This window comes from Astatotilapia calliptera, chromosome 3 (genome assembly GCF_964374335.1).
Source record: "Astatotilapia calliptera chromosome 3, fAstCal68.1, whole genome shotgun sequence".
In the NCBI taxonomy this organism is placed as follows: Eukaryota; Metazoa; Chordata; class Actinopteri; order Cichliformes; family Cichlidae; genus Astatotilapia; species Astatotilapia calliptera.
Window position 1 is genome coordinate 21502741 of NC_137424.1, and position 111814 is coordinate 21614554.

The 111814-nt window shown below is 43.9% G+C and overlaps 3 protein-coding genes and 1 long non-coding RNA gene across 13 annotated transcripts; 3 read left to right on the forward strand and 1 right to left on the reverse strand.

Annotated features, from left to right (window-relative positions):
* Positions 1-1639: 1639 nt before the first annotated feature.
* LOC113015897 (NACHT, LRR and PYD domains-containing protein 12-like) lies at positions 1640-97507 on the reverse strand. 8 transcript variants are annotated; one of them, XM_080298306.1, is made up of 11 exons: positions 96816-97497; positions 92315-92391; positions 90360-92199; positions 57618-57791; positions 55705-55881; positions 53376-53552; positions 47272-47448; positions 23927-24103; positions 21593-21769; positions 17120-17293; positions 1640-3861 (listed from the first exon to the last, which is right to left on the reverse strand). In XM_080298306.1, the coding sequence occupies exons 1-11, from the start codon at positions 96923-96925 to the stop codon at positions 3849-3851; spliced, it is 3273 nt and encodes a 1090-aa protein (XP_080154432.1). In that variant the 5' UTR covers positions 96926-97497; the 3' UTR covers positions 1640-3848. The 8 variants fall into 8 exon arrangements, with proteins under 8 accessions (XP_080154432.1, XP_080154434.1, XP_080154431.1 ...); XM_080298305.1 differs by lacking the exon at positions 1640-3861 and adding an exon at positions 6045-6608; XM_080298308.1 differs by lacking the exon at positions 17120-17293 and having other exon boundaries at positions 96816-97502.
* On the forward strand, positions 42452-43681 carry LOC145425354 (uncharacterized). The gene is made up of 2 exons (XR_013906021.1): positions 42452-42654; positions 43263-43681. It is a non-coding gene; the product is annotated as an uncharacterized LOC145425354 (long non-coding RNA).
* A 4811-nt stretch (positions 97508-102318) lies between the features above and the next one.
* On the forward strand, positions 102319-106370 carry LOC113016045 (RNA-binding protein 4.1-like). The gene is made up of 4 exons (XM_080299749.1): positions 102319-102469; positions 103481-103909; positions 104261-104997; positions 105162-106370. The coding sequence occupies exons 2-3, from the start codon at positions 103498-103500 to the stop codon at positions 104989-104991; spliced, it is 1143 nt and encodes a 380-aa protein (XP_080155875.1). The 5' UTR covers positions 102319-102469; positions 103481-103497; the 3' UTR covers positions 104992-104997; positions 105162-106370.
* Positions 106371-106939: 569 nt separating this feature from the next.
* On the forward strand, positions 106940-111320 carry LOC113016067 (RNA-binding protein 4.1-like). Of its 3 annotated transcripts, XM_026158602.2 has the most exons (4): positions 106940-107500; positions 108495-108918; positions 109605-110503; positions 110666-111320. In XM_026158602.2, exons 2-3 carry the CDS (start codon positions 108513-108515, stop codon positions 110456-110458), a joined length of 1260 nt encoding a protein of 419 aa, XP_026014387.1. In that variant the 5' UTR covers positions 106940-107500; positions 108495-108512; the 3' UTR covers positions 110459-110503; positions 110666-111320. The 3 variants fall into 3 exon arrangements, with proteins under 3 accessions (XP_026014387.1, XP_026014367.1, XP_026014377.1); XM_026158582.2 differs by having other exon boundaries at positions 109605-111320; XM_026158592.2 differs by having other exon boundaries at positions 107449-107716; positions 109605-111320.
* The last annotated feature ends 494 nt before the right edge of the window (positions 111321-111814 follow it).

The following is a 111814-nucleotide window of genomic DNA, read 5'->3' on the forward strand; positions in this document are numbered from 1 at the left end:
TTACTAACTGTTGAAGAATCACCAGCTTTCAGTGGGGGAGTGCAGAGGCACACTTCCACATCTGTGGTAAAGCCTTCTGTTGTAGAGAAAGATTAAAAATATAAGACACTGGCTCAGCTATGATATTTGCAGCCAAGTGCAAGAAGGAAGGAGAACGATTGTGAGGACGAGTTTCTGGTGTTGGGGCTATTCAAAGCCTTACAAACCTCTTCTACTGTGACAGGTGTGAAGGAAAAGGTATCAGTAAGCAGGAACTACGAGCAGACTTGTGTGCAAGAGGTTTACCATCAGATACTGTGCTGAACAAAGAGCAAGAAGCAACAAAGTGTTTGTTAAAGCAACATTTCAGTTTTGTCTGACACAGGAGTGGAGTCGATATTTAAGTGAGGAGGAAGCTCTGAGGAGTCACAGCTGGCAGAGACACTTTATAGTTTGCCAAAACCTCCTACGGTCGTTTGGACTGTCAGTCGTTAAAGTAAAAAATAGTTACATCTTGATGATGGAGGCAGTAATCCGATTACACAGCTAATGAAAACGTAGCCAATCAGCATCAGAGCCAGACTTCCTGCCCAGGCCTGGTTTCTCTCATGTAGGAGATCGGCCGGTACTGAACCAAACCAGGCCTGTCCCGACCTTTCACCCTGACCTGGCAAAAAGGGGCGTGTCTGTCCACAAAGTAGACACAACTCTCCTGTAAATGTTCCCAAACTGACATTGTCAGCCTGTTTAATACGACCCCAGTTCAAACTGATGCGGGCTCGGAGCGTGAGAGTGTTTCTCACAGCACCAACTATGCAGTGATCACTCAGGTCGTTGGCAAAAACTGCAGATGTGGAAAACTTACGCAGCATATTAGTTAAAAAAGGTCAATAAGAGCAGATTTATCTGGGTGTTTAGGATCAAGGCGTGTGAGGCTTTAAATAATTTGAGTCAGTTTTAAAAACAAGCAGCGTGCCTTAAAATCATCAGACACAGAAGAAAGCCAGTCCCAATGAAAATCATCCATCTGAAAGACGTCATTAAAATGCAGCTCAGATAAAAGTTGAACCAGAGACGGTGATGTGCTGGGGGAAGCAGGTGGAGGCTGATAGCAGCCAACAACAGTCTGATTTCCAAACAGATCAATAGTTAAGGCCAAGATTTCAAATGGTTGAGGTGCAGATGGAGAGAACAAGACTTGAGCAGCAAGACAGAGCTTCACATAAACTTCCAGACCTCCGCCTTTTCTGGGACAGTCTGAGAGCTAAATGTTAAATCCATCAGTTGCTACGTTTTTATCCAGTAAAGATTTGGAAAGTCTCAGAAACAACAATGATACCAGCACCGCTTGAACAGGCCCAGATTCCAATCATATCCATGTTAGGAAGCACACGACGTGATGCACGTGTAACCCAGACAGTTTTTAACATCTGCTGGTGTTTCACATTCAGCCAGAGGCCCAGGGTTAGGTTGGATACCAGACAATAATAAAAGCATCGTTATTAGACTCTAGAGCTCGTTTATAGCTGACACCACATGTAGAGTTTAAGTTCACACAGAGACGATGACATTTTTCTACAACCAGCAAACAATAAACAAGAAATGTAACAAGAGTTTCAGAAGAAGCTGTTTTACAGAGAAATGATTCCCTGAAGACAAAATTATTATCATCTTTATTTCTCCAGGTGAAAATTTAATTGAGATTAAAAATGTTGTTTGTAAATTAAAATACTATTTCAGTATTTAAGGCAGATAACCTAAGTATGAAGAATGCTTACATGATGTACATACTGTGAATGCCTGCTTTTGAAACCTTAATAAAAATATGAATTTTTAAAAAAAAAAAAAAAAAAAGTGGTTTTCAAGAGAGACCTGGCATCATGGCAGAAAGAGTCAAAAATACATCATAATTCAAACAAATACAAAATAGGAAAAACATCCTACATAAACTTGATAAAGTTTCATTAACAGACTTTGAACAATGGACTTCAAACTTCCCCCCAAAACAACAGAAACACATTTGAAGATAATGAATGACATTTATCCCTCTAAAGAAGGACTTAGACTACGATTTAATATGAATGAGAACATGTTCATAAATGGATGCAACCAAAGATTTCATCAATCCCTGATTTAGAGACAACAGAACATTTGGTTTGATTTCACAAGATAAGAATGACGACTGAGTTGGAAGATTGTTTTATGTTTAGTCAAATCTTTCATACATAAAGTCGGATTACAAAATCATCCCCTAAGTTTGTTGTTTTATTCAAGGAATTGAAATTATAGAGAAAATCTGTGAAATGACTTAAAGAAAACAAACCACAAAAACTCTATGATGCTCTAAACCCCCTGGTTTAGGTCGGCAACCTTTCTGATGATGAGTGCATCTAAAATTTCCTCAGAAGTCAATGTGCCATATGATTGCATTAGCAATAAATTACACACTATATAGAACCACTTCATAGGATTATATTTGTGCGTAGATGTTGGCAGCTGTCAGCGAATAGTGATCAGCTACTTTGAAACAAAAAAGACTTTTTATCCATAACAGCAAATGAACTGTACAGCAGAAAATACAAATGCTATTCATGGTCTCCTCACAACAATGATAAGAAAAATAAACTGGGCCAATATGGCATGTTTGTTACTACAGAGACACACATGTTAATGTGATCTCTGGTCTCCCACTCAGAGGGAGTTATTGTAACTGACTGTAAAAAGTCAGTACAACGAAAATAAACTCCACCTAAACTTGGTTTATATCTGTCCCAAATAGACTGCAGGTCATAACTTCTTACCTGAAGTTCAGTTCACCTGTCACTCGGATCGGCGGCTGCCTCAGGTCTCTGCTCCTCCTGGGTGGCCGACCCCTGCTCTAAAGCATCTGATTTGGATTCCTGAGATCAAATATATTTTCCTTTGGCTTTGTTTTCTTCACATTTGTGGCTTTAATGTAGTGTTACATCCTGTTTGTTTGCTTCCATCTGTATACATGTCCAGATTCACTGTTATGTTTCTATTCTTACATTGCTGTGTGATCACTGTTCCCTCTGCTGACTGATGTGACCTTTTGTATCTTACACTGATACTTGTCATATTTGTATCTGCGCCTAAAAGATAAAAAGTTTTCCATGCTAAAACACAGCTCCACCTCCTGCAGTTCTCCCTCTGAACCACTAGATGTCTCTGTTATCTAAATGAAGACGTGCAGCACAGCAACCACAGCAGCGCTCAGATCACACGTGTCCTGTTATTATGTATAAAAGCATGAAACAGGTGAGACAGGTGGGATCAATATTAATGTTGTGGAAATATATGAAAAAGCAACAGAAGAGTGAAAACATTTGGTGTTTCTAGAAAGATCTTTCAGCTCACAGCTGCTCACAGACTGTATTTACAAGTGACAAACTGCAACTCTACAGTACATCTACAGTATATATCAAATATATTCTGCATTCAAATCTATTGAGTGATGTTTGAAAGTCTTTCCAGGTGAGTTTGATCCAGGAGGGTCTGAAGCCAGAGACTGTGCAGAGACTGTAGAAGGACAGAGCAGCAGCAGAGCAGTCCAGATACACTGATGATCCTCTGTCAGATCCAGAGGGACACACAGGGATGATGCTGGACTCTACATTGTGTCTGACAGTGGAGCTGTTCTCAGAGCAGTTCACTCTGCAGCACTGACAGTCATCTGCACTTCTTCTCATTCCTCTGTCAGTCACTGCTGGATGAAGCTCTCCTCTCCACCTCCCAGTAACATGGCCCAGTCAGAGCGTCTCTACACACAAGCTGCTGCTGCTTCAACCTCTCTGGATCATCAGGACACAGCTCCTCCTCTCTCAGCACACACACCGTCCTGTTTACCATCACCAGCTCCACCTGCAGAGAGAAGAAGGAAGAGCAGAGGAGATAAACGAGTGTTTCCAGAGACTCTTCATCAGCTGTCAGTCAGTGATGCAGCACATCCAGTATAAAGAGCAGCAGGGACTTCAGTGCTGGGACTGTACTAGGACTCATTGTTGCTTCACTTTTTCTAATCTTTGGATTTTTATTGAAGTTGATGAAAATGTTTTTCACTCCTAGTTTGAGTTTGGACTTTCATTCATTAGAAGAACCTTGGTGTGTCCACTCTGAGCTCTGTAGGAACCCCAACAACAAGCCCAACAATCCAGATGGAAGGTTCCAGCTGTTATGATGATTTCTGATATGAGGTTCATTTCTACGGTGGTGATCGCAGGGTGTGCACAGGTCAAGTGCCACTATGACCCTCCACAAAATAATGAGGACAGGGGCTGATCGTTCAGCTCTTTAATGGCAGATTTAGCGTGGGTGTGGTTCTACAAACAGAATGGAAAATAGAACACAAATTACAATCAAATTATAGACAACAATAATCACCATATAACATATATACTTGTCTTATAGGCCCTAATACTAAGCTGGCGGCTTTTACTTATAGTCTGAACCATATTTGGCAACAAAGAAAATAAACATCTTCCCATCACTTAACTTTTGTGCCCCACTCACTTATGATGCCAACTAAAGAAGGCAAATACACATAACAAATCACCAACTCAAACTGAACTCAGTTTTGCCTAGGCGAACTTAGCTTAGCTTAGCCCGCTTAGCTTAGCGATAACTTAGCTTATAGAAAATGTAGAGGACGTCCAGAGCAAGAAAACATACAGGCTATCCTTCTATCCTTCTTACACAAGAAATATCCTGTAACTCACCAGTCTTATGGACGCACACTCTCACTGAACCCACATAAACTGCTCCCGAGCATAACTTGTGATTCACACTGCCTTCATGAACACCATTTTCCATCCCAGTCAAAACATTACTCACAAAACGGCCGCGCCCTCTAGTGGCGAGGCAGAAAACTGCATCACAGTCCTGCCTTCAGAACACCCCAGCCAACATGTATATATGGGCCCCACCTGGTTTTTGCTCGGGCTAGATGGGTACCATATGGGCATGGGCTCAAACTGGTCTTTTTGTATGGGGCCTACTTGGGTTCTTCACATTAAACCCATGTGGGCAATGCCAAGTGGGCACTTTTAGTAGGTCCTAGCTGGGTCAAACATGGGAAACACTTAACTTGGTACAAAATGGGAAACACATGTAGGACCCACTTGGGTTTTTCACATGGGTTAGATATGTGCTAACATAGTCTTTTAAAGAAAAGCTGTTTTTGTGTGCCCCAGGTGGGGCAAACTGCATCATTCCATGTTTGGCATTGATCACCACCTGCACTCATGTATCTATCTACTTAGCACTTTTAATTCTTATTCTTATTTTTATATCTATTTAAGCGTTTATGACAGTATGTTTGCACCAAGCACCGCAGCAATTTCCTAATGTTGTAAACCTGCTCAACATTTGGCAATAAAACCCTTTCTGATTCTGATTCTTTTAAGTGAGGTGTTGCTATTGTTATCATTACGATATATTCTGTCAATTATGCTTTTATTATTATGTTGTTTTATTTTTATGTTATTTGACAATTATTACATATGATTTTTTAAAACATAATAACCATTCCTATACTTAAAAAACTAAGCAAAACTAAAATTTATCTGTTTAACTTGTGCATGGTTTGCCTTTTAAAATGTTTGTATCAGGCATAAAATTACTTTTTAAATAAAGTTGTTTTTTAAAGTGAGCGGTTCCTATAGGGCTTTGGAGAAACATCGTGACTGGGTTCCAGCGCTACACAAGGGACCTGCTTCAAACATACCACCATGCCAATCAGATTACTTCTTCTGAGGGTGAAGAGGTGACCCTCCTGGATAAGATGGTGAAGGTTTGCTGTGTTTGGTGAACAGTGTGATAATAAAACCAGGGAAGAATGAAACCTGCTCCTGTTAAATATTCTTAAGTCTTGTGCTGTTAAAATTGCTGTGTTTTTTCAAAAGATACAGTAAATAAAGTAATGTTAGTAGTGGGTGATATCATGTAAACACTCATGATTTGTGTAAACATTTTGTCATTTTAAATGACATGGATTCTACACTGATGTGATGTTCTATAAAGTGGTTTTAATAAAAAAAGAGGCAAAATTAGTTTGTTTCTTTATTCAACTTTTGAACAGTGGGACTCAGTCAGTAGATATTCAGTAAATGCAAATTATTTACACGGCAGTGCACCACAGGCATAAATCTAGACCCCTAGATAAAACATTATGGGTCATTCCCACAACCCACAGCTTTACTGTGTTCCAGCAAAGTATCCAATAGCAGTGACAACTCCTCCACATTAGCAGGAGGGATTTTTCTTTTTTGAGGATGGCTCCTTTTACCTTTCAATACGGATGGTCTGTTTATGTTTTGATCAAGAGTCTTTTTTTAGGCAGCTGAAGAGGAGAAGTCCATCTTATGGCCAACCTCTGGCTGTATCTTGGTATTATTACCCAGCAAAACCCAGTATGCAGGTTCATCTGTAACAGTCCTTGTGCCACGGATCAACACTGTTGCTTCTACATTAAACAGAAGAGCAGCGACATGGCTGCAGGTCTCTGCGACTCCGGCCTTACAGCTGCAGTGGGCGGCTTCAACCTTCCCTGTGATGCTCACAATGACCCATGGCTGCAATGCTGGTTCATTCAGTCTTTGAGAGTGCAGCACCTGAAACACACACAAAGTTCATTTAAAGACAAGAACTAATGAGCCAAGGCCGACGTAAATGTGTTTTATCTACTTTATCATAAATGTAACAAAGTGTTTAGAAAGTTAGCACATACATGTAATTTTTCATTTCTTTATGTGTCCATCTATAGAACGCTGCATGTTATAGTGTAAATCTGTCTGTTCTCTGTCAGAAAATTGCCTGCAGAAAATGAACCTAAAGTATGTAATGCAAGGATGTCATCACTTTAGCGATGTAGAAAGCATAAAGTGACAATTATGAATCACTTAATATGATAAGGAGATTCTGCAGGTCATTAATCAATGTATACAATTAAAATAAAATGTATTTTTAGTGACACAGGATACAAACATGGAAGCAAGATGTATAATTAGGATTATTTATGAATAAATTAGTGCAAACACAGCTTTTTCAGCCTAAACACTGCCTGGATCACTCTCTTAGGCTACGTCCACACGTACATGGGTAATTTTGAAAACGGACATTTTCTGTTTTCCTAAAAAAAAAAAAAAAAAAAAAAAAATCCCATCCACTCGTAAAAGCCAAAACGCTGCTGCTAAAGCAGCAGGTGGCGATATATTCCTAATGTGTAGAAATGTTGGCCAATCAGAAGTCATGAAGCCTGGGTGGGAAAGCGTAAACAAAGATGGTGCATAGAAGCAGAACTGAGTCCTATGTGTGGAGGGACAGTAACTGTGTGTATGTAAGCATATTAACACTGCATAGAGTAAAATTAACAGTAATGGTATTTTTTCTAAGTCATTGTAGAAATTCCTTTCACCGAAGCAATAACCTGGCACATGGTGTGATGTCAAAAAAGGCACAGACCTTTGATGCTGCGTTTCCTCTGTTTCCCTCATCCACACCTAAACGCAAAAACGGTTTTTGAAAATCTCCACCCTTGCATGAGTTTCAAAAAAGTCTCCGCTTTCAAATACTGGTGTACGTGTGGACGTAGCCTTAAATACTGTGCTGTTCCATCTAGTTATTGGTTACTGAAAAATGTCCAAGGCAGTTATTAATTTAATAAATAAGTGCAGCTGTTCAGATCAGATGGTGATGTAGGAAAATGCAGAACATGTTACTATAGCTGAATGCTGTGTAAAACACTAGTATTAAATCTAACTCCCATTGATGGCTTAATTAACTATTTAATAAAATGAAGTCTTTCACTAAATATCCCCCTATGCATAGTTAAGTAGTCTATGTAGCAGTCTACTGCAGGGATGTCCAAAGTGCAGCCTGCAGGTCATATGTGCCCCCCTAAGTGATTTTGTGTCATTCAACTGTAAATGAAACATGTTAAAATTTTATAGTGCTTGTACAGCACACAGTTGCTGAAGATAGACAATTAATAATATTTTTATGTTCAGATTTGTTCTGGGATATGTCACCATTTATATATATCTTCCCGTGACTTTAAAGTCTGTCAGCTAGTTAGGTACATTTTTGCACTGCCAGTGTTTGCTGTTGGAGTTGATCAGTTTACCATATAAACACTTGCAGTGCATTTCAAACTTATAATTACACTGTTCATTTTGTGCATTAGTAAGTAAATCTCCTATATTGAATTATCCTGGAAAAAATGGAAACGTTTGCAACTTTTTCTTTCTCATGTACTTTCTTTTATTTCCTTACGACATTTAGATTCTTTGGGATCTCAAACACCATCTTTGACATGTAAGTCATTTTCATATTATTTGTATTACTTATTAGCCATATTCATTAGCTTGCACGGATTATTTTGAAAAGTGATGGTTAATGGGACATCTGTGAAAGGAGTGCATTACTATTTTTTTTCTTCTGGTAATCGGTATAAATGTTTATTTAGCTGCAGGAGTCAATGACCAATTTCACAATTAGACATCTATTGAAATTTCAATGTTTTGTGCTAACATAATGCCAACAGTGCTCTCTTCACATGTCCCACAACTCTGACAGTTTTGCTCCTCCCCTCACAATTGGAGTTCTCTTTGAGCTGCTGCTGTCAGGTGCATCAAAACATTTTACATTCCCTTGTTATTCTAATCTCTATCTGAGTTTAGGACTCCAAACATTCACACCTGCTGTCAGTAACCAGAGCTCACAGGACTGTAAGTAGTGCAGCTCATTAAGGTGAATTGAATTGAAATCTATACTTTATAGGAAGGTTTTTACTGATAAAAGTGGTAATAAACATGGTAACCAATAAAAATGCAGTGCCGCTTTAAAAAAAAAGAAAAGAAATTACTCTTGTAATTTCTAACAGTTTTTTTAACAGCAGGTGTGAGCATCCATAGTCGTTAAGCTTTGGTAAAGATTTAAAAATAACATAACATTAAACATTAAATAAGTTTGATGGTGTTGACAGCAGCAGCTCAGTGTTAATCAGCGGATGGTGAGGGGAGCAGGAAAGCGTTTTTCGTCATAGTTGTTGGAGTTGTTTAAGATGCTGGTATTCATGGGAACAAAAATTAACTGAGTTGTTTTCCATTTTATAGAAATTGTGTATCTACTTTTTAATAAGTCTTTATGCTGATGTTCTTAATTATCATGTATTGCAGATTTTATTTTTAAGCAACAACATTTTAGAATGCAATCAGATCAGATGCAATCAAAATCAATCATCCCATGCAATCAGCCTTACAGTACAGTTTTGTAAGCTGTGCACACAAACAGACTGTTAATTTACAAAATTGATCATTCAACAAATGTAAATCGCTGCAGATTTTTTGTTTTAGGTGCACTGTATGGGCTCAAAATGTGGTCATAAATATTTTGTATTTGTAAATCAGGATTTGTTTGTGTAAAAAGAATTTGTGTGTGTGTAAAAAAAGATTTGTGTGTGTAAAAAAGATTTGTGTGTGGCCAAAAAAACCCTGCACGTTACAAGTATGAATTTTGACCCTATTTTTCTTCCTTTCATCTGATTGGTCAATGTCATGTCAATCACAAATGTAACAATCCAATCAGAGAACAGATGGGTTTGGCTGTCGGAGAGGAGCTTTTTTGAACTGCAGGTCCTTGAAGGGTGATACAGTTTGAAGCTGGAGGATCTCTATATAAATATCCGATAGCAGCTCGGTCCCCTAATTTTCAGCAGCTGTTGAAAGGAAAAAGTTGTGGTATATCAGTGGTTAGAAATACCATTATTACTTTAGGATTAGTTTAACACAAAGTCAGGGCTGACCCAGGACCATTGCTGTGAGTCACAGCGTGCAGCATAAAGGTCCTTTCACATCAGACGCAGGATGTGCTGCTAATGCTAACTAAAAGCAAAGGATCCAGAATTTGTAGCGCTGGCTGCTGAGCTCTGTGGGTTTTTGCAGCAGCTCTACCTGTACTAGATGCACCTGCTCCTTGTCTTTTCTATCTCTAACTTTATGTCCTCTACAAGAGTTTCTGGGTTTTTTTTTGCTAGTTCTTCAAATGTTAAATAAAAACATGTATGCTAATTCATAACGGAGAAAGCTTTGTAATGAAAGCTGTCATTTCAAAAACACTGCTCCCCCCCCCCCGCAGCGCTGTTGAAAAGGCTGTGGAAGTCCCTGTATTATGCACGTAGACCTGTGACACAAAAATCACCAAAGTCGGACGACCACAGACTGTTTTCCTTCGTGGTGGTGAAGCAAAACGCTGGGTTGGCATGTAAAAAGGGCATTTATTCCCTTCAAAGACCTGCAGTTCAAAAAAGCGCCCCTCCGGCAGCCAAACCCATCTGTTCTCTGATTGGATTGTTACATTTGTGATTGACATGACATTGACCAATCAGATGAAAGGAAGAAAAATAGGGTCAAAATTCATACTTGTAACTTGCAGGGTTCTTTTTTGGCTAAGTCAGCACACAAATCTTTTTTACACACACACAAATTCTTTTTACACATACAGATCTTTTTTTATGCACACACACACACACACACACACAAAAAAATCTTTTTTACACATACAAATCCTGATTTACAAGTACAAAATATTTATGACCACATTTTGAGCCCATAGCACTGTAACAGCTAGAAGGAACTCCTCAAAATTAAAGGCAGAATAGGGAAATACATGGAAATAACCATTTTCCTTCAAGCACATGAGCAAAGTTAAATTGGTATACTTGATAACTGTTGTTATAAGTATCACATGAATATGAATCCCCACAATTATAGATTTTAATTGGCAAGCAACATGCAGATGTACAGAAGGACTATAAACAGCAATTTCTATCACATACAACTCTTTGAGAAAATACCAGCAACAGTGATAATTTATCACTTGCTGATTTATACATTTTACAGTGTAGATTGATGGAAAAGCTCCACTCTGGCTGAAGTGTTTTTTACAAACAATGTTTCCAAATACAGTGGCTTGCAAAAGTATTCGGCCCCCTTGAACTTTCCCACATTTTGTCACATTACAGCCACAAACATGAATCAATTTTATTGGAATCCCACGTGAAAGACCAATTGTGGGGATGGTGTGTTCAGAGTGATGTGCAGTGTTAGTTTTAGGCCACACATAGCGTTTTGCATTTTGGCCAAAAAGTTCCATTTTTGGTCTCATCTGTCCAGAGTATCTTCTTCCACAGGTTTGCTGTGTCCCCCACATGGCTTGTGGCAAACTGCAAACGGGACTTCTTATGGTTTTCTGTTAACAATGGCTTTCTTCTTGCCACTCTTCCATAAAGGCCAACTTTGTGCAGTGCACGACTAATAGTTGTCCTATGGACAGATTCCCCCACCTGAGCTGTAGATCTCTGCAGCTCGTCCAGAGTCACCATGGGCCTCTTGGCTGCATTTCTCTCTTTCTCTGCAGCGCCCTCCTTGTTCGGCCTGTGAGTTTAGGTGGATGGCCTTGTCTTGGTAGGTTTACGGTTGTGCCATACTCCTTCCATTTCTGAATGATCACTTGAACAGTGCTCCGTGGGATGTTCAAGGCTTGGGAAATCTTTTTGTAGCCCAAACCTGCTCTAAATTTCTCAATAACTTCATCCCTGACCTGTCTGGTGTGTTCTTTGGACTTCATGGTGTTGTTGCTCCCAATATTCTCTTAGACAACCTCTGAGGCCGTCACAGAGCAGCTGTATTTGTGCTGACATTAGATTACACACAGGTGCACTATGTTTAGTCATTAGCACTCATCAGGCAATGTCCATGGGCAACTGACTGCACTCAGACCAAAGGGGGCTGAATAATTACGCACACCCCACTTTGCAGTTATTGATTTGTAAAAAATATTTGGAATCATGTATGACTTTCATTCCACTTTCACGTGTACACCACTTTGCGTTGGTCTTTCACATGGAATTCCAATAAAAATGATTCCTGCTTGTGTCTGCAATGTGACAAAATGTGGAAAAGTTCAAGGGGGGTGAATACTTTTGCAAGGTACTGTATTCCTCTTCAGAATATCTTCTGCAATTTTTTGAATTTCCGTATGTGTGAAAATGGCTCACACTTCTATTCTGCACACAATCTTCTGTGTATTTTAGTGAAATGGATTACCTTCTTGCCAAATCACAGACAAGGAGAAGGAGAATTAAAGTTCGAGTTCAGCAGCATTTACATAGCCTTGCCTTAGATGCTGTGGAACTTGCAGAGAAGGCCGTGGACCAGGCTTTGCAATACACTGAAGATGTGGCGAACAAACATTCGATTGTGGATGAAGCAGTGGAAAATATTGAAGATATAGAAAATAAAGATGAGACTATCAACAAGGCAGAGGACAATGTAGAGGAATATTCGAGTAACAGCTTGGATGAAGATTTACCTCTGGATTTTAATAGTAATGACTTTTACATGGATAGTGAAGCGGATGAAGAACAAAACTGTGACTTTCCTGATGTGGAGTCAGACTCTGATGCTAAGAGGAAACTTGCTGAATGGGCAGCAAACCGAAATGTGTCTCATTCTGTGTTGTCAGAGCTCTTAACCATACTTTTGGAGCTTGGTCTAGATTTGCCAAAGGATCCCAGAACTTTGCTCAGTACATTAAAAGACTGTGAAGTGAAACAGATTGGCAGGGGAAGTTACTACCATTTTGGTCTTGAAAGTGCAGTATTGTCAGAACTGAAAATGATAAATCAACATGAACTGAAAACTGATACATTAACCATTCGTGTGAATGTTGATGGTTTGCCTCTCTTTAAGAGCTCTAATATGCAACTGTGGCCTATTTTAGGTAAGATAGTTGAACTGCCACAAGCAAATGTTTTCATGATGGGTATATATGCTGGTCCCTGCAAACCTGAGTCGGTGAACGACTACATGCATGATTTTATAGAAGATGTAAAAAAGGTCACAAAAACTGGTATTGTTTTCAATGGAAAACACTTCAATGTACCCCTTCCAGATGCTTTTATCTGTGACACCCCAGCTAGAGCTTATTTAAAATGCATCAAAGGTCATGGTGGCTACAGTTCTTGTGAGCGCTGTACACAGTATGGTGTTTATGTTGATGGGAAAGTTATTTTTCCAGATATGGATTCAAGTCTCAGATCAGATTCTCAGTTTGAAGAAATGTTAGATGAAGATCACCACAACTCCAAATCACCTCTTCAAGAGCTAGGCATTGGCATGGTTTCAGCCTTTCCCTTAGACTATATGCATTTAATTTGCTTGGGTATTGTACGTAAATTACTTGCCCTGTGGATTAAGGGACCATTGCAGTGTCGGGTTCCTACTTCTACTCTGTCTGCCATTTCAGATCACTTAAAACAGTGTAGGCAAAGTCTGCCACGCACGTTTTCCAGAAAACCACGGTCCCTAATGGAGTACAGACAATGGAAAGCTACAGAATTAAGACAATTTTTGTTGTATACTGGACCAGTTGTGCTTTTCCAGAAACTGTGCAATCCACAGTACAAGAACTTCCTGGTGTGATGTGGCCTTTCTCAGCCGACGGCACTTTGTGTTTTTTGTGCTAGATTCTGAAGCTGCAGGTTTTATCTTTCTCAAAACAATATTGACTGAACCAGCAGCAAAAGAAGATCCAAACTACACTGAAAATTTCGCTTCACGTAAACATCGTCATGAATTCCCTCTTACTTTTGCTGTTTTGGTTTTCCACCATGGTGGTTTTCCATGACGGTACTGGAATATTTCTAACATTTTGAGTTATTTTCCAGTATTAGAAAATCAGCACTGCTCAGTGTTAGTCTTTGTTAATCTTCAAAACTGACTAGGTTACTTTTAAACATATAACACTGTCAAAAGTGTTAATTTAACACTCAACAGTGTTGTATTTAACACTCAGAGATGTGGACCCATATAGACACTCTCCAGTGTTAATTTAACACTGGAGATTTTGCTGTGTAGTATTTCTTATCTCCACACAATTAACATTAAGTAATATGTAAAGCGTCCATTTATCCTCCATTCCTGGTCCATTATCTTAAGCTTAGGCTGCTCCCCCTGTGACCCAATCCGGTACTAAGTAGAGAGGCCCAGACTTCGCTCTCTCCAGTCTCTTGGCCCTGCTCCTCCAGCGGAATCCCAAGGCATTTCCAGGCCAGCAGAGAAACATAGTCCCTTTAGCATGTCCTGGGTGTTCCTCTGGGTCTCTTCCTGGTTGGATGTGCCCAAAACGCCTCCCCAGGGAGGCATCCTACCCAGATGCCAGTATCTAATCCAGGGGTGTTAAACTCAAATACACAGTGGGCCAAAATTCAAAACTGGAACAAAGTCGCGGGCTAACGTTAATATTTATTGAAATCTATTTATTCCTCCAGATATAGGAATGAATCTTTTCTTATGGACTCAAACACATTTTGCTGAAAAACTGAATATGGAACAAGCAAAGCTTAATACTAAACAATATATATATATATATATATATATATATATATATATATATATATATATATATATATATATATATATATATATATATATATATATATATATAATACCAGTAGGCCAGCTCTAATAGTAATTTGGTATGGCTTCGCGGGCCAAATGTAAGTAGGCTGGGGGCCAAATTTGGCCCGCGGGCCAGAGTTTGACACTTATGATCTAATCTGTCCTTTTTGTATGTTCCCCTCAGGTTGCCATGGTAGCAGATATAGGGGGAACAAGCGTAGATGATGCTACAAGGAGAATGATGAAATTCCTCATATCACCCGAGCTTGCCGTGGAGTACAACTTGCTTGGCCGACATGGGAAGAAAAAGTTCCGAGATTTGCGCCTCTTTAATGTTGTGTATGGTAAGTTAATTTCACTTGAGACACTTTTTTTAATAAAGTGTTTGAAAGTGTAAGTGAGATTGGTTATTGTGCCATCTTATATATTTGAGGCAAGAAAGTGAAATAAACATTGTTCTTTGTAAATCTTTCCGAAAGGAAGTAAGCTACGGTTACCTTTACCCATTTTTCTTCTTCATTTGCAGAGGCACTGAAGAAGAATTCTTTGACTGCAAAAGTCAACCTGCAAGAAGCAGAGAAAGCTCTCTCCAAATGGTTCACAGGAGCTAGAGACAGAGGAGGACTGAGGGCTGCTAGGGGACAAAATAGACTAACGGCTCTGTAAAAAACATAACAGACACCTCTGCTGATTCAAGTCAAGGTTCTGAGTTTCCCTTCTTATTTTTTCCCATGTTGCTACAGTTCCCAAGACCAAGGAACTGATTGTGGACTTCAGGAAGACCAGGAAACACTTGACCCCTGTTTCAATTCAGGGGGTCAGTGTTGACATTGTGGAGGACTATAAATACCTTGGAGTACACATTGACAATAAACTGGACTGGGCTAAAAACACCACAGCACTTTACAGGAAGGGCCAGAGTCGTCTCTATTTTTTGAGGCGACTGAGGTCCTTCAACATCTGCCAGAAAATGCTGAGGATTTTCTATGAGTCTGTTGTGGCCAGTGCGATCCTCTATGCTGTTGCATGCTGGGGGAGCAGGCTGAGGGTCGCAGATGCCAACAGACTTAATAAACTAATCCGTAAGGCCAGCAATGTTGTGGGGATGGAGCTGGACTCCCTCAAGGTGGTGTCGGAGAGGCGGATGCTGTCCAAGATAAAGACAATGTTGGATAACACCTCCCACCCACTCCATGACATGTTGGTCAGTCACAGGAGCTCGTTCAGTGAGAGACTGAGATTACCGAAAAGCACCACTGAACGACACAGGAAATCATTCCTGCCTGTGGCCATCTCCCTGTACAACGCATCCACTTAACACACTGTTTGCTGCTACAACTACACATGTTTCTTTTCCAACTATTTATTTATGAGTGACTTATGTATGTATGTATGTATATATATGTATATATTGTACTATTATTAGTTAGTGTATTGTCTGTCTTGTCTTAATGTTGGTTTAAAATGGAGCACTGTAACAAAAAATAATTTCCCCCAGGGATCAATAAAGTATTCTGATTCTGATTCTGATTCTGATTCCAACTCTAAGCAATTTTAATGTAGTTTGATATTTCGAGTTTTTTAAGTTCACACTCCTTGGAATAGTTACTTAAACCCACAGTTGTGTGACAAAATAAATGTGACAAAATAAATGTGAACAAAATGTGTTTTGTCTCCCCTCTTGATTTCTATTTGCAGTCAGCTTTAATATATTTAGTGTCTTTGTGTCACAGAAGCCGTATTGGCTGTCTGTTAAATTGATTTTGTGGCTGTTTTTCTACATGGGACCCACCCAGTGCCAGAAATTAGCCAATTCAAACAGGTAGTAAGATGCAACTACAGAACCCACTGATAATGCCATTCCAACTTTTTAGCTCATGTTTTCCTCATGTTGTACACACTAAGAACTTGAAAAATGGGGCCCGGGTGGGTTTATGAGTACTTTGCCCAGTTGGGGTCCATTTAGTTCCCAGATTTTACCAATATAACACCAAGATGGGCTTATAAAATGGGGCCATTATGGAACCCGTGGACAATCCCACTTAAAACCCACTTTTTAGCCGATGTGATGCCCACATGGTACCCACAAAAACTGGAAAGATGGGGCCTGGGTGGGTTTTTGTGTATGTTGCCCAGTTGGGGCCCATTTAGTTCCTAAATTTTACCAATATAACAACTATATGGGCATTTAACATGGGGCCATTACGGAACCCGTGGACAATCCTATATGGGGCCCATTTTTCAGCCCATTTCCAAACCATATGGGCCCCACATATAAATGTTGGCTGGGACCAGCTGTTAACTGGAGGAATTCCATCCAAACATCTGCTCTCACTAAATTCTTCCTCACCTACAGACTGTGTTCGTCACCGCTTTAAACTTGGAAATGAATGCAGTCATTGGTCTGCGTGCTGCTTTGTTCAGAGAGCTGATTGGCTGTTGACAGCGTTTGATCAGAGTGTGTCAGCCGTTACTATGGTGACCATAAAGGTCAGAAACAGGAAGTGTTTGTGTCCAATCCTGAAGCCTGTCACCATTCTCCTCTCACAGCTTCACTGAGAAGCTGCAGCTTTACAGGAAACACTGGATCTTTGTTTCATACTGACTGTGTTTAGTACAATACTGCTGACAGCACCACCCAATCACTCCATCACTCTACTTACACCAGAGTCTCCAGTCTGTAGTCTGGACTCTGCTGAAGATCAGACAGCTGCTTCACATCTGGATCCTTCAGGTTGTTTCCCCACAGGTCCAGCTCTCTCAGACGGGAGGGGTTGGACTTCAGCGCTGCTGCCAGATAATCACAGCTGATCTTTGACAAACCACAGAAACTCAATCTGTATAAAGAATGAAAGATGTAAGTTTATTAGACAAAGTGTGAGCTTGAAATCATTCAGTGTTTCATCATCTGTTCAGAGCCGAAGAAGGTTCAGAATGTAGAAGTTTAGAAAATGGAAACTCCAAACAGCTGAAGCCAACAGGAAGCAGCTTCAAACAGGAAACTGTGCAGAGTTTCAGACTATATGTCCTGATGCAGCCAGTTGGATTTTGGAGATTTGAAACTCTGTTCTGTGACTAAGTCCTTGAATCATTTCTTCCAGTTGGTCCAACAAGACAGACTAAGTATTGGACATGTGTTGTGGCTCCATTATGGGAGCTTCTAAATGTGATGTGATGGCCCCTCTGGGTCTGTCAGGTCACAGGACTGAAGAGAGCTCAAACTGGGCACACAGTTGTTCCAGTCTGGACCAAAGACTCTATACTGGGACTGAGGGACTGCTTTGACTGCACCCACTGGAACTTTTTAAAGGCTCATGTTCTCACTTAGATCATCGATTTCTACTTACATTTCTTTCTGGGAAAAATGGGGATTACTTTGAAAACAGGAAGTATTTTCCCCAATAAGCAGCCCTGGATTAGTAAATCACTCCAACATGTTCTCAGGCAGAAGAAGCTGTCTTGTTATGAGGGAGAGAAGAAAAAGATTGAGGCACAGAAACTTGTTGAAAGAGAGATAAAGCAGCTAAAATCAGGTGTAAAAGTAAAGCAGAGGATGAGCTGAATAAAGGACACTCAAGGCTGGCTTGGAAAGGAATGAAGTCCATGGTGGGGATGCAGAACAAGGAGCAAAGATGAATGTGATGCTGAATCAGCAGAAGACTTGGACTCATTTGATTCCAGCTTTGATATCATTGATTTCAATGAAGAGCTTTGTGATTGTAGCAAAGGGCTGGTAGCTCTGAGAGTCCCACTGATGAGGTGTTTGTGTGGAAATCTCTTAGTGGGACCAAAGAGAGAAAAAGCCCTGGTCCTGATGCTGTGGGAGGGAAATGATTGAAGTGTGCTGTGAGGAACTGACTGGGAGGTTTTCACACATTTTCCAGTCCTCCTTGGAAAAAAACAGGAAGTTCCCAGCATATGGAAACAAAGGTTAAGTGTCCTATGGCACTCAGTAGGTATGGGTACCGGTATTCGGTGCCATTATGGCACCAGTTCTGACATAAACGGTAGTAATGTTGGGATTTAAATATATATTCTTAGTGCTTATTTGCTGATTATATTGTTTTATGTATTTTAATAAGAGAGGGCCAGCTCTGAGTAGAGTCTGAGCCAAAAGTACTGACAGGAAACTGCATGCTTTTGCAGAGCACAGGAGGTGCAGACAGAAAGTGAAACTAAGCAGAGTGTTTTGATCAAAACTTAGAGTGTGTGACGTGCTGCGGAAATATATAAATAACCATGCTGGCTGCTGCTGCTTTCAGACCGGAGTGTGTGTGTCCATGTGTTCAAGTCTCCGTTCCCGGGAATGTAAAATAAAGATAATTTTTTGAGCTTTGACCACCCTGGGTCCAGTCTTTCTTTGCCGCCAAAAGAATTCAAAGAACGAAATTTAATAGTAACCAGACTGAAAAGCAGCGCACATTTTGGTTCTTTTTCCCCCTGAGATGTCATACACTTTAGATTCTAGCCAATCATTTTACGTTTCCGAGGATAGTAGGCGAGCCCAGGTACGTACATTCTTTTAGAGCAGAGCTACAGATTAAAAATGCCCAAGGCGAAGTGGTCAAAGTCTGGCAGTACTTCACAGCTAAAGATGCAAACTCAGCAGCCTGCAACAAGTGCTTTAAGGTGATACTGTGCAAAGGAGGTAACACCTCGAATCTGATGAAACACCTGGCGACGCATAGCGTTTTTTTTAAAAGCCAAGAAATGCACCGTATTTGATAGCTTGCTGCAAGACCGAGCGCATCTACTGCGGGTGTGGTGCCTGTTATCAGACCCGGAGTTAGCAACATCCCCCAAGAACCCGAAGAGGAGAGTCCTGGCCCCTAGCCCTGCCAGTGTAGCAGAAATGATGACGGATGATGATGGCAGCAGCAGCCGTTCTTCTCTGGGTGAGTAGCTAAATGTTGTTTGTGTGTAATTTACGTTGAGTAGGCTAACCACGTTATTACATTAATGCATGTAAGGTGAACTAGCAAACACCGTCTTAGTTACATGCGGTTGTCTTCTTGTTTGATGGCAGATGCTCCCTTTACCCTGGCCAAAAAGGCTAAAATGACCAAAGAAAAAGTGGAAAACAGTTAAACATGAGAGGTTTTTGGAAAAAGTTTGTGTTCTCCATTCTTTAAGCACTGGCACCATTTCAAAAATACTGGGTTGGCACCGGTATCAGATAAAACCTAAACGATACCCATTCCTAGCACTCAGTGAGGATGGTGCTGTGGCCCCACCACCTCCACCTCTCTGTAAAGGAACTAACTGTCATCTGAAGCTTCAAATGGAACTAAGACTTCCTCCACTAGGTGGCAGTGTCTGATGAGAAAGTGTTAGTGGAGCTGGCCTGGAGTCAGAAACAGGAAGATGCAGGATTTGGGCTGAAATGGGGAAATGTGGTTAGCACTAGTGCCTTAAAGCAAGAAGGTTGTAGGTTGAAGCTTGTTGGCCTTTCTGTGGAGGTTGGATGTTCTCCCACAGTCCAATGAAATGCTGCTTAGGTTCATTGGTGCTTCTAAATTGGCTGTAGGTGTGGATGTGAGAGAGTGCTTCTCTGTGTCTCTCTGTTGGCCCTGTGATGGACTGCTCACCTGTGCAGGTGGACCACGCCTCTTGCCCTATGACAGCTAGGGCACAGGCTCCAGCCCTGTGAGCCTAAGCTGAATAAACAGTTAGCAAAAATGATCCATAGAAGGCCTGAAATTCCCCAGTTAACAGTTTGGTAGATAGCTATGACATGCTAATCCCATCCAGCAGCTGTATTCTACCTGTAAGCTGATCCCTGCTGAGCCAAAGCACTTTTTCATATACAAATTACAACCTTTAATAGAAACCTATTGGTCAGCATCTTATTAGCCTGCTGTTAGCTTCATTCCACAGAAAACTGAGAGAAACTAACAGAGTTGATAAAGAATAAAGAGAAATGTGCTGATTTAAAGCCTTTGAAGTGCTTCAGATGATCTCTGTCCACTTCTGTCCACTCATTCATTCATGTAAGCTTTCTAATGCAGCTTTGATCTTCACAGTCTGCTTCATGAAACTCATTCTAACCCTGAATGTCAGAGTGTTCCTCCTTCTCTTTCCCATCATTCATGCTGGCAGTGGAAGAGATTTGGATGTTGGACTGTGTTTTGGATGATGTGTGTATGTTTGTGTTGGACTGCTGTCTGTAAAGCAAACGCACATTTGGCTTTGGATTTCAGTTTCAGACAGACTTTAAGGTGGAATGAAGAGTTGGAGAGTTTCACAGTGAATTATCCAGGGGAGGATTTTTCTTCTTCTTTGAAGGTTTGTGTCACGGCGAGTGAGGTGAGCCGTGTGGAGGAAATGAAGGAGGATCCAAATGCAGGCAGTTGTGAAGGTGTGAAGGTGGTTTATTGAACATGAAAGTAAATACAAACGGCAAAATGGAACTAGAACTAAACTATACTGGGATAAACTAAACTACAGAGCACAAACCTTAACGAGAACGACCAGAGGAGAATGATGATGGACAGCAGGGAGAACACACGGGTGAGACATGGTAGATACACAGATCAGGCAGGGTGGAATACACAGACGGACCAGCAACAACAATGACGGAAGACATGACTTAAATACACAGAGAACCACAAGGGAATTACACACAGGTGGTGGACACAGCTGGGAATAATCAACAAGACGAGACAAAGGTAAAACTGAACACACTCACATGAGACCCAGACCTTCACAATAAAACAGGAAATGAGAACACCACACCAAGACGCAGACCTGACACTGAGAGACAGACAGGAAATGACATATGAAACTAAACTCACATCGTAAACCCAGATAAACAGAAACATGGAACTCTAATAATAGAAATCATAATCATCACCATAACACGACAAGAGAACAAGAACACAATCTCTGATGAAAACTTAAATCAAAACACAATAAACTCAAAATACTGGGTCCAACGGACCCAGAACCGTGACAGTTTGAAATGTGAACATTGTTCTGCTGCAGTCAATGGACTAAACCAGAGAAGAAGAAAACAGACTTTACCATGAAGATCCTCAGTGTGGATCAGTATAATATCAGCCTGATGTCTGCAGTTTAGTGTCAGCACAAATTTCACATCATATTCATCTCAGCACAACTAAAACATGCTGACTGACCTCAGAGTTTCAAGTCCACATCCTGGACTCTCCAGGAAACCACACAGAAGCTTCACTCCTGAATCCTGCAGGTTGTAGTTGTAGCTCAGGTCCAGCTCTCTCAGATGGGAGGGGTTGGACTTCAGTGCTGCTGCCAGATAATCACAGCTGATCTTTGACAAACCACAGCCCCTCAATCTGTATAAAGAATGAAAGATGTAAGTTTATTAGACAAAGTGTGAGCTTGAAAGCATTCAGTGTTTCATCATCTGTTCAGAGCTGAAGAAGGTTCAGAATGTAGAAGTTTAGAAAATGGAAACTCCAAACAGCTGAAGCCAACAGGAAGCAGCTTCAAACAAACACAACAAGAGAAAAAACTCTGAACGTTTCACATTAAAGTCGTACATTTATCATAAAAACAGGACAAAGACCTGAAAAAGTCGTGTTTTTCCTTCCAGGAACCACAAGGCTTCACTTTTAAAGGTGAAGTGTGAAAGAAATGGACATATTTGAAGTCCAACACCTTTTTCCAGTCACATTATTAAAGCAGACAAACTATAAGCTCATTTTCATTCCAACAAGTCATCTTCTGACCTGGACTAACAACACTGGTCTCTATGTGCAGCTGGCTGTGAGAGCAGTGCTCAGGGAGCGTCTACAAAGTGCAACACTGAAAGAACATCACACACTAATTTGCTTCCAGCACTTTCACACAAACATCTACTGTCATTATTGTCACCGAACTCTGTGGATCCTTTATTGCAAATTCAAATGGGATCAAATGGTCAGACAAAAGAGGGTTATGAGGAAATATGATGAAATGTTGTGTATTAGCAGCAAGTTATTGAATCATTTTCCTCAGAAACCAAACAAAATGATTGACAAACATGTTTTTACAAACTCAGTGTTGGACTTGGATCAGCAGGATAAGCTGATGTTTAAAGGCATTTGAGTCTCACTGTATGAGAGTCCAGTTATTACTCAATATTTATGGCTGATGTTCTTTCAGTGTTGCACTTTGTAGACACTCCCTGAGCCTCACAGCCAGCTGCACATGGACCAGCTGACATTACCCAGCATTAGAGGCGGCTGTAAAAAAAATGGATTTTCCTATTTAAATGGTTTTAATTTGAATAAAGCGATGTTGATTCATTCAATCCTGAATCAATTTTTAATATAAATGTATTTTGCCAGAATCTCAGGTTAAAGCTCCTAAACGTATTTCAACAACAACCAAACAGATAAAACAGTAAATGAGAGCAGCTAAACACACAAAGATGGAAACACAGAGCGTGGATCGTTCACTCGACGGCACGTACACGGACACGCCATCGGGGCTGAAAGTGGACAGCTCACAGATCCTGAAGCTGCAGGTTTCATCTGTCTCCAACCAAAACTGAGTGAACCAGCAGCAAAAGAAGATCCAAACTACGCTTTACGTTTGATGAACATCGTCATGAATTCTCTCTGACTTTGACGTTTACTTCCTGCACAACTCTCTCTCTCTCAGTGTACTTCAAGAACAGTTTACCTTCAAAAATCTGTTTTCTGCATTATTCACTGCTTATTACGCACCAGTCTGCTGTTGTGTTCACTGCTGTCGGCCTCCCAAAACAAAGCCTCATTTCTGCTGTTCAATACTGAAGAAATTTAAACCTTTTAAAATGATGACAGATTACAAACTCTCAGCTGTGTCTGTAATCAAACCTCTGTAACTTTGCTTCCCTTCAGCAGCATCAACTCATGTTCACATGTTGATTCATGGTTTGCTTCAGTTTTTGATGGACTGCAGAATATTTTGAAGGTTATCTGCTATAAAAAGCCAGGACAGGAAAATCTGCTTCATGTGTTTCTGTTTGATCCTCAGTGACTTTGACACAAAGGCCTCTGCTGTGATGATCACACCTCTGATCAAGTCTCACAGTGTCAGCTTTGTTTTTATACATATGGATATGTGCTGATAAATGATCAGAATTATAATATTTCCCACTGTCTGCTGTGTGCCGTGACCTTTGACCTGCTAAAGACAGTCAGCTGTGGATTATTCATTGTTGTGTCTGATACTTAGAACTGTGAGGAAGAACACTACACAGTTAATCAGGGTCCCCTCTCTCTGAATCAGAAAAGGTGGGCAGGCCGCGTGTGGGCCGCGGGCCATACGTTGAGTCTCACTGTTTGAAATGTGAACATTGTTCTGCTGCAGTCAATGGACTAAACCAGAGAAGAAGAAAACAGACTTTACCATGAAGATCCTCAGTGTGGATCAGTATAATATCAGCCTGATGTCTGCAGTTTAGTGTCAGCACAACTTTCACATCATATTCATCTCAGCACAACTAAAACATGCTGACTGACCCCAGAGTTTCAAGTCCACATCCTGGACTCTCCAGGAAACCACACAGATGCTTCACTCCTGAATCATGCAGCTTGTTGTTGTTACTCAGGTCCAGCTCTCTCAGATGGGAGGGGTTGGACTTCAGCGCTGCTGCCAGATAATCACAGCTGATCTTTGACAAACCACAGCCCCTCAATCTGTATAAAGAATGAAAGATGTAAGTTTATTAGACAAAGTGTGAGCTTGAAAGCATTCAGTGTTTCATCATCTGTTCAGAGCTGAAGAAGGTTCAGAATGTAGAAGTTTAGAAAATGGAAACTCCAAACAGCTGAAGCCAACAGGAAGCAGCTTCAAACAAACACAACAAGAGAAAAAACTCTGAATGTTTCACATTAAAGTTGTACATTTCTCATAAAAACAGGACAAAGACCTGAAAAAGTCGTGTTTTTCCTTCCAGGAACCACAAGGCTTCACTTTTAAAGGTGAAGTGTGAAAGAAATGGACATATTTGAAGTCCAACACCTTTTTCCAGTCACATTATTAAAGCAGACAAACTACAAGCTCATTTTCATTCCAACAAGTCATCTTCTGACCTGGACTAACAACACTGGTCTCTATGTGCAGCTGGCTGTGAGACCAGTGCTCAGGGAGCGTCTACAAAGTGCAACACTGAAAGAACATCACACACTAATTTGCTTCCAGCACTTTCACACAAACATCTACTGTCATTATTGTCACCAAACTCTCTGGATCCTTTATTGCAAATTCAAATGGGATCAAATGGTCAAACAAAAGAGGGTTATGAGAAAATATGATTAAATGTTGTGTATTAGCAGCAAGTTATTGAATCATTTTCCTCAGAAACCAAACAAAATGATTGACAAACATGTTTTTACAAACTCAGTGTTGGACTTGGATCAGCAGGATAAGCTGATGTTTAAAGGCATTTGAGTCTCGCTGTATGAGAGTCCAGTTATTACTCAATATTTATGGCTGATGTTCTTTCAGTGTTGCACTTTGTAGACACTCCCTGAGCCTCACAGCCAGCTGCACATGGACCAGCTGACATTACCCAGCATTAGAGGCGGCTGTAAAAAATGGATTTTCCTATTTAAATGGTTTTAATTTGAATAAAGCGATGTTGATTCATTCAATCCTGAATCGATTTTTAACCCTTTAAGACCTACCATAGAACCAAGTCCGCCAGAGCTTATATTATATTTTTACATGGTGTGGTGACATTTTTGGGAGCATTTCAAGTCGCTATACATCAATACAACAATTATAGCCCAGATTTTAATAATATGTAGTCATTAAGTGCATAGTAATTACATAAATTGCAAAAAAGTGCAATAAACTACAAAAAAATATATTTATACATATACATATATTTCTAGTTAGAGAAATTTAAGAGGCTTATCCCTCAAAACTGTAAATACAAAAAAGTTGCACAAAATAGTTTCCACCACAGGAAATTTATTGTGAGTGTCTTCATAGTTTTATTTTTGAAATACACCAATTTTTATATACTGCAGGAAAAATGAAAATAAATATTATAATGCAAATTTGCAAAAAAGCAGCATATGCATCAACATAAACTATTTCCAGCAGTGCAATATGAGTCCTAAGCATCCCAGAAAAGACACAGAAAGTCATAAAGTCAAAGATAACTTTTAAAAACACCAGTATAGGCCCTGAGGCCCTGATGGTAAAAAAGAAAACTACATTTCTGCGAAAATGACGTCACTTCCAGTTTCGGGCAGGTAATGGCGGACATGCAAAAGTTCGCGCTGACTTCTATTCCAACGTAGGAAGTGTTATGAACAGCTGATGGGATCAGCAAAGCGTGTTTCTGGAATATTATGTTTTTGTTGCTGCAAGTGCTTTTTATGCAGTTTTTGCAAAGCTTTATGTGGAAGGAAAATGTGACATAGGACAAGCTGATGGCATAAGATGTAATTACAACTCCTCCGGTTCCATATGTAAAAAAAATGATTGCGCTAGCTTACGTGGTTGCAGAGCTACCGGGATTTAAAACTAGTTACGCAAAACAGAGCGTGCCCGCTCCGACCGGCTCTAAAGGGTTAATATAAATGTATTTTGCCAGAATCTCAGGTTAAAGCTCCCAAACGTATTTCAACAACAACCAAACAGATAAAACAGTAAATGAGAGCAGCTAAACACACAAAGATGGAAACACAGAGCGTGGATCGTTCACTCGACGGCACGTACACGGACACGCCGTCGGGGCTGAAAGTGGACAGCTCAAAGATCCTGAAGCTGCAGGTTTCATCTGTCTCCAACCAAAACTGACTGAACCAGCAGCAAAAGAAGATCCAAACTACGCTTTACGTTTGATGAACATCGTCATGAATTCTCTCTGACTTTGACGTTTACTTCCTGCACAGCTCTCTCTCTCAGTGTACTTCAAGAACAGTTTACCTTCAAAAATCTGTTTTCTGCATTATTCACTGCTTATTACGCACCAGTCTGCTGTTGTGTTCACTGCTGTCGGCCTCCGAAAACAAAAAACAAGGAGCACGAGAGTCCAGAACAAACCAAAAACAGGTCAACACAAAACAAGACTATTTACGAGGCCACAATAAAGTCCGGGGGTCGACCTGGAGGTCGACAACACAAGAGCCTAAACAGTTCAGGGGGCCGACCATGCACACAGCAACGGCGGCGACGGGCAAACAGTTCTGAAGGCCGACCGTGCACATGGCAATGGCGGCGATGGGCAAACAGTTCTGGAGGCCGACCGTGCACACGGCAATGGCGGCGGAGGCAAAACCAATCAGGAGGCCGACCACTTGGAAGGCAGTGGCGGCCACTGAGCAGGTCCGGAGGTCGGCCGCGATGCCAGCGGCGGCGACGAACGCTTTCCGGAGGCCGTCCCCGAAGGCCATGATGCCATCTTAGAGGCCCGGAAAACGGCCGGCAGAGGCGAGGCGGAACGGGTCGAGCTGGCTCAGACGGCGGCGTGGCAACCACAGAACCAGACGAGGCAGGACCAGACGAGGCAGGACCAGGCGTGGACGAAGACACAGAGGCAGGACCAGGCGTGGACGAAGACACGGAGGCAGGACCAGGCGTGGACGAAGACACGGAGGCAGGACCAGGCGTGGATGACGACACGGAGGCCGGACCAGGCGTGGATGACGACACGGAGGCCGGACCAGGCGTGGATGAAGACACGGAGGCCGGACCAGGCGTGGATGACGACACGGAGGCCGGACCAGGCGTGGATGAAGACGCGGAACCTGACGGCAGCGGGACGGCTGCGGAACCTGACGGCAGCGGGACGGCTGCGGACAGTGATGCTGCAGGAGGTGATGTGGATGCATGCAACGGTGTAGGAGTCACAGGGGATGATTCAGCAGATGGTAGCTGAGCAAACTTCCCCGGACCGCCAGCAGATGTGAGGATGTGCTGGCTGGGTCCTCCAGGACCCTCAGCTAACGTGGCGTGGTGATGGGTGGGCTCCTCGGACCCTCCAGCAGACGTGGCATGACGCTGGACGGGCTCCTCGGGCCCTCCAGCAGACGTGGCTTGAGGCTGGACGGGCTCCTCGGGCCATCCAGCTGACGAGGCAGGAAGCTGGCTAGATTCCCCTGAACCTCCAGCTGATGAGTCTTGGGGCTGGACGGGCTCCTCGGGGCCTCCAGCTGACGAAACAAGAGACTGGCTGGGTTCTCCAGAACCCCCAGCAGACGAAACATGAGGCTGGTTGGGTTCTCCAGGACCCCCAGCAGACGAAACATGAGGCTGGCTGGGCTCTCCCGAACCCCCAGCAGACGAGACATGAGGCTGGCTGGGCTCTCCCGAACCCCCAGCAGACGAGACATGAGGCTGGCTGGGTTCTCCCGAACCCCCAGCTGACGACACTTGAGGCTGGCTGGGTTCCTCAGGCCCTCCAGCCGACGAGGCAGGACGCTGGCTGGGTTCCCCTGAACCCCCAGCTAACATGGCTTGAGACTGGACGGGCTCCTCTGGCCCTCCAGGGAAAACAGACACTGAAGCAGCAGGTACGGAGACCTCTGCCAGTGTGGACACTGGCTGGGACTGAGCAGCACAGTGGCTAGACTCAGGTAGCAACAGTGGGATGCAGTCCTCATAGGGCTGAAAGTGTTCCCCAATACACTCAGCAGAGGACCGAGGCGGATGGGTGAACTCACTTGAACTCTCAGGGGGTGCTGAGAGCCGAGAGTGTTCTGGTGAGTTCTCCGGTGAGGCTGCTGGTGCTGGCGTCTTGACCTCTAGGGTCCAGAGTTGGCTGGTGACTGACACCCAGCCCCTGGGGAGGCCCTAGAGGGAGCAACTGTCTCTGACATGGCCAGCGTAAGAGAACCAGCAGATATTGTGGTGAAGTGTGTTCCCTGCTTTGAATGAGACAGTGAGGATGGTGGCTGAATGAGTGAGCGGGTAGGCTGCTGAACTGGTGGCAACTGAGCTACAGGTAGCGAAGTTGTAACAGGTGGTGGAGTGGCTGGCTGAACTGAGGGCAGCTGGGCTGCTGGCTCAACTGATAACTGTACTGCTAACTGTGTTACAGGCCCCACATTAACTTGTGGTGAAGGTGTGGATGGGAGAACATGGTCAGGAAGAACTGTGTCAGTGAGGTTTACAGCTTCCCCTGAATAGACCAGTGCAGATGAAAAATAGTTCCAAACGTTCTCATTCTCTGAATTCATAATGCCAGGCTCAGTAATTCCAAGCAATAGCCACAGATGAAGCAGAAAAAACACTATTATCTTCGGTGGAAGCGCAAAAAATAGTCCCAGAATAAATAGTCCTTGTATCCGACAAAGCAGAAACAGTGTCCCTCTCACTCACCACTGCCGGATGTTTACATGTCCCAACCTCCGGCTGCGGGGTGTCACGCCGACAGTGCAAACATCGCTTCTTTCTCAGAGACGGCTCCGACAGGCCGGGTAATCCCTCGTCCGACGGTTCGGACGGCACGTCCTCTGTAGAAGCGAGCAGGCGAGCGGTAGCGGCGGGGGGGTGTAGGTGAAGCTCGTGGAGAACGTAATTCTGCACGAGCGGATGCAGAGAGTCCAATAGCCAGGGATAACAGGTAATAATGGGCGATCGTGGCGATCGTGGCTCAAGAGTTGGGAGTTCGCCTTGTAATCGGAAGGTTGCCGGTTCGAGCCCCGGCTTGGACGGTCTCGGTCGTTGTGTCCTTGGGCAAGACACTTCACTCACTGCCTACTGGTGGTGGTCAGAGGGCCCGGTGGCGCCAGTGTCCGGCAGCCTCACCTCTGTCAGTGCGCCCCAGGGTGGCTGTGGCTACAATGTAGCTTGCCATCACCAGTGTGTGAATGTGTGTGTGAATGGGTGGATGACTGGATATGTAAAGCGCTTTGGGGTCCTTAGGGACTAGTAAAGCGCTATATAAATACAGGCCATTTACCATTTACCATTCAATAAGGTGCTGTAGGTCGCCTTCCACAGTGTAAAGAGACGCTTCTCCCTCATGCTCTAACAACTGGTAAATCAACTTAGAAGCGGAGGGGATAACGGCCTCCTGAAGCTCCCTGGGTGGGGTGACTACCGCTGGATCCATATCTGGCTGGTCCGTACTGTCACGGCGAATAAGATGAGCCATGTGAAAATAATAAATGAGGATCCAAGTGCAGGCAGTCGTGAGGGTGTGAAGGTGGTTTATTGAACACGAAAATATGGACAAACAGCAAATGGAGCTCGACTAAACTAGACTGGAAAACAACTAAACTACAGAGCACAAACCTTAATGAGAACGAGCAGAGGAGAATGGCGATGGACAGCAGGGAGAACACACGGGTGAGACATGGTGGTTACACAGACGGACCAGCAACTACAATGACGGAGGACACGACTTAAATACACACACAGAGAAACACGGGAATTACACACAGGTGGTGGACTCAGCTGGGAATAATCAGTAAGACGAGACAGAGGTAAAACTGAATACACTCACATGAGACGCAGACCTTCACAATAAAACATCACACGCAGGCTCGACATAGAGAGACAGACAGGAAATGACATATGAAACTAAACCCACATCTTAAACCCAGATAAACAGAAACATGGAACTCTAATAATAGACATCATAATCATCACCATAACACGACAAGAGAACAAGAACACAATCTCTGATGCACACTTAAATCAAAACACAATAAACTCAAAATACTGGGTCCAACGGACCCAGAACCGTGACACTGTCTGCTGTGTGCTGTGACCTTTGACCTGCTAAAGATAGTCAGCTGTGGATTATTCATTGTTGTGTCTGATACTTAGAACTGTGAGGAAGAACACTACACAGTTAATCAGGGTCCCCTCTCTCTGAACCAGGAAAGGTGGGCAGGCCGCGTGTGGGCCGCAGGCCATACGTTTAGTATCACTGTTTGAAATGTGAACATTGTTCTGCTGCAGTCAATGGACTAAACCTACGGTGGCCCCTAGAGACAAAGCACGTACAAATTCCAAAACACTTACAAAATCAAAAAACACATGCAAACCCCAAAACATTTACAAAATCCAAAACACATGCAAAATCCAAAACACATGCAAAATCCAAAACACGTACAAATTCCAAAACACAAAATCCAAAACACTTACAAAATCCAAAACACTTACAAACTCCAAAACACTTACAAAATCCAAAACACGTACAAAATCCAAAACACATGCAAAATCCAAAACACATGCAAACTCCAAAACACGTACAAAATCCAAAACACATGCAAAATCCAAAACATATGCAGACCCCAAAACACATGCAAACTCCAAAACACAACGGAAGTGCTCCAGGACGCTAGGGGCAGTGTTGAGCTTTTGTTACCTAGTAACTACACAAGCCAGGAAGTACCAATGATCGGATTTGGGCTGTATCCCAATTCAGGGTCTGCAGCCTTAAAGGCCGCATTTTAAGGCCGATTACATCACAGCGACATGACGAAGGCTGTCCCAATTCAAAGGCTGCTCGAAATGCAGCCCTCAAATGCGTCCTTCATTTCCCTGAATTTTAAGGATGGGTCGGTGTAGCCTTCATGGCCCAACATATCCCAGACTTCATAGTGCGGCGGTGGTGTGGATAATTTTGCCGAAAAAAACGGCGGAAGGGGAGCGGCCGAAGAGTAAACTTTCAGAAGTAAGTACTGAATATTATGTCACTTATTTATGCGCAAATATTTTTATAATGAAGAACATTAAAACATTACTGTTGGCCACATGTTGGGAAAGTTATGTGACATTAGCGATGTTTGTACTAACTTGGTTTTAAAGCCTTTACTTCAAAATACAGTGGGGCAAAAAAGTATTTAGTCAGCCACCGATTGTGCAAGTTCTCCCACTTAAAATGATGACAGAGGTCAGTAATTTGCACCAGAGGTACACTTCAACTGTGAGAGACAGAATGTGAAAAAAAAATCCATGAATCCACATGGTAGGATTTGTAAAGAATTTATTCGTAAATCAGGGTGGAAAATAAGTATTTGGTCAATAACAAAAATACAACTCAATACTTTGTAACATAACCTTTGTTGGCAATAACAGAGGTCAAACGTTTACTATAGGTCTTTACCAGGTTTGCACACACAGTAGCTGGTATTTTGGCCCATTCCTCCATGCAGATCTTCTCGAGAGCAGTGATGTTTTGGGGCTGTCGCCGAGCAACACGGACTTTCAACTCCCGCCACAGATTTTCTATGGGGTTGAGGTCTGGAGACTGGCTAGGCCACTCCAGGACTTTCAAATGCTTCTTACGGAGCCACTCCTTTGTTGCCCGGGCAGTGTGTTTTGGATCATTGTCGTGTTGGAAGACCCAGCCTCGTTTCATCTTCAAAGTTCTCACTGATGGAAGGAGGTTTTGGCTCAAAATCTCACGATACATGGCCCCATTCATTCTGTCCTTAACACGGATCAGTTGTCCTGTCCCCTTGGCAGAAAAACAGCCCCATAGCATGATGTTTCCACCCCCATGCTTCACAGTAGGTATGGTGTTCTTGGGATGCAACTCAGTATTCTTCTTCCTCCAAACACGACGAGTTGAGTTTATACCAAAAAGTTCTACTTTGGTTTCATCTGACCACATGACATTCTCCCAATCCTCTGCTGTATCATCCATGTGCTCTCTGGCAAACTTCAGACGGGCCTGGACATGCACTGGCTTCAGCAGCGGAACACGTCTGGCACTGCGGGATTTGATTCCCTGCCGTTGTAGTGTGTTACTGATGGTGACCTTTGTTACTTTGGTCCCAGCTCTCTGCAGGTCATTCACCAGGTCCCCCCGTGTGGTTCTGGGATCTTTGCTCACCGTTCTCATGATCATTTTGACCCCACGGGATGAGATCTTGCATGGAGCCCCAGATCGAGGGAGATTATCAGTGGTCTTGTATGTCTTCCATTTTCTGATGATTGCTCCCACAGTTGATTTTTTCACACCAAGCTGCTTGCCTATTGTAGATTCACTCTTCCCAGTCTGGTGCAGGTCTACAATACTTTTCCTGGTGTCCTTCGAAAGCTCTTTGGTCTTGGCCATGGCGGAGTTTGGAGTCTGACTGTTTGAGGCTGTGGACAGGTGTCTTTTATACAGATGATGAGTTCAAACAGGTGCCATTCATACAGGTAACGAGTGGGGGACAGAAAAGCTTCTTACAGAAGACGTTACAGGTCTGTGAGAGCCAGAGATTTTCCTTGTTTGAGGTGACCAAATACTTATTTTCCACCCTAATTTACGAATAAATTCTTTACAAATCCTACCATGTGGATTCATGGATTTTTTTTTCACATTCTGTCTCTCACAGTTGAAGTGTACCTCTGGTCAGCTATTGAACGGCATATACAGTGGGGCAAAAAAGTATTTAGTCAGCCACCGATTGTGCAAGTCATTTAGAAAAAAAAAAAAAAAAAAGAAGTGTACCTCTGGTGCAAATTACTGACCTCTGTCATCATTTTAAGTGGGGGAACTTGCACAATCGGTGGCTGACTAAATACTTTTTTGCCCCACTGTATATGCCGTTCAATAGCTGACCTTAATCTTACAGAGAATGTGATGATTTTATGGATAATTAAAGTCAGTCATATATCCACAACAGAAGCTGAAAGTCAGTGATGCTGCTCAGTTTGCAGTCCTGAATATCACGGCACAAGCAGGATCCACTGCACTGTTAATGTTATATTGTTATATATATATATATATTTTATTTAACCTTTATTTAACCAGGAATGTCCCGTTGAGATCAAAAACCTCTTTTTCAAGGGAGTCCTGGTCAAGAGGCAGCACATTTCCAAACAAATACATAAATAAATACATATTGCTGCCTCTGTTCGGTGGTGTCGAGCCAGAACGGACTTTAACGTGTGTTTGAACGAGCTGACGGTTCACCCGTTAAGCTGAAAGAAAGATGCTTTAATCACAGGAGTCACACATGTGTCCACTGTACCATCTGGGAACTCTTCTTGTTTACACTCGTAATAACACAAACACTAAATCCTCCTGTTTGTAGCAGTGTGTACACCTGAGACTGTCACCTGTCTCTCTGTCCTGCACTCTCTCTCTGTTTCTTTCTCTCTGATTGTGGAATAAAAGTATGAACATGTGTTTATAAGTTACACTTGTGTTTGAATCCTGCAGCTTATCACACATTTGATTTCCATGTGTGACAACTGCAAGTGTCCAGAGTGAGGACAGACTGAGGGACCCACTGCTGCACATCATCTGTGAGGCTTTGCACCCCTGATGATCCACCAGGACAAACTCAGCAGTGTGTGAGGAAGAGGAGGAGGAAGAGCCAGCAGCAGTTGACAGATGGAGAGAATAGACAGACTGTTCCCTGTTTGTGAAGGACTCCTAGAAAAGTTTAAAATAACTAATTGTCTGTCCTGAATCAGTCTTATTAGGTAATGTTCAGATAATTTTATCATTCCAGTGTTTTCAGTGTGGGAGAAAGTACTCAGAGCCTTCAAGTTACACACTATGAAAGGCAGCAACAAGTTTAATGTTCAGAAACCTAAAGTATGTATCAGCAGCAGAATGGAGCTAAAAATAAATGTTTGTTTCAGTTCTATGAAGCTTTGAGTATTTTGGATCAGTAGTACTGCTGTGTTTGTTGCATCATATTGCTGTAATTGTTTATATGCTTTATATATTCTGAGGTAAGTTGATCTATAGTGTTACATCATATTCTATAAGGATGTTATGTGTTTGTATACTTTCTGCCCAGTTTGACGCATTTAGCAGAAGTCAGCCTGCTTAAGGCTCTGATATCTATTCTGTATGACTTAAAGCAGTTATGACATGGTCTGATTTTCTCGCCCAATAAAGGAATATTCAATATATCAGTCTACTCTTCATTTTATCAGAAACAGTTATCACAGCTTGTACGTTTTCTTTTTATAAATATATGTAAGCATTGAGCCAAATTTAGTAATGCCAACATACTGAAGAAACAACATTTGTCTCTTATATATGATACACCTATATATGCACTGTCAAAGATACTTGTCTTTGAGTGAAGATTTAAGGTATAAATAACTAAGATAAGACATAAATAACTGCAACTTGAATCTGTACTGAGGCTCAGTATTTGACACAGAGTTCATGTTCACTGCTGTAATAGTGTGGAGCAGGGAAATTATTTTACTGCTATTGTTAAAGAATAATCATCATCACCATTGCATTAATAATATAATCTGTAGTTTATATTGCATTCAGAGGTTGAACAGTGTGTGTCTTTCAGAAAGACTAAGTCACAGGCTGACAGGAAGTTGCAGAGAGTTTGCAGAAGTGAAAGCAGTCTTAGGTTATTTTGAGCAGCAGGCTAAGACGATCATTGCTTTAACAATGTACAGATAGCTTTAAGATGGCCTTAAGATGTTTATGATAATGTTAACTTTGTATTCCAGGTGCAGTTATAACTATTTTATACACAATGCATATCTGTGCTTATTTGAGTTGATGTTCAGGTTCATTAAGGGTCCAAAGCTTCACTAGTGAGAGTGTCTAGATGATCCATGCTGAGGGAAAACTAGAACATAGAAGGAATTGCAATACATGCTTACACAACAGTTCATTTTAATATCTTTTATATGTTCATATTCTTGTATTAAGCTTTTAGTAGGGGTCAGGAGCTAGTCGGCGAGGTGAAACAGGGTGCAATTGTGGTTAGCACACAGACACACACACACTTAGTTAGAGAGAATCATTTATAGGTGAAAGTTTAATTATGTTTTGCTTGGGGTTGCAAAAAAGAGCAGTTTGTCGCAGAACTGCTGCTGAGGTGTCAAGATGACAAGCGAGCATCCGGCAGTGACAGGAAGCACCTGTTATGAAGATAGAAGACAATTGTTCTTTTAAATTGTGTCAAAAGTCGTTGTGGTTTTGATATTGACGTATGTGTATATATCCTGTCTGTGACGCATGAAGGGGGCGTCAGTAAATCAAACCCTGATGCTATAAAAATCTGTGTATGCTTTGAGGAAGTCGAAGACCACTTGCTGTCTGCGTACAGAGTGTTCTTCCCACACGTGTGTATTCATTAAAATCATTGTTTGACCAAGATCTTCTGGACCAATGGGTGTTTGTACTCTCCTTCCTCAATTTTTGAACCTTAACATTTGGGGGCTTCGTCCGGTAATTGAGGAGGGAGGATTGGAGGTGTAGATGGTGAAATTTGGTGGTCCGTTGTGGTCAGACAGGCAGGCGTGACCCGGCAACCAAACTGAGGGGACAGGCGCCTTTAAAAAGAGGTAGGCACAGGCCTGTTGATTTTATCCGAAGTGTGCTGAATTGGATGATAAAATTAAATGTCTATTCAGTAAAAGTTGCTGGTAAATGTCTGCTTTGATTTTGATGAGAATCTCATGACAGTACTGAGGATTTAAAAGCAGTTGGACTGCTGGAAATGATTTAATACGGTTGGACCGTAAAAAGCAGTTGGACTGCTGGTAATGATTGAATGCGGTTGGACCGCTAAAAGGATTTAATACGGTTGGACCGTGGAAAGCAGTTGGACTGCTCAATGATTTTAGTATGTTAGGGAATTTGGTTATTTTTTGGTTATAAGGTTGGACCTGCTTCAGTCTTACACTTTGTTGGGTGTTTTACTGTTGTTCCAAAGTATTATAAATTACTCAAGAACGCCAGTTGGACTGGTAAGAAGCGCAGAGCCCGGAGGTTACGCTCCCTCCTTGTCGTGGACGCGTGACATTGACCTCTCGGCGAAGAGGGTTAGTTCAGTGTGGCTTAACTGTGGGGTACAGGGCATCCTGGAATAAGCTAGTGGTTGGACCACTCTACCGTTTGGAACGGTAGTCTGCGCTTTTTTGGACAGAAGAAGTTGGACTTCGGGCGTATAACTTTAACTTAACACTTCGGGGTAAGCCTTGGCTGTGAAACGCCAAAAAATAGAGCTTCAGGCAAAGTTTGGGTTGGTTGACGCTTTTAAATTGAGTTAGGGACTTTAGAGATGAGGCCAGAAACTGTTGGACAGATACTGGTTAATTGATTACAAAAAAGTTGGACTTTTATCGGTTGGACCGTTAACTTAAATTTGTCAAAATTGGTTAGGCGCTAAAGCTGACAGATCTGACAGTAATTGTAAATATAAGACGTCTTTGTAAATATAAGAGATCTCTGTGTGAAAGGAGTCTGAGGCAATGCTGCTGCTATTTTAGACGGAGTGTGTGTGAGTGTGAAAATGCAAATGAGTAAGTAGTGAACTGTTTAAACCACAGTTGGTTTTACAAATACTGCTGCAAACATTGTTGAGTGTGTGTTTCAAATGCCATTTATGTTTATTAGAGGACTATAAATAAAGTTTTGAGTTGCCGTAGTGGATGTATAGTAGTTGACTGAAGTTGGATGTAGATATATAAATATATTGAGTGCACTGTATATACTTAAAGACTAACATATTACTTTCAGTAGCAACTTCTCTCCAGCAGTAGTTGCTGGTGTGTTTTATTTTTTCAATTTCTTGTGTGTGCGGTGAGAATTAATGGAGGTTTCAATTTTTCGTTTGTTTGTTTTTGACTTGCTCTTTCTGATTATGACAAGCATGTCTAAAATACTCTTAGGAAAGTGTGTTTTGAGTTATATTCCTCAACTCTGGTCACAGTTTAAGTGTGAATGCGGTGACTAGAAGGTTTTGAATGAGGAATAAAGGTGTGAGAGGTATTTCTTTGGTGATGTCAAGTAGGATGTTTTAAAGTTTGAAAGTGTTTTTAATTTGAGAGAGGCATGAGTGATGTTATAAGAGTTTGAGTTTCTTTTTCTTTCAGTTCAAAAACACATAAGTACATACACTTGGTACACCCGTTTACTCTTTGACTTTATTAAAACAGACGGTGTATTTGAGTTTGAATTTCAGTAATTGTATGTTGATATGGTAATTTAGTTTTATGTTAGGTGAAGGAGATGTCCATCTCTGCGTCTTGCAGGATTGAAAGTGAGCACGTTGAAGGTTGTGATGTGAATGCTGTGAGTACTCGATTTGAATGATTCTGTGTGATTTGAACAAAATAATAAATAACTAATAATAATAACTCATAGGCGAGTGTGTGAACAGAAGAAGTCTGCAGAGTGTGTGCGCGTAAAAAGAGGGTGTATTGTTTTTACATCAAGATTTAGTAGAACTAAAGTAGAACGTTACAAACAAACAGATAAAAAAGTAAAATGAAGAGAGAAAATAACTGACAATTACATTAATGAATAGAAAACACACATACACAAAGTGTCATATGTGAAATTATTCTAGGAAAGAATCAGAAGTGAGATAGTTTAATATAAGATGCAATGAAGGAAGCAGCTTACACTCCTTTAATTTCCAGAGCCAGTGTGTTCCCTCCCCTGCCCACTTGGGCCCCGTATCAGGCGAGTATGGAAGGCTGGATAGCCCATGACGGGTAAGATCCCACCTCGAAACCCTGGGACAACCTAAGGCAGGCACAGCCACGATTACTCGCCTCACTCAGTCCTTGTGAGGTCAGACTCACTGGTGAGATGAAGTGAAGAAGACGGGACCTTAAGGGTAAAGCCGCTGGGCTAAGGCGGAGGGGGTAAGTGGCAAGTGGAGCCCTAACTTCTGGCTGAGGACAAGGAATGCTGTTATTTAAGGTGGGAAATCAAAATTTGGGTTAGCAAATTTGGGAAGGAGAAAATTGACTGTTTAAAGGCAAAATTATGAAGGAGTCTGACATACTGCAAAAGCAACATATGCAAATTCACATACACAAACAGAAAATGCATTAACCTTATTATAAAGACAAGACAAGCTCATGATGATTATTTGTATAGATACTGATTAAACCTGGCTTAGAACACAAACATACGCAATGAAGAACAGCTTGCTATTTTTGTATGAATGATACAATGGTGTGAATGTTTAATAAAATACATTTGAGTTTGTGATTGAGGAATAGAAGAAGCCATATGACAAAGGGAGTTATGAAAAAAAGTGATTAAAGTAGTTTTAAAAGAGTGACTTAGGAGTGCTCTCTCGTACTGAGTGATCAAAACCAGTGATCACTGTAGAAAGAAATAAAATGATTTAATAAGGTGGTAATGTTTAAACATATGTTTCTGTTGTTACAGCAACTCATTGAAATATGACTCAGTATGCAAATTAGCTGGAGTGAGTGGTGACGAAGGAACTTCCTGTGTGTGTGTGTGACTGAGGCTTTCAGAAGAGGAAGCATGGCAGAGAAGAGAAGTGCAGATAGGGGTAGGAAATTTATAGTTTAGTGATATGTTGTTGTAAGGGGGGTTATGTTTTATGATGAATCCAAGTATGTTGAAGTGCATAAAGGGGGTGATTTTTTTTGTATGCAAATTGTGTGGTTTTAACGAGACTTTCGGTGTATTGAGGAGGTGACATTATGTGGTGGCAAAACTTGTGTGTTTAAGGTTGTTGAGGTTGTTGTGGTGATGGGTTGATTTTGTCAGTTAGGTTCGGGTTGTTTTGTTTTTAATAGAGGGAGTTTTAGTAAACATGGACATGTCTAAGAATTGGCCCATTATTTTGTAACAGTGCACTTAAAGAAAACCTGCCAGGTGATTTTGTTTTGTGTTTTGTGAGCTAATAATCAGCTCTATTTTTTCTCATTTTTGTTCTAAGCAGGCCTGCAACAGCGCTGACAAATTTTTGGGGAAGAGCAAATGTAAGGGGGGCTTTCCAGATTACAACTGGCTGAGGAGAAAGCTACCTGTGGGGACTAATCAGGTCGTAAGTCCCTGTAAAAAGGATTGTGGCAATTCAATCCAGTCCAAAAGCATAAAGAAATATTTTCCTATGGAAAATAAAAAATGACTGAGCTCATTTTACTGAGGGTGGAGAATCTGATCTGAAGCTCCACTATTAGCAAATATATGGTGTGACTGCATGTGAGTGAATGTGTGAGTGAATGTGAGGATGAATAAATGTAGACAAACAATTGGCTTCTACCAGAGAAAATTTCTGTTTTGTTGACTGGGGTTAGATTATGGTATTATAGTATATTGTTGGGAGAATGCCAAATGTTAAAGGGGAAACATTTTCTGATATAACTGAGTTACCATTAATTGGAGAAACACATGACTGATAACTGTTCTGTTTTAAGTTTATTTTTATGACATAGATTGGAGCGTGAGTGGGGAAAACTGAGCATTTTAAGTTTTGTATAGTATTGTGGATGTATAGTATTGTGACACATGAAATGTGTCAAAATAAAAGGGGGAATTTAGGGTTTAATAATTTAGGATCATTTTAGGACTTTTTTGGTTCTTATTATGCGTGATTATGTTTGGGGGTTTGTTGATCATTTGGGTATGGTAAAACTGAAACTGTTATTTTTATGTTAAGGTTAAAGGATTAAAGAACTGAATCCTGTTTAGAAGATACAATGCCGGTTTTTCAAAGCTGTGAATAAATCTTAGGGGAAAATTAGTGAGGGTTGAAGGAGGAGAACAGGTTTGATTTCTTTTGATTTCTAGAAGTAGTGGTTATAATGTAGGCTTACACATACAGATATTACACAGAAACACACATAACAGTATTGATTCCAGGCAAAAGGCCTCAAAAGCATTTAGCTTTTAACTGAACTTAAAGAAGGACCAAAGAGGAAGGAAAGCATATATTTTGGTTAAGTCTGATAAACTAGAATTAGAAGGTATTGTTACATTAAAAGGAGCAAAATGAAATAAAAAGGCTATACCAAAAACAAGTTATAACATAGGAAATGTGAGGTTAAAATGAAGTTAGTGTTAACACACAGGAGTTGTTTCTAGGCAGCATTTAGCTATGATGAAATGTATACAGGAGTAATTGCTTATATGCTTAAACTTAATTGATTAAAGTGGTTGTTTTCTTTTGGAGCTTTTAGTAGAATAGGCGCTTATAATGATTTTCTTGTTAAAAAGGTGACTTGAGATTAGAGTGAAGGAACTTGACAGGATGTTGATGATCAGATAAGGGAAAATAGAGCAAGCAACCGGACGTGAAAGCAGCGCTTTAAGAGTTTCAAAGTGATGAGTAACGTTGAAGAATATATATAAATACAAGTCAATAAGTTAAGAAGATAATTAGGATCAGGCTTTTGATTAAAGAGTCCCAGATAGGATAAGTTAGGGAGGTGCAGGAAAAGGTGTTTTGTTTCCTTTGCAGAAGATCTCGACGACCACAGGGAGGTCCGAGACCACAAGAGAGGGACCGAGAAAACCTAAGCTTACACATGGAGTGTTCTCGAAGGGGAGCTGGTGTTTATTACTGGACCAATTAGATGACATGAGGTTGTCTGATTTGCTGAACCAGGACACAATGTATTGCGACCTCTGGTGTTCCAGAGGTCGAGAGAGGGAGTGTGGAGCAGGGAAATTATTTTACTGCTATTGTTAAAGAATAATCATCATCACCATTGCATTAATAATATAATCTGTAGTTTATATTGCATTCAGAGGTTGAACAGTGTGTGTCTTTCAGAAAGACTAAGTCACAGGCTGACAGGAAGTTGCAGAGAGTTTGCAGAAGTGAAAGCAGTCTTAGGTTATTTTGAGCAGCAGGCTAAGACGATCATTGCTTTAACAATGTAACAGATAGCTTTAAGATGGCCTTAAGATGTTTATGATAATGTTAACTTTGTATTCCAGGTGCAGTTATAACTATTTTATACACAATGCATATCTGTGCTTATTTGAGTTGATGTTCAGGTTCATTAAGGGTCCAAAGCTTCACTAGTGAGAGTGTCTAGATGATCCATGCTGAGGGAAAACTAGAACATAGAAGGAATTGCAATACATGCTTACACAACAGTTCATTTTAATATCTTTTATATGTTCATATTCTTGTATTAAGCTTTTAGTAGGGGTCAGGAGCTAGTCGGCGAGGTGAAACAGGGTGCAATTGTGGTTAGCACACAGACACACACACACTTAGTTAGAGAGAATCATTTATAGGTGAAAGTTTAATTATGTTTTGCTTGGGGTTGCAAAAAAGAGCAGTTTGTCGCAGAACTGCTGCTGAGGTGTCAAGATGACAAGCGAGCATCCGGCAGTGACAGGAAGCACCTGTTATGAAGATAGAAGACAATTGTTCTTTTAAATTGTGTCAAAAGTCGTTGTGGTTTTGATATTGACGTATGTGTATATATCCTGTCTGTGACGCATGAAGGGGGCGTCAGTAAATCACACCCTGATGCTATAAAAATCTGTGTATGCTTTGAGGAAGTCGAAGACCACTTGCTGTCTGCGTACAGAGTGTTCTTCCCACACGTGTGTATTCATTAAAATCATTGTTTGACCAAGATCTTCTGGACCAATGGGTGTTTGTACTCTCCTTCCTCAATTTTTGAACCTTAACAATAGCTAATAATGATTAATATAATAACTATAATATTGGCCATATTATATTTACATTACCAAAGTGACATGACTTTAGTCTCATGAACAACATTAGCTAATTGTTATTTACTAACTAATCTTAAATGACTGTTCAGTACAGAAATGAAGCCCAAAAATCATGTTTTACTGTCCTGTGGTCTCAGCCTCAGATACTTATCAAATCACACAAAGCTCTTGTAGAAACAAACAAACAAATGAACAAAATATGTTCTCCTTCATTTCTGTCAAACAAAGTTGTATGACACATTTCCAGCGGTTAGTATCATGGTTGCTAGGCAACCTGGGAAGCGCGATGGAGACTAGACTGTCCCATACGGCGCAAGTTTGTTGCAAACACATTGGCTATGTGTTTGCAACAAACTTGCCGTTTATTTTGCAAATCAAGCTCAACACTGCCCGTAGTATGGGCAGAAATCTGTGCCATCAGAAACTGAATTTGAATAAGTTCAATTTGAATTTGAATTGCTCAGATTGAATCTGAATTGTAACTTGAATAAATGCTTTTGAAAACTGAATTTGAATTAGTCTAATTTGAAATTGAATTTATGGTTTGAAAATGATCATCACTAAATTGAAATTGAATTTTATATTTTGAAAATGAATTGATTTGCTTTGAAACGGCATTTTATCCTTTAAAAATTCAGCTCTCAAATAATTTCAGTTTCACTTCTAACCGTTCAGTTTCAGTTCTACAATTCAATTTCAGTTCCAAAATTCAGTTTTTTGGAACTTACATCCGGTTCCAGTTCAAGCGCAGATTAATAGAACTACGTTTTACTAGCGGACCGAAAGTGTTACCGACGGGAATCTACAGCGTCTTGAGCTGAATTAAGACTTCAGAAGTCATTCGTCATGTCGAATGACCAGCGGATAAACTCTCAGGTTGGTAATAAATGTATTACATGTATAAGAACAAGCGTCATGTTAACAAATGATAGCCGTACAGTAACAGTTATGCTTATTGTAGCTGCTAGCTAAAAACGCTAATTTAGCGTAGTTTGCCCTGGATTCAGCTTTGACAAACAAATATGATTGACTGTTTCTAGTAGAATTCCAAAGTTGTCATCTTGTACCCTGTCAGAGTACTCCCTCTGTATGCTTGCAGAGACCCCTACAGTAAGGAAACATGCAAAACGGTGCCCAAACCTTTGTATTTTAGCTTTATTTATGTCTTACACAGCATCCCAACTCTTTAGCTAACTTAATAACTTTAGCTAAAGTGAATAGTTAGTCTAATTCATTAGTGCAGCATTACTGGATCACCTCTGTTTGAAGTGATATAATGTGATATACAACTATCACTGAAACAGCAAACTTTGTAAATAAGCAAACAACACTTCTCATTCTCTAAACGTTTGGTAACAGCTGTAGATTACACTATCAGTGCTTGTTCACTCTTGACAATAATAACATTTCTAAATTCTCTTTGTGCATTTACAGGTAAACAATATCTAATATTTTATCTAAATGACTGCTTTGTCTTTGAAAAGGGTGAAGAGCCTGAGGCCGGTGACAGTCCAGTTCTACTCTAAGTACATCCTTACAGTGGCTCACAGGACAAGGCCACATTCCTGTCCTGCCAGAAGAGAAAAGAAACCTCAGAGTCTTCATGCAGTTCAACCACACCTGTCATATTCCATATGACAGGGGTCTCAAACTCCAGTCCTCAAGGGCCAAAGTGTCATGCAACTTTTCCATGCCCTCGAGGACTGGAGTTTGAGACCCCTGCCGTATGGTGTTCATGCTGTTTTCCACCCCACAGTTACAGCATGTCTGACTGCCTGTTCAGCATATGCAAAAATATATGATGAGTTTAAGCATGTGATGACTAAGGCCTTCCATTATGGTGTTTGTCATCACATGTCACAGACATCTGGATGATCATTTGGAATAAACAAAAAACTAAAAACTTGTTACTTCATCTTTTATCTTTATTATTATTGTTCTTATTTTACACTTTTCATTGTTAGGCATTAGGTTTATTTGTAGTAGTCCTTTCGAACGTCTTTCCCTCTTCCATGTTACTGTGTCAGCTTGTCAGCATCTATTTGGGTTTGGAAGTGGAACAGAAAGTATAGAAATCCAAAGTGCCATTAAAACCAGGAGAGGTTCTTATATTTCAGAAGAAGGGATTAATTCAAAAGACCTCAATGCCATATTTTATTTAGGAACCCTAGAGAGCACTTTGCAAAATAACACATTCTTATAATTTCACCCTCAGATGAGCCAAGCTACGACTGTCAGGGAAGGTGATGTAGGTACAGAGCATATGAGAGTGGTTAAGTTAATGTCTCTTGTCTAGATGAAGGCACAAGAGGGATCAATGGCAAGGCGTAGAGATTCAGTATCTTCAGTCTTCAGTGGACACTCCATTTCTGGCACAAAACACCTGTAAAAGATGGTCAATTTAGGAGGTGACCCGACAACTTCAGCCTGTCAAACATATTAATGGAGCAGTATGTTTAAAAAAAAAAAATCTAATTAAGCATGCACTCAGTAGCCTAAGAATTATTATGGTAGTTAAACACAGTGATAGTTGTATATCACAGTATATCACTTCAAACAGAGGTGATCCAGTAATGCTGCACTAATGAATTAGACTAACTATTCACTTTAGCTAAAGTTATTAAGTTAGCTAAAGAGTTGGGATGCTGTGTAAGACATAAATAAAGCTAAAATACAAAGGGTTGGACACCGTTTTGCATGTTTCCCTACTGTAGGGGTCTCTGCAAGCATACAGAGGGAGTACTCTGACAGGGTACAAGATGACAACTTTGGAATTCTACTAGAAACAGTCGATCATATTTGTTGTCAAAACTGAATTCAGGGCAAACTACGCTAAATTAGCGTTTTTAGCTAACAGCTACAATAAGCATAACAGTTACTGTACGACTATCATTTGTTAACATGACGCTTGTTCTTATACATGTAATACATTTATTACCAACCTGAGAGTTTATCCGCTGGGCATTCGACATGGCGAATGACTTCTGAAGTCTTAATTCAGCTCAAGACGCTGTAGATTCCCGTCAGTAACACTTTCGGTCCGCTAGTAAAACGTAGTTCTATTAATCTGCGCTTGAACCGGAACCGGATGTAAGTTCCAAAAAACTGAATTTTGGAACTGAAATTGAATTGTAGAACTGAAACTGAACGGTGAGAAGTGAAACTGAAATTATTCGAGAGCTGAATTTTTAAAGGATAAAATGCCGTTTCAAAGCAAATCAATTCATTTTCAAAATATAAATTCAATTTCAATTTAGTGATGATCATTTTCAAACCATAAATTCAATTTCAAATTAGACTAATTCAAATTCAGTTTTCAAAAGCATTTATTTAAGTTACAATTCAGATTCAATCTGAGCAATTCAAATTCAAATTGAACTTATTCAAATTCAGTTTCTGATGGCACAGATTTCTGCCCATACCGTAGCGTCCTGGAGCACTTCCGTTGTGATTTGGATTTTGCATGTGTTTTGTATTCTGTACGTGTTTTGTATTTTGCATGTGAGTTGGATTTTGTACGTGTTTTGGATTTTGTATGTGTTTTGTATTTTGTAAGTGTTTTGTATTTTGCATGTGTTTTGGATTTTGTACATGTTTTGGAGTTTGTGCGTGCTATTTGGAATTTGTAAGTTTTTTGGAGTTTGCATGTATTTTGGATTTTGTAAGTGTTTTGGATTTTGGATGCGTTTTGGATTTTACATGTGTTTTGGATTGTGCATGTGTTTTGTATTTTGTAAGTGTTTTGAGTTTGTACGTGTTTTGGATTTTGTACGTGTTTTGGAGTTTGTGCGTGCTATTTGGAATTTGTAAGTGTTTTGGAGTTTGCATGTGTTTTGGAGTTTGCATGTGTTTTGGATTTTGCATGTGTTTTGGATTTTGTACGTGTTTTGGATTTTGTACGTGTTTTGGAGTTTGCATGTGTTTTGGATTTTGTACGTGTTTTGGATTTTGTACGTGTTTTGAAATTTGTGCGTGCTATTTGGAATTTGTAAGTGTTTTGGATTTTGCATGTGTTTTGGATTTTGTAAATGTTTTGGATTTTGCATGTGTTTTGGATTTTGCATGTGTTTTGGATTTTGTACGTCCTATTTGGAATTTGTAAGTGTTTTGGAGTTTGCATGTGTATTGGAGTTTGTGTGTGCTATTTGGAATTTGTGTTTTGGATTTTGTACGTGTTTTGGAGTTTGTGTGTGCTATTTGCAATTTATAAGTGTTTTGGATTTTGCATGTGTTTTGGAGTTTGCATGTGTTTTGGATTTTGTAAATGTTTTGGATTTTGCATGTGTTTTGGAGTTTGCATGTGTTTTGGATTCTGTACGTCCTATTTGGAATTTGTAAGTGTTTTGGAGTTTGCATGTGTTTTGGAGTTTGTGTGTGCTATTTGGAATTTGTGCTTTGGATTTTGCATGTGTTTTGGAGTTTGTAAGTGTTTTGGATTTTAAAAGTGTTTTGGATTTTGTACGTGTTTTGGAGTTTGTGTTTGCTATTTGGAATTTGTAAGTTTTTTGGAGTTTGCATGTGTTTTGGATTTTGTAAATGTTTTGGATTTTGCATGTGTTTTGGAGTTTGCATGTGTTTTGGATTTTGTACGTGCTATTTGGAATTTGTAAGTGTTTTGGATTTTGCATGTGTTTTGGAGTTTGTAACTGTTTTGGATTTTGTAAGTGTTTTGGATTTTGTATGTGTTTTGGATTTTGTGCGTGTTTTGGATTTTGTACGTGTTTTGGATTTTGTACGTGTTTTGGAGTTTGTGTGTGCTATTTGCAATTTATAAGTGTTTTGGATTTTGCATGTGTTTTGGAGTTTGCATGTGTTTTGGTTTTTGTACATGCTATTTGGAATTTGTAAGTTTTTTGGAGTTTGCATGTGTTTTGGATTTTGTAAATGTTTTGGATTTTGCATGTGTTTTGGAGTTTGCATGTGTTTTGGATTTTGTACGTGCTATTTGGAATTTGTAAGTGTTTTGGATTTTGCATGTGTTTTGGATTTTGTAAATGTTTTGGATTTTGCATGTGTTTTGGAGTTTGCATGTGTTTTGGATTTTGTACGTGCTATTTGGAATTTGTAAGTGTTTTGGATTTTGCATGTGTTTTGGAGTTTGTAAGTGTTTTGGATTTTGTATGTGTTTTGGATTTTGTGCGTGTTTTGGATTTTGTACGTGTTTTGGATTTTGTACGTGTTTTGGAGTTTGTGTGTGCTATTTGCAATTTATACGTGTTTTGGATTTTGCATGTGTTTTGGAGTTTGCATGTGCTTTGGACTTTGTACGTGTTTTGGAGTTTGTGCGTGCTATTTGGAATTTGCTAGTGTTTTGGAGTTTGTACATGTTTTGTTTCTAGGGGCCACCGTATAAACCAGAGAAGAAGAAAACAGACTTTACCATGAAGATCCTCAGTGTGGATCAGTATAATATCAGCCTGATGTCTGCAGTTTAGTGTCAGCACAACTTTCACATCATATTCATCTCAGCACAACTAAAACATGCTGACTGACCTCAGAGTTTCAAGTCCACATCCTGGACTCTCCAGAAAACCACACAGATGCTTCACTCCTGAATCATGCAGGTTGTAGTTGTCACTCAAGTCCAGCTCTCTCAGATGGGAGGGGTTGGACTTCAGTGCTGCTGCCAGATGATCACAGCTGATCTCTGACAAACCACAGTCGATCAATCTGTATAAAGAATGAAAGATGTAAGTTTATTAGACAAAGTGTGAGCTTGAAAGCATTCAGTGTTTCATCATCTGTTCAGAGCTGAAGAGAGTTCAGCATGTAGAAGTTAAGAAAATGGAAACTCCAAACAGCTGAAGCCAACAGGAAGCAGCTTCAAACAAACACAACAAGAGAAAAAACTCTGAATGTTTCACATTATAAAAACAGGAAAAAGACTTGAAAAAGTCCTGTTTTTCCTTCCAGGAACTTTTAAAGGTGAAGTGTGAAAGAAATGGACATATTTGAAGTCCAACACCTTTTTCCAGTCACATTATTAAAGCAGACAAACTACAGGCTCATTTTCATTCCAACAAGTCGTCTTCTGACCTGGACTAACAACACTGGTCTCTATGTGCAGCTGGGTGTGAGACCAGTGCTCGGGGACCGTCTACAATTTGCTTCCATTATTGTCACCAAACTCTGTGGATCCTTTATGGCAAATTCAAATGGGATTCAAATGGTCAGACAAAAGAGGGTTATGAGGAGATATGATGAAATGTTGTGTATTAGCAGCAGCTCCCTGAGCCTCACAGTCAGCTGCACATGGACCAGCTGACATTACCCAGCATTAGAGGCGGGAGTAAAAGATGGATTTTCCTATTTAAATGGTTTTAATTTGAATAAAGCGATGTTGATCCATTCAATCCTGAATCGATTTTTAATATAAATGTATTTTGCCAGAAACTCAGGTTAAAGCTCCCAAAAGTATTTCATAAGCAACCAAACAGATAAAACAGTAAATGAGAGCAGCTAAACACACAAAGATGGAAACACAGAGCGTGGATCGTTCACTCGACGGCACGTACACAGACACGCCGTCGGGGCTGAAAGTGGACAGCTCACAGATCCTGAAGCTGCAGGTTTCATCTGTCTCCAACCAAAACTGAGTGAACCAGCAGCAAAAGAAGATCCAAACTACGCTTTACGTTTGATGAATATCGTCATGAATTCTCTCTGACTTTGACGTTTACTTCCTGCACAGCTCTCTCTCTCAGTGTACTTCAAGAACAGTTTACCTTCAAAAATCTGTTTTCTGCATTATTCACTGCTTATTACGCACCAGTCTGCTGTTGTGTTCACTGCTGTCGGCCTCCGAAAACAAAGCCTCGTTTCTGCTGTTCAATACTGAAGAAATTTAAACCTTTTAAAATGATGACAGATTACAAACTCTCAGCTGTGTCTGTAATCAAACCTCTGTAACTTTGCTTCCCTTCAGCAGCATCAGCTCATGTTCACATGTTGATTCATGGTTTTCTTCAGTTTTTGATTGACTGCAGAATATTTTGAAGGTTATCTGCTATAAAAAGCCAGAACAGGAAAATCTGCTTCATGTGTTTCTGTTTGATCTTCAGTGACTTTGACACAAAGGCCTCTGCTGTGATGATCACACCTCTGATCAAGTCTCACAGTGTCAGCTTTGTTTTTATACATATGGATATGTGCTGTTAAATGATCAGAATTATAATATTTCAAACTGTCTGCTGTCATGGTCCTGGGCCATGTGGGCCCAGTATTCTTAGTTTTTATGCATTTTTGTATTTTGTTCCTTATTTAGGCCATGTTTTCTGAGTTGCCCTGTTGTGTTGTTCCCTAAGTGTTTTCCCTTCATGGCTCTTCCCCCCTGTGTGCCCTCTATGTATTGATGAGCCCTCGTCTCCCCTTGTGGTTGTTTCATGTTTCCCCAGCCCGTTATGTCGGTGTTTTCCCCGTGCTCTCCCTCCTGTCGGAACCTCTGCCTCTACATGTCATGTTCAGTTCACCCCGCCCTGTCTCGTTATGGTTATCTGTGTCACCTGTGTTCCCCGTGTGTTCCCACTTTCCTCGTTAACCCTCTGTGTATTTCTGTCTGCGTCTTCCTCTGTTCGGCGTCGCGTTCTCCCTCATGTTGTGTGGATCTCCCTGTGTCTCTCCGCGTATGTTAGTTTACGTTTCCCAGTTTAGTTTTGTATTTCCTATGTTCTGCCATTCCAGCATTAAAGCTGTGATTTTGAGTTCATCCCCGTGTCTGTGAGTTTTGCTATTGGGTCCTTCTCCTGCCTGCCACACAACGTATCATGACAGAAGAACGCGACCACAACATGGACCCAGCAGTTCACAACCCCTCCGCGGACCGACAGTACGACGCGACCATGCCGGACCCAGCGACACAAAGACTGGAGATTGTCCGGACAGTGGAGTCGCTATGCGACAAGTGGCTGCACTGTTCCAGTGAGGAGGAACGGGAGGAGTTCGCCCGCCAGGTAGGGGTGTGCGTGTCTGTGTTCCCCTGGTTATGGGAGACGCTGCACCCCCTCGTCAGCGACCTTCTCGTCTCCGCTCTCCGACTCCGTCCGCAGCAGCAGCGGCCCGGTGGGCGTGCACCTTCACCAGAGCCGTGCCATCGCGCCGTTGCCCCGCCGCCTCATGAGCCAGTGGCGGTCAGAGTCGGAACGGTGAGGCTCACCACGGACACACCATTGGCTCACACTTCATCAGCTTCCGCATCTTCGCCACCGCCTGCCTGCACGGAGATGCCCGAGGCTGTTGACTTCGGTGAGGAGGAGCGGCAGCAGGTGTTGCGGGCTTATCGGGAGGACGAGCTCCGGTGGAAGCCCTGGCTCATCTCGGAGCAGGACCTCTCACCTGCTGCACAGCCTACCAGCCGCTCGCCGTCTCCAATCCACTTAGACTTTACTTCGCCTGCCTCATTTCTGGCAAGGATGTGGGCGGACGACCGGGAGATCGCCGCTACATCACCCCCTGCATTTGTGCCATCAGCGCCCATCGCGCCAGCTACCAGAAGGGGGCGGCGCCGGCGCCGCCGTGGCACCGCATTAACTCCGGAAATCATGGAGCCCGGTCTCTGTGAGCAGCAGCAAGCAGCTTGCACCCACGTAGAGGAGGAGCTCCGGAGAAAGCCGTGGCCTACCCCCGATTGTCAGCACATCTTTCGGGGAACACGCCTGGCTCTCGGGGGCCCTCGGAGCCGCCAGGGTCTGCAGCCCTTCACAGCTCAGTCAGCTCCCTCGCAGCCACCCTCAGTTCAGTCAGCTCCCTCGCAGCCACCCTCAGTTCAGTCAGCTCCCTCGCAGCCACCCTCAGTTCAGTCAGCTCCCTCGCAGCCACCCTCAGTTCAGTCAGCTCCCTCGCAGCCACCCTCAGTTCAGTCAGCTCCCTCGCTGCCACCCTCAGTTCAGTCAGCTACCCTCCTGGAAGCCCCCGCTGCCTGGTATTCTCAGCATCGACATCTTTTCCCGTCAAGGTTTATCGCTAAATCATTCGATCCTCCCTTAAGAGAGAGACTGCGTCCTCGCTGCCTTCACCCCAGTACACCAGTGTCACCTGGGTCTCCAGTAGCTCAGCTCCCAGTGTCACCTACCCCACAGCCACTTTTAGCTCAGTTTCCAGAGCCACCTGTTTCAGTTCAGGCCCCAGTAGCTCCAGTGCCGCCTGTAGCGCAGGCCCCAGTAGCTCCAGTGCCGCCTGTAGCGCAGGCCCCAGTAGCTCCAGTGCCGCCTGTAGCGCAGGCCCCAGTAGCTCCAGTGCCGCCTGTAGCGCAGGCCCCAGTAGCTCCAGTGCCGCCTGTAGCGCAGGCCCCGATAGCAGTACGGTCCGCTGGTCAGCTTAACATTCAGCCAGGGGTCTCTAATCTCTCTGGCTCTGCATCAGCTCCTGCTGGGAGCTCGGATGAGCTCATCCAAGACTCCGCGGCTCCCACGCCGCCTTCTACCTCGTCAGCTGGAGGGTCCGAGGGGCCCGTTCAGCCTCCTGTCTCTGCTGGAGGGTCCGAGGGGCCCGTTCAGCCTCCTGTCTCCGCTGGAGGGTCCGAGGGGCCCGTTCAGCAACCTTCCTCGTCAGCTGGGGGTTCGGGAGAACCGCACCAGCCTCATGCCACGTCAGCTGGAGGGTCCGAGGGGCCCGTTCAGCCTCCTGTCTCCGCTGGAGGGTCCGAGGGGCCCGTTCAGCCTCCTGTCTCCGCTGGAGGGTCCGAGGGGCCCGTTCAGCAACCTTCCTCGTCAGCTGGGGGTTCGGGAGAACCGCACCAGCCTCATGCCACGTCAGCTGGAGGGTCCGAGGGGCCCGTTCAGCCTCCTGTCTCAGCTGGAGGGCCCGAGGAGCCCGTCCAGCACCATGCCACACCAGCTGGAGGGCCCGAGGAGCCCATCCAGCCACCTTCTGCTACGCCTGGTCCAGCCTGTGCTTCGTCAGCTGCAGCCTCAGAGCCTTCGTCCGCTGCAGCCTCAGAGCCTTCGTCCGCTGCAGCCTCAGAGCCTTCGTCCGCTGCAGCCTCAGAGCCTTCAGCCTCGCCTGGTCCAGCCTCAGAGCCTTCAGCCTCGCCTGGTCCAGCCTCAGAGCCTTCAGCCTCGCCTGGTCCAGCCTCAGCGTCTTCAGCCTGTGCTTCGCCTGGTCCAGCCTCAGCGTCTTCAGCCTGTGCTTCGCCTGGTCCAGCCTCAGCGTCTTCAGCCTGTGCTTCGTCTGGTCCAGCCTCAGCGTCTTCAGCCTGTGCTTCGTCTGGTCCTGTGCCCACCGGGCCATGGCCAGCACGCCTGACACTGGAGAGCCGCCGCTGCCTTCCGCGCGGCCGGCCTCCTGAACTGCTCCGTCGTCTCCTCCGCCGCCGCCGCTGCCTTCCGCGCGGCCGGCCCCCGGAACTGCTCCGTCGTCTCCTTCGCCGCCGCCGCTGGCTTCCGCGCGGCTGGCCTCCGGACCAGCTCTGCCACCCGCCTGGTCGGCCCCCCGACCGTGTGACCCGTGGACTCTGGTGCCTGTGGGCTCTGGGTCGGCCCCCTGAACTTTGTTTTGACTATGGTCATGTGCTCCCGTGTTTTCTGTTGTTTATTTTGTTTCCCGTTCTGGTCCCTCCGTCCTGGTCCCCCGCCTCCCGCCCTGGGTGGGTTGTTTTCTGTTTTTGTTTTGGTTTCTCGGGTTTGGGCTGTCGGGAGCCAGCCCTTTGGGGGGGGTGGTGTCATGGTCCTGGGCCATGTGGGCCCAGTATTCTTAGTTTTTATGCATTTTTGTATTTTGTTCCTTATTTAGGCCATGTTTTCTGAGTTGCCCTGTTGTGTTGTTCCCTAAGTGTTTTCCCTTCATGGCTCTTCCCCCCTGTGTGCCCTCTATGTATTGATGAGCCCTCGTCTCCCCTTGTGGTTGTTTCATGTTTCCCCAGCCCGTTATGTCGGTGTTTTCCCCGTGCTCTCCCTCCTCCTGTCGGAACCTCTGCCTCTACATGTCATGTTCAGTTCACCCCGCCCTGTCTCGTTATGGTTATCTGTGTCACCTGTGTTCCCCGTGTGTTCCCACTTTCCTCGTTAACCCTCTGTGTATTTCTGTCTGCGTCTTCCTCTGTTCGGCGTCGCGTTCTCCCTCATGTTGTGTGGATCTCCCTGTGTCTCTCCGCGTATGTTAGTTTACTTTTCCCAGTTTAGTTTTGTATTTCCTATGTTCTGCCATTCCAGCATTAAAGCTGTGATTTTGAGTTCATCCCCGTGTCTGTGAGTTTTGCTATTGGGTCCTTCTCCTGCCTGCCACACAACGTATCATGACAGTCTGCTGTGTGCCGTGACCTTTGACCTGCTAAAGACAGTCAGCTGTGGATTATTCATTGTTGTGTCTGATACTTAGAACTGTGAGGAAGAACACTACACAGTTAATCAGGGTCCCCTCTCTCTGAATCAGGAAAGGTGGGCAGGCCGCGTGTGGGCCGCGGGCCATACGTTGAGTCTCACTGTTTGAAATGTGAACATTGTTCTGCTGCAGTCAATGGACTAAACCAGAGAAGAAGAAAACAGACTTTACCATGAAGATCCTCAGTGTGGATCAGTATAATATCAGCCTGATGTCTGCAGTTTAGTGCCAGCACAACTTTCACATCATATTCATCTCAGCACAACTAAAACATGCTGACTGACCTCAGAGTTTCAAGTCCACATCCTGGACTCTCCAGGAAACCACACAGATGCTTCACTCCTGAATCCTGCAGGTTGTAGTTGTAGCTCAGGTCCAGCTCTCTCAGATGGGAGGGGTTGGACTTCAGTGCTCCTGCCAGATAATCACAGCTGATCTTTAACAAACCACAGCCCTTCAATCTGTATAAAGAATGAAAGATGTAAGTTTATTAGACAAAGTGTGAGCTTGAAAGCATTCAGTGTTTCATCATCTGTTCAGAGCTGAAGAGAGTTCAGCATGTAGAAGTTAAGAAAATGGAAACTCCAAACAGCTGAAGCCAACAAGAAGCAGCTTCAAACAAACACAACAAGAGAAAAAACTATGAATGTTTCACGTTAAAGTCGTACATTCATCATAAAAACAGGAAAAAGACTTGAAAAAGTCGTGTTTTTCCTTCCAGGAACCACAAGGCTTCACTTTTAAAGGTGAAGTGTGAAAGAAATGGACATATTTGAAGTCCAACACCTTTTTCCAGTCACATTATTAAAGCAGACAAACTACAAGCTCATTTTCATTCCAACAAGTCATCTTCTGACCTGGACTAACAACACTGGTCTCTATGTGCAGCTGGCTGTGAGACTAGTGCTCAGGGAGCGTCTACAAAGTGCAACACTGACAGAACATCACACACTAATTTGCTTCCAGCACTTTCACACAAACATCTACTGTCATTATTGTCACCAAACTCTGTGGATCCTTTATTGCAAATTCAAATGGGATTCAAATGGTCAGACAAAAGAGGGTTATGAGGAAATATGATGAAATGTTGTGTATTAGCAGCAAGTTATTAAATCATTTTCCTCAGAAACCAAACAAAATGATTGACAAACATGTTTTTACAAACTCAGTGTTGGACTTGGATCAGCAGGATAAGCTGATGTTTAAAGGCATTTGAGTCTCGCTGTATGAGAGTCCAGTTATTACTCAATATTTATGGATGATGTTCTTTCAGTGTTGCACTTTGTAGACACTCCCTGAGCCTCACAGCCAGCTGCACATGGACCAGCTGACATTACCCAGCATTAGAGGCGGCTGTAAAAAAAATGGATTTTCCTATTTAAATGGTTTTAATTTGAATAAAGTGATATTGATTCATTCAATCCTGAATCAATTTTTAATATAAATGTATTTTGCCAGAATCTCAGGTTAAAGCTCCCAAACGTATTTCAACAACAACCAAACAGATAAAACAGTAAATGAGAGCAGCTAAACACACAAAGATGGAAACACAGAGCGTGGATCGTTCCCTCCACTGCACGGACACGCCGTCGGGGCTGAAAGTGGACAGCTCACAGATCCTGAAGCTGCAGGTTTCATCTGTCTCCAACCAAAACTGAGTGAACCAGCAGCAAAAGAAGATCCAAACTACGCTTTACGTTTGATGAACATCGTCATGAATTCTCTCTGACTTTGACGTTTACTTCCTGCACAGCTCTCTCTCTCTCAGTGTACTTCAAGAACAGTTTACCTTCAAAAATCTGTTTTCTGCATTATTCACTGCTTATTACGCACCAGTCTGCTGTTGTGTTCACTGCTGTCGGCCTCCGAAAACAAAGCCTCATTTCTGCTGTTCAATACTGAAGAAATTTAAACCTTTTAAAATGATGACAAATTACAAACTCTCAGCTGTGTCTGTAATCAAACCTCTGTAACTTTGCTTCACTTCAGCAGCATCAGCTCATGTTCACATGTTGATTCATGGTTTTCTTCAGTTTTTGATGGACTGCAGAATATTTTGAAGGTTATCTGCTATAAAAAGCCAGAACAGGAAAATCTGCTTCATGTTTTCCTGTTTGATCCTCAGTGATTTTGACACAAAGGCCTCTGCTGTGATGATCACACCTCTGATCAAGTCTCACAGTGTCAGCTTTGTTTTTATACATATGGATATGTGCTGATAAATTATCCGAATTATAATATTTCCCACTGTCTGCTGTGTGCCGTGACCTTTGACCTGCTAAAGACAGTCAGCTGTGGATTATTCATTGTTGTGTCTGATACTTAGAACTGTGAGGAAGAACACTAAACAGTTAATCAGGGTCCCCTCTCTCTGAATCAGAAAAGGTGGGCAGGCCGCGTGTGGGCCGCAGGCCATACGTTGAGTCTCACTGTTTGAAATGTGAACATTGTTCTGCTGCAGTCAATGGACTAAACCAGAGAAGAAGAAAACAGACTTTACCATGAAGATCCTCAGTGTGGATCAGTATAATATCAGCCTGATGTCTGCAGTTTAGTGCCAGCACAACTTTCACATCATATTCATCTCAGCACAACTAAAACATGCTGACTGACCTCAGAGTTTCAAGTCCACATCCTGGACTCTCCAGGAAACCACACAGATGCTTCACTCCTGAATCCTGCAGGTTGTAGTTGTTACTCAGCTCCAGCTCTCTCAGATGGGAGGGGTTGGACTTCAGTGCTGCTGCCAGATAATCACAGCTGATCTTTGACAAACCACAGCACCTCAATCTGTGTAAAGAATGAAATATGTAAGTTTATTAGACAAAGTGTGAGCTTGAAAGCATTCAGTGTTTCATCATCTGTTCAAACCTGAAGAAGGTTCAGAGTGTAGAAGGTTAAGAAAATGGAAACTCCAAACAGCTGAAGCCAACAGGAAGCAGCTTCAAACAAACACAACAAGAGAAAAAACTCTGAATGTTTCACATTAAAGTCGTACATTTATCATAAAAACAGGACAAAGACTTGAAAAAGTCGTGTTTTTCCTTCCAGGAACCACAAGGCTTCACTTTTAAAGGTGCAGTGTGAAAGAAATGGACATATTTGAAGTCCAACACCTTTTTCCAGTCACATTATTAAAGCAGACAACCTACAAGCTCATTTTCATTCCAACAAGTCATCTTCTGACCTGGACTAACAACACTGGTCTCTATGTGCAGCTGGGTGTGAGACCAGTGCTCAGGGAGCGTCTACAAAGTGCAACACTGAAAGAACATTACACACTAATTTGCTTCCTTCATCCAACCTGAAGAGGAAACAGAGACGCCTCCCCTTCAAAATAAAAGCTGCTCGTTTTGGACACAGTATCAAAGAAAGTCTACAGTATAACATAGTAAAGACAGAAAAAAGTTTTGGTTGTTTTTCAATTGTGCAGAAATGAAAGTACACTAAGCTCAATTATGTGACAGACATTTCATCCCATGTCAGTGTGGCCTCATCCTGCGCCGGATTATCCAGCACACACTCTGACCACAGGCCCAGCTGGGCTCCATCCAAGAGACAGGAAACAAACCAACACAATAATAAAAAGCACCATGTGATCTTCTTACATCTTCAAGACAAACATAGTAAAAACATGAGCATATTTGTTTCCTGATAAAATGATGTGACAGGTAGAACAGAGTAAAGTGGTGGTGTTACAGCCGGCCTTTCTCCCCTCTGCTGCCGAGGCTGTTAGTCTCTTCCAAACTCAGCTACAGGACTTCCAAATGAATGAAAGCAGCAGAAGTGGCTTTACAAATGAAAGAGGAAGAGGAGAAGAAGAGGAGAGGGAGGCCACTCTGACCATCACTCCAGCTGAAAACATCACACTTCCATTAAAGTTGGTGAGAAAATGTTGAGCAGGATGAGCTGCTGGCTAATCTGGAGGCTGTAGCAGCAGCTCACAGTCACCGTGGATTTCCACTCATGAAAAAGCTCTGGCTGCTTCATTTCTCATTTCATATCAGAGACTTTAAAGCTTCACTGAAGCTGTACTGTGATGCTTCCATATTCCAGTGAGGCCTCCATAATGATTTCAGCTGTTCTGTACACACACTGTGTGCCCTGTATGGCTCAAAGTCTCTGCAGCCTGTTTTTATCTGCTATCATCAGATCTTCATCATCCTCATTCACATCCCTCACACACTCTACAGCCTCATCAGCACTGACTTCATCTTCACTGACTGATGGAGCACAACATGAAGCTGTGGAGGCTGAAACACTGTCCTGTCAAACATCTCCCCGTCACCACTCCACTTCTGTCAGCCTTTAAATGAGCCCTGCTCAAGTCTGTCACTTCTATTTGGAGCCAAAAGGAAAAACTTTTGTTCAGTCGTTTGGAAAGACAACATTTCTGAAAGCACGCAAACTTCTTCACATTTGTCTTCAGAAACATCCTGAACATTTAGGAACTAAAGAAAGTTTCAAACATCAATCAAAGACCTGAAATATAGAAAAACTACAACAGCCACAGTCAGTGAACTCACCTCAGAGTCTCCAGTCCACAGTTTGGACTCTCCAGTCCAGCACACAGAAGCTTCACTGCTGAATCCTGCAGCTTGTTCCAACTCATGTCCAGCTCTGTCAGATGGGAGGGGTTGGACTTCAGAGCTGAGGCCACAACTTCACAGTGAGACTCTGAGAGTCGACACCGAGTCAGTCTTTGATGATAGAAAATATAAAATGTGTTATTATAAAAGCAGAAAATCTGCATTATAAACACAAACTGAATGTATATGAAGACAAAACAGAGCGAGGTCATAATCTGATGAACATCTGTTCTTCACATCTGTGCTTCAGCTCCTCTTACTGTGTTTGACATAACACAACGATTGAGTCTCTCTCAGACCTGCAGACTTTTTTCTTTTATTTTGCCTGTCCCGTTTGGTTCTTTTGCCATCAGAATTATTGTCTAAAGATGAAGAAAGATACCCAACGGATTTACTTTACCAAATTGACCATCCCTGACTTGCCGTAATGGTCTATTTGATTCACCTTTTATCGTTTATTTTTTTATTTTTTTATTTTCACTTGCTAGATACGGGACAGACTTGAATGAGGAAAAGAAAAGGGAGAAAGGAAGAGGGGTAAAAAACAGTGGAGAAGAGGGACGGGGATAAAGGGCAAAAAAACAAAAACCAACTAAATAAGCAGACAAAAAAAATACATATATCAATCACCTGGATCACCTGTTGAGAAAGAAAACAAGCAGAAGAAAACGAGAGCAATACAATAAACAACATCACAATGATATATGGGAATATATATACTAAATATTAAACATTATTGTGCAGCACGTAATATCGACAGCGCACAGTGTGCTTTGAGGTAGGAGCCAAAAAGGGTGTAGTTTGTGTGTGTGAGCACCCGTGTGTACACCTGTGAGCATGAACGCGCTTGTTTTTAAAAGGTTCCTTCATTTAATGATCTGCTAGAGGGTGTGGGGAGCCACAGCCCCGTCCTCCAGGGCATGAAGCAGGTATGGAGGAGATCAAAACTCCAGACATCCAGAGGCCCCCAGAACACAAGAGACCAAGGAAGACCAACAGAGGGGCAGCCGCGCCACTATCCCAGAAAGAGCTGAGGAGAGTCCCAGATGAGGGCTCACTCAGCAGCCGCGGAGCAGAAGCCAGGGGGGGTTGCAGTGACGCGCCCGTGAGCTCCGCCGGCAGCCAGCCATGCCTGAGTGACCGAGCCCCAGGCCGAGAGGCCGGGGGCACCCCACCTCCGAAGTGGCCCGAGCAAGCCCCAGGCTCCAGGCCCCGATAAGCGGCCGCCAAGGAGTGAGCCGGTGTGTACCTGGACGTAACTGCACCCAGACCCAGGTGGTGTTACCCTTTTCCCTGCATTGGGGAGAAGCAGACCGCCCCAACTCCGCAGCAGAAGGGAGGCCCCACATTCCACTCCAGACCGCAGTCGGACGGCCAACTCCTCCTCCTGGCCCCCCACTCCAGCAAGTCGCAGAGAACGGGGGTGTGAGAAGACTCCAAACCTCCCTCCGCTCGCTCATATGTAGTGTTGATGCATGTGTGTTCTAAGGTTGTTAGGGAGTTTTTATTGTTTTATTTGCTTATGCTTCAAAAGTTATGTTACACATATTTCACCAGACACAGTTTTCTGTTGAAACAGGAAGCTGACCCTGTGACACTGACAAGAGACCAGTACAGAAATACATATCCGCAGAAGTTGACTTGCATTATATTATTCTTAGAAATTGACTTGCAACAAACATACTTTGTGACACACACACACACACACAGACAGCATCAGGACCTGCGTAACAGGAAATGTGATTATATTTGCATATTGACGATGTAACCTATAAAAATAAACGAATACTGCAGTTCGGTGTGATTTGCTCTGAGCTTTTCACCCGTGCAGCACGTTAACCTACACAAGTGTCTCATTGTTGTTTATTCACCTGACTGTTTGTTAACTGTAAATCTCTGACATTTAATTGGTCCTTCGAAGCCGTTAATGGACTGGTATTAATGATAATATTATGCTCCATTTCACAGTGGTATCCTTCCTCAAGTCCCGACGCCGTGACAAGCCTGCGTTGAAGTCTCTGCAGAGCGCCCTCTAGGGAGGGTTGAAAGTCCAGGGACGCTAAAATTCGGGTCCTGGCCGACGTTTTACAGGCCCACGGCGCTGGGGCTTGAAAAAAGGATGCCCGACAGACCGGCAACAGCGAAGCCAGGTGATTATTCCACATTTGACACACCTTGCATAAAACGATCGGCTGGGACAGTCTGTCTGCTCTAAGTATATTAAATAGGAAGTGACCTATTCGCTAACATAAGTCTATAGAAAGACTGACTATCCGCTCACCTGAAAGAGGTTGGTAGCCTGATAGAATTAGTTGTCCGCTCGCCTGAAATAGTGGCTGGAAGCCCGACAAGTTACCCGCTCGCCTGAAAAAGGGCTGGAAGCCGTGTAATGGTTAGCAGTACGCCTGAAAGACGGCTAGTGGTAGATACTAAAGAGAGATTCAGACTGTCCAGTATAAATTTTGCGCGCATAAACTGTTTTTACTGTTTTGTTGGTGGAGTAAGTTGATTTGACAGCACATTAAGGTGGCTGAACTACTCCACTGAATTGTTTACCGTTGATAGCTCACGTACTGGCTGAATGAGAAATTAAGTTGTGCGTCATCACGTAAAATCGACAACCGCTTTCAAGAATAGCTGAAAGTAGAAGGCTGTTGTTGATAACTTATCTCATTCTTCGTGCCAGTGACAGCTTCACGGGTCTGTCTGTATATTTAACTCAATTAAATACCTTGTAAACAAATCTTCTACAGAAGGAAACTGAATGGATAGTAACGAAACTAAACTCACGGCAGATGAACAGTGGTTAGACAGTAGCTATTTTAAGAGGAACCTTACAAACAGAACTAAACAATGAAATATAGTTGGCATGACAATCATGCCCAGATTGTATAAAATAAATAAAAGGAAATCATTCACATGAAAACCTTTTCTATAAAAAAGAGAGATGCATAAGATAGATTAAGGCTGTCTCATTGTTCAGCCAAGGAAAGTGTGTGGAAAGGTAAATGTCTCCAGCCTGGATGACGGGTGAGACTGCAGCCCACCCAGAGCCCTTGATGGATACAAAATAAAATATAAAAATAAAAATAATAAGAAATTACTTGGTTCAACATGCAACAGAGAGAATGAATGTGACTGAAGGTTGGATCTGAGATGAGGCAAACAGAAGACCAGTCTAAAAAGTAGGCACAAACCTGTTCAGAGAAAAAGCATATTTGTACAGATTGGATGAATTCTAAATTATCTGTTTCCTGAGTAAGATGATCCTAACTATTAAATTGGCTCAGTAGTAGTATAGTGATTTACACTGATAAAATGTTGTAATATACTGTTGTTATTATATGGAAAGAATAAGATGATGATATTAATAAAAATATAATATTAATGACAAGAAGTATCCTAGTCAGTATGATGTGAGATGGATAATTGTTATGAAGTAGTCTGCATCAAGTTTAAGGTTTGCTCAAACTCAGTATAATGGCATATGAGATGAAGAAAATAAAGAGAATATCCAAACTACTTAAGTGCATAGGGGTACTACTTGACATGTTTGAGGACCTATATTGCTGAAATATAGAGCACATCTGTAATAACAACCAATATGCTAAACCATGTATATGACAGCTAAAGCTACAAGATTGAGAAGCTGATTTAAATATGTGGACACTACTAAGCTCATGAGCGAGTTAAACATTTTTATTTATTTGTTTTTAGAGCAGAAGCTGCATAGGGGACAGCACAGGGAGCAGTCTATCAATGAATAGAAAACACACATTGTCAGGGTCCTGGGTCGGTGACCCAGTGTTTTTGGTTATGTACTTTTACTTTTGATAGTTTTGTATTTTCTAGCATTTAGTGGTGTTCCCTCTGGTTGATGTCTTCCCTGCTTGTGCATTTCCTTAGTGTAGTAAGTCTCTGTGTTTAGTCCGCGTCTTTGAGTCTGTGTCATTACGTGTATGTGTTTCCTGTTTTACTTTGAAGGGCTCTGTCTTATGTCAGTGTGTTCTGTTTACGTTTCCCCTGCCTTGTCAGTTATCATGTATTCCAGGTGTGTTCCCCTCCTGTTTCCCATCCCCTGATTCCTGGCATGTGTATTTATAGTGTGTGTTACCGTGTCCTCGTTGCTGGTTCGTCTGTGTTGTTTCCCCTCGGTCTCCCTGCATGTATTTCCCCGGACCTCCCTGCACCGTCATTCCTGGTTTGTGTGTTAGTTTACCCAGTTTAGGTTTCAGTTTCATGTTCCTAGCGCCTTTGTTGTTTGCATTTTTGTTGTTAATAAACACTCACCTGCACCAGAGCTGCCGCCTTTTGGTCCTATATATATATTCCACACGGCTTGCCCCCGCAAACCGTGACAGAACGAACCAGCCACCATGGACCCAGCGGCAGTAAATCCGTCCGAGGAGCTCCAGGACGACATCACGTACAATGTGGAGATCCTTCTCAGCCTATGGCTGGAACATCCCCCGGAAGAGCTTCGCCGCGCAACAGAAGACCGGCTGCAACGGCTCTTTTCCGGCCTGCCATGGCTATTGAACTCGCTTCCTCCGACTATGCAGGCTTTTCTCCGGCTCACACCGCACCTTCTCTCGGCCACTCCTGCCTCGCTGCCCGACTCGCCGGATGTGATCTTGCCCGGCCCGTCGGAGCCGTCTGCGGGGAGGAGACGCCGATCGCGCCGCAAGCGCGCCACCCCACAGCTGGATGTTCGGACATCTAATTCGCCGGCTGTGGTGAATGAGGACTGTTTTCCATTTGCGGACTGTATGACTGTTCATTCAGGGGCGGTGTTCTGTGCGGCAGATGACTTTGTGAACAGCATATCAGCTCCCCCGCAGCCACTCTTAGCCCAGTCAGCTCCCCCGCAGCCAGTGCCACCCTCAGCTCAGTCTCCAGTGCCACCCTCAGCTCAGTCTCCCGTGCTACCCTCAGCTCAGGCCCCAGTAGCTCCAGTGCCGCCTGTAGCGCAGGCCCCAGTAGCTCCAGTGCCGCCTGTAGCGCAGGCCCCAGTAGCTCCAGTGCCGCCTGTAGCGCAGGCCCCAGTAGCTCCAGTGCCGCCTGTAGCGCAGGCCCCAGTAGCTCCAGTGCCGCCTGTAGCGCAGGCCCCAGTAGCTCCAGTGCCGCCTGTCGCGCAGGCCCCAGTAGCTCCAGTGCCGCCTGTCGCGCAGGCCCCAGTAGCTCTGGCTCCAGCATTACCGGTTCCACCCGTTCACTCCGTGCAGGGAGAAGGCCTAAGTCCTACTCAAGGTGCTTTTCATGATTCAGCCGCCATTGGCACTGTTTGCCGCTCCAGGGCTTCCCCAGAGGCTAGGTCCCAGTCCTCAGCTGATTCTGGACCCCTGGAGTTTAAGCAGCCACCTGGGAAGTGCCCCGTGTCAGTGCTGTCTGAGCAGGGCCAGTGCTCAGCACAGCACCCATTTCCTTCATGTCTGCCAGTGGACTCCATGCCTGCTGGCTTTGTGATGGCTTCTGCTGGAGGGTCCAAGGGGCCCGTCCAGCCTTTGTCTCGTATCTCCGCTGGAGGGTCCGAGGGACTGCTCCGGCCTTCGTCTCGTATCTCCGCTGGAGGGTCCGAGGGACTGCTCCGGCCTTCGTCTCGTGTCTCCGCTGGAGGGTCCGACGGACCGCTCCGGTCTTTGTTTCCTGTTTCCGCTGGGGGGCCCGAGGAGCCCGTCCAGCAGCCTTCCTCGTCAGCTGGTGGTTCCGGAGAACCACACCAGCCTCATGCCTCGTCGGCTGGAGGGTCCGAGGGGCCCGTTCAGCCTCCTGTCTCCGCTGGAGGGTCCGAGGGGCCCGTTCAGCAACCTTCCTCGTCAGCTGGGGGTTCAGGAGAACCGCACCAGCACCATGCCACATCAGCTGGAGGGCCCGAGGAGCCCATCCAGCCACCATCTGCTACGCCAGCTCCAGCCTGTGCTTCGTCAGCTGCAGCTCCAGCCTGTGCTTCGTCAGCTGCAGCTCCAGCCTGTGCTTCGTCAGCTGCAGCTCCAGCCTGTGCTTCGTCAGCTGCAGCTCCAGCCTGTGCTTCGTCAGCTGCAGCCTCAGAGCCTTCGTCAGCTGCGGCCTCAGAGCCTTCGTCAGCTGCGGCCTCAGAGCCTTCGTCTGGTCCGGCCTCATCAGAGTCTTCGTCCTCGTCTGGTCCGGCCTCATCAGAGTCTTCGTCCTCGTCTGGTCCGGCCTCATCAGAGTCTTCGTCCTCGTCTGGTCCGGCCTCATCAGAGTCTTCATCCACGCCTGGTCCAGCTGCCTCTGCCTGTGCTTCTGCTACGTCTGGTCCAGCTGCCTCTGCCTGTGCTTCTGCTACGTCTGGTCCAGCTGCCTCTGCCTGTGCTTCTGCTACGCCTGGTCCAGCTGCCTCTGCCTGTGCTTCTGCTACGCCTGGTCCAGCTGCCTCTGCCTGTGCTTCTGCTACGCCTGGTCCAGCTGCCTCTGCCTGTGCTTCTGCTACGCCTGGTCCAGCCTCTGCCTGTGCTTCTGCTACGCCTGGTCCAGCCTCTGCCTGTGCTTCTGCTACGCCTGGTCCAGCTGCCGCCGCCTGTGCTTCTGCTACGCCTGGTCCAGCCTCTGCCTGTGCTTCTGCTACGCCTGGTCCAGCCTCTGCCTGTGCTTCTGCTACGCCTGGTCCAGCCTCTGCCTGTGCTCCTGTTACGCCTGGTCCTGCCTCTGCTTCAGCGTCGCCTGGTCCTGTGCCCTCCAAGCCTCGGCCGGTGCGCCTGACGCTTGGGCGCCGCCGCTGCCTTCCGCGCGGCCAGCCCCCTGATCGCCATCGCCTGAGTGGCCGCCGCTGCCTTCCGCACGGCCGGCCCCCGGACCGCCATCGCCTGAGTGGCCGCCGCTGCCTTCCGCACGGCCGGCCCCCGGACCGCCGTCGCCTGAGTGGCCGCCGCTGCCTTCCGCACGACCGGCCCCCGGACCGCCGTCGCCTGAGTGGCCGCCGCTGCCTTCCGCACGGCCGGCCCCCGGACCGCCGTCGCCTGAGTGGCCGCCGCTGCCTTCCGCACGGCCGGCCTCCCGAACTGTATCCACGTCGCCGCCGTTGCCGTCCGCACGGTCGGCCCCCCGAACTGTTTTGGACTCCTGTGCTGTCGGCCCCCTGGCCGGCCCCCCCGAACCGTTTTGGACTCCTGTGCTGTCGGCCCCCTGGCCGGCCCCCTGAACTGTTTTGGACTCCTGTGCTGTCGGCCCCCTGGACTCTTCTGTTTTGGACTGTTTTTTTTTTTTTTTTTTCCTGTGTTTTGGTGTGCTTCGTTTCTTTTGGTTTTGGGCTCGTTTTTTGTTTTTGTCTTTTGGCCTTCTGGTGCTCCGGTTTTGTTTTGCTTCGAGCCCTCCTTCCTGGGCCCCCGCCGCCCGCCCTGGTCGGGTTGTTTTCTGTTTTTTCTGGCTGTTTTTTTTTCTTGTTGGGCTGTCTGGAGCCAGCCTTTGAGGGGGGGGGGTACTGTCAGGGTCCTGGGTCGGTGACCCAGTGTTTTTGGTTATGTACTTTTACTTTTGATAGTTTTGTATTTTCTAGCATTTAGTGGTGTTCCCTCTGGTTGATGTCTTCCCTGCTTGTGCATTTCCTTAGTGTAGTAAGTCTCTGTGTTTAGTCCGCGTCTTTGAGTCTGTGTCATTACGTGTATGTGTTTCCTGTTTTACTTTGAAGGGCTCTGTCTTATGTCAGTGTGTTCTGTTTACGTTTCCCCTGCCTTGTCAGTTATCATGTATTCCAGGTGTGTTCCCCTCCTGTTTCCCATCCCCTGATTCCTGGCATGTGTATTTATAGTGTGTGTTACCGTGTCCTCGTTGCTGGTTCGTCTGTGTTGTTTCCCCTCGGTCTCCCTGCATGTATTTCCCCGGACCTCCCTGCACCGTCATTCCTGGTTTGTGTGTTAGTTTACCCAGTTTAGGTTTCAGTTTCATGTTCCTAGCGCCTTTGTTGTTTGCATTTTTGTTGTTAATAAACACTCACCTGCACCAGAGCTGCCGCCTTTTGGTCCTATATATATATTCCACACGGCTTGCCCCCGCAAACCGTGACACACATACACAAATTGTTACATGTGAAATTATTATTGGAAAGAATCAGAAGTGAGATGGTTTTGAATTAAGAAATCAGTGAAATGATGCATGAATTAAACCTGATAATAACATACAGAGGCAATGAAGGAAGCAGATTACACTCACTGAACATTAACATGCATAGGAAAAGTAATGAAGACCTGCTTACACTTATACACATGACATAAGTTGGTATTTCTGACCAGAGAGAGGGAAACGGGTAGTTTAAGTACTCAGGATAATAATGAAAATGTCTTAGTTGTGTTTCTTCAGGAGCAAAACAGACCTGGACCAATTCTCCAGGTGCAGCGGTCGGAAGAAACTTATAAGTTAACATGACTGGACATGTCAAAGCAAGTTTCTGGTTGAATTGTTCACAGCGCCATGTCTCCATAAACCTGTCAAGTGGGCCCTAACTTGTGTCTGAGGACAAGGATTGCTGTTAATAAGGTGGGAACTTAAAATTTGGGTTAGCAAATTTGGGAAAGAAAACTGACTGCTTAAGCGGAGAATTGTGCAGGAGTCTGAAACACTGCAAAAGCAACATATGCGAATTCACGTACATGATTTACAAATGCCCAGTTTTAGAGCTGTAAACTGTGAGCAATTCAAAGTTTAAATATATATATAGAGAGAGATAATAATAAGAAAACTTTAACTTCAAAGTTGAAATATGTAAGATGTGTGAAATGTGTGAATTCTTTGAAAAACTAGAAGGTATCTTGGAATGCCTCAAGTGAGAACGTAATGAACAAAAAAAAAACAAAGAAGAAGGAGCAAAGAGCAATGGAAACACGGACGTGTATAACATAGAACAATTACTTCTAGGCTCTGAACACAAACCCTCTGTTGTCAGATCTAGCAGATCCAGTTGTAGTAAAAGCTACCACATCTTACAGGCCAGTTAAACCACAATATCCCTTAAGCACAGAAGCAGAAAAAGGGATCAGGCCAGTGATTGCAGATATGGAAAAAGCAGGCATTTTAGTAAAAACAACTGAAACAACCTGTAATACTCCGATTTTCCCAGTGAAAAAAGCAAACACGGGGAAATATCGACTAGTACATGACCTTAGAGCAATAAATGACATAACAGAACAAATTCCACCTGTGGTTGCAAATCCACACACAATTTTAACTCAGGTGACACAAAAAGAACAATGGTTCTCAGTTATAGATCTTTCGAACGCGTTTTTCTCTGTGCCATTACACCAAGACTCACAAAAGGTATTTGGATTCACTTTTACCAACCAGAAGTATACCTATACAAGGTTGCCTCAGGGATTCCAGAATAGCCCCACTCTTTATGCAGGAGCTCTAAGACAATCCATGTCATTTTGCACGCTTCCTGCCCCAGGTAAATTCCTGCTATACGTTGATGGTATTTTGATTACAGGCTACACACAGACTAATTGCGTAGCAAGCACACTGACAGTTTTGCAACATCTAGCAGAGCAAGGCCATAAAGTCTCACAGCATAAATTGCAATTGTGGAGCCGAGAAGTAACGTACCTTGGCCACAGACTGACAGGACGAGGCAGACAGCTGTTAGACAGCAGAAGAGTAGCTGTACAGAACGCTCCTAAGCCTGTCGCCAAACAACAAATGATGAGTTATTTAGGTCTCTGCAACTTTTGCAGATGTTGGATACCTGAATATGCACTGCTGGACCAACCTTTGCAAAACCTGATCTATGGCAAACACTTAGCTCTGAAAGATGAAATAGAATGGACACCAGAGGCAGATAAAGCATTTATTGACTTAAAACTTGCCCTGCAAACAAGCACAGTTTTAGCTTTGCCTGACTGTGACAAGCACTCTCCTTCCTGCGGAAGTAGATGGTGCCGAACACAGCTGTATGCAGAAGCTAACTGAAAAAATGAAACCCCGACCAGACATTTTTAGTACACTGCAGCCTACTGTTTTAGAAGCGAAACCTTTAGCTTCCTCTTTTTCAGCACAGAGTGCAGAACTAGCGGCTATCATACGTGCATGCTGCGCAAAGGTCGAGAAATAGAAATATATAAATATTCACACTGACAGTCAATATGCGTTGCACACCAAAAAAGATAATTCAGAAATTACTAAAGGCAATAACTTCGCAGGCCAAGCTGCGAGGAAGGCCGCACAGCAACCAATACGAACTTTAATGTCTGAAACCTCACAGCTAATACCACTTGATGTACTTAAAGATGAACAGACAGCCGCACCCATCGCAGAGCAAAAGAAGTGGTTAAAGTGTGGAGCACGGCTACAAAATGACCTGTAATGGCGAACCAATACTGCCAAAATTGCTACACAAGACAGCAGCATTAGTGACACATAGCTTAACGCATTTGTCAAGGGGTGGAATGATGAATATCCTCCCCAAACACTTCTATACTCAAAATTTTGAAGCTTCAGCACAAGAGTTTATCAGAGCATGCATGATTTGCCAGAAACATATTGCACAGGGAAACCTCAGGCCTAAAAGAGGCTTTTCCCCAACACCACCGCACCCATTTCACACAATCCACATGGATTTTATTGAACGGAACCAATGTCAAACATCAAAATACGCTCTAGTAATTGTGGATGTGTTCTCAAAATGGCCAGAAATCTATCCAGTAAAAAGAGCAGATGCAATCTCAGTAGCAAAATGTTTATGCAACCATTTTATTCCTACTCTGATAAAATCAGACAAAGGCCTGAGTGTTTGGGCCTGGTGAAGATGTGGATGCGACTAACCCAGGGTTCGCAAAAGCTCACACCCTTTGAAATCGTTCACGGGAGGCAATTTCCGCTGCCTCTCACTAGTGAGCCTATTAATAAGTCTATAAGAGAAACCACTCTAGCAGAGTGGATGACTAAATTATTTGAGAATAAAGAGATTGTGCTAACAATAAACTGCCGAGCGATATCTCTCCAGTTTCTTGCAGGTTGCAACCAGGTGATTGGATCCTGATCAAAGTACTCCAGAGAAAGAATTGGAGTTCACCAAGGTGGGAAAGCCCATATCAGGTCTTACTCAGCACACCGACTGCCTGCAAAATAGCAGAAAGACCATCTTGGATCCACCAAAGCCACTGCAAAAAAGTGAGTGACAACACAAGTATAGACGCCGGTTCCCCCGACTCCTAGGTGTTCCCTGGTGGAGGAAAGGGCTGTTTGGGTATATCCCGCCCTTTTGTCTTCTCGCCAGTGGTCTACTCACCTGGAGCCCGGGTGTGCCTGGTCATCATGAAGAACCTTGTCCTCATAGTGACTGGCATTGCGCTCCTAGTGAGCCTATTGATACTCACCTGGAGAGACAAGGACCCACAGCACCACCTGCAGAAGAAATGGTCGTATGACAACTTACACCTGAAGGATATGGATAAAGAGCATAACCACCCCTGGCTGAACAATGCCTGGTACCGGTACGTCTACAACCGAGTACATACAGAAGACAACCACACTGGCTGCTACGTCTGTTCACACCTCCCAACAACAGCAATGCAAGCCACCCTATATGGAAAATCACCCAGCCTTTCCGAAGCCCTATGTATATTCTACAAAGCCACCAGCGGAACATGTTCCCCCGAAGACATCTTCTTCTTCAAGGTTGAGTTAAAAAGACAAGTCACAAAAATCGACCTGCGACGGTGTAATGGAACACTGATCAACTATAAACCTAATGAGGTAGTGTTTTGTACACCAGAGGTCTCAGACTGGAACTACAGCTGTGATGACCGATACTGGGTACACCTGAATAGAATAGAATAGAATAGAATAGAATTCAACTTTATTGTCATTGCACATGCACAGGTACAGGGCAACGAAATGCAGTTTGCATCCATCCAGAAGTGCTTTAGTGATATAGATATATTACAATATATATTAGCAATAATATAGATATGTGAGTATATTACAGAAATGGGTCTATTATGGTATGTTATAATGTACACGGTATGAAGTATGTTGTGAATATTCTATAACTATAAGTATGTACAGGCTGTAGTGAGTACAAGCTATGTACAGGATATGAACAGGATATAAATATGAAAAACTATACAGAATATGAAATGAAATAAATAACTTTACAGAATCTGGGATATACAGCTATACAGAAATGGGAACTATGCAAGTTGTAAACAGTTGTAGGATTAAAGATTATCGAATGTACAGAATGATTATTTACACAGAGCTATACAGTAGTGCAGTTAAGATAAGTGAGGGTGTAGATAGTTTCTACAGAGGCTATATAAAGTGCTAGTGGTTGTGAGTGGTGGTTCAGTCCATGTTATTATTGTGTTTGAGGGTACAGTTGTCCATTGTGTGTGTGTGTATGTTCAGTCCATGTGTTAACGTGGGTCAGATGTCAGGAGGCAGAGTTCAGGAGTCTGACAGCTGTGGGGAAGAAGCTGTTCCGGTACCTGGTGGTCTTAGTCCGGAGGCTCCTGTGGCGCCTCCCAGAGGGCAGGAGGGTGAAGAGTCCATGTGATGGGTGACTGGGGTCTTTGATGATTTTCCCAGCCCTTTTCAGACACCGCTTCCTGTAGATGTCTTTTATGGCAGGAAGTGGTGCTCCGGCGATGCGCTGGGCAGTTTTCACGACCCTCTGCAACGCCTTCCGGTCCGAGGCAGAGCAGTTCCCGTACCAGACTGTTATACAGTTGGTCAGGATGCTCTCGATGGTGCAGCGATAGAAGTTCACCAGGATGTCTGAGGACAGGTGGTTCTTCCTCAGAGTCCTCAAGAAGAAGAGGCGCTGGTGAGCCTTCTTGACCAGCTTGGAGCAGTTGGTCGTCCAGGTGAGATCCTCGGAGATGTGGACTCCCAGGAACTTGAAGCTGCTCACACGCTCCACAGCCGTCCCCTTAATGTGGATGGGTGGATGTGGGTCAGCATTCCTCCTGTAGTCCACGATGAGCTCCTTGGTCTTCTCGGTGTTAAGCAGCAGGTTGTTTCTGTCGCACCACTCAGCCAGACGATCCACCTCCTCCCTGTAGGCGGCCTCATCGTTGTCACTGATGAGGCCAATCACCGTGGTGTCATCTGCAAACTTAATGATGGTGTTGGAACCATCAGCAGGTCTGCAGTCGTGGGTGAAGAGGGAGTAGAGGAAAGGGCTCATCACACAGCCTTGTGGTACACCGGTGTTCATTGTGATGGTAGATGAGCAGCGGTTATCCAGCCGGACATGTTGGGGGCGGTTGGTCAGGAAGTCCAGTAACCATTTGCAGATGAGGGAACTGATACCCAGGTCTGTCAGTTTCCTGATGAGTTGTGAGGGGTGGATTGTATTGAATGCTGAACTGAAGTCTATAAACAGCATTCTGGCGTAGGTGTTGTTGTTGTCCAGGTGTGAGAGGACAGAGTGCATTGCGATGGAGACTGCATCCTCTGTGCTCCTGTTCCGGCGGTATGCGAATTGGTGGGGATCCAGGGTGGGGGGGAGACAGGATTTGAAGTGTGCTAGGACCAGTTGCTCTAAGCACTTAGTGATGATGGGGGTGAGTGCTACTGGGCGGTAGTCATTGAGGCAAGATGGGTTGGAGTTTTTGGGTATCGGGACGATGGAGGTGGATTTGAAGCAGGCCGGTACCACAGCGTGGGCCAAGGACAGATTGAATATGTCTGTGAGCACTCCTGCAAGCTCCCCAGAACACGCTCTGAGAACACGCCCGGGGATGCCATCAGGGCCTGCAGCCTTGTGGACATTGATCCTGCTCAGCACCGCTCCTACATCGGTGGGGGAGAGAGTCATAGGTTGGTGGTCTGGCGTCATGTCTGCTTTGGTTGTGGTTGTGGGGTTCCCTCGCTCAAAACGAGCATAAAAGTTGTTGAGCTCGTTGAGGAAGGAGACATCAGAGGATGCGGGGGAGGGTTTGGTGGTCCTGTAGTCTGTGATGGTCTGGAGTCCTTGCCACATGCGTCGGGGGTTGGAGTTGGAGAAGTGTTCTTCTACCTTCTTTTTGTAATGGTGTTTGGCTTTTTTGATGCCCTTCTTTAGATTAGCCCTGGCTGTACTGTAGGCGTGTGCATCTCCTGACCTAAAGGCAGTGTTGCGGGCCTTCAGGAGGAGACGAACATCCCGGTTCATCCAAGGCTTCTGGTTGGGGTACATGGTGATCCGTTTCTGGGTGGTGACACTGTCTGTGGTTTTGGAGATGTAATCCAGTACAGATGAGGCGTACTGGTCCAGGTCTGTGTGGGTGAACATATTCCAACCAATGACAAGGGAAAATCTTTCAACGTCAGGAGGGAACCAGGAATACAACATCCAATGTGTTTCACCTTCGCATACGGCAACAGAAAGCTGGGGATGAACCAAAACTGCTCCCAGACTTTCCGGATGCCGCAGGACAGAAAGGGACCAACCAAGACGCAAGAGGAGCACTGATGACGTGCAACCTCATGATCCAATCTGGGGTAGTGATGTGCCAGCGGAGTTCAAGTTGTGGACCACCAGACAGAAAGTCCTGCACTCACTTTTCCCATGGATCGGGAATGGAAAAAACATGCTAAGGATCGAGACTCTTGACTACCGATTTGGACTTTTCCAGAACAGCTCAACATGGATAAACAAGGCTCATAATGAGGAAATCGACGCGATCAGAATAGTGGTCATGCAACACAGAGTCGCCCTGGACATGATTCTTGCTGAGAGAGGGGGCCTCTGTGTCTTATTCAACACCACTTGCTGCACCTACATTCCAGATAACGTGCATTCCTTGACCATGACCACCGCCCTGGAGAAGTTACGACAACTGAGTAATGCACAGCAACAAGACTATGTCATGAACACAGAGGACTTGTCTTGATAGGAGTTCTTCTTTTATTGCTTTGCATGTTCTCTACATGCATTCTACCCTGTATCAGATCAATGATTGGCAAAATGGTACAGGCCACAGTGATCACCTATGTTGGACTGCCACAAGAAGATGAACCGGACGAAGAAGATTTAGTATAGGAACACACACATTCACACATACTGAATGATGCTACAATTGAAAATGTTATAAGCAAGTGATTGTTAGCTGATAATAAAGTATGATTGAAGTGGTGAAATACGGTAACAACAGGGAGGGATGTTAGGGAGTTTTTATTGTTTTATTTGCTTATGCTTCAAAAGTTATGTTACACATATTTCACCAGACACAGTTTTCTGTTGAAACAGGAAGCTGACCCTGTGACACTGACAAGAGACCAGTACAGAAATACATATCCGCAGAAGTTGACTTGCATTATATTATTCTTAGAAATTGACTTGCAACACACATACTTTGTGACACACACACACACACACATTTCCTGTTCCTGCGTAACAGGAAATGTGATTATATTTGCATATTGACGATGTAACCTATAAAAATAAACGAATACTGCAGTTCGGTGTGATTTGCTCTGAGCTTTTCACCCGTTCAGCACATTAACCTACACAAGTGTCTCATTGTTGTTTATTCACCTGACTGTTTGTTAACTGTAAATCTCTGACAAAGGTGCATTTAAAACCCAGGAGGGCATGGAGCTACCTGCCAGAGAGCAGCAGGTAAGCGCATAGCCCCTCCTGATAGCCCTCAGTGTCTACGTGTATTTAAAATTGAGAGGTGGGCAACGACGCCAGGGGTGAGGTGTACACCCTGATGGTCTTTTTGGAGTCTGTGTAGCGTGCCCACCCCCAAGATCCTATATGTATGTGTTATGAGAGTGTGAGTAATGTGAGTGTCTAAGTTGTGAGATAAAATTGAGGCACAGGCAGCCAGAAGGGGACAGAGGGGGGGATGCCTCCCATGCACCTTGGTGACACACCTTTACCCCAAGGCCCTGCATGTGTGGATGATTGTGGTGGAGCGGGAAGAGGGAGGCAGCTGGAGATGGGGAGGGAAGGAAGGGAGGGGCAAGTGACCCCTCCCTGGGGCCAGCTCCCCCGCTGACCCCAGTAAGCACCCCCATACTCCAACACCCGCCAGGGAAAGGGGGCCCAGGCCCATCCGGACCGGGGACCAGAACAGCAGCGCCGCCCGGCCCCACAGATCCCGGGACGGCCCACCTGATCCCACCACAGAGAAAACTGCACCCATCCCGTCATGCACTCATCTTCCAAACTACACAAGACAATAGACGCCCAGGCTGAGATCTTCCTCCACCTCTCCTGTATCTCCCCCTCCTGCAGAGTGAGTTCCTGAAGACAGGAGACCTCCTGCAAGATGTAACAGCCTCCCCCACCAGTTGAAGAGCCCCCCAGGTGGCTCGATGCACCGGTGGCACCCTGCGCGACGGCCGGGCCCCCATACACCCACCCGCCCACAACCCCAGCAACATACCAACCGGCCAGGGCCCCAGCCCAGAGACGGAGCGCCCCCAGAACCTCACGCCTGTCTTGGACCCACCCAGGGGCAGCCAGGCTACCAGGTCAGTAACCCACGTCCGTCAGCACAGACCCTCCCCTAGCCCCGCTGCACGCAGCCACGAGGAAACCATCACCTAAGAGCCAACAGAGCCCCTAATAGGCCATGACCGCTACCCCGGTGGGACCAAACTATGACCCTCCACCCCCACTAGGTGATGGAGCTAATCAAGGGAACCCAGAGCAATTGATCTGATGTGGTGGCAGAGGCTGTATCGAGACTAATGTAATCTATTAGATAATTTCTATATTGGTTAGAATAAGATTATTTTTATTTTTCCAGTTCATGAGGACTGTTTTCTTGGCTATGCATAGGGCAGTGAAAACCATATGGGCTATATTCTTATCTGTAGCGACATTATCTAAGCTGCCCAACAAACACACTAAAGGGGAAGTTGGAATGTTACATTTCAGACACTTTGATAAGTCTTCACATATCTCGCGCCAAAACTTCTGAACTGGTGGACAGAACCAAAGAGCGTGGATATAATTGTCCGGTGTATTGGTTTGACAGTGTGAGCAGTTGTTGGTAGACATATAACCCATCTTGAACATCCGATGACCTGTATAGTGCACTCTATGTAGTATTTTGTATTGAATTACTTGAAGACTGGGATTTCTAATTAGATGAAAGGTTTTTAAGCAAATCTGAGACCAGAAGTTTTGGTCTAAGTTAACTGATAAATCCGCTTCCCATTTTGCAATAGGAAGTGATATTGATTCATCTGTTTTAGAAAGCATTCTGTATATTTTGGATAGTAGTTTGGGGGTTTTAAGAGTAAGAAATTGAACCACACTTGGTGGTATTTCTAGTTCAACTTGACCCGGTTTAAATTTCTTTTTTACTATGGATTTAATTTGTTGATATTCTAAAAATCTTTTCTTGTTGATCCCATATTGTGTAACTAGTCTGTCAAATGGAATAAATTCTGTTCCTTCTAGTATATGTTCTAAATATTTGATTCCTTTACCACTCCAATCTGAAAAGTTTATCATATTATTGTTTTGTAATATGTCAGGGTTGTTCCAGATAGGTGTACGTTTGCATGGGATTAATGAAGACTGCGTCAATTTTAGAAACTCCCACCATGCTGTCAGAGAAGAGCTGATGCTGATGCTTTTGAAGCATTCATGTCGTTGGATGTTTGAGCTGATAAATGGTAGATCTGAAATCTCTAGATTATTGCAAAGTGCTTGTTCTACATCTAGCCAAGGTTCATCTAAGAGGGTATGTTTTAGCCATCCTGAGATAAACTGAAGCCTGTTGGCTAAGAAGTAGTGCTGAAAGTTAGGTAGTTCTAATCCTCCTTTATCCTTGGTCTTTTGTAGTGTTTTTAAGCTTATACGTGGGGGTTTATTTTTCCAAAGGAATTTGGACATACATGAATCTAGAGATCTGAACCAATCTTGTGGCGGTTTAGTTGGGATCATTGAGAATAAATAATTTATTTTTGGTAAAACCATCATTTTTATAGCGGCAACCCTTCCCATAAGTGATATGGGTAGACATTTCCATCTAGCCAGATCACCTTCTACTTTCTTTAAAAGTGGGATATGGTTTAATTTAGTTAGATCTGCAAGCTTGGGAGAAACATTAATACCTAAATATTTTATATTTCCCGATTGCAGTGGTGTAGAAGAAGAATTATGGAGGGAGCAATTAATTGGAAGGACTGTAGATTTTGACCAGTTAATTGAGTAATCTGATATTCTTGCAAAAGAGCTTATCAATTCAATCACCCCAGAGATATTGATTTGTGAATTTTGGAGAAAGAGTAACACATCATCTGCATAAAGGCTGATTTTATGTTCCACATTCTTGCATTTTATGCCCTTAAATACTGAATTCTGTCTAATTGCTGCTGCTAGTGGTTCAATAAAAATTGCAAACAGTGAAGGGGAGAGTGGGCATCCCTGCCTGGTGCCCCTCAAGAGACAGAAGCTGGAGGATGTCTGGTCATTTGTTCTAACACAAGCTGTTGGGGAATTATATAATATTTTTAACCAGTTTATGAAAGAGGATCCAAAACCAAATTTGTGTAAAGTTGCAAATAGAAATTTCCAGTTAACTCTGTCGAATGCTTTTTCTGCGTCTAAAGAGAATATTGTAGTTTCAAGGTTTTTACTGCATGAGTAGTCTATCAAATTAAGTAATCTACGTGTATTTGTTGATGAGTGCCTACCTTTTATGAAACCAGTTTGGTCAGGATGAATTAAGAGGGGGGTTATTTTCTCTAATCTCTTTGAGAGAGCTTTGCAGATTATTTTAAGGTCTACATTTATAAGGGATATTGGACGATAGCTTGAGGGATATAAAGGGTCTTTGCCTGGTTTTAGCAGGAGATTAATGTTTGCAGAATTCATATTTGATGGAAGTCTGCCCTTTTCTTTGATTTCCAACAATGTTCTGTAGAAAACTGGTGCTAGAATCGTCCAGAATTCTTTGTAGAATTCTGCAGGAAAGCCGTCTGGACCTGGAGCCTTATTATTGGGCATACTTATCAGGGCTTCCTGGAGTTCACCTGGTGTCAGTGGTGAATCCAGTGCCATTGCTTGGGTGTCTAATAATTTTGGAAGCGTTATGTTGTCCAAAAACTGATCAATTTCCTTTTTAGATGGGTTTAATTGTGGTGAATACAACGTTTTATAGAAATCCCTGAAAATGTTGTTTATTTGTTTCGGTTCATATATTGTATTCCCAGATGAATCTTGAACAGCACATATAGTTGTTTTTTCTTTATTTATTTTTAGCTGGTTTGCTAGAAATTGACCGGATTTATTACCATGTTCATAATTTTGTAAGCGTAGTCTTTGTACTAAGAATTTTGTTTGTTTATCAATTATCTCATTTAATTCTAGTTTTGTTTTGCGTATTTTGTTCAATGTTTCCTGATCTTGGTGGGACGCGTAGGCTTCTTCTAGTGATTTGATGGTTTTTTTCTAATTCCTGAATATTTTTGTTTTCTTTTTTCTTTTTATGTGATGAGAAAGAAATTATTTTACCTCTCATCACAGCTTTCCCTGCTTCCCACAGAACAGAAGCTGATGTTCCGGGAGTGTCATTATAGTCTAAATATGAAGTCCACTCTTTTTAAAAATATTTAATAAAGTCTTCATCTTTAAGCAGTGATGTATTAAATCTCCAGTTTTTTCTTGGCGTAGTATTATTCTTGTGCATTAGTGTTAAAGATACAGGAGCATGATCGCTGACAGCTATAGGGTGAATCTCAGTGTCTGAAATGTCGCTCAGCAGTGAGCTGCTGACCAAAAAATAATCCAGACGAGAGTAGGAGTGATGGACATGAGAAAAAAGTATATTCCTTACTGGTGGGGTGAAGGGAACGCCATGCATCGCAAAGACCAAAGTCGCTCATATACTGTTTGATTATATTTGTGGATTGCCAATTACGCTGAGTTCCTGCTGTATTGAGCCTATCCGTTTCTTCATTTAGTCCAAGGTTGAGGTCGCCTCCAAGAACAAGTGTGCCATCTAAGTGTTCAGAGTAGTGATGGTAAATTTGATTCTTTTTACTGAATCGAGTGTTAATGAGTCACTCACCAAAGTGAATCGGCTTTTTTGAGTCATTTGATTCACTGAGCCAGTTGACCAGAGAGTGCAAAAATTTTACATTTTCACTCAAACTTAATTTGTTTCCCTTTTCATGTAAATGCCACTGCTAAGATGAATGATTAAAAAACAAACAAACTATTTTATAGAGAAAAAAAGAGCAAAAACATTTCTAAAATTAAGCAGTTTCCTATCAAAATTGCTTAATAAACATTTATTTTGTTTATTTGTATTTTATTTGTATTTTCCTTAAGTGTGTCAAATATATATTTTCTCATCTAAATGTCCACTGCGCTGTGAGCCAGGGGGCGGTAATGCGCCTTAACATTGGTTCGGTAATGCGCCTTAACATTGGTTGCCAACCAAGAAGAAGAAGAAGCTGTGAGCCAGGAGGGAGGGGGTGAGTGAGTGATTCGTTCGTTCGCTCTATGATTCAGCACAGGAGGGAGGGGGTGAGTGAGTGATTCGTTCGCTCGCTCTATGATTCAGCACAGGAGGGAGGGGGTGAGTGAGTGAGTGATTCGTTCGCTCGCTCTTTGATTCAGCACAGGAGGGAGGGGGTTAGTGAGTCCTGAGTGATTCGTTCGCTCTTTGATTCAGCACAGGAGGGAGGGGGTTAGTGAGTGAGTGAGTGAGTGAGTGATTCGTTCGCTCTATGATTCAGCACAGGAGGGAGGGGTTGAGCGAGTCCTGAGTGAAAATAGCACCGAGGAGCTATTTTCTTGATGTGAGCTTCTACTCAGGGTTTTTTCTTCCAGTTCAGGGCAGAAATGCTTTTGTTACAAAACTGGCTGTTGTTTCCCCCCCCACAATTTTAATTATAAGCTAGATATATTTCTACTAATGGGATTAGTTTGCTAACAGCAACAGGGATGAGTCAGTGAGTCAGTTGGGCTTGTGAATCATGATTCACGAGTCAGTAAAGTGATTCTCGAGTATTGAACGAATCGTTCACGAATCGAACATCACTAGTTCAGAGAGTGCACAGAAAAAACCGTGAAAGAATGAGGGATCATCAACATTTGGACCATATACACTTACAATACATATGTTTTTATCACGTATAGATAGTTTGATGATTAAGAATCTGCCCTCTGGATCTATAACTGTATCGAGTACTGTGAAATTAATATTTTTATGTATTAAAATTGCTACTCCCCTTTGTATAGAATTATAACAAGCTGAGAACACATTAGGAAACTCAGGTGTTTTAAGTTCATTCGAGCCTCTAAGATGTCCGTGGGTCTCTTGTAAAAGGACATCTGCCTGTAGTTTTTTGAGTTGGTTAAGTATTTATAACCTCTTTTCTCTGGAGCCAGCTCCATTTATATTCCATGTAACGAACCTTAGTGCACCCATAGATGTCTGTGTATAACTAGGGGTGTATGCTGTGTGTGTGTCGCTTAGACAGGTAGAGAGAATACATCACTTGAGAGAGAATACAGACCTGCAGACTTTTAATGAGAATCTTTGTTTGGCTTTAATCTGCATATGAAGGAGGAAGATGGTGTCACATTTAGGCTTCCATAATGTCGACAGTCTGTCAGTGAGATCTGATCCAGAGTCAGAGTGAAGACACACATTTGGACTGTTTCCTATTTTGAATCTGACTCCAGAACATTTTGAATGAGTTCAGCTCAGTGAAGAGTTCCAGCTGGAAAGATGATCTCTGTTTGCTACCTGCTGCTGTCAGGTACGACTGTTCACGTCCACACGCAGGAAAAATCTGCTGACTGCAGAGGTGGGTTGAGTATCCAAAAATTTTACTCAAGTAAGAGTAGCATTACTTTAAAATATTATTACTCAAGTAAAAGTGAAAAGTAGTCGTCAAAAAAGTTACTCAAGTAAGAGTAAAAAAGTACTTGGCGAAAAGACTACTCAAGTAGCGAGTTACTGTTTTAAATGTCTGATTTATTTATTAAATAAATGTTATCAGACAAACAAAAATTAATAAATATACAAATGTTACTATTTTCAAAAGGAATATATGTAAAGACATCAAAATAAGGCACAACAATTCTAATTTCCAGATTTCAGTTTTTCACAACATAAAGCTTTTTTCACCAATACCTACAGTATATAATATAATTATATAAACAGTGCAAACAATTTCCAGTGACAAGATATGCTGTAAACTTTATATTAATTTTTGCTCCAAATGGCACAACAGCCTCAGAGAAAACAGAGCGAGGCATCTTCAACATATGTCCATACAAGGCAGCTCAGTTTACCATAAATTGCATGGGTGTGCATTTATTTCTGCATTTTTAGCAAAATTGTGCCATTTCTTCACTCAGTGAGGTGATGGTTAATGTTCTGTCCTTATTGTGCGTCCCTTTGCCCAACTTGACAGACAGCTAACGATTTCAATGAACATTGGAGGCGGAAGTAAGTTTAAGGCTTTTTACTTCGTCAGTAGTTCAATAATTGACATCCTTTTCTTCCCGTAAAACTAAAAACAAACACAAAGTAAATGTTACAAGATGTCTTTTCCTTTTTACTCACACTTCTAGGATATGAACTATACTGTTATATAGTATGTATAATCAACAGCGACTCAGTATTGATCACAATGCAACTTAGCGAGTTTAGCTTCCTCAAAGATAAACATAGCAGATGAAATAACTGGTTTCTAAACAAATCTCTGTAATAGAAATGCACCAAATAAACTTGTAAACATGTTGTACATTAATACTCACAAGCAATAACTCTCCAAGGCAGAAACGTTTTAAAGAGCAACAACATATTCTGCAGGCTAACAAGCGACCAGCTTCCTGTTTCCTCTACCCACAGGAACACAGAAAAACCCTACCAAAATATAAGCTGGTGAGTATTCCCACTATGACCAGCAGAGGGTGCTGAAGAGAAAGAACCTGTGCATGTCATAACACTCCCTGTCTGGTATTGTAAAATACCATTATGAACCAACTGAAACATCATAAACTGCAAGATTTTACAGATTATATCTGAATACAATGTTTACCATCATGACACACATACTTCTCAATCCTTTGGGGACATTAATAACACTGTCTCTGACACATGTCTCAGGTAAGTATTAATAGTTACATTTCTTGAGACCCTCACTTTAATCTTCCTGACCCTGCCATCCTTATCCGGGAAGATCTGGTTGACAAGTCCCATTGGCCATTCATTACGCCTCACTTGTGCGTCTTTGATGAGCACCAAATCTCCCACCTTGAGGTTTGCATGGTTACGTTGACACTTGTTCCGGCTTTGCAGTGTCCCTAAGTACTCCTGTCTCCATCTGGTCCAAAATGTGTTTGCAAGGTGTTGAACTTGCCTCCACTGCTGTCGATGGAGATCTTTCTCAATAAAACTTCCCGGAGGGGGGAGAGGAGTGCACACCTTCTGAGTGAGAAGCATGGAAGGTGTCAACAGGAAGGGTGTGTCAGGATCTGTTGTGATAGGAGACAAAGGTCTAGCATTAATGATGGCTGTTACCTCTGCCATTAGAGTGGAAAGCACCTCATGTGTCAAGTGAGAGTGCGTGGTTTGGAGAAGCATTGCATCCAGGATACATCGGGACAACCCTATAATACGTTCCCAGCTTCCTCCCATATGAGAAGAGTGAGGTGGATTAAAGATTCAGGTGCATCCCTCTCCTCCCAGGTATGTTTTAATGCTTGACATGTCGGTCTCTGTCAGTGTGAAACCTAGCTCCCGGCAAGCACCAACGAAATTAGTCCCACAATCGGATCGAATCTGCTTAACAGGCCCTCTCAAACTGAAGAATTGACGCAGGGAATTGATGAAATTTGATGCATCCATCGACTCAATCAGTTCAATGTGCACAGCACGTGTGCTAAGACACATAAAAAGAACAGCCCACCTTCTGCTATTTGCCTGGCCTCCTCTTGTGCGCCTTGTGACCACAGACCAAGGGCCAAATACATCCAAACCCACGAAGGTGAAAGGAGGTTCGGTGCTGATACGATCAGAAGGCAGATCTGCCATTTTTTGCTCAGTTGCTCTCTTCCTAAGTCTGTTGCAGGTGATACAGTTGTGGATAATCTGTTTGATTAGCCTCCTTGCTCCTGTAATCCAATATCCAGCAGTACGGACTGCACCTTCTCTGAACACCCGTCCCTGATGCATTACTCGCTGGTGATGGTGTTCTACTATCAACTTGGCAACGTGGCTACCACCTGGAATAATGAGAGGATGTTTCTCCTTGTAGTCGATGTTGGCGTGCTTGAGCCTTCCACCTATCCTCAAGAGTCCTTCATCATCACAGTAGGGACTGAGTTTTTGTAAAGAGCTGTGTTTTGGTATGTCTTTACCATTGGCAATACAGGCACGTTCCTCCTCAAACATTTCCTTCTGCACACTTTTGATGACGACAATCTCAGCCTTTGTCAGTTCCTCTGCTGTGCGAGACTGTTTGCAATGATGCCATGAACGGCAAGAGGGACCTTCACCTTTGCTCTTGAAGAGCTTTGCAATATGAATGAGCAAGCTCAGGGCCTTGAGGAGTTTCTTCAAAGAGGAAAAATGTCTGAACCTTTGCGATCCAAGCAGAGACCCATCATTACTCGTGTGAGTGACAAAGCTACGTATTTCATCATCCAACTCGGGGTCCACAAGGTCATAGGTTTCAGCTTCTCTTGTAACACTAGCTTGTAACAAGAAGGCAGGTCCTTTAAGCCAGGCACTGTCACCAAGCATGGCAGCAGGCACAGAGCGTCTGTCTATGTCAGCAGGGTTAGAGCTCGTAGGGACATAGTGCCATTGTTTTGGTTCTGAAATCCTCCTGATTCGCTGCACCCTGTTGCCACATATACATAGAACCTCTTCGTCTGGTTGCTTATATAGCCTAAAACCACACGACTGTCTGTGTAGAATTCAACTGCCTCAAGATTTAGGTCCAGTTCACTTGTGATGACTTCGGCAAGCTCTGCAGCTAACACAGCAGCTCCCAATTCCAGTCTTGGAATTGTATGAGCAGATTGTGGGGCCAATTTTGCTTTCCCTAGAATGAAGCCCACCTGATGGTTCTGATTTTCACCAGTGGTCTTCAGGAAAGCAACTGCTGCAATGGCTTTAGTGGAGGCATCTGAAAAGATGTGTAACTCTTTTCTGATTGCTGTTGACATCGTAGCAGAAGCGTAGGTTCTTGGAATATGTACATTCTTGAGCTCGACAAGAGATTCTTTCCATGTATCCCACTCGGCCTCCCTTTCTCTAGGCAGTGGAGTGTCCCAGTCTAGGGCCTCACTTGAAAGTTCTCTCAGCAGCATATTTCCCTGGATTGTAACCGGTGAAGCAAATCCTAAGGGATCAAAAAGACCATTGATTGTAGCTAAGACACCTCTCTTTGTAAAGGGCTTCACTGTCTCTGCTACTCGAAAGGTAAAGGCGTCTTTCTTTAGGTCCCATATCAGACCAAGACTTCGCTGTGTAGGTGTCACATCAGTCTCCAGATTTAGCTCCTTAAGCCCCTTTGCACGGTCATCTGGAGAAAACGCATCAAGAACCTCAGAGCTGTTTGATGCTATTTTATGCAGGTGAAGGTTAGATGTGGCAAGCATTTCCTGTGCTCTGTTCATTAGATCAATAGCTTCACTGGCTGTGGTCCTTAACATAAGCGCATCATCAACGTAGAACTCCCTCTCAACGAAGCGTCGTGCATCTGATCCGAATTCCTCTTCACCATGACCTGCTGCACATCCAAGGCCATATATAGCTACGGATGGTGAGGGACTGTTGCCAAACACGTGAACCTTCATTTGATACTCACAGATGTCATTGGCAGGATTGTTGTCTTCATGCCAGAGGAAGCGCAAATAGTTTGGATGGTCCTCTCTTACAATGAAACTGTGAAACATCTGTTCAATGTCAGCAGTTACTGCAACAGTTTCACCTCTGAACCGCAACAATACTCCCAATAAGCCATTATTGAGGTCAGGTCCAGAGAGGAGAACATCATTGAGAGAGACGCCATGGCACTTTGCACTTGAGTCAAACACAACCCTGATCTGATTCGGCTTCTGAGGATGGTACACCCCAAACGTAGGTAAGTACCAGCACTCCTTGTCCACCTCAAGTGGAGGAGCCAGTTAAGCATGGTCACGATCAAATATGTTCTGCATGAAAGGAAAAAAATGCCTCTTCATTTCAGGCCTTTTTTCAAGGGTGCGCTGAAGAGAGGATAAGCGTTTGACGGCCTGGTCGCAATTGTCGGGCAGCCACTGGCGAGGTCCCTTAAATGGAAGTGGCGCTACCCAGCTGTTGCTGTTATCTATGAACATCTCTCTCTTCATGACCTCATGGAACAGTTTGTGTCACGGCTAGACGGTCCTCACCGATCGTCTTGCCAATTTTTTGTGGTGTTTGTGTGTACTGTGTCGTGTTCTCCTCTCCATCCTGTGCATGTGTTTTTCTGCTGGAACATGTACTTCCGGAAGCCATGGCACGGAACGGCAGTTGACCGGAGGGGAGTGTCCTGAGCTAGAATCATTGCACCTGTGCGTAATCACTTCGCCGGCTACAACTAATCTGAAGCAGACTTATTTAACGGGGCGGTTGAGTCACAACCAACGCTGGAATGTTGAACTAAATCGGGTAGCGTAGTCGTGATTAGCATACCCGGTTTGTGAAGGAGAGAACGTTTTCGTTATTGGGCGTGTGTTTTTTCTCATCTGCCTCCAGGATTCAGGGATCGGAGAAGGAGCCGGCACAAGGAGTTGTTGTGGATTGTTACTGCACTGTCATCGCGAGGAGAGGTCGCCGTATCACTGCACTGCCCTTTTTGGATTATAGACTCAAACTGTTGACTCTGTTTTAGATGCTGTTCTTCCACTAGTCACATGGCCAAGAACTGTAACACAACAATCAAGTGTACAGAATGTGAAAGCAGGAATCATATCTCTGCCCTTCATCCAGGACCACCTCCTGCAACTCTCTTTGGTCATGGCGGGGAGGGCACAGAAGAGACTACTCAGCCTGCTATAACATCGACTTGTACCGAAGTATGTGGAGAGGCTCAGAGAGGAAGATCCTGTTCTAAGATCTGGTTGGTAAAGGTTTTCCCAAAAGCGCAGCCAGAGCGAGTGACAAAGGCTTATGTCGTGCTCGATGATCAGAGTAATCGGTCACTTGCCAGGTCAGAGTTTTTTGATGTTTATGGCATAGAGGGGAGGAGGAGGAGGAGTCTCCATTTACAATTCGTACATGTGCGGGAACGACAGAAATGATGGGTAGAAGAGCTACAGGCTTTGTAGTGGATTCACTAGATGGAGCCACATCAGTCACGCTGCCGACAATAATTGAATGTAATAACATTCCGAGTAACAGAGCTGAGATACCTACCCCTGAGGTGGCAGCAGAACATGCTCATCTAAGGCCAATAGCCCATCTCATCCCCCCACTCGATCACAAAGCTGAGATCCTCCTTTTACTTAGATGTGACCTACTTAGTGTCCACAAAGGTAACTTGTCCACAATTGGAGCGACACCACGTGCAGAGTCAAGATAGCTTAGCCCTGGGAGATAACCCTCTGATTTTGCTGCCTCAACCTCTTGCAGCAGGTCACTAAGCTCTCTCAGCTTCACAGGATCCTTGCTGCTGACCTTTGGGAAGTTTGTAAGCCTGTCGAACAGTGTTTTTTCAATTATCTCTGGAGAGCCAAAACATTCCTCCAAGCGTTCCCAGGCTTTGTCCAGTCCAACTTCAGGACGACAGACATGCACCGTCTTTATTCTTTTCACATGCCGTGCCGAGTCGTGCCCCAGCCACTTAAAAAGGAGGTCCAACTCTTCACTAGGGCTGAGTTTTAGTCCACTGATTGCATTCAGAAAGGAAGATTTCCATGCCCAGTAATTTTCAGGGCAGTCATCAAACTTTGTGAGACCAGCATTAATAAGATCCCTCCGTGCCAAGTACCTTGCTATATCACCCACCTGAGCACTGCCATCTGGTAGGAGTGGTGGTGCGACTCGATCAGGCGACCTTTCCCTTGTGCTCTCTGGTGGGTGCGGTGTTGAGTGGGGGTAATTACCAGACTTTGGTTCCTGAGATAGCCCTGATGATGGAATGGCTTTGTTTCTCATTTTGAACAAGTGAGATTCAACATATGGAGTACCAAAGCTTTGCCTGGGTGGAATCGTGGGCTTCAGCTCATGAACAGTTGACTCTCTATGCTCTGCCTCTGGTTTAGCGCTCTCGGTTGGCTGTAGATGCTGCTCCACATACTGGAGTGTCCTTTCAGCAGTCTCTTCAAAGGCTGGTTTCCTTTCAGTTTTGACAGAGTCCTCTCCTGCAACCTCAAGGATGGTGGCTTCAGCCATAGCTGCTGCTACCTCCTTTTCATACTGTAAAGTGTTCAATTTGGCTTCTATGCGAGCCTTCTCAATCATCATTTCTGACTCTATTTTGGCATAATCGGCTCATGCGCAAGCTGCCTCCAGTTTAGCACGAGCTGCAGCAGCGGCTCGACTGGCTGATGATCCACTAGATGCTATAGAGGCCACTGACCTGGTCTCTAGAGCCGACAGCTGCGTTATTTCTTTTGTGGCTTGTGTGTCCTCCATCTCACAATGCTGCTGTGTGGCGAGAGTAAGCAGTAGTAGAGATGAGACGTGCTGGCAGATGAGGTTGCTGTCTTTGATTATCTCGGCCTGCTGAGAAGCTGCTTTTTTACTGCTCTGTCCTTATTGTGCGTCCCTTTGCCCAACTTGACAGACAGCTAACGGTTTCAATGAACATTGGAGGCGGAAGTAAGTTTAAGGCTTTTTACTTCGTCAGTAGTTCAATAATTGTATATTGTCAATAACCCAATGTATATACTATATATATATAGTTATACTTGTATAACTATGCATGTGACAAATAAAGAACCTTGAACCTTGAACCTTGAATTGACATCCTTTTCTTCCCGTAAAACTAAAAACAAACACAAAGTAAATGTTACAAGATGTCTTTTCCTTTTTACTCACACTTCTAGGATATGAACTATACTGTTATATAGTATGTGTAATCAACAGCGACTCAGTATTGATCACAATACAACTTAGCGAGTTTAGCTTCCTCAAAGATAAACATAGCAGATGAAATAACTGGTTTCTAAACAAATCTCTGTAATAGAAATGCACCAAATAAACTTGTAAACATGTTGTACATTAATACTCACAAGCAATAACTCTCCAAGGCAGAAACGTTTTAAAGAGCAACAACATATTCTGCAGGCTAACAAGCGACCAGCTTCCTGTTTCCTCTACCCACAGGAACACAGAAAAACCCTACCAAAATATAAGCTGGTGAGTATTCCCACTATGACCAGCAGAGGGTGCTGAAGAGAAAGAACCTGTGCATGTCATAACAGTTAAGCTTCAGCAGCAGTTTGCTCTCAAGGTTCTTGCTGTGAAGCTGTAACTGTTTAGCAGTGAACATGAGTCCTGCATGACTAAGAAGTCCTTCACAAGCTCCAGATGCAGGAAGAGCTGTATTGACTTTGATCGACAGCTTCTTGATGTGACGAAAGCCATGCAATAGATCCACACTTCCAGTGAATGGACATGAAAGGTACCTCTCCAGCTCCCCTGCTTCTGGCTTTCCTGACCCCATGGATCCATCATCTTCGTCGAATAGGCCGCTGTTTGTGCTGGCCTCATCCAGCTCTGTGTCTAGGTGATGTCTGATGAAGTGGAGACCTGTGGAAAGATGTAAGGTTTTCAAAAGAATTAGGTCTGCTCATTATAGTGCTGTATACACTGCCAAGCTGCAGATGTTTGTTTGGAGCTAGCCTCCAAAAGCTGGCCATACACTGTGCGATTTTTGGCCCATTTTGAGCCGATTTCAGTCGCGCAACCGTTTTGGGGATCGGTCCGAGTTTTGCCTTAATCGTGTATGCATCGTGTAGTATACATGGGGTAACAAAAAGCAGTTAACACCTCACGACCAGCTCCCAATCATCAATCGTATGGTCGCAAGATAATCAAACCTGTTTGAAATCCTGTCGCCCCTCAACGCAGCCTCTCACACTGCGCACGCACAAACACAGAAATCAAAGAGAAAAGGTGGAGCAGCACGCCGGTGGAGCAGCACGCCAGTGCAGCGTGTGATCTGAACACAAGAGATGGAGGCACAACTTGTAGGATGAGGCAAGCTCATCTGAGTACGTAAGCGTAGAGCTGCCACCCAGGCAAAAGAAAAATAGAGCTATATCACGTTACAACGTGAAAAGTTTATTGTCATAACAATATACGTTTCATGTTCGTGCAATATACCTTTCACTATTGAACAATATGTATATTGTACGAAGGTGATATTATATTGTTCAAACGTGAAAGGTATATTGTACTAACATGAGGCAGCTCTACGCTTCCTTATCCGAGCCTTTTCAATGTGGCCTCACAAAATTATCACGACTACAACAACCATGAAAAGAGTTGGATGGACATTGCTGCTCAATCACAGCTGCCTGGTCAATGTTTTCCATTAGTAATTTAGCAAAGTTGACGGTGTGTGTGCGTGTCTGTGTGAGTGAGTGAGTGAGTGAGTGAGTGAGTGAGTGAGTGAGTGAGTGAGTGAGTGAGTGAGTGAGTGAAAGACACAAAGAGGGAGAGCGAGGGACAGATTTTGTATGATAAGCTTCATGTTATGGACGCACAGTTTGAGCACTCAGGTCGCATCAGAGCATCAGGCCGTATAGTGTGAGACCCTGCATCGTGACCTATGAACTTCTAACCTCTGCGATTTAATTGTACAGTTTGAGCAGGAGCTGAATAACGCAACTGAAAAAATAAAATAAAGTATAAATAAAATAAAATAAAATCGCAGTGTTTTCCCGGCTTAATTAAACTAAACAAGCTGCTGTTTCACATAATAAACCCTGTCACCCTCAGTATTGCCTTATGTTTTAACAGTTAAAGCAGTAGAGACGAGCTGTTTGCATGTGCATGGAACTCTAGCGTCATTAACCAGGCTAGCTGTTAGCTTATAGCTCACGCTAGCTAACCAGCGAGCAGTTAAAGGGACAGCAGAAGCTGCACAAAACACCCACAAACTTATCTCACTACAACGTAGCGCCGAAAATATGACTCGCAGCTCGAGCTCGACACAGCTGCTGTAACATAAGACTGAAATCCAGCTAACCACAGCTAAAAAGATATTTACAGAAAACTTACCGTTTCCTCAGGTTACACGAGTTGAGTTGTTTTGGCTCTCACTGAAGACACCGACGCTGAAGACATAGTTGTTCTTTTGTACTGCTTTTAAGCGAAACATTCTTTGTATATGAGGCCAAGGCTGTTCATCCTCTTCAGCTCTAGCGTAGACTCTGCCATTTTTCATGTTTCTTCTTACTGGGTGTCTGCTACTTTGAAACGCTTGAGCCGCTCTGCCCGCCACAGTTTCAAACTGGTCATGTGACTGCACGGCCACATCTCATTGGTAAAAAAGTTACCGGAAACTCCACTGGCGCCATGTTATCTAATGCGTTAAACTAATTTTTTTTTTTTAAAGTAACGAGTCGAAATTTGCAAATGTAGCGGAGTAAAAGTACCGTTTCTTCTTCACAAATGTACTCAAGTAAAAGTAAAAAGTATCGTGCAAAAAAGGTACTTTAAAAGTACATTTTTTTCAAAAACGTAATCAAGTAAATGTAACTCGTTACCGCCCACCTCTGGCTGACTGTTACCAAACGGAGCAGAAATCTCATCACTGGACAATAATGATGAATGAACTCAGAGCTGCTGATATCAGATCTGATTTCAGGGGAACTAAACACAGAAATGATTGGCTCATTTTAGCTTTCTGAGCCATTATCTGCTGCTGTGTCGCTAGTTGGCAGAAAATGATTTGTATTCCTGTTCAGGGCTTCAGTGTTTATGAGTCCAGATCCAGGTGACAGCAAGTCAAAATGATGTTACCTGTCTGTGTCCAGCAGCAGCCTGTATTCACTTTGAATATTGTTATAAGCTGACATGGATCAGTTTGTCTTTGATTGGTTTGTAAATGTCACTGTTTCCATTGGACCTGAGTGACGTACAAAGACAGAGAGGGAGAGAAAGGAGAGAGAGGATGGAGACAGCAAAGAGAGAGCAAACACAAACAGGTGAGAGTGGACAGGTGACCAAGGTCAGCAACCAATCAGAGAGCTTCTGTTTGACCCACAGTCACTGATGATGACTGCACATAACCAAGCAGTGTGTTACTCTGATATCAAATATGGATCCTGCTCTTATAATAATGATCATCAGATGATATTATTGTGTTATTTTGTAGCTGAATACGATGTTTGTGTGATTATCAGTGAAAGAAGCAGTGAGGAGGATGGAGAGAGAGAGAGGACAGAGGGTGAAGTTAGAAACACTAAAAGGATTTTTCATGGATTTCATGGATAATTTGAGTGATTTCCAGCAGGACACTTAAACATGTCAGTGGACGTCCTAAAGAACATATTCACTTATATGAAACATGTCATTGAACAGGATTAATATCAGTGGAAACATGGTGGAAACAGCTGTGACTGCATGGATGTGACACACTTCAAATCTGTTCTCCACTCTTGGATTTGGGATCCATGGAGCTGCTGCTGAGTCTGTACAATAAAGGAATGGTGTGGAAGGTTGCAGCGTACGGACACAAACACTTTCTGCTTACAATCTGATTTTATTTTCAACATTAAACTACTAACCTACACTGATCAATGATGTTAATGATCACATCTGGACTCACCCAGCCTTTCTGCAGTTCCTCACAGCTGGAATCAGTCTCTGTCGTCCCCGCTTTGATGTTTTGTACTTCAGCAGGTCCAACTCATCCAGAACCTCCTCTGACATCTGCAGCATGAAGGCCAGAGCTGAGCACTGGATCTCAGAGAGTTCCTTCTCTGATCTGTTCTCTGACTTCAGGAACTCTTGGATCTCCTGAAATAATGAGAGGTGGTTCATCTCCATCAGACAGTGGAAGATGTTGATGCTTCTGTCAGGAGAGATTTCATCACTGTTCATCTCCTTCAGGTTGTTGATGACTCTCTGGATGGTTCCTGGACTGATCTCTGTCTGACCCAGCAGACCTACTAAGAGTCTCTGGTTGGACTCCAGACAGAGGCCATGAAGGAAGCGAACAAACAGGTCCAGGTGGCCATTTTTACTCTCGAGGGATTTCTCCATGACTTTAGTCAAAAAGACATCCATTGATGTGAAGCTATAAGACTTGAACTTGTTCTTAAAAAAATATCTGTTTTTGTATTCTTCTCGGAAATTCCCTAGAAAACCTTCTACCACCTCTGTCTTCCTGTTGGAGTGACAGTGGAACATGTAGACAGCAGCCAGAAACTCCTGAATGCTCAGATGAACAAAGCAGTAGACTGGTTTCTGGAAGATCACACACTCTCTTTTGAAGATCTCTGTACAAACTCCTGAGTACACCGAGGCCTCTGTCACATCCAGACCACACTGCTCCAGGTCTTCTTGGTAGAACATGATGTTTCCTTTCTCCAGGTGTTCAAACGCCAGCCTCCCCAGCTTCAGAAGAACTTTCCTATCAGCCTTCGTCAGCTCCTGTGAACTCGTCTCACGTCCCTCATGGTACTTGTTCTTCTTCTTCTTTGTCTGAACCAGCAGGAAGTGTGAGTACATGTCAGTCAGGGTCTTGGGCAGCTCTCCTCTCTGCTCTGTAGTCAACATGTGCTCCAGAACTGTAGCAGTGATCCAGCAGAAGACTGGGATATTACACATGATGTGGAGGCTCCTGCATGTCTTCATGTGGGAGATGATTCTGCTGGACAGCTCTTCATCACTGAATCTCCTCCTGAAGTACTCCTCCTTCTGGGCGTCAGTGAAGCCTCGTACTTCTGTTAGCCTGTCAACACGTGTAGGAGGGATCTGATTGGCTGCTGCAGGTCGGGAAGTTATCCAGATGAGAGCCGAGGGAAGCAGATTCCCCTGGATGAGGTTTGTCAGCAGCTGGCTGACTGATGACTTCTGTGTGACATCAGACAGCAGCTTCCTGTTTGTGAAATCCAATGAAAGTCTGCTTTCATCCAGGCCGTCAAAGATGAACAAAAGCTGAGAGACAGCCAGCTTCTCTGCTGTGACCTTCTGTAATGTTGGATGGAAAATATGGAGCAGCTTCAGAAGACTGTACTGATCATCTCTGATCAGGTTCAGCTCCCTGAATGAAAGCAGAACCACCACGCTGACATGTTGGTTCTCCAAGCCCTCTGCCCAGTCCAGAGTGAACTTCTGCACTGAGAAGGTTTTTCCAACACCAGCCACGCCGTTGGTCAGAACCACTCTGATGGGTCTCTGTTGGTCAGGTAAGGCTTTAAAGATGTCCTGGCACCTGATTGGAGCGTCATGGAGGGCGTCCATCTTGGAAGCTGTCTCCAGCTGCCTCACCTCATGTTGGGTATGAACCTCTTCACTCTGTCCCTCTGTGATGTAGAGCTCAGTGTAGATCCTGTTGAGGAGGGTTCTACTTCCTGTTTCATCACTTCCTTCAGTCACACGTTCACATCTCCTCCTCAGACTGATCTTATGTTCATCTAAAACCTCCTGCAGACCAACATCTGCTGAAAGAAAGAAAAACAATGAGACTAAAGAGAAAGAAGACTCTTCAATGTCTGAACAAACAAGAAGTCCAGTTTTCAGAAATGAGTCCATCAGCAGACAGATGTTCAGTCTTACTTTGTACACAGCTGCTCTGACTGGTTGTCTGCAGTCCAGCTCTGCTTCTGGATCTTTCTCCACACTGTGCAGAAGCTCTGATGGTGACATAGAAAAGTCAAAGTGGAGATACTTCTGTGCACCTTTGATTAGACTCATTATAAAAAGGAAAACAAAGTTTAACACAGTCATGTTTCCAGTTCACTGACTTACATTTATTCCATGGACACTCACTCTAACCTGAACCACAGCTACAACCCAACATTGTTGAGGCCTCATCTCCTCCTTTCCTGACTGTAGAGGTTAAATATGCAACAACCAACAAATAAAAGAATTTGGTTCATTTCAAAGAAATTCACACGGTGACCAAGTAAAGTAACCGTAGTAAAGGAGACAACATCCCGTTGATGGTGGGATTATTTGAAAGATTTGCTTTAGTCACGTCACCAAATGCAGTTGAACCACCCGTGGATCCATGTTTGACCATTCTACCACTCTGAGCTCTGCTTTTTAATCATTTTATTAATCCATCCATCCATCCATCCATCCATCCATCCATCTTCATCCGCTTTATCCAGGGCCGGGTCGCGGGGGCAGCAGCCTAAGCAAAGAGGCCCAGACCTCCCTCTCCCCAGCCACCTCCTCCAGCTTATCCGGGGGAATACCAAGGCATTCCCAGGCCAGCCGAGAGATATAATCTCTCCAACGTGTCCTGGGTCTGTCCCGGGGCCTCCTCCCGGTGGGACATGCCTGGAACACCTCACCCAGGAGGCGCCCAGGGGGCATCCTTGTCAGATGCCCGAACCACCTCAGCTGGCTCCTTTCGATGTGGAGCAGCAGCTGCTCTGCTCTGAGCCCCTCCCGGATGGCCGAACTTCTCACCCTATCTCTAAGGAAGAGGCCAGCCACCCTTCGGAGGAAGCTCATTTCTGCCGCTTGTATCCGCGATCTCGTTCTTTCGGTCACTACCCACAGCTCGTGGCCATAGGTGAGGGTAGGGACGTAGATCGACCGGTAAATTGAGAGCTTCGCTTTTACACTCAGCTCCCTCTTCACCACGACGGACCGGTGCAGCGTCCGCATTACTGCAGCTGCAGCCCCAATCCGTCTGTCGATCTCCGGCTCCCTTCTCCCATCACTCGCGAACAAGACCCCGAGATACTTGAACTCCTCCACTTGGGGCAGGAACTCATCCCCGACCCGGAGTGGGCACTCCACCCTTTTCCGGCTGAGAACCATGGCCTCAGATTTGGAGGTGCTGATCCTCATTCCCGCTGCTTCGCACTCGGCTGCGAACCATTCCAGTGCGAGCTGGAGGCCCTCACCCGATGAAGCCGACAGAACCACATCATCTGCAAAAATCAGAGATGAGATTCTGAGGCCACCAAAGCGAAAGCCCTCCGCCACTTGGCTGCGCCTAGAAATTCTGTCCATAAAAATTATGAACAGAACCGGAGACAAAGGGCAGCCCTGGCGGAGCCCATCACCCACCGGGAACGAGTCCGACTTATTGCCGGCAATGCGAACCAAGCTCTTGCAACGGTTGTATAGGGATCGAATGGCCCGTAGCAATGGGCCAGACACCCCATATTCCCGCAACACCTCCCACAGGACACCCCGAGGGACACGGTCGAATGCCTTCTCCAAGTCCACAAAACACATGTAGACTGGTTGGGCAAACTCCCATGCACCCTCAAGTATCCTCGAGAGGATAAAGAGCTGGTCCGGTGTTCCGCGACCAGGACGAAAACCGCATTGTTCCTCCTGTATCCGAAGTTCGACTAACGGACGAACTCTCCTTTCCAGCACCCTGGCATAGACTTTCCCAGGGAGGCTGAGGAGTGTGATCCCCCTGTAGTTGGAACACACCCTCCGGTCCCCCTTCTTAAAGATGGGGACCACCACCCCGGACTGCCAGTCCACAGGTACTGCCCCTGATCTCCACGCAACATTGCAGAGGCGTGTCAACCAGGACAGCCCTACAACGTCCAGAGCCTTCAGGAACTCGGGGCGGACCTCATCAACACCAGGGGCTCTGCCACCAAGGAGTTGTTTAACTGCCTCAGTGACCTCGCCCCCGGAAATTGGCGGGTCATTCCCCTCATCCCCAGACTCTGCTTCCTCCTCGGAAGACGTGTCAGTGGGATTAAGGAGGTCCTCGAAGTATTCCTTCTACCGCCTGACAATTTTCTCAGTCGACGTCAGCAGCGCTCCGCCAGCACTATACACAGTGCAGGTAGAGCACCGCTTTCCCCTCCTGAGACGTCTGATGGTTTGCCAGAATCTCTTCGAGGCAGTCCGAAAGTCTTTTTCCATGGCCTCTCCGAACTCCTCCCACACCCGAGTTTTTGCTTCAGCCACTGCCCGAGCCGCATTCCGCTTGGCCTGTCGATACCTGTCGGCTGCCTCCGGAGTCCCACAGGCTAACCAAGCCCGATAGGACTCCTTCTTCAGCCTGGTGGCTCCCTTCACCTCTGGTGTCCACCATTTGGTTCGGGGATTACCACCACGGCAGGCACCAACCACCTTGCGGCCGCAGCTCAATGCAGCAGCTTCGGCAATGGAGACGCTGAACATGGTCCATTCGGACTCAATGTCCCCAGTCTCCCTCGGAATGCTGTTGAAGCTCTGCCGGAGGTGTGCGTTGAAGATCTCGCGGACTGGGGCCTCTGCTAGACGTTCCCAGCACACCCTCACTACGCGTTTAGGTGCACCAGGTCTGTCCAGCGTCCTCCCCCGCCACCTGATCCAACTCACCACCAGGTGGTGATCAGTTGACAGCTCAGCCCCTCTCTTTACCCGAGTGTCCAGAACATATGGTCGCAGGTCTGCTGATACGATTACAAAATCGATCATCGACCTACGGCCTAGAGCGTCCTGGTGCCACGTGCACTTATGGACACTCTTATGTTCGAACAGGGTGTTCGTTATGGCCAAACTGTGATTAGCACAGAAGTCCAATAACAAAGCACCGCTCGGGTTCAGATCAGGGAGGCCGTTCCTCCCAATCACGCCCCTGCAGGTCTCGCTGTCGTTACCCACGTGAGCATTGAAGTCTCCCAGCAGGACAACAGAGTCTCCAGGTGGAGCACCCTCCAGCAGCACCCCCCCCCCCCCCCCAGGGACTCTAAGAAGGCTGGGTACTCTGAACTGCCACTCGGCGCATAAGCGCAGATGACAGTCAGGACCCGTTCCCCGACCCTAAGGCGCAGGGAACAAACCCTCTCGTCCACTGGGAAAAACCCCAACGTACCGGCAGCAAGCCGAGGGGATATTAGAATACCCACCCCAGCCCGCCGCCTCTCACCAGGGGCAACTCCAGACTGAGACAGAGTCCAGCCCCTCTCCAGGAGACTGGTTCCAGAGCCCAAGCCATGCGTAGAGGTGAGCCCGACTATATCTAGCCGGTACCTCTCAACCTCACGCACTAACTCAGGCTCCTTCCCCACCAGAGAGGTGACATTCCATGTCTTCACGTCCTTCTCAGCTCACAGACACTCATCCTGATATTTTCCTTTAACATTTGATGGTATAATTCATCTGAGTTTACACTTTATCTGCATAAATACAGAAAAACAGACCCAAACACCATAAACCATCAGTTTCACCATGTAGAATATATTGTTGTTTCCTTGCTTTTAATTCAGAGAAAAACTCTGATTTGGATTTTCTCTGTTCTCTTTGCCACAGCCCATCCCAGCAGCAGCTGAAGCAGCTGACTGTCACAACACTGAATAACACTTTAGGAGGAATTTCAGAGGTCAGTAAAGCTCCAGTTTCAACATCAGTTAATTAATCATAGTTCATCATAAATGTTAACCTGGCTGGCACACATGTTAATATTAGCCATTTAAATATTAGCAGTTAGCTGAGGCCACAAGAAGAAGAGGCCCTAGAAGAACAATGGATGATAAGATTAGATTTTCAAGACTAGGCAGAGACGTGTTTTCCTTTACTGTCTCTTACAGAGGAGGGAGCAGATACCAGACGAGGTCACGGAGGTACGGGGAGGATTCGCAGCAGACAGCAAGACTGCCACGTCCATGCGAGAGAGCGATGGCTACGATAAGCTCTGTTTTTGTCTCCCTATATAATGTTGTACAGCCCATGTGAGGGTTATCCTCTCTGTGAACCAGATGCTTGATTTCACACGGAGGTCCACCAACTGAATTTGATCAGTTATGGGACGATTTACCTCGACAGGCTCCTTCACTCGCTGCTTTTAAACCTCCTTTAAAACACACTTTTACTCCCTGACCTTTGACCCAGTGTGACATGTTGACTCACTACCTCAGACAGCTTAAAAATAGTCTTTTTGTTTTTTGGTGCTGCCTAAAAGAACCGTAAAATATCTGTCCTATATACAGTTATGTTCATATATTTTTGTACTACATCAGGAAACTCAAAAACATAGTTTTTAATATTTTAATCCTTATTTTTAAAACTGTTTTTGTCATTTTTCTTCTCCCATTGCATCAAAATCATTATTTACACTGAATAAATGAGTCAGCAGCTCTCTTACATTCTTGCTGCAGGTTCATTACTGAAGTCTGGAGGGTTATCATTGGACCGGTCACTCCTCACAGACACACAGCTGGATGCTGCAGATCCTGCTCCATCCTCTTCCTCCATCTTCTTGATGTCAGGGTGGAGTTAGTCTGAGAGGCAAACACACACACTCAGAGGTGCTGTTGTACTGGAAGCATCACACTGACGGGTTTCTAAAGTTCTCATTGATCATTTCATGGAGTTTCTGTGGTAAACACTGTCCTGTGACGTATGTGTTATGGTGAGGGTCATGAGGGCTAACCAGCCCCACTCCTTACTCCTCATATTTCAGCCTGAAGCACAATAACAGCCTAAACCTAACCAGGAGGCTGTAACCTCAAAGGGACTTCATGGTTAGAAATAAAGGTTCAATGAAATGAAGCAGATCATAAAGACATGAGTTCCAACTTTAAAAGAAGCATCCACACGATGACGGCACAGCAGAGGAGCACTTTCTCTAACACACTGATTCAGTTCCACTGACACAAGGACACACACAGGAAGGCACACACACACAAGCCTTTATAAGAAACAACACAATCATCTGCGCTTGACTTGTCAATCCAAGTCCTTAGCCCATGAGCCCGCGGTATCAGACCACAGATATTCCCTTACTTTGAAAAAATAAAGCCAGTTTTCAGAACAGACCTGATGTTTATGCTACAGCCTGTTTACCAATATAATCAATATCAGATATCAGAGCAACAGAAACCTCGGTGATCAGGACGCTGGGACTGAGAACAGGAAGTGGCTCAAACGTCACAGATTCATGACGTCACCCTGAACTCCACTCACGGAGTTTCTGTCGCCAATGTGGTTTTTAAAGTCCCGTGATAAAGGCGGGTCTTTCTGTGAATCCGCACGCTCATTGGCTAATAACTTGAGATTATTTTTGCCTCCACTGACGGAGCCTGTTGTTCCCGCCACAGAGACACAGTAATGTCAGAGCGGTGTTAACACTCACCCTGCCTCAGCACAGCTCTCACTCTCCTCCTGCTCTCTCACACTAAACGGAGGCTCAGCTAAACTCACTTCCTCTCTACTTACAGGAAACCAGCGCTCAGAGGAGCCGACTGGCCTCACATTTCACCCACAGACACGAACAGCGTGGAATTATTTTATGTCATAAGAAGAAACATATTCATGTAAACACTCACCTGCCTCAGCTCCACCTTCCTCCTCCTGCTGCTCTGAACGGAGGCTCAATACTTTCACTTTCACTACTGCTCCCTAAACACAGAGGATGCTGGGACTTGTAGTTGTTTCCTTCCGGTGCGGTCTTCCTCTTTGTTTGTGTTTGTGTTCAAGTTATTTCGATCATGTAAACATCAACAGAACACGTGAAGCCACACAGAGTTTGTATGTCGAGGTGGGTAGGAGGGTTTGAGGGTTTGGGGAGGGCAGAGGTCTCTCAGTCTTGACAATCCACATTGATGGCATTGCATCTTTCAGCGTGTTTGTGGGTCGATTTGGATGCTCCAGGTGTGAGAGCAGCCACTCAGCCTCTACTGCAGATGTGTGTCACAAGTTAATCTGGCTGTAGGCTATGGCACTTGGCCACAGGTGGCGCTAATTGACTTGACTCCATTTGAGTGCACACAAAGTAAACTGCACACTTGTGAAGCGAAAACGCTGAAATCGCAGTAATAACACGTACGAGGGGAACGATAACGAAGACCAGATGCTCCTGATCGTTACTCTTGCTGTCCTGTGAACAGCATCGGCGTGGTGTTAATTGTTTGCTTTTGTTTTGGCGATCGCCCCGTGAATGAGAATATGACCAGGTAAACCCGCGACATTTTTAAATAGTTTGTCGTTCAACAGCAACAAGACTGACGGAGTGTGTTTGAGGAAACCTCACAAACGTCACAGATGAAATATTTGGTGTTTATTTGTTGGTTTGTCGGTAGCAGCTCCTTCAAAGTAAGTCTACCACACATCTGTTTGACCAACACCAGTTGATTTGGATCACCGGTCCAAACAATTTGAACCATTGTTATGTTTCCTTTTGTGTTGAGTTTGACTGATATTTGCTGGATAGCAAATGTTTTAAAGCTATGCAACCTTTATCTGTACATAGCAGTTAAACTGTTTAGATCAATCTTTATTGATAATATACATTATTTATTTATGAATTACTGTGTACACAAGAATAAGTTAATGTATTAAGATAAACTGGTGGAAATGTTTGTATTATTCTTGTGATTTTTTTTATTGGCCCTGTTTATTTACAGGCCAGGTGACCCTTTAGGGGTTTAAAATGCCGAGCCAATGAACGGCTGGGAGCAGGAATCTTTCTTCACTGAAGCTTCCACTTCCACGGGTCTGGTAGGAAGTTGTCAAGGACGACGTCTCTCTCTCTCTCTCTCTCCCCCCCCCCCCCCCCCCCCCCCCCCCCAGCTCATTATTCAATCGCCGTAATCTTTTTTTTTTCCCCCTCGCCTGTACTGTTAGATTCTTTTGCCATCAGAATTATTGTCTAAAGGCAAAGAAAGATGCCCAACGGATTTACTTTACCAAATGGACCATCCCAGCCTATTGATCTATTTGATTCACCTTTGCTTCTATTGTTTATTTTATTTTATTTTCACTTGCTGAACATGGGACAGACTTGACTGGGGAAAAGAAAGAGGGAAAGAAAAACAGTGGGGAAGAGGGACGGCGATAAAGGGCAAAAAACAAAAACCCACAAAACAAACAGACAAAAAATCCATCTATCAATCACCTGGATCACCTGTTGAAAGAAAAAATAGAAAACAAGCAAAGAAAAAGAGAGCAATATAATAAACAACATCATTGCGATGATCTATGTGAATATAACTGTAAATACTAAATATTGAATATTATTGTGTAAAATGTAAAATTGACAGAGCACAGTGTGCTTTGAGGTAGCAGCCAAAAAGGGTGTAGTTTGTGTGTGTGAGCACCCGTGTGTACACCTGTGAGCATGAACGCGCTTGTATTTAAAAGGTTCCTTCATGTAATGATCTGCTAGAGGGTGTGGGGGGGCCATAGCCCCGTCCTCCAGGGCATGAAGCAGGTATGGAGGAGATCCAGGCTCCAGCCATCCAGAGGCCCTCAGAACACAAGAGACCAAGGAAGACCAACGGAGAGGGGCAACCGTGCCACTATCCCGGAAAGAGCTGAGGAGAGTCCCAGATGAGGGGTCAGCCGCAGAGCAGAAGCCAGGGGGGGTTGCAGCGACGTGCCCGTGAGCTCCATCAGCTGTGCCAGAGTGACCGAGCCCCAGGCCAAGAGGCCGAGGGCACCCCACCCCCAGGCTCCAGGCCCCGACAAGCAGCCACCAGGAGTGAACTGGTGTGTACCTGGACGCCCATCCCCGGACACAAAGAACCACCAATGCATCGATTTCTGAAGGCGTCTGCCACTGGCAGGGGGAGTGGTGGGGGGAGATAGGCCTCCATGCCTTAGAGGGCCTGAGATGTCCCCAGAGAGGTGGCATCTGATACCCGACCTGACATATACAGGGAGTGCAGAATTATTAGGCAAGTTGTATTTTTGAGGAATAATTTTATTATTGAACAACAACCATGTTCTCAATGAACCCAAAAAAGTCATTAATATCAAAGCTGAATGTTTTTGGAAGTAGTTTTTAGTTTGTTTTTAGTTTTAGCTATTTTAGGGGGATATCTGTGTGTGCAGGTGACTATTACTGTGCATAATTATTAGGCAACTTAACAAAAAACAAATATATACCCATTTCAATTTTTTATTTTTACCAGTGAAACCAATATAACATCTCCACATTCACAAATATACATTTCTGACATTCAAAAACAAAACAAAAACAAATCAGCGACCAATATAGCCACCTTTCTTTGCAAGGACACTCAAAAGCCTGCCATCCATGGATTCTGTCAGTGTTTTGATCTGTTCACCATCAACATTGCGTGCAGCAGCAACCACAGCCTCCCAGACACTGTTCAGAGAGGTGTACTGTTTTCCATCCTTGTAAATCTCACATTTGATGATGGACCACAGGTTCTCAATGGGGTTCAGATCAGGTGAACAAGGAGGCCATGTCATTAGTTTTTCTTCTTTTATACCCTTTCTTGCCAGCCACGCTGTGGAGTACTTGGACGCGTGTGATGGAGCATTGTCCTGCATGAAAATCATGTTTTTCTTGAAGGATGCAGACTTCTTCCTGTACCACTGCTTGAAGAAGGTGTCTTCCAGAAACTGGCAGTAGGACTGGGAGTTGAGCTTGACTCCATCCTCAACCCGAAAAGGCTCCACAAGCTCATCTTTGATGATACCAGCCCAAACCAGTACTCCACCTCCACCTTGCTGGCGTCTGAGTCGGACTGGAGCTCTCTGCCCTTTACCAATCCAGCCACGGGCCCATCCATCTGGCCCATCAAGACTCACTCTCATTTCATCAGTCCATAAAACCTTAGAAAAATCAGTCTTGAGATATTTCTTGGCCCAGTCTTGACGTTTCAGCTTGTGTGTCTTGTTCAGTGGTGGTCGTCTTTCAGCCTTTCTTACCTTGGCCACGTCTCTGAGTATTGCACACCTTGTGCTTTTGGGCACTCCAGTGATGTTGCAGCTCTGAAATATGGCCAAACTGGTGGCAAGTGGCATCTTGGCAGCTGCACGCTTGACTTTTCTCAGTTCATGGGCAGTTATTTTGCGCCTTGGTTTTTCCACACGCTTCTTGCGACCCTGTTGACTATTTTGAATGAAACGCTTGATTGTTCGATGATCACGCTTCAGAAGCTTTGCAATTTTGAGACTGCTGCATCCCTCACTATATCTCACTATTTTTGACTTTTCTGAGCCTGTCAAGTCCTTCTTTTGACCCATTTTGCCAAAGGAAAGGACGTTGCCTAATAATTATGCACACCTGATATAGGGTGTTGATGTCATTAGACCACACCCCTTCTCATTACAGAGATGCGCATCACCTAATATGCTTAATTGGTAGTAGGCTTTCGAGCCTATACAGCTTGGGGTAAGACAACATGTATGAAGAGGATGATGTGGACAAAATACTCATTTGCCTAATAATTCTGCACTCCCTGTAGACACATAGTTTTCTACAGTCAATGGTTCAAACCTTTACTGGAGCCTCCCAGTGTACAAGCCACAAAAGTGCAGCTCATTTCTGTTTTTTTTTTTTTCTTTTTTTGCACACAGAAACCCTTTGTATAAGAACATCTTATTAAATAACAATAGTACAGAAATGTTAAATAAGGTGAAATACTCAAGGGCCTTCCTGCTCCCATCTTTCCTTTATCTCCATGTTTGATTTTCATGTCGCAGCTTCCTTTTGCTCTGCTGGCTGCCCTGCCTTTGTAAAAAACAAAAACAACAACAACATGGCAGGTTGAACTGATTGCTTATGCTTTAGGGTTTTTTTTTCAGTAAATTTTATATCTAATGTCCTTTTTTATAATGGTTAAAAAAAATATGCTGTGGTCAACGAGCTCGATCACTTTTGGCGCCGATTGACTTGTTCGCACTCCAGGCCAGTAGAGGGCGAACGGCTCCAAGCTGGTTTGCTAACTACCAATCAAAACAACAGGAGAAGAAGACAACGCGGACGGTACAGTGGCGTCATTTCATTGTTCATTCATTGGTATCGAGGCCTACGTCTCTTTATAGGTGAGCTGGGGGTTTTGGTGTGAAGACGTGACACGACTCTTTATGTGTGCGATGTAAAACTTACGTTGTGGTGTTTAATAAAGAAGAAAATTAATTAACAGGCCAAAGTGAGTGAGTCTGCGGCTAGCGAGCATTAGCTTCCTGGACGTATTACAGTCAAAAATTATAAATAGCAGTGGATGAATGGTGAAGAGTTGCGAACTAAACGCAGTTTACATAGTTTAGAAATTGGGAGCAACACGTACCTGGGGCGTTAGGGTTCGTTATCGTGTGATTAATGTAACATACGGATTAGTGCTAACAAGCTAGCTACTTTACGAGTGCAAAACTGGTGTTGACATGTCTCCGCTGACAAATGAAGGCAGTGTAATATGAAGGTGGTACTTTTCCAAATACAGCATACACACACAAAAGTTAGCACATCTGCTCAGCAAAAGTCTGTTTATGTCACTCAGCCCCAAAGCAGCTCCTGTCACAGCCCCGAATTCAGCTCTTCTCATCTGCCGATCATTTTGCAGCAGCAACATGTAGTTACAGTTTAAATGAATTGTGTAGTCTCTGTGTGTACACTTGACCACTCAAGTAGTCACACATGTCAGATCGCCTGTGATGAGTACAAATAAGAAGCTATCCTGCCAGTGTCTGACATGGACATCATTCTGACCACCACAGACAGTCCACACGTTGAATCTTCTGCGGTCTAATAAAAGAAGCTGGTGAAAGCTGAGTGAATGATTCTCTCCTTTTATGTGACTTGATTTTGGCCTGTCCTCATTGATGTTTGGTGTGAACACATTCAACAGTTTAAGCAAACATGCCCTGCCTTGTTAATGTTTGCGAAGGCCTTTGTATTAGCTGAACAATTGCTTTTAGATTTAGTTTGTATTTATTTGTATAAGGCAGCAATTTCATGACATTGTTAACCAACAGAAATGGGCAATGGCCCTCACATCCTTTTAGATCAATAAGTATGGAATGTGTTCCTAACAGACATATTTCTTGATCTTCTAGGATACACAGAATTCATCATGGTGAAAATTTTTATTGGCAACCTTGCCTGCAATGCCACAGCAGAGGAGCTACGGGAACTCTTCGAGAAGTACGGCAAAGTCACAGAATGTGACACTGTCAAAAACTACGGCTTTGTACACATGAGCAACATGAGCGAGGCAGAGGAGGCCATCAAAAACCTCCACCAGCACCAGCTGCACGGCTGGCGCATGAATGTGGAAATGAGCAAAGGGAGGCCTAAGTCCACCACCAAACTGCATGTCAGCAACCTCGGGGAAGAGGTCACTAGTGACGTTTTGAGGGCCAAGTTTGAAGAGTTTGGCCCAGTGGTGGAGTGTGACATTGTTAAGGACTATGCCTTTGTTCACATGGAGCGAGTCGAAGATGCAATGGAAGCCATCAGTAAGCTGGACAACACAGCCTACAAAGGTGAACGCTCGGGCAGGGGAGTGCAAGTTGTCTTCTCTGTACATGCGATTTTGGATTCTATTTTGCCGCCGTAGGGATAAGTAAAGTCCTCTTGCTGATGTATTTCCACAGAGTATAGATAACCGTTGCTTTAACTGACGAGTTAACTAAAAATAATCACAAGTTTGGAAGGTCTTTTTGTAAAACCAGTGGCAGTGTACTTGATGAATGGGCACTGCACTGTCATTCAGTCACCTGCACGTTTTTTCGCTTTTCTCAGTCATTGTCGCTTTAACGTGTTTAATGGTCGTTAAGAAGCTTTCCGTGTCAGAGTCCCCACGGTCTCATGCGTGTCTTCTCTTTCCTTACAAGGCAAGCTGATGAGCGTACAGCTATCCACCAGTCGGCTTCGCACTGCCCCGGGAATGGGAAATCATACGGGCTGCTTTGTCTGCGGGAAACACGGCCACTGGTCGAAAGACTGTCCAGTCGCTCGGAACGGTAGCCACAGTGACGGCATGAGAGGCCGCGGCGCCCAGGCCCCGCCACACAGTCTCCCAAGTTATGGCAGCTACGGGATGGCCTCACCTGCAGCAGCTGATTACATGAGTGGCTCTGCATATAGTCCGGCTAGTTACGTAGGTGGGTTGCCTCCACCTCTTCCCCACAGGCTTAGCGGCTACGCCTCTGAGCCAGGGGATCGGTACAGCAGCAGAGCACCAAGCTCCTATGCTGATAGGTCACCAGCCTTTGATCGTGACCATTTCTATAGCAGCGTCAACTATTATGAGAAATACAGAGCTCATCCTTTTGGCTCAAGCTATTTTGAGGATCGGCGCATGTCCTACCTTCCCCCTCCCCCACCTTCCTCCATCTCAAAGCTCTCATCCAGTGTAGATCCCTTTGAGCGTCAGGCCTTGCCTCCGCCTCAAGCGCCTGCCGCATGCTACACAGGTGAGCACACCCCGACCAGACGAGCAGCTGTCCCATCGGCTGGCTTTGCCTATGAGCGAACACAACTGTCGCCTGCCTCTGCCTCCAGGAGCTCATACACAGCTGCACGACCCAAGGGTCATTATGCATCACGTTATGCGCCTTACTAAAGCCAGGTGAGCACCACAGTCCATAACGTTACTTTAAGACATTAGCAGTCAGCGGGCACTGACGCGGTTCTGTGTTTGTCTGAACTTGGACTGTTTTTAACGTTCTGAATCTTTTAAAGTTGTGGTAAGTGTCAGCACTGTTTCTCAGGAATGCTGTGCTCTCTTTCTAGGTCTGTCTGTGAACTGCAAGACTTTTCCTTTGCCGTCACTTCAAGTGTGATTCCTTCAGTCTGCGTTGATGTACGGCAAAGAGACTCTGTTTGGAAAATGGTGTCCGTATCTTCTAGGCATCTGAGATGCCAGTGGCCTGCAGACGACTCGTCCTTTTCAGCCATGTTCCCCTAGCTTGTTTTCTGAAGGGGCGATTAGCAAATGTCACATTTTGACATTTTTCTTACTCTGCAGGTTTTCAGCTCGGGTTTTAGCCAAGTCTTTCTTTCTTTACATGTCTCTCATCATTTGTTGCAAATTGTTCAAATCGGCAAATAATAATTTTTGGTCTTTCTTTGTCATTTAGACATATTCTTGTTCAGTTAATACATGTTTTGTTTTTTAAGATTGCATGAAGCATACCTCATTCCACATAATGGCATAGGTTACCTGTTGCACAGAAGAATTGGATTTTGCGCTTTCACACATTTGACATGTGTGTCAGTAAAACGAATTTGGATAAAGAGAAAAAAGTGTTACAAATGATCATCATTGCTGCAGCATCATTGCTGCAGCGGGCGGTAACTCTCAATGTGTATTTTATAACAGGTAAAGCCAGACGTGTGGAATCGAATGGTGCAGCATTTCCCTCTGTAGTGGATTAAAAGGCTAAAGGCAGCAGCAGGGAAATGGATGTGTGTGCAGTCTAGCGTTCAGTTAGCATTTACAGAGGGATACTTTGAGTTTAAACCAAAGTTAAGCCTGGAGATCATAAACATTCCAGCTTTTTTCTCATTTAAATGTGTCTGTGGGTTCTGCTATTTGTTCATTTTCTAATAATTGAGGTGTCTGCTGGGCTAAAATTCTTCAACTAAGTGACACCAAAGTGAGACTGCTAGCTGATATGGATTGTGCAACTGACAAACGGTTTTCTTCCCGATGATAGTGGTGCTGACTGCCTGTAGCCAACAACAGAAACGAGCCACGGTGTGTGAGATCTCTATTGTATCCATGTAACACTGAGTAGGAACAAGTCTGTGGGGGGACGGAGCAGAGCTGTAGAAGTTGTGAGGCACGTCCTGTGTACTGTTGAAGGTGCCTTTCCTTGTTTTGCTTATGAGTGGATTTGAAGTTTGTATTTTTCATACTAGCTGAAAAAATATTAATATACCTTTTAAAAAAAAATCTGAAGTTAATGATTTTTAATAAAGCCAAAATTATTTTGGTCATGCTCGTTTCAGTTTTTTACTTGAGTATGATGAATGCAGTGGTGTGGCTTTTGGTATTTTGTTCTAAAAATGCTCCAAGTATGAATATCAGAAAATAAAATCCAGTTATTTGTCCAAATAGGGGCTCAAGGTTAATGTTCAAGACGATGTCTTGTAAAAAAGAAAGTCTCCATGAAAGGCCATTCTTCACCTATTTAAAATCTATATTTCTTTGAAATTCTGTTTTTTGTTTGTTTGTTTGTTTGTTTGTTTGTTTGTTTGTTTGTTTGTTTAAAGCTCTTCATTGATGTAGAGCCACAGTTGAATTAAACTTTTCAGTGCAGATTTTAGGGAGAAAAAACACTAACCCCTGTCTCTTCATTGTGTTAAGATTCCATTTAAATCTTAACAATTCCATTCCATTTAAAAGAGAGAGAAGTCACCGGGACAAGCCAGGAGAAATAAAAATTATTTTTGACAAACCAAAACAGCCTTATGTGCTGAGCCACAGTTTGGGTCATGTGTGTTTTATTCTGCTGCGGATGGTAGAGTATACAGGACGATCCACTGTGCCCAAACTGGGATGGATCAGAACGAAATTGCCCCCTCTTTCGCTACGTTGTTATCAATAAGGTTTTCATATCAGAACATATTGGACGAAACGCATTGACACTAATCTGTATGTGGTAGTCCAGTTAACTTGAAAACTTTGCTCCGCGAACCGAGATGGGACCTCCAAACTACAGATCCAGCTTTGAGTGGGCTGTGTGTCTCCGCATGAACGCTTTCAAAGACCCAATGATGTGATCCAGCGACTGTATGAAAGAACCTTTTTCACTTTTTATCAGCGTGATTAGGTGCTAATCTTCCAAAGCAAGTCGGATTTCTTAAATGTCACTGTTCAAGTACTGATAATAATGTTTAGAAAAAAACTATTTTACACGTAGTCACGAAGTATATCCTCCATCTTGCCTATTCTCCTGCCTTGGTTTCCTTTGCTCTGCATGTGGAGACGCCATGGCTTAGCTTTCGGTGCTAGCTAGTCCCTCCCAAAAAGCGCTAGCGGGGTTAGCTGTATGTATTTGCCTGCCAACGCGCTAGCCGCCATTTCATTCTCCGAGGGAGGAGACGAGGAGTGCGACTTTTAACAGGTATGAATTGTATTACCCCGTAATTGCGAGGAACAAAAATCGGTTGCGAAAGTGACCCAGTGCACCACAGTTCCAGCTGCTCCAGAAGTGTTTGCTGTAAAAGAGATCTGCTAATCCAATATCCAAGCTACAGCCTCGCGACTCGTGTAGTGAAGGCCGCAGCCTGAATGTTGTGACGTTACGTAAGAGTAACCAAAGCAGGCATAGTATAGTGCGGTAAGTTTAAGTGTGTAAGTGTTTTGTCAGGTTTTGATGCACATTGTAATCAGATAAGCTGCGGTGATGTTATTTAGCGGTGCCGCTAACGACTTTTTTCGGCTGCGTGCTCAGTGTCTGGTTAAGCACCGCGCGGGCACTGCTGTGCTTGCTAATGGCTCGTTCGCGCGTTTCCTTTGGACTCCGCACACCACGCTGGTTCTTTGTAAACTAAACAGCCGATAGAAATGGCTCCGCTGAATCCAGTCCACTGCAGCTTTGTCTGTTGGTCAGCTCCTTCGTCAAACTTTAATTGTTGCGCTTAAACTTTTGCCCAAAGAGCGCGTCCATTACGTTATTCTCCAGTTGACGTTCAAGGCCCATACGGTGACTCGTTAAAGCTGAGTGGGTTATCTTTAATGAAATACTGTCCGAGTGCTGGCTTTGTTAGTATTGCTGCCACTCTATTCTGTGCGGACTGTACCAGTGTTGTTCGTGTTGTCCCCATGAGATTACGTGGAGACTTTCTATACAGTTAACTAGTAGGGGTCCTCCCTCCTACATGCCCAGGAAGCCTTGTCAATGGAGAAAAGTCCATAAAGTTTGAGTAGTGATTGCTCAACAACACTGCTGGAAACTCATTATTGCAGAAGTTCACCTTATAACCTTGGAGTTGTGATTTGGCGCTATATTAATAAAATTGAACTGAATAGCATTTTGTTAAATGAACTGGTAAAAGTTTCAATTCAGTCATCGGAGTCATGATGCTACTAATGCTGAAGTTCCTCTCTTCCTTTAGTGACGTGGACCCTGCACAATGGTGAAAATATTCATAGGGAACTTGTCCCCAGACACCACATCAGATGAACTTCGCTCTCTCTTCTCTCAGTATGGCAAGATTGCAGAATGCTCAATTGTCAAGAACTTTGGCTTTGTGCACATGGATGACAAAACAGAGGCAGAGGAAGCCATCCGCAATCTCCACCAGTATGAGCTGAATGGCCAGCCTATGAACGTGGAATTAAGTCGTGGCAAGTCAAGGGGATCCACCAAACTGCACGTTGGCAACATTGCCTGTACCAACCAGGAGCTGAGGGCCAAGTTTGAAGAGTTTGGCGCTGTGTTGGAGTGTGACATAGTAAAAAACTATGCTTTTGTTCACATGGAGAGAATGGAGGATGCCATGGAAGCCATTAATCAGTTAGACAACACAGCTTTTAAAGGTGAACTCTTGGGCTGGGCTTGATGATTTAATTAAAGTCAGATTAAAGATGTAGTATCAATATTGTTGTTATGTTGATGGGTAAATTATTGCTCAAATGCAGGTGAGTAAAAAGAACTAAGGTAAGTTTTAATAGACAATTCCAACATCATTTTAAAGCTGGTATCCGTAATGTCTTTGGTAATATCCGCCTGTGTTGTGGACTTAAAGGGACACAGACTGGAATTTATGACTCACTCGTCAGGTAAACACCTGTTGTGTGGTTATTCCAAGTATTTTATTTGAAGTACATAGAGTGTACAAATCGGACCAAATGCATAGTCCCATTAAGGGCAGGATTAAAACGGACATGACGTAGTCCTGTTCGTAGAACGTGGTGTTTGACACGCATTTATTCGCAGGATCATAAATCTCGGGTTGCGCCGGTGAGATCCACGTCCGCACCACGGGTACAAGTTGAAATTGACGCTCACTGATCACATCGTATTAGTTACCTGTTGTGTTTTCGGTGGTTTAAGAAGCGTTTCAAGTTACGGATTTCAGCTTTAATAACCATATTTTTAGTGCTCAAATCATTAGGTATGTCTTCTTGCTACTGTTGGAATACAATGCAGCCTTTTAGCTGATTGATACAGGCAGGAAATATGAATGCAGGTATAAATCCTTATTGAGTCTTTTCTTTTTAAGGCAAACTGATGAGCGTGAAGCTTTCGACTAGCCGCCTGCGTACTGCGCCGGGAATGGGAGACAGATCGGGTTGTTATCGTTGCGGGCAGGAAGGCCACTGGTCCAAAGAATGCCCTCTTGACCAAAATGGCTACCACGGTTCAGAGCCAAAGTCTGATGGATACGATGCCTCGAGATTTGGCGGGCGGGGTCGCAGCAGGGGTTATCATCCGGACTTCAGTGGCGAACCAGATTACGGTGGCAGCTATGCTCCTGTGCACGGTTTTTCCCGAGGTTCCGGTCACAGCAGCAACATGGCAGGGTACAGAAGAGGTGCAGGCTATGAGGGTGCAATGAGGTATGGGCCACACCCGGGGTATGGTGTAAATGCTGCTGCAGAACATAGCATGGCTCAGATGTATGGCGGCGAGGCAGCATACAGGGGCAACGGCTCACTCTATGGCGCGTTCCCAGCCTACCCGGTGCGACGGTCGCCTTATGAGGAAAGAGATCCGTACGGGGTTGTGGACTACTACGAGAAGTACAGGGCCAATACTTACGGAGGCAGTTATTTCGAGGAACGCCGCGCTGTCCCCTTGCCTGCTCCAGCAGCGTCCTCCTCCACGGCTATAATGAGAGAGCGTCTGCCTCCCTCTAATGTCAACCCATACGAGCGCCCTCCCCTCCCTCCTCCACCAGCCCCAGTCTCTTCATACTACGCACGTGACCGGAGTCCGATTCGGAGAGTTGCTGCCGAAGCAGATGGATATACATATGAGCGTTCGCGCCTTTCTCCGGTGACCGCCCTCCCAAGAAGTTCTACCTATGAAAATCCGCGGGATCCCGGCGCGGAGCGGGCACGGTATACATACTAGTGCTTGTCCCATGCAGTCAGGGCAGAGCTGATTTACAGTAAGCAGGTAGGCTAGCCGAAGTGCCATGTAAACGTCACACAGTGAATCTCATTGCTGTTGTTTGAAGCTAAAGTCAGCGCTCTGTATGTGGGTGGGTGGGCACAGTAAGCAGAACATTTAAGTCTAAATGGTTGGATACATTCACAATATGCTTTGATCTTCTTCCAGGTCCTAATTCACACTCCAGTCCAAACAGTGGCTCAGTTTCCCATCTCTCATTGTCTTGTAACACGCTGTGGTATAGCTGCAGTTAGCAAGTATGTAAAAGCAGGTCCAGCCTGGTTCCTTATGTGACACTGCCACAACTGAATTTTTGCCCTTCTGAAAAAAACATACATAGCCTGAACACATTACATTAGTGCATGGTGCTTATTGTAAAGGTGAGTCTTCTGTTAATAGAACTTAAAGTGTATTCAGCAGCTTCTAATGTATTATGTGCGTTTAGTGTATTTGTGTTAGTGGAAGTATGCCTCATAACTGCAGCGACGGCTAAACAAATGTGAGTGCTTGAAGCCTGAAAACGAGGACCTTCTCTTCCTTCTCATGGTTCCACTTTTCTGTTCGGGATCAGATGAAAACATTTGTGAAATTAAGATGGGAGAACTTTTTTTTTTTTCTTAAGCTACATTGTGTTTGATTTTTTTTTCTTTTTTTTTCTTTTATTGACAGTAGGAACATTACTTAAATTCCATTGATTTCCATTGCTATGATAAATATGAGATTCACATGTTCAACCTGTAGTAGTAAAGCATTGACCTCGGAACCTTTTTGTCTGTATTGATTTCTCACTATTAGGTTATAATAAAAAATCTGTCTAAAGTTTGAGGATTGTGACCTCTCTCGTGTGTGTGTGTGTGTGTGTGTGTGTGCGCGCGCACTTACTATAAGATGTGAAATCGACTGCAGAGTCCATCAGCCCGTGAACACACAAGCGAAGACTGGTGGAAGATCACTTTGTCATACAGAGAATGATAAATGCAACTTGTGACATGAAATATGTCATGACATGATAAACATTGACTTGGACATGTTTATATATCAGAATCTGTTCGGCCAAGTTTGTTTGACTCCAGTTCAAGTTTTTTTTTTATGCAAAAAACCTGTTTTGTTTTAAAAAAAAAAACCCTCTTGCTCTTTTACAAGTTACATAGCTATAAATGGGGTGAACATAGTGCAACCCTGGATGAATCTTAGACACTCATTTTAATAGTGTAATACTAAGCCACTGTTACCTTGAATGATATAACAGTGGGCTATTTCTCAGTGTTCATCAGCATGACAGCCTGGGGGAAGAAACTGTCTTTGGCAGCTGGTTTT

Bases quoted from the DNA above. Each gene is read 5' to 3' on its own strand.
- LOC113015897 (XM_080298305.1), bottom strand. From the start codon at position 96,925: ATGGAGGAAGAGGATGGAGCAGGATCTGCAGCATCCAGCTGTGTGTCT. The intron at 57,792-90,359 runs GTGAGTCCAGAT...CTATCATCAAAG, and splicing joins AGGAACTGCAGAAAGGCTGG to ACTGACTCGGTGTCGACTCT. The intron at 47,449-53,375 runs GTCAGTCAGCAT...TTCTTTATACAG, and splicing joins TGTGGACTTGAAACTCTGAG to ATTGATCGACTGTGGTTTGT.
- LOC113016045 (XM_080299749.1), top strand. From the start codon at position 103,498: ATGGTGAAAATTTTTATTGGCAACCTTGCCTGCAATGCCACAGCAGAG. The intron at 103,910-104,260 runs GTGAACGCTCGG...TTTCCTTACAAG, and splicing joins GGACAACACAGCCTACAAAG to GCAAGCTGATGAGCGTACAG.
- LOC113016067 (XM_026158582.2), top strand. From the start codon at position 108,513: ATGGTGAAAATATTCATAGGGAACTTGTCCCCAGACACCACATCAGAT. The intron at 108,919-109,604 runs GTGAACTCTTGG...TTTCTTTTTAAG, and splicing joins AGACAACACAGCTTTTAAAG to GCAAACTGATGAGCGTGAAG.